The sequence below is a fragment of the Tiliqua scincoides genome, chromosome 8 (genome assembly GCF_035046505.1).
Source record: "Tiliqua scincoides isolate rTilSci1 chromosome 8, rTilSci1.hap2, whole genome shotgun sequence".
Lineage (NCBI taxonomy): Eukaryota > Metazoa > Chordata > Lepidosauria > Squamata > Scincidae > Tiliqua > Tiliqua scincoides.
The window spans coordinates 12,261,882-12,363,293 of NC_089828.1; the positions used below are offsets into that span (position 1 = coordinate 12,261,882).

General features: G+C 43.5%; 2 protein-coding genes across 3 annotated transcripts; one reads left to right on the plus strand and one right to left on the minus strand.

Annotated features, from left to right (window-relative positions):
* The first annotated feature begins 215 nt into the window (after window positions 1-215).
* Window positions 216-65,269, plus strand: LOC136658700 (NAD(P) transhydrogenase, mitochondrial-like). Its single transcript, XM_066635520.1, has 22 exons — window positions 216-323; window positions 2,687-2,880; window positions 12,497-12,726; window positions 13,963-14,180; window positions 18,046-18,133; window positions 20,084-20,172; window positions 21,745-21,932; window positions 23,595-23,728; window positions 29,122-29,313; window positions 32,926-33,079; window positions 35,544-35,705; window positions 38,241-38,351; window positions 38,789-38,934; window positions 44,516-44,711; window positions 49,609-49,842; window positions 51,907-52,067; window positions 54,141-54,320; window positions 55,221-55,380; window positions 56,110-56,191; window positions 57,875-57,993; window positions 63,059-63,174; window positions 64,747-65,269. Exons 2-22 carry the CDS (start codon window positions 2,742-2,744, stop codon window positions 64,897-64,899), a joined length of 3,252 nt encoding a protein of 1,083 aa, XP_066491617.1. The 5' UTR covers window positions 216-323; window positions 2,687-2,741; the 3' UTR covers window positions 64,900-65,269.
* A 4,172-nt stretch (window positions 65,270-69,441) lies between these two features.
* Window positions 69,442-80,353, minus strand: DTWD1 (DTW domain containing 1). 2 transcript variants are annotated; one of them, XM_066635521.1, is made up of 6 exons: window positions 80,216-80,353; window positions 77,041-77,272; window positions 75,127-75,422; window positions 73,934-74,077; window positions 72,271-72,547; window positions 69,442-71,073 (listed from the first exon to the last, which is right to left on the minus strand). In XM_066635521.1, the coding sequence occupies exons 2-6, from the start codon at window positions 77,159-77,161 to the stop codon at window positions 70,844-70,846; spliced, it is 1,068 nt and encodes a 355-aa protein (XP_066491618.1). In that variant the 5' UTR covers window positions 77,162-77,272; window positions 80,216-80,353; the 3' UTR covers window positions 69,442-70,843. The 2 variants fall into 2 exon arrangements, with proteins under 2 accessions (XP_066491618.1, XP_066491619.1); XM_066635522.1 differs by lacking the exon at window positions 77,041-77,272.
* Between the last annotated feature and the right edge of the window lie 21,059 nt (window positions 80,354-101,412).

Sequence of the window (101,412 nt, forward strand, 5' to 3'; positions counted from 1 at the left end):
TGCTGCCGTTTCTCTCGTGACCGGTCCCAGAGAGCCAGTCCTTCATGAAAAGTTACACTCCTCAGGCGTGAAGGAGACTCGGAAATGTGAGGCCTGTGGGCAGCCTTCCAGGCCCTGCTGTTGCTGCGAAGGTCTCCATGCCGTCAGTGCCAAATGGAATGTGCCTTTGGGATCACATGGAGCTTATTTATAGACCGCACAGCCACCCCCCTTTCCTTGCCAGCAAGCTGCTAATGTGAAGGTCACAAAAGAAGCAGTCCCCCTGGACTGCCCTTTTGTGTTTCATGGGGGACAAAGCAAGCTCCTAACGACACCAAGCTCAGGTTAGTCTTTCAGCTTTACTCTGTGTGTCATGCACTTTAGTTGTTATTCCTCTAATCCTGACATTCCTTCTCTTGCATGTGCTGAGAAAGCTGAAGCCCCTTTGGCTCATTTCCCTTCAGAGCCCCCTGGCCTTGGGTCCGGCAAGCAACCTTGGAAAGCAGAGCCAGGGCCAAAATATCCCATTCAAACTTTCCAAGCCCGCTGCGCAATGTCTCTCCTGCATTTGGGAGAAAAAGTGGATCCTGCTGTGAAAGCAAGTTTCCAAACAAGGAGAAGGAAATAGAGAGAGGTTCTCCCTATCTTTAAAGGAGACTTGCTAGGAGAGAGAGTAAGGCATTCTTTGAGTTGGGGCAAATGATTCTAGTGCCCGGGAAGAGCTAACCCCTGGGCTATATAATGTGGGGGTTTGCAGTGAGGTGTCCTTGTATAAAAGAACAGTTCCCTGAACGGAGAGCTGTGCTTGGTCTGTGATCAGTTCCCCAAAGCGTGACATTGGACATATACTTCACCATTTTGAGAATCTCAACCCACAAGTTTCTAGTTCTTATGGCAACAAAGATCCATTTGGAAGAATGCTTGCTGAAACCTCAAATGGGGTGGGGGGGGCACAGAATAGGATTTGCACTGGACAAAGAATGTATGCGTGAAGCTTCTGTTTTGTACGTAACTGTTTGTCCCCATGATTAGCAGGTACAAGCTGAGCGAGGCAACTCTTTTAGGGTCAGGTCACATGTTACCAGAAAAGCATAACATGGCCTGGTGGTTTTATTGATTTTTTTTTTAAATAGCAGAAACAGAGCCAAAAAGCAGTGGGGTGGGGTGGGGAGACCATAGGACATTGCTCCTACCTCGGTTTTTGATCCTGATCACATCCTAAACCTTGTGTACCATTTAAATGACCAAAATAATGCATTTCCAATAATGTGTGATTTGCTTAGGGCCTAATTCTGTGGGCTTCCTGGTCCACCACATCTTGCATGCTCCTGCTCCTGCTTTACGTGCAGGTCTCAGGTCCAACCCTGGCATCTCCAAGCAAGGCAAGGAAAAAACCCTTGCCTAAAGCCTTGGAGAAGACTCCACTACAGACAATTCGGAGCTAGATTGACCTCTGATTTGACTTGGCATAAGGTAGCTGCATCTGTTCACATGACAAGAGGAAGGGGGCGTCACATGGGACATTGCAACAATTTACTTCCATGTTAACCTGAAACAACAGTGAACTCCTTTCAGGTTTATGCAGGGTAACCTGGCATCAGTTTCTCAGATGTGGCTTTGTGCCCAGATTAACTGTTCTTCAGTGAAGTTCAATAACACCTACAAATCAGGCTTGTTCGTCATAACAGCACACGCCTGGCACTTGTCTTGCTTCTAGACAAATCTTAAATGAAGTGAAAAGCCTCCCCCCTCAAAAAAAAGTACAGCAACCACCTGAAAATGCCCTCCCCCCTTCAAATGTCAGTTTGTACAGAATGAATAAGTGCATACTTGCTCCTATGACATCAGGGCATCGCCCTTTGACCTAGCATTAGTTGTAAAACTGTGTTCTTGTGTTGCAAGCTATATTCAAGTTTCTATTAGGGATAATTTCACCCCATCTGCATTGTGGTTTTTTTTGTTTTTTTTAAAACCCATGTAACTACTTGAAAAATCAGACTTTTGTCCAAAGCAGGGAAAACAAAACAAAGCCACAATACTCTGTCTTTGGTATGAGAATGTCTTTGTTTTGCATACTAGGGTTTTCTGCCCTATGAATTTTCACTTTTTGATAGTTTGAAGAAAATTAAATGACAATGCTGACCTTTGGAGTTAAAAAAAACCATGACTGTTTAACTGCAAGCCATGTGCCCAATTTGTAACTTGGAATATGTCTCAAGTCAGGCTTGACGGCATCCTTGAAATGCACCAGTATTCAGTGCCACATTAAGCATCCTTTCAGATAAATTGCAAGTAGAAAAATCCTGGCTTATCTTTTCCAGCTAATTAGAAGAAAGGCCTGGGAGAGCCAGCAAAACCACAGAGATATTGGGGAAAAACTTTGTCACATATCAGGGCTTCTAGATCAGTGGTGTAGCTGGAGGGGGTGCAAAGCACTAAGTTTTGTAGGGAGCCTCACCGTAACATGCAAGCGGCCCCTCCCATCCCCCTTTGGAGCCATTCCAAGTGGGGGGGGAACAAAAAGGTTTTGCTCCCCCCACATGGAATGACTCCAAAGGGGAATGGGAGGGGCCGCTTGTATGTTACGGTGAGGCTCCCTGCAAAACTTAGTGCTTTACACCTCCTCCAGCAACACCACTGTCGTGGCATAACGTGAATTGCAGACATGGACCAGCTTGTTTCTAATAAAGGGTCTTTATATCTTCAGGGCAACTGGACCAACTTCAAGGGCAGAGAGAGAGAGTTTGTAGTCAACGGTGAAGATGGCAGGCTTGGTGCGATGTGCTGGCAAATGTACGTTGCCCTTCCTTCTCCCTACAAATGCTAGGACTTTGCAACCAGCAACCGGACAACAGTCTTTTAAAACCTTCCCTGCTTTATGGAGTGAACAGACTGCAAAAGGTACAGTATGTACTTTGACCTGAAAACACTTTTCTCATACAAGCAATAAACAAAACATGTAACTACATAGTTATGACCCCACAGGCATGCCCCATTAAGACGATAATAAGAATTAAAAAAAAATCACCTTTAAACATTTCTTTATCTGTGCATTTCTTATTACTGTTCTGTTCCAGAACCCCCTGCAGATATCAAAATCTGTGGATACTGGGGTCACCATTTTAATACCTTCAAAACACACAAAAAGCATGAAAATAGAATTTCTTACTGTCAAACTGTGCAGTTTCCAAGAGTCTCAAGGGCTAAAAATAGCACTAATGACCTACTTCTGGGTTGCGCCGATGTCCTTGGCTCCTCCCAGCAGTGCCCCAGAATGCATCTGTTTTGAAGGTATTTAAATGGTGATCCCGGTATCTGCTGGCATCTACAGTGAGTTAAATTTGCGGATGCCAGATCTATGGATACTGAGGTCACAGCTGTGTTTACTTTCTCCTGCTGCTTATTTTTGCTTTGAGAAATTTCATTTAAAGATCTTTAGCTCATTTCATCCTAAACGCTTAGCATAGACTGCAAGAGTTTTAAAAGAAATGTATAAAAAGGATTTCAGATACCTCTAATAAATATAAATTGTATATCACAGTGCTAACCTATTCGTCTTTACTCAGAAATAAGTCCCACTGTGTTCTATAGGACTTAACCCCAGGGATATTTGCATATGACTGTATCCTTAATGTAACATGAGCTACATACTATCTCTAAAGAAGTCTTTGGAAAGAGTGATGGACTAACATCCCATAGGCAAATATCTTAATTTGCTTCCTGCAGAGCCTGGTCCATTTGAAGAAAAATGTCATAGGTGCTCCTGCTGATGACATCATTGTTCCTGCTGTAGGAGATCTCCTGGAGCAGATACCATCTGCTCCTCACCATCTTTAAATGGCATCCTTTATGAACAATAAAGGATTCTGCAACCATACATAGAGAGACAGTATGGCCTTGTGGATAATGGAGGCATGAGCAAAACACCTACCCTAGTCTGTGTTATTTTTTTATGTCCCCAGGGAGGAATTTCTTGTGGAAAGGTTGGCGTGGACCTCTACCCAATCTGGTCTTGCTAAATGGCAAAGACTTAGAAAACATGAAAGGGGTCTCTCTCTCTCTCTCTCTCTCTCTCTCTCTCTCTCTCTCTCTCTCTCTCTCTCTCTCTCTCTCAGCTTTGTTCTTATCTCCCTTAGCGCACAAATTCTACCTTATGCTGGTACAGATCGGCTGAGTTGCCTGTGCTGTATCCAGTGCAAGGTAGGTGTGGGCTGGAGCACAACTCAGAATAAGCGGATTTTATTCCCCTTACCCCATGTCACATGCCAGCCAGCCCTACTTGGATCTGTGCCTGCAACTTCGTGGGTGCAAATCCAAGTGGCCCATGTAACGCTGGTTGGATCAGGGACAGGGGTTAGGATTTGGCTTGCACTGCTGCAGCCAATCCTATCTCCCCCCTCCAGGTTCAATCTGCCTTCTAGGCCAACCCCTGCCCCCAAATGCCCCCTTCTTGCCTCCATTCTGCCCTCCCGCCACCTTCTCCAGCCCCCTATGCCAGTCTAGCACAAACGTACCTTCTCCGGGTGCTGCTAGACCTTGCACTGGCTTAGCCTCAAGTAGCCACAAACATGCTTTATGGCATGTTCGCCACACTTGGAAGCCAGCACAAGGGACTTTCGCTGGCTCGGGGCAAGCTATGATTGCTGTGTTAAAGTTTTCTCACTCTGTTCAATTATTATCTGGGATAATGTACTATATTGCCATAGATACGCTTGTTTGTTTTAGACATGACGGTCTGCATGTTACAGCAAACTTTGGGGCTTTTACCAGCTAATGGTGTAAAAGCTTTTCAGTTTACAGTGATTCAGGACGCAGGGGGCAGCCTCTCTTTCCTTCCCCAGTTCATAGTTGAAAACTATCCCCAATCTAGAGAAGTCTTTTCGATGTGGTCCCCAAACTATATGCTCAAGGAGAACAGAAAATCACAGGTAAGATCAGAATAATTTCCATATTATATTTTTTTAGAAACCTAGATATTCTTATGAGATATGCAACCAAATTCTTCAAATACGTCAATATTATCCCTGATAATTCACTGGAAAGAGCCGGGGCAGAAAAAAATTAAATTCAAGGTATAACATAAATGTGGATGTCCAATATTATTATGCTGTTGCACAAATCGATGGTAAGGTCACATCTGGAGTATTGTATACAGTTCTAGTCTCCACATCTCAGAAAGGACAGTGGAACTGGAAAAGATGCATAAAAGAGTGACCAGAATGATTACTGGGCTGGGGCACCACTGTTATGAGGAAAGGCTATAGCATTTGGGGCTCCTCAGTCTAGAAAAAAGGATTGTGAGGGATGACATGATTGAGACATACAAAATTATGCAGGGAATGGATACAGTGGATAGAGGGATGTTCTTTTCCCTCTCACCCAACACCAGAACCAGGGGAAAGCCACTAAAATTGAGTTTTGGGAGAGTTAGGACTGACAAAAGAAAATATCTCTTTACCCAGCGTGTAATTAATTTGTGGAACTGCTTGCCGCAGGATGTGATGATGGCACCTGGTCTAAATGCATTGAAAAGGATATCGGACAGATTTCTGGAAGAGAAGTGCTTCATAGTTGCATGAGTACATGCAACTGCCTGGTTTTGGAAATAGGCTACCTTAGAATGCCAGATGCAAAGGAGTGGTAACAGGATGCAGGTCTCTTGAATTGAGTGTTTGGCGGGTTAGGACAGACAAAAGAAAATATTTCTTTACTCAGCGTGTGGTCGGTCTGTGGAACTCCTTGCCACAGGATGTGGTGCTGGCGTCTAGCCTAGACGCCTTTAAAAGGGGATTGGACAAGTTTCTGGAGGAAAAATCCATTATGGGATACAAGCCATGATGTGTATGCGCAACCTCCTGATTTTAGAAATGGGTTAAGTCAGAATGCCAGATGTAGGGGAGGGCACCAGGATGAAGTCTCTTGTTATCTGGTGTGCTCCCTGGGGCATTTGGTGGGCCGCTGTGAGATACAGGAAGCTGGACTAGATGGGCCTATGGCCTGATCCAGTGGGGCTGTTCTTATGTTCTTATGTTGTCTTGGGTGCTCTCTAAAGCACCTGGTGGGCCACTGTGAGATACAGGAAGCTGGACTATAAGGGCCTTTGGTCTGATCTAGTGGGGCTCTTCTTATGACTGTCTCTAGTTACTGGACTGAGAACAGCCCAGGTTCTTCAGAAGATAGCCCAGGTTCAAGCACTCATGCAGACTTTTGTAGCGCCCTTTTGTGCCACTGTATGCCAGCTGTAAGAAGATGATCAACTCAGCTCATTTAAAGCTGTATGCATGAATGTGGGCAAAAATGTGCATCTCAGTTATCTAGATTTCAGTAACACTCTCAGGTTAAATGAAAACAATGTTCATGCATGCATGAGATTTAACAGTTCTGTATAGACTTAGTGGGTGTTGTTGATTTGCCATGTAATAATCAGAATAATTTTTGAACTCCACGTTCTCCAAATAGGTTCCTGTTCTAAATTATTGGATGATGCTTCCTTGCTTGTAATTGATCAGCCATTGATCAAAAGCATTTACATGATATAGATAAGCTACAGAAGGGGCAAGGGCATATTCCTTTTGTTGTAAAACTGACCTGCTGGCAAGGAAGAAAGTGAGAAGATTGTGCCTCTGTCAACTGGCTCTGGACATTGCACAGTTTATCGGCCCTGAATTTCATTCAGATGGTATGGCGTGCAATGAAACGTATAGGAGAGACATTGCCAAAGTTGACATCAAAGGAAGAATTCATGAGGTTTATTGTGAAGCTGCATTCTGAGTGTTCTGCTGTCAGTTGAGACACTGACCTCATGCAAAGGGTGTTTTCTAACTTCTGCTTGTACAAAATGAAGAACCTTAGAAGCCCCTTGGAGATAACTGCTCAGCCTCAAGAGAGAGGCAGGGTGTAGAGACAGGATGATGCATTCTCAAGTTTGCAGAAACTGAGAACTTGCTATACCTTGGCCTGCCACCCAGAATAAGAACTGGTATGTTCAGCGTTGTTTTGGATCCTTACAATTTAAAATTTCCTCTGCTCTGCCCAACTCAGAAAACGTTTAAGAGAAGCACTACCTACCCACTAATTATTGGGAAGGCAAACCAGGGTGGGAGGGGGACCAGCAGAGCCCTGTTCTGCCAAATTCAGAGCCCTGCATCAGGCTTCCTGGCCTGACACAGGGCCTCTCAACTCTGCACCAACTAAATAGCTGGTGCAGTCTTGAGTAGCCCCATTGCAGGGCCTGCTCCCTTACGTGGATGTCCCCTTCCCCCAAGGAAAGTCCCCTTTTCCCAAGGAGCCACTGGCAGCTGCCCTCAGGATGCATCAGTCACCATTTTGATGCTGCTGCTCCTCTGTGTGTCAAGCAGCTCAGGATTGGGCTGTCCAGCAGCTCCTCTGTTGCACAGAGCTTATGCCAGGGCTAATGGCTCTTCTCCACCTAAAGCCTGCTATAGAGATTAATGCCTTTTTCCTAGTTCTCTGTTTCTCATCAACAACCAGTGTGCATATCTTGCACCAACTGCTGGAAGCCATTACCTTTCAAGGTCCAATCCTGGGGTGTGCCTGCACACACCCATTCTTCCACACTGTATTTGTGCTGCAAAAGAAAAGATTCTTCCACACTGTGCTGCAAAAGAAAAGATTCTTCCACACTGTATTTGTGCTGCAAAAGAAATCTGTTGACTTTTTAAAAAAAGCAAAATGAAATAATATGATTGATGTAGTGTTTTAGAGTTCCCTTTCTTCATTGTAGGAGGCTTCCAAGGCCCGGTTTAGGTCTACTTGTGCTCCAGAGAGTCGATTGTGTGTGGTCTGAGGGTTGAACGTCAATGAAGGAGGCCCAGTTCCAAAGTCCTGCTCAACTATGTTGAGTGATAGGACCTCTGTGAGAAATTTTATCAGAGGGTGGGTGGCTGGGTGGGTGCAAAGTTTCTTTAGAGCCCCTTTTGGCATACAAAGTTTCTTTTGGTCCCCTTCACTTCTCCCCTGGATCATAATTTCATACAACCATTGGATCACAATTCAATAAAAATTAAAAAATAATTCCTACAAATTATGATACATAGTATAAAACTATGTAGGGTTACACAAAATGTGAATACTAGTCTGCACAGAACATATGCAAACATTTTCTGAGATTCCAGCAAATTTCTGGCTCTACTTCTTTGGCTCCCAGGCCCCCTTTTTTGACCCCAATCACAGGTACAAAGTACCCCCTACACACCCTCTCTCTCATGGGCCCTGGTGAGATAGGAAAATGGAAGATCCCAGGAAATTTCTGTGCTCCTTCCTTCGGCTCCTGGGCCCCCTTTTTACCCTGGGCCCTGGTACCATGGGCCCTGATGAGCGAGGATACAATTAGGATCATGAACAGATTAAACAGCTCCCAATCTTTTTGCTTCCCATTATGGGGACTGCTTTCCATTTTGAAATAAAATGGTCAGGGAAAGGATCATATCACTTGAGCTGTGCATGTATTTGGAACCTTCTCTTTGGGTTTCAACTGCTTCCTTCTACCTCAGTGTAAGTGTTACAGTTGTGCAAGAATAACCATATGGGAATGATGACATATTAAATACTCTAAGTTTGCAAGTTTACGCTTACAAGAACAGTAGTTTGGATCTATTTTAGTGTGTTCCAAAAAAAACGATTGCCCAATGAGATAAAGTAAGCAAAGGAAAAGTCAAATTAAAACATTTAATGACTGAAAAGCAAAGTTTGGAAATATGCACGGGTGGATTTGTCGTTGAGAAATATTGGGCTAATCTACATATAAACTAACTGATTTCAGACATGCAGAAAAGATTACTGCAAATGTCACGGTGACATCCCAGTTATACAGAGAAAGGGAGAAACTATAACATGGAGCTTTCTCCAACATTTCGGAGCCCTGTTCACTGCTGAGGAATAACCATGTCTCAGAAAGGGCAACTGAAATGAAAAATGGGTTGGAGCAGCTTTTCAAAAAAGAAAGGTTTAAGATGCTGGGCTTTTTTTTTAATTTTAGAAAAAAGACCAACTAAGGACAATAGAGCTGAGACACACAACTCACGTGGAAGCCTGCTTTTATGTTTTACTGACATAGACTGCAATCCAATACACTCTTTCCTGGGAGTAAACCACATTGAACACAATACAACTCACTTCTGAATAAATTGTACTTCTGAGTAGACATGCAAAGGATTGCATTGTCACCTAGCTACCTTACAGCCCAATCCTGGGCTTCCTGGTGCCCGCTGGAGCAGTGGCATTAAAGCGGCTATCACTGTATCCAGCAGGCCTTGGGAAGCAGCCAGAGGTTCTCCTCAGGAGAAAGCCCCAAGCCCCACAATGGGGCTTCTCAAGTCTGCACTGGCTATTTTGTTGGTGCAGACTTGAGAGACTCTGTGTCAAGCCTTCTGGCCCGACATGGAATTCAAGATCCAGAGGAGCTCTGCAACTGTTCCAAGTGCCTATGAGGCATGCAGGAGAACGTACCTTGACATCCCTCAAGGAGTGTTACCCGGGGCCCTGTACACCCCAGGCCCCCTTAGCTACACTACTGCTCTGTACCAAACTCTGTCTGTACCTTACACATCCTTTGACACCCCATGTTTCACCTTCTTTTCTCTTTGCACCCCATGGCACTCTATCGTCTCTCTGCACTTTCACAAGTATCTCTGAACCTCTATCTTTAACTCTTCTTTTTTCTTCTCTTTTACTTCCCCTTTCTCTCTTTATTCTCTGTTATTGTTACCTCCCTCCCTCCCTTTCTCCTCCTCTGCAATTTCAGAGGCAACAGCACACAAGGCTTTCACATTTCTAGCAAGCGATGGAGTCTGGGCCTGGCCCAGAATGGTTCAAAGACTTCTTTCTGTTCTTCTTAGTTTTGTATCTTGAGGTCTTTGTACATGAGATTTAAATGAAGAGAACTTCAAGTGGGCTGCAGCCAGCCAGCCAGCCAGTCAATTTCATTCAAAAGCCTTCCCTTCTGCTGCCACTTATCTGAGTTCTTCTCACATACTTAACAGCTCTTTGTGAGGGCTGTCAGCACAGACTTCACCAAGAGAGCTCCTGCTGGGCAATCTTCACAATATGTTGCTTAGAGAAATGGCATTTTGAGAGAAAGCTTTTGATAGAGCAGCATATGCCCAAGCCAAGGTGACCAGATGCAACGGAGGACAGAGTGCCCCTATCCCTTTAACCAGTGCATAGAAGAGGGAATTTGGGCAGGTGCAGCTTTTTAAACCTTTCCATGTGGAGCTGCACCTGCCCAAATTCCCTCTTCTATGCACTGGTTAAAGGGAGAGGGGCTCTCTGTCCTCCATTGCATCTGGTCACCCTGTCCCAAGCTTCTCTGGTCCCTCAGGAAGAAAATCCAAATGGCAGTCCCTATCTAGTTAATTAACGGGGGGGGGGGGGCAATCATCTGGGAAGTTTTCTTGCACAAGCCATGCAGAGATGAATAGGAGTGCTGTCCTGTTCTCTTGCAAAGCATTAGTCTCTTCAGGACTCTTATTTCAAGAGGACCTGCTCTATTTTTTCCATTTATCACCACCTTTCTTCCACCAGGAAACTCAAGGTGGATTACATGGCAGTCATCCATCCAGGCCAGATGTAAACCTGCTTCATTTTAGTCAAGTGACTGTATCATGTGCCCTCAGGCCGTGCCCTGGGACTCAAAGAGTCCCTGGCTTTGAATATTTGATTGGAGAAGGTGGGCCTTTCCATATGTTATGTGGCTGTGAACCCAGGTTTGCAACCAAGAATCAGGCCTTAGTAACTGAAATGTGCAGGAAACAATCTTGGTTATTATTAGTGTACTGCATTGGGGGCTGCATTGGCTGTCCATTCGTTTCCGGGCCCAATTCAAGGTGCTGGTTTTGACCTTTAAAGCCCTATACTGCTCTGGGCCAGGATATCTCAGAGATCGCCTACTTCCATACAATCCGGCTCGTCCTCTTAGGTCATCAGAGAAGGCCTTTTTACAAGTGCCACCGCCTAAGGAGGTACGTGGGGCGGCAGCAAGAAATAGGGCCTTCTCAGTAGTGTCACCAACGTTATGGAACTCCCTTCCCCTTGATTTGAGAATGGCTCCCTCTCTTGAGACTTTTCGGCGAGGCCTGAAGACCTTTTTGTTTAAACAAGCCTTCTGAATTCATGGCCTTTTTAAACATCTTTTCTATATCTTTTAGTATTTTTACAGACCTGATTCCTCTATGATTTGCTGCGTTTTGCTCTTTTTATCTGACTTTTTATCTGACTACTGTTTTTATGGGTATCTGTTAATGTGTTTTAATATGTTTCTATTTGTGGTTAAATTATGTTTTTAATCTGTTTTTAATATGTTGTAAGCCGCCCTGGGTCCCTTCAGGGAGAAGGGCGGGATATAAATAAAGTTTATTGTTATTGTTATTGTTGTTATTGTTATTATTATTATTATTATTATTATTATTATTATTATTATTATTATTATTATTATTATTATTATTATTATTATTGTATGATCAAATTGCCTAAAGAACTACATGAAGGCAGTGATGTAGCTAAGCCGGGGCCATTGCCCGCTCTGCGGCAGAGTGGTGTTTTTCTGCCATTTCTGCTGAGAGGTGAGGCTCCTACCTCTTGCTGCATGAATTGCTGCTAAATGGGCCCTCCCACCCCCTCTAGCTCATGTACATCTCCAAATGGAGCCATTTCTGGGGCCAGGGCTGCGCATGCACGGTGGAAGGGGTGGCTGAACAAGCTTTGGGGTGATGTAATGATGCAGGGGGTGTCATCACATCACCCAGCCCTGGGTTCCTGCCCCTCCAGCAACATAACTACATGAAGGGACATCCATGTCTTTTGGTCTGTATCACAACTGCTTTCTCTTACAGCTAATTATTTGTAGTTAACTCAAGCCAAGGGACTTGACAGGAGAAACCTCTCCTTTAACACTGGTGTCTTATTTTGGGGTTTTCCACCTCAGGAGTTGAGGCTGTTATGCCTTTGCTTGTGGCCTGCCCCACACCTTTTTCAGAGTAAACAGCATGGAGATGTGTTGAAGTGTTATTCCAGCCAAGCCTTTTTATAAACCAAACTTTAATTTGTTATTCTTTTGGCATCTGCCAGTGTGTTCATGTGACTGTGTGGGTTGACTGTGGAAGTGAGTACTATAAAAAAGTTTGACGGCAGAATGTATCATCTTGGCAGTGCTTTGTGTCAGTTAACAAAAAATACACATGCCTTCCCACCTCTTGCATGACCGTGTGGAAGGCAGTCACTGGAATTGTTTTGTGTGTGTGTGTGTGTGTGTACATTAAAAATATGGGGGAACAACTACAGGAAGGAACTGATGGAGGCTTCTATTCAAGGGGTTTCTTAGGCCTTTAAGATTTGTTAACCCTTTTGTGAGTTTCAAACCACTGGCTGCTAAGCATTGCCTCAGAGCCTGGCTTTGGTGCCTCTCACAACACTGTCAGGTGCTTTGAATAGCTGAGATACGCTATATAAAATGCAAAGTGCAATTATTACTGTGACTTCTCTGTGTGTGTGTTTTATTCAGGAAGTCGTTACAAAGATCTAGTTGTTGGCGTTCCCAAGGAAATATACAAAAATGAGAAAAGAGTAGCCCTTTCCCCTGCTGGAGTCCAGGCTTTAGTGAAGCAAGGCTTTAATGTACAAGTGGAACATGGAGCTGGTGAAGAAGCAAAGTTCTCCGATGATCAGTACAAACAGGCTGGAGCAAAAATTGGGGACTTGAAGACTGTGTTTGGATCTGATGTTGTTTTAAAGGCAAGTTTGCAGTTTACAGCTTGAAAAGAGATTCATGTGGAAGTGCTGTGTAGTTGGTCTTAGTCCAACTAAAACTAAGCAAAATTTAGAGAGCAATCACATCTTTTCTGAAGATGCACCTTCATAGAACAGATTGCTTTCATATGCAGTGGGATGTGGATTTATTTGAGGAACTGGGCATTCCTGGTTCAAGCACAGGGTTGAACTAGATGGCCTTGAGAACACCTTCTCATGTATGATTCTAGGTAATAATTGGATGACCTTGGGTCAAACAGAGTTGGCTAGTATATAGAAAAATTGACAAGGCCTTCATATTTAACACTGGCTAAACAGTGTTTGGAATATGCTCTACATGGTTAATTGAACATGAACATGGTTAAGAGCCCAATTCTAAGCTCCATAGTGCTGGTAGTACGACAGTACCGCTGGCACTAGGTGTTACAAATATGTTGTAAAGCATATTTATTGCACCCGGAGAGAAAGGAGCATTGGTACTGGGCCAGTGGGAAGTGGCCGCAGGCAGTAAGTGACACCACCAGGTGACAGTGCAGCTTTTCGGGGTGAGGGGAGGGTGGAGGGAAGGTGGAGGGACAGCAAAACTGGGCAGGGGAGAGGAAGATTGGGGCCTCCTTGTTTCTGCACCCGCTCAAAAGTGGGTGCAGATCCGAGGAGACTCATTGGTGCCACAGCAGCATTACCTGGTATAAGGGAGCAGACACTCCCTTAATCTGAGGAGACTCCCAACATTAGGCCAGCACCCACTGGATACAGAGGTTGCCATTTTGGATTTAGAATTGGCCTGTCTGTGAAGTTCAGAAAAGATAGGGAAGGGATAAGCATTGTTTGGAACTATATATAGAATTGGAATGTATTGAGTTTTGCAGTACTTATTTTCAGCAAAATTTAGTAATAATGGATGACTTAGAAAGGGAAGAGCATCTGCTTTGCATTCAGAAAGTCCCAGTTTCAATCTTGAGGTAGGGCAGAGAAAAATTCCTTTTTGAAATTCTGGAGAGCCACTGCTAATTAATGCTGTCAGTACTGACATCAATGAACCAATGGGCTGACTCATTATAAGGCAGCTTCCTATGTTGTTGAAAATATAATGATTTTGATGTTAGCATAATTGCAAAAAAGTTAATTGTGATTATGCTATGAGGATGAATGGAATTTATCAAATGCAAATATTTTTACTAATAAATAAAGCAATAAAATGCAACATTTCTTTTCTCTAAGGTCAGAGCTCCAATCTTTAATGAAATATTGGGAGTGCACGAGACAGCTTTGCTCAAGGAGAAGGCAACATTGGTCAGTTTCATTTATCCAGCCCAGAATCCAGATCTCCTGGACAAGCTCGCTCAACGCAAAGCCACCGTCTTGGCAATGGACCAAGTCCCTCGCGTCACTATTGCACAGGGATATGATGCCTTAAGCTCAATGGCCAACATTGCAGGGTTAGAATTTACAGTATTATCACTATACTAATGCTTTATAGTTGTAGGACTGACAGTGCAATCCTATACATGTCTTCTCAGAACTAAGTCCCATTACTTTCAATGGGGCTTACTCCCAGAAAAGCGTGGATAAGATTGCAGCCTCAGTTTTCTGTATATTCTTGTTTTAATGTGCCATTTCTTACTATCTTGTGTGTTCAGTTTCTTCCCATTTTTCAACAGCGGAGAACTAAAGAGATTCCATTCTGGTTATTAGTTAAGTACAAGCCCCTCTTTTTTTTTTTTTTTAAAGCAATTCCTTGTACTTTAGAGGTGAAATGACTGATTTCTTAATCCTGAAGTATTTTAATGTGTGTGTATGTGTGTGAAATATGAGTTTGTTCATTCATGCTTTCTGCAAGATAAGATAGCTGGGGTGCCTAGGTGGGCAAAGATAACATTTACAAAACTGTTGTGCCATACTTGTGTCCTATAATGTCAAACTCAGTTCCACAGTTCATGTGGAATGCTTGAAGGGCTGTCATATGGAAGAAGGAACACATTTTTTCTCAACTGCCTCTGATAGTAGAACTAGTTCAATGGGTATAAACTGCAAGAGAAGAGATTCTGGCTGGATATCAGAAAGAAATTGTTGACAGTAAGGGTGGTTTGGCAGTTGAACAGGGGTTGGACTAGATGACCTGGTGGGATCCTTCCAACACATATAGAGGCGTAAAGATTGGCATGTTAAACTCGCACCTGAACTATAGACAGATAGAATCATGGGGTCTATAGTTCATGGGGTCTATAGTGTGAGTTTAACATGCCAGTTTTTATTATTTTTCCATGACGCTCTTTCATGCAGACAAAACTAAAATGCAAGTAAACAAAACTTTTTCAAAAATGATACATGAATTGATTCTGTGCAAGAATATCACTTACCCACTCTGTCTTTTGGAAGGTGTTATAGTCTTGGGACTGTCTAAGGGCACAATCCTAACCCCTTATGTCGGTGCTTTCCAGCACTGACATAAGGGCAATTCAGCTCTGAGGTAAGAGAACAAACATTCCCTTACTTTGAGGAGGCCTCCGTGCGTGACACCCAGTTGCAGGATGCAGCACATGTCCCATTGGCACTGCTATGCCAGTGCTGGAAAGCACTGACATAAAGGGTTAGGATTGCGCCCTAAGTCTCTCTTCATTGGACATGTATGTTGTGATCTCATCTGGGTGGATAATAAAAGTAAGATATCAGATGCCATTACTAAGGAAGCAAGTGAGTGTTTTGGAAAATGGACTTGTTTAATGAACTACTGAAACAAATTTGAAAAACAGTGTTGTCAGAGTTAAATCTCAGCTTGAGGGATGTGTAGCAACACTGCACCAGGAGAGATTTCACCTGATTTAACATTTCCCAGGCACACAACTCTCAAAAGATGCAACAGTATCCATTGAATCCAGAGTTGGCAAGCCCGGCTTGGTGTCTTGACCGAACTAATTCTGATTGAGATGAAGTGGTTTTAATTCAAAATCATTTCAAGATGCAGCCTGTGTACATAAGTGGTATAGTGTTTTAAAACCAGTTTGTTGGGTTTTTCAGGGGGGGAAAAATCACAACAACTTTGAAATCAGTTCCAAATGTGAATTGATTCAAAATGTGTTTACTCCTGAATGGCCAGGACTAGCCCCAAAGAGTTCGGCTCATGGAAGTCAGTCTTCTTCAAATCAATAGGATTTACTTCTGAGTAACCATGGTTAAGGATGAACCTGTAGTGAGTCAGAGATACCTTGGATGTGAGAAGAAGGATCTGATCTGGGGATTATTTAAATTTACAAGACTGTATGAGAATATATTGTTTGCGCATAGATTCTGGAGTACCACCTGCCACTAAAGAGATAGCAGTGGAACATGATTTTTTTTTTTGAAAGAAAGTCCACCCCTGCTCTTGCTAACTTACTATGCAGCTTACCAACTTACTTGCCAACTTACTATTACTATTGCCAATCAAATTCAGCTTTCCAGCACTGATGCAGCCATGCCAATGGGGCATACACTGCATCTTGCAGTGGTGGAAGCAGTCATGGAGGCTTTCTCAAGGTAAGGGAATGTTGTTCCTGTACCTTGGGGTTGTAGTGCTGCTTCATTGGTGCTGGAAAGTTGGATCAGATTGTGCCCAAAGTCCCTGAAATTTTGCCATCCCCTAATACTGATCCAATTTCTCCCCCAGAATTCATCCATCTGAACTTGTAGCTTCCTAACCACCCTCCCATGTTCTGTACTGATGCTGCTGTAGTGCAGCTGAGCTCAGACTTGTAGAGCCTGCTACATGCCACAGTGGTGCAAGATGCTCGGGCCCACTTTCTATTCAAGGAACTTTAGCAGCTCTCATTTTGGCTTGGTGGCACCACATATGACCATCTGGGAGCTGATATGCGCAGTGATTTTAACATGCTACCATATGCTGAGATGGTTGCCTATGGGCCCACCTTCAGCTGTGTCATCTTACAGGCAGAGGGAATGCAGACATGGATGTAATTATTCCTCATATTTACTACTGAGGGGGATCCCCTCGCTAATCAATGATCCTGTAAACCCTGCAAGAAGTGAAAAATAAGGCAAACATTGCACTGACCTTCAAAAGAACATTTATGTTAGGAACATTTGGTTGGGCAACATCCATGGATGTGGATTTCCATAATGTGCTTTCAAAATTCATCCTTTCCCACATGCTGCCAATGGTTGCTCGTTATTTTTATTTTGTAAAGAATGTAAACTTCTTGTTCTGTTTTTGAAGTACTGAAATGAGCCTGTTAAAACTTCAAATGTTTGGAAGCCATGCTGGGCCAATCAGTCTTAAATACTGGATATTCCTTTATTTCTCTCCTCTCCCCCGACTTCTTAAAAAAGACATTTTCACTGTTTCTCCTCTCCTCCTGTATAGTCACCTCAGTAAATGACCTTGAGCACCACTGAGGATAGGTGGGATACAAATCTCTTCAATACAGGTGTGCGTAACTTAACAACAGGGATATGTTTCCCAATCCCTGTTGTTATGCGATCAGGTTGTTAAGTGAACATCCAGCCCAATCTAGTGCCAGGCACTCGCTAGACACTGAGAGACACTTGCTGGCTGTGCAGTTTACTGAAGGCAAATTGCTTCTTCTTTACATTAAGAGCCTTTTTTGTGTGCAAACAGACGCCCTGCTGCAGGCTATAGGAGACCTGGCAGCCTCATTAAGAGCCCTTTTGGTGTGCTTTGAATGTCAAGTGATGCATATCTGCACATGCTTAGAGGAACACTGATAGAAAGCTGCCTCTACTGAGTCAGGTCATTGGTTCATCTGTCTCAGTATGGCTTATAGTGACTGTAAGCCTCATTGGGCGTTTGCTTCAGCATGGGAAAGGCAGGATCTAAATTTCTCCAATAAATAAAATAAATGAGTGCGAATAGAATATGACCAGCATTTATTGGTTTGAGCAGTGATGACCAGAACGACAGCATCAGGGTGCTGAGAGTCTGGAGGGCATGGAAGGCTTTCACCTTAAAATGACCCCCCTTCCCAGCCAAAGTAAAAAGGCCATTAATTTCATTCTCCACCTTCTGCCACACCCTTGGTATGCATGCTCCCCTTCCCCCCCATATTCTATTAGGCACTTGAAAGCATATTGCAAATACTGTTATAAATTGTTATGACAGCAAATGTATTTTTTCACTTAGACAATTTATTTGCTGGAGATGCTCTATAGCAGTTGTTTGTTTTCTTGGGTTGCCTATTAATTTTCCCTTTGATTACTTTTTTTTTTTTTTTTTACTGTTTAAGTTCGTTGCCATTTATTTGCAGTGCTTAATGATGAGCCAATATGTCCTTTTGGCATTTCCTCTAGATACAAGGCTGTTGTCCTGGCGGCCAATCATTTTGGAAGATTTTTTACTGGCCAAATAACTGCAGCTGGAAAGGTTCCTCCAGCAAAGGTATGTAACTCTCATAGCATGGCTTTCTCTATAGTCAAAAGTTTGTACTTTGGTTTTCTCTTTTTTATTAAAGTGAAGGCAAAACATAACATTTTCAAAATCTATGGTCAAGAAGAATGAAAGCGAGTACATGAAACAGTACAATATGAAACCCCTGTATCTATTTACATCTTTATTGTACTGAAGTTTCCAAAGATTACCAAACAGTAACCAGCATTTTTCTGAACTCATTTTCTTCTCCCTTCTTATAGTATATTTTTACAATTTCTCTTTGGTGTTTTGTTAATTTCCCGAGTCAGTTTGTTTCTACTGAATGTATAAGATTTGTTTCTACTAAATGTCATTTGGATGCAACTTTTTGGTGCTCTTAATAATTTCAGGATTAAGCGAGCAATCCAAATCACTCTTTCGGCCGGTGCAAGTCCCTTGTGCCTGCCGAAGAGTGTTGTGAAAGTGCTGTAAAGCTGGCACAGGGATTGGGGAAGTGTGGGGAGGGCAGGGAGGGGGAGGCATTTCAGGGTGGGGGAGGGTGGTGGTGGGCGTTGCCTGGGATGGGTGGGAAGTGGGAGGCAGGGATAGGATCCAGCACTTGTATCAGATCTTAACCCCATTCTTGGACAACCCAGGGCAGTCTCAGACTGCTTGGATTTGCACCACCAATATAAGTGACACATTGGGGCTGCTGTGGCTCTCCCTGGAGTGAAGGAAAAAGTTTCCCCTTGCCTTTGGCCAAACTGGGCAGGCCAATCTTGAGCTTCCAGGCGTGCAGGGCTGCCATGGTATCCAAAGTGCAACCAGGCAGCTGCTGGTGGCTCCTTGGGAGAAGGGGAATTTCATTCCCACTCCCGGGTAAAGGAAGCAGTTCCACAATGCGGCTACTTGATTCTACAGCAGCTCTGGAGCTGCCGTAGGATTGAAGACCGCATGGTCTGACACAGGGCTTAGGATCCAATGGAACCAAGCTCCACCAATCCCTCCCTCCTTCTGCCCTGCTCCTTCCTCCTGCCACGCCTCCTCCCTGCTCTCCACCTGCCTTGCCCCACCTCCTTCACCCTCCACCCAGCCTCCCCCCACATCCTCACTCACCCCTCTACTGTCAGGCGGTCTGGGCAACTGCCAGGTGGCAGAACTGCAGGCCCAGCACCAGAGCTGGCCCAGCGTGGGCTCGTGCTGGGCTAGCTCTGATGCTGGGCCTGCAGTAAGGGCTCGCAAACGTGCCTTACAGCGCGTTTGCAACAGTGCACACTGGCAGTGAGCTGGCACACACATGTCTGGATTGGGCCCTCAGACAGTCCAAAACCTGTGCTGGATAAGGTGCAGGCCCACTGGCCTGCCTGATCCAGTGCAAGTTAGATTTGGGCTGCCCAAAACTTGATGTTGCCTCATTTTCGGTATATTGCAGCAAAATATCTGTGAGGCATTGGAGATGCTCTGTCCCAGCAGGCCTCAAACCCCTGCCTGTGGGCTGGATCTGGTGCCTGCAGAAAACCTTCCCCATTGTGAACAGAGCTTACCATCCCATGCTGCCCCATCTTATCTTGCTTATCTTCTCACAAAGTTGCTTCAGGCAGCCGCTTCCTCTGCCTGTTGTCCCAGTGGGTTTTGTGCCTGGATTTCTGGTTGGAAGCAGCTGCCCAAAGCAACTCTGTGAGAAGATTGTCTGGCAGGATAAGACACGGTGGCATGGAACAGTAAGCTTCTTCATAGGGAAGGCCCTTTGTTTACACAGCAATCTATGGTTTGGAGACCGCTGTTCTAGCCCACCATTCTCCTCTTCTCCACACTTCCTTTTCCATTCTGTTCCTCTTTTCCAATCCATTGGGTGTAAGAGTGACAGAAGCAAGTGGACCAAGGCAGGCACTTGCCACCATTCTACCACCTGAGGCAACCATCTCAGTTGGCCTCATGAATGGCTGGTTCTGTATGAATTCTTCTTCTTCTTCTTTCTAGATGCTAATCATTGGTGGTGGTGTAGCTGGCTTGGCTGCAGCTGGAGCAGCTAAATCTATGGGTGCCATTGTCCGGGGATTTGATACCAGGTATAGTAACTCTGTTTGTGACTTAGACATAGCCCTTAACTGAAGCAGCTAACAGCATACTAGTGTACTACTTGGTCCTGAAACCTGTTTAAAGCTAAAGAGGTAACTGACTGTTCTTTGTTGACACGTTGCACTTGTTTCACTCCATAGAGTTCATTCATTTTCTCCACTAACCACCAGTACAAGTGCCAAAAATTGCACGGGGAGCAGGGGATTGTGGCTATGGCATAGGACAATGGTTCTCAAACTTTTTAGAGGCCCTAGAGGCTGCTGCCTGATTTATAAATGCCAAGAGGTGTAGCTATAATGGTGATTGGGCAGCAATGCTCCTCCCCCCCAAATAGTAGCTTGTTTAACCCTTGATGCACATAGCCTAATCTGCCCTGTCAGTTATGTGAACCACCAAAAACTAATGGACCCACTAGTGGGTGCCAGACCCACAGTTTGAGAATTGCTGGCATAGGGTAATAATTGTACTCATCCTTGTCTCTCTTGGGATGTCCTCTTCCCTAACATAGTAGATTAAAAGCAAAACCACATCAAAGCATGAGGCCCCTTTGCCATATTATCTGTCTTCACCTGCATTAACCAGGGGTTGTATATACCACTGGTGGTACCCATAACCATACCATACCCATACCATACCACTGATTGAGAAACACTATGCTAGGGTGTAGATGGCACAGTTATCCAGCAGTTCTTGATATTGTAACCAGGGACCAGAGTGACCTTCCCTTTGCTTCTGCCGCTGCAGGACAACTAACACTGGAAGCAGAGAATTCTTTCTCAAGCTCCTTGCAATTGCTTGTTTTTCAGTTGATAGCTGGTGTAAGGCTGGTCTTCTCCTTGCCATGATATTCCCCTTGGGAGGGCAGAAGTAGCTGCATCTTCCTAGCAGCCCTTGGGCCTATTTGGTGGTAGAGGCCAGAAGTGTCCTTCCCCCTTGCTTTCTCACTCAACATGTCTTATGCCCTGTTATGGCACTGCTTCTCTCATTTTGGAAGTGCTGTAAGTTGTGGTGACACATTAGCCAAAGAGGTTGCTTGCCTCTTATCTATACATCCGGGAACAGTATGGACTTCTGTGAAGCCATTTCAGAGTCCCATGGGGATTTGCTTCCTGGAAGCTGTTTTTTTTGTGAGCAGATGTTCTGAGTCTTTCTAAGCTGCATAACCGTCAGAAATTAATGCAGGTGACTTGCCTCCTTGCTGTATCCCTGAGTCTGGAAAAGCTTTACCTTTTGATTTCTGACTGTTTTACCATATGAGGCGCAGAGAAAGGTTTGCAATCTATGTTTCAGACATTGTTGCCATTTCATTATTGTCTTTTAATTGATTGTTGTTGGCCACCGGTCTCCACTTTGTGGAAAAGAGAGAATGCAGTACAGGTATTTTAATAGACAGGTAACAGCCCAATCCTATCCACACTTTCCTGGGAGTAAGCCCCATTGACTGCAGTGGAACTTACTTCTGAGTAGACATGCATAGGATTGGGCTGTAAATCAGTATCACCAGCATGACTATCTATTGCTCAGTAAAATGATACCTGCCATTCTGTCAATGTTGCTTTCAGGCCACCAGCTTTGGAGCAGTTTAAATCTCTTGGAGCAGAACCTCTGGAAATCAAGATTGCTGAATCAGGAGAAGGTGTCGGTGGTTATGCAAAAGAGATGTCCAAGGAGTTCCTTGATGCAGAAATGGAGCTATTTGCTAAACAGTGTAAAGAGGTGGATATTATTATTAGCACTGCCCTTATTCCAGGTACTGTACAACCTCGTAATGACTACTGCCATTATGTTCCTAGTCAGGGGCCCACAAATCTGGTTGCCAGGGTGCTCATGGTGCCTATCCCTGGCATGGATGCCCCACAGAAAGATCCCCTCCCTTCCTCTGACTTCTCCATGAACCGTAGGGAGCTTTGGGATGTATTTCACTGTGCTAGATAGGAGAAATGACTTCTTCTCTACCACAAATCATGCGTGAAGAATTGAGCAAATGAGAGATTTCATTTTCTCATTTTGCACTGAGCTTTGGAGAAGCAGAAACATCAAGAGGGACTTATACTGCCCTTACTTTTTTCCAAAGTCCAGCATGAAGCGAGACAAGATATGCTGTGTACTCCATAAAAATTATGCATAGTGATGAATTTCAACACGAGGCACAGACTAATATTCTTCCAGTGTGCTAGACTCAAGAACGGAACTTCATCATCAGAAATATCACATAGTACAGTTCTTTCTGGACAGTTTCAATTCAGACTACAAGCAAAAAGCACATGACTGAATGCTCTGTATCAAAAATTCTCTGACCTAGCAAGTCAGGGAGCTAGTTTCTGGTTTATGGAACCGTGGCTATTAAAGGTCCAGCAGGCAGTGGCGTAGCTAAGGGAGTGCAGGGGGTAGCAGTCACACCGGGCAACAAGCTTTAGTGGGGCAACAAGCTGAGCTTGACACTAGTGGCCAAAATTGTGAAAATTTTGGTACGTACGAATAATACCATCATGTTATATATCATTGGAAAGGTAATTTAATGCAGAATGCAATGAAACAAACCACATTAGAATATCTGTTTTCTGTCAAAAGTTATGGCCCGTTAACCAGAAAATGAAAACAACTGCCATAAGGAACAAAAAGTGGATTTCTTTAACTCAAAACTGACCTCTGAGGCTGATTGTTCTGAAAGCCAATGAGATGTTATTATGATACAGCATGGAACCAATAAGGTGTTAATATGAGTCAGTTCTCATTTCTGTGTATCATAATGCAGCTACTCCTGCTAACTTGTAAAGAGGCACTTTTTCAAGTGGTGCTCCTCTTATATTTAGCAGGGAGAGAATAACTGTCCTCCTTCACCCCAGCACAGTGTCTTGAACCAACCAGGGGCACAATTTTTATTTATTTACTTAATTAAATTTGATTTTGTCATGTTGGGGGGCTATAAAATCTTCTCTGATCCCAGGTAGCAGATAGATGCCTTAGCTATGCCGCTGGCTGGGGGGAGGTGGCAGATCAAGTGGGTGGCAAACTGGTGGTGGGAGGAGGCAGGTTTCCCCCCAATTTGCACTTTTTTAAAAGTTTGGGCGTGACGTCACTTCCGGTTGTGACATCACTTCTGGGGCATCATTTTGAGCTTCGTACCAGGCCACGCATTCATTAGCTACGCCACTGACAGCAGGTTCTCTGGGTTGTGCCCCAGCTCTATCTATAATTGAGCAAAGGTCTCCCTTGCACTGTTCTGGCTGCCTCTGGCCACTCCCAATCCTATGCAGAGATAGGCAGGAATTGTAGCAAATGAAGTCATCTACCACAAATGCAACCATGGAAATCTTATCGTTTTGCTGGCACCTACTTGGGTTTTTAAAAGTGACATGTATTGCATGAAACTGATGAGAATTCCAATATTTGGTTTTACAACTTGCAACAGGGAAAAAGGCCCCTGTCCTCATCACCAAGAATATGGTGGAATCCATGCATGACGGTTCAGTAATTGTTGACCTTGCTGCGGAGGCTGGTGGCAATGTGGAAACTACGCATCCTGGAGAGCTTCATGTTCACAAGGTTTGCTTAGAACTGGCTTTAAACATTTTGGTCCTCTGCTATAAATGTTTCTTTACATTTGTACCCTGCTTCTCTTCTATGATCTGCAGAGCATCAGAAAAGGGGTTCTAATGTAGTGTTCTATGGGCAGGCTTATATCAACTTATCCCATTTCTGCCCAACCCACAGGTGTACTCATTTGATCCAGGGACACACATTGGGTGGGGAGGCAGGTGAGGCAGAACCTCCCTGTTGGAGTCCTTCAAAAAAGTGCCACCACCATGGGAAGTATGCAAGTACTCACAACCCATGTGCTGTGTGTGTGGGTTGTGTGTGCTTGCACACCTCCCACAGTGGTGGTGCTTTTCAAAGGAGTCTGGCAGGGAGGCTCTACCTTGCCATCCACTGCACGTCCCTGATTTGATCCCTGTTGCATTGGGCAGAAATGGCTTAACCTCAGAAATGGAATTAGACAGCTTTTCTACTAATATAACTATATGATTTTTTGTGTATTACACAGTTTATAACCTGCCTTTCTCCTCATACATGGGGCACTCAAGGTGGCTTACAAAACAAACACATAAACTCACAAATGCAATCAACCAGTAGTCCCCAAATTTTTACAACTGGTGGCTCCCTTGACCTACTGGGCCATTGTCTGCAGCCCTCCATTAGGGCCACAATCCTATGCATTGTGTTGGGCGGCTGGTTTTTCATGAGGATTCCGCAGCTCCCCTGGCTGGTTTCCACGGCTCCTTGGAGAGCCACGGCTCACAGTCTGGGAATTCCTGCAACAAATAATATTGTATAAATATAGATAAATATCTTGTTGTCCTTGCAGTCTTTCAATCCTACCAGAATCTTATTTGTTGTGTTTACATCACTTGTGCTATCTTGCATGACTGCTCTTCTTTGTGTAAATATTTTGTGCAAAAAAACCTTCCTTAAATAAAAGCTTCCAGTGGAGTAGCCATGTTCCTTTGGGGCAGCAAAAACAACAGACTCTTATAACTCCTTTATTACTAACCAGTTTATTTCAAAAACAAGAAAAGAGTCCCATGGCACCTTAAAGATTTAACCCTTTTATTTCAGTATAAGCTTTCATGGTCAGAAGTCCACTTCATCAGATGCATTATCATGCATCTCTTCATCATACGTCTAGATGATGACTCACCACTTCTCTCTCTGTCTCCCAAAACTTTTCACATTTGTGTTCCAGTCTTGATTTTTATCTAGCTCAGGACTGTGGGCTTCCTCTTTTTCAGTACCATTGGGAGCCTTTGCTTTCTCTGTCCCTGGTGCCCTCTAGTATCAGGCCTTAATTCTTCCACTGTTTCTTGAGAAACAAAATCCAATGCACCATTCCACTGAGAATGACATGGTCCCTGTAGGTGCTGCTCTAGTAAGTGTCACCCCTTAAGAAAGTGCACTTTCTTATATATAGCCTTGAAGACAAAAATAGCTCATACTTAAAAAGGGGGCTGTAAGTACAGAGTTTTCAAACAAATTGCAACAGTGCTTGAATGAAATATATTAGTAATAAATGTAACCAGAACAGAGACCTATTGGCATTCCTTTGAAAACTGATCATGTCCGCCCATCAATGCTTACTGAAGTTTGGTAGCATAATAAAGCAGAACCTCTTTCTTCTTTCAAGTAATAGGTTCACAAAATGAAATATTATTCAGATGTATTCCCAATTTTTAAAGTTTTATGTTTCCTGGTTTTTATAAGTGAGGCAATACATTTCTTAAAATAAGTAGATCCATAACTGCCTTTAAATTAGCCTCCAGAGTTTTATTAACAAGACATTGGAACTATCCAAGGCCTGAGACAAGAAGGGAAATTGGCTTTGCAATTTATTTTATTTAGTTGCTCATAAAAAGCAATAATCTTTTGCAGCTTATTAAGTGATATGCATTTACCTAGAAAAGTGGAACTCTTTCCCAGGGCTGAATGCAAATGTGATTGGCAAAAGAAAATTCCATGTTTTAACAAACAAAGGTTTGCATTAATTGCTAAGTAAACCTGTTTACTAGGGGCTAATGAATATATTGCAGGAACCCTTGTTCAAAACATACTACTGGTCCTTTCTATAGCTCATCTGAGAGTACATAGTTATTTTCAGCTAATACTTGGCATTCCTGGAGCAGTTTCATGTGTTGAAAAAGTGTCAGATTTTTAAATCTTGTGGAATACCTTACAAAATGCCTGTAAAGTGGGTATTATTATTATGATTCCTTTAAGATGAATATTATGCAGCTGGGGGATTGACAGCCCAATCCTGAGCTGCCCGGCTTGTGGGACTCCTGCAGCGCCAAAATGGCTACTGCAGGATCCTGACTGCCTTGGGCAGCTGCCTGTGGCTTCTCAGGTGAAGAGGACTTTTGTCCCCTTCACCCGGGTAAAGGAAGTAGCCTGATAATGGGGCTACTTGGTTCTGCAGCAGCTCTTTAGCTGGCACATAATCAAGGAGACCTGTGTCAGGCTGCATGGCCCAACACAGGGCTCTGGATCTGGCAGAGCTGAGCTCTGCTGGTCCTGCCCCCTCCTGCCCCACTCCCTCCCCCTACCATGCCTTCCCTCGCCCTCTGTCCACCCCGGTTCACCTCTTCCCTGCCTCCCCCCACCCTATCTTACCTTTCTGCCACTCAGCACTTCACATGGAGCGCCTGGCGACGGACTGTGGGCCTCATGCTAGAGCTGGGCTAGCCCCAGCTCTGGGCCTGCTTGTAAGGCTTGCAAATGTGCCTTATGGCACATTTGTGACAGTGTGCGCTGGTGGTGAGCCAGTGCACTGAGTTCAGGATTGCGCCCTGAGTGGAATGAGGTGAAGTGCACTAGCTTTTGAAGCTTGTGTCATGCAGCACCTTAAAAACTAAACAATTTATCTTGGCATTTGCTTTCTTGGACTACAGTCCACTTTATCAGATTAAGCATCTGTGTTAGTAAAGCTGAACATAACTTGTCCTTTGAAAACATCTTAAAATGGACATGGATGCGTAGCTTATAGAATAGCTGCTGTAGTTTAGCAGTGTTGAGTATTGAGAGGACAAGAAGTGGGAAGGATATATATCAAGTGTGGCTTCAAATCATGATTTGTTAGCAAACCACTCTTAAACCACAGTTTCCTGAATTCAAATACATTGCAGAACTGTGTTTTATTTTAAAGCAAAAGCTTTTACTCTCCTTCTCTGGTGTGCAAAGGAGGAGGAGGAGGAGCCAGGAGGAGGATTGTATGAACCTGCAGCTCCCTTGGGCAGGGGCAGCCTCAAAGGTTGACTAGGTGAGCCACTGGCCAAAACACATAGTCAGTAGAGGGTCCATCCTACCAGGACAGTCCCTTAGTGGCAGTGCCCAATATACCATTGGGGACAGGTGATAGACATCATGGGGAGCGTGCAGGGCTTTGCCCAAAGACCACCAGCAAGCTGCCCCTTAGACTTGTTCCCAATCATCTATTCATCTAAACTCACCCATAGAATTTCCTAGAACTAGGGAAGCAATTTTGCTGAAAAGTTCACCATGACCTCACTGCCTCCTAGGCCAGTTAAAATTGTTCCAGTTTTTTCTTACTTCCCACTTCCCTGACTCCCCAAAGTTTAGCAATGCTACATGAGCCCCACTAGAGGTCAGTGTTACCTTGTGCTAGCGGAGGAACATGGAGTCCTTTGAAGGACCTAAAACTCATGGCATTTGCCAAGGTGAGACAAGAATTAGATGGCTGAAGTGCTAAGTTTACCAAGTGCTGTTCCTGCACTGTCCCCCTGGTGCAGATAGAATGCAGGGTTTGCTGGTTGACTTCCATTTGTTGCAACTGTGTTGGACAGCCAAAGAGTGTTCCCATTCCCGTTCTCCTGATGCCTCCATATTTGAATATGATTTTGTCTGCCTCATTTGTGATTTTCCTCATAAAAGATGAGATGGGAGAACTGGTGTTGGTGTTGGCAACCTTCAGTCTCGAAAGACTATGGTATCGCGCTCTGGATGGTGGTTCTGGAACAGCGTCTAGTGTGGCTGAAAAGGCCGATTCGGGAGTGAATCTAGGAGAGAACTAGAATCTGGGAGAACTAGACCGGTGCTTTGATGGTGCTGGCTGTATGCAATGAAGCTGTCTTAGACTGAATCAGATCCTGGTCTATCTAGTAGTGTACATGCTGATTGGTGGCATCTCTCTATTGTCCTTTCCGGGAATAGAATCTGGGACCTTCTACATATTGCAAAGTAAGTGCTCTACTACTGAGCTACAGCTCTGTCCCCTAAAATGGGATGTAATTTGGGGTATGTTTATTTTTTTGAAGTGGGGGCGGCAAACCTATCACATGCCCCAGGAGCATCTTTTTTCTTTCATTCTAGTGGTGTGCCTTCTGTGTACTGCCTTTTAAGTAAATAGCTGCTGTTCACTGCTAAAGGGAAAATGAAAGAGTTTATTTTTAAACTGGGGAAGCGGGTGCTCGACCCTATCCAACTTTCCAGCACTGATGCAGCCACAATGCAGCCTTGTATCCCTTCCCAAGATAAGGGAACAAACATTCCCTTATCTTGAGGAGGTCTCTGTGAGTGCCCCTCCATCTCAGAATGCAGTTCAAGCCCCATTGGCATTGCTACATCAGTGCTGGAATGTTGGGTAGAATTGGGCCCTGAATCATGCCCAGCATCCCTTACACTGGGTGCCTGGCCTTTGACAACAGGATCTTTATGAGGCTCTCCATATGCAGAGAGCACAATGCAACCCCAGGAGACCCCCAATATATGGAACTTCACTCCATATATGTACCCTGTGCATCATGCCAGGCATTTTGTTAGTGACATAACAAATGGAAATAAACCTACTAAGCATTGAAGGTGCTTTGTTCAAGGTAAAATACGCAATTCTTTTAAGAACTTTGTAGTGCGTTTTTACAGTTATTCCTTTTTGTGTGTCGAATTTCTTTCTTTGCAAAATATTGCAAGTAAGTCTATCTAAAATTGTGCCTTATTTTTCGGGGGGGGGGGGATTTAATTGGAGTGCAATTAACCTGAGAAGCACAGCATGAAACCATGATAGCATCAGATGAATGAGAGGTGTTTTCAAACTTTTAAAATGCATTTCGCTTTTCAACTCTCAAAATAAGTACCATATGACTGTGTAGCTAGTTTCCCGACTGGCCTCCCAGTTCGTTCAGTCATTGGCTCTCTGTCAAAAGCAAAGTCTCTCCCCCCCTTCCCCTCAGTACTGAGCACTGAAGCAAGCTGTTCATTTAAAAAGTAACCACTTGTAAAACAAAGCATTGGTAAGACAGGTCTGCAGTCATGGGCAGAAACTGATTTGCCATTGATGATAAAAGATGCACCAGGTCTATACAAAAATGTATGGAAAAGATTCCAAGCCAGTCCATGAAAGATGTCTGTTTGTTTCATTCCCCCATCCCCAGGGCGTGGTGCATATTGGTTACACGGATTTGCCAAGCCGAATGGCTACCCAGGCCAGTAGCCTTTATTCCAACAACATCTTGAAGTTGTTAAAAGCCATTTCTCCCGACAAGGAATACTTTTATTTCCAGCCAAAGGATGATTTTGATTATGGGACTATGGATCATGTCATTAGAGGGACTATGGTTATGAAGGTGAGCTTATTTTTTTTTTCTTAAATGTGTTAATGAACAGTTTAACAGAGGTGTCCCCCCCCCCAATAAAAGAGCAAAAGGAGAGTAAAATACAGAGTGAAGTGCAGTCACACCAGATTCCTCACTTAAGGTTTGAGCCTGGCTTTGCAATTTGCGTTACAGACGTACATCAAGTGGAACACTAAGCCAAACATCATTCTTGTCCTTAATTTGGTGTCCAGATCACCCACTGTTCTGAAAATATTGTGTCCGTCTTTACATACACACTTTATTCTCAGTCCTATACCATACATAGGGTATAACACACTCGTACTGTGGGATGTGAATTTTTGAATGTTGCAACCACTTAGAAAGAATCCAGACAAATGAGAACTTAAATACCTCAAGTCTCAAAACTGTCAAGACTAATTTGTGCATTGTATTAATTATTTGCAAGGAAGAATGGAAGACTAAACTCTGATTCATTTTCTATCCTTTGGAGAACCTGTGGGAGATTGGGTGGTCTATCTTCTAGTCACAGTATGTGCTGGAAAGGAGAGGGGATGTGGATAGCCAGGAAGTTAGAGGGGAGTGTGGACAAGCTTTGTAGAACTCTTGAAATAACTTTGGCTGATTGGAGGCTGGAGGATGTTTCTGTGATGGAATCAGGGCCAGCTTTAAGCCAATTGGACCAATTGCTCCTAATTCGGCCCCGTGCCCAAGGGCCCTGTACTCAAGAGTAATCTAGTCTTGTATGCAATTTTATATTAAATCTGCTTAGATCCATTTGGTCCATTAAATTGCACACACTTTTAAAGATTGCTTTGCATTCTACCATAGAGATATAAATATAATAAATTTTATTTATATCTCTAAGCTTTTACTGACCTTGGCTGTGAACCTGGGGCAGCACAAAAAAATGCTCCCAATTGGACCCCCGGCTCCTAAGGCCAGCCCTGGATGGGATCACAGAAGGCTGGGAAAAGCAAGGAAATTCTTATTTAATTTTATTTAATTTAATTTAGGATTTAATTTTGTGCGGTACGCAGGACCTGGTTAGAGATGTAAACGTTACTGAGCCATTGGGGAACAGTGATCATGCTGCGATCCGTTTTGACGTGCACGTTGGGGGAAGAATACCAGGCAAATCTCTAACAAAAACCCTTGACTTCCGACGGGCGGACTTCCCTCAAATGAGGAGGCTGGTTAGAAGGAGGTTGAAAGGGAGGGTAAAAAGAGTCCAGTCTCTCCAGAGTGCATGGAGGCTGCTTAAAACAAGAGTAATAGAGGCCCAGCAGAGGTGTATACCGCAAAGAAAGAAGGGTTCCACTAAATCCAGGAGAGTGCCCGCATGGCTAACCAGCCAAGTTAGAGAGGCTGTGAAGGGCAAGGAAGCTTCCTTCCGTAAATGGAAGTCTTGCCCTAATGAAGAGAATAAAAAGGAACATAAACTGTGGCAAAAGAAATGTAAGAAGGTGATAGGGGAGGCCAAGCGAGACTATGAGGAACGCATGGCCAGCAACATTAAGGGGAATAATAAAAGCTTCTTCAAATATGTTAGAAGCAGGAAACCCGCCAGAGAAGCGGTTGGCCCTCTGGATGGTGAGGGAGGGAAAGGGGAGATAAAAGGAGACTTAGAGATGGCAGAGAAATTAAATGAGTTCTTTGCATCTGTCTTCACGGCTGAAGACCTTGGGCAGATACCGCTGCCCGAACGGCCCCTCCTAACCAAGGAGTTAAGTCAGAAAGAGGTTAAAAGAGAAGATGTTTCAGACCTCATTGATAAATTAAAGATCAATAAGTCACCGGGCCCTGATGGCATACACCCAAGGGTTATTAAGGAATTGAAGAATGAAGTTGCAGATCTCTTGACTAAGGTATGCAACTTGTCCCTCAAAACGGCCACGGTACCAGAAGATTGGAGGATAGCAAATGTCACGCCTATTTTTAAAAAGGGAAAGAGGGGGGACCCGGGAAACTATAGGCCGGTCAGCCTAACATCCATACCGGGTAAGATGGTGGAATGCCTCATCAAAGATAGGATCTCAAAACACATAGACGAACAGGCCTTGCTGAGGGAGAGTCAGCATGGCTTCTGTAAGGGTAAGTCTTGCCTCACAAACCTTATAGAATTCTTTGAAAAGGTCAACAGGCTTGTGGATGCGGGAGAACCCGTGGACATTATATATCTGGACTTTCAGAAGGCGTTTGACACGGTCCCTCACCAAAGGCTACTGAAAAAACTCCACAGTCAGGGAATTAGAGGACAGGTCCTCTCGTGGATTGAGAACTGGTTGGAGGCCAGGAAGCAGAGAGTGGGTGTCAATGGGCAATTTTCACAATGGAGAGAGGTGAAAAGCGGTGTGCCCCAAGGATCTGTCCTGGGACCGGTGCTTTTCAACCTCTTCATAAATGACCTGGAGACAGGGTTGAGCAGTGAAGTGGCTAAGTTTGCAGACGACACCAAACTTTTCCGAGTAGTAAAGACCAGAAGTGATTGTGAGGAACTCCAGAAGGATCTCTCCAGACTGGCAGAATGGGCAGCAAAATGGCAGATGCGCTTCAATGTCAGTAAGTGTAAAGTCATGCACATTGGGGCAAAAAATCAAAACTTTAGATATAGGCTGATGGGTTCTGAGCTGTCTGTGACAGATCAGGAGAGAGATCTTGGGGTGGTCGATGAAGGTGTCGACCCAATGTGCGGCGGCAGTGAAGAAGGCCAATTCTATGCTTGGGATCATTAGGAAGGGTATTGAGAACAAAACGGTTAGTATTATAATGCCGTTGTACAAATCGATGGTAAGGCCACACCTGGAGTATTGTGTCCAGTTCTGGTCGCCGCATCTCAAAAAAGACATAGTGGAAATGGAAAAGGTGCAAAAGAGAGCGACTAAGATGATTACGGGGCTGGGGCACCTTCCTTATGAGGAAAGGCTACGGCGTTTGGGCCTCTTCAGCCTAGAAAAGAGACGCTTGAGGGGGGACATGATTGAGACATACAAAATTATGCAGGGGATGGACAGAGTGGATAGGGAGATGCTCTTTACACTCTCACATAATACCAGAACCAGGGGACATCCACTAAAATTGAGTGTTGGGCGGGTTAGGACAGACAAAAGAAAATATTTCTTTACTCAGCGCGTGGTCGGTCTGTGGAACTCCTTGCCACAGGATGTGGTGCTGGCGTCTAGCCTAGACGCCTTTAAAAGGGGATTGGACAAGTTTCTGGAGGAAAAATCCATTATGGGGTACAAGCCATGATGTGTATGCGCAACCTCCTGTTTTTAGGAATGGGTTAAGTCAGAATGCCAGATGTAGGGGAGAGCACCAGGATGAGGTCTCTTGTTATCTGGTGTGCTCCCTGGGGCATTTGGTGGGCCGCTGTGAGATACAGGAAGCTGGACTAGATGGGCCTATGGCCTGATCCAGTGGGGCTGTTCTTATGTTCTTATGTTCTTATGAAATGCCCCTGACTGACTAGTGGTCTTCTACTGATATTAGAAGTGATCAGTGGAGGAAATTGAATAAACAACAAATATGTACAGTTACCTCTGTCCACAATCATTTGTAATTTGTGAATACATTGTTCAAAACTTGAGAATCCATCCTAATGAGAGTCTTTCTCTGCAACAGGAAGGGAAGAATTTATTTCCTTCGCCTTTACCTAAAACTTTGCCACCCACTGCCCCAGCTAAACAAAAAACTGTCCAGGAACTAGAAGCTGAGAAATTGGCTTCCATTTCTCCATTCAGAAAGACGATGACTTCCGCTGGAGTTTATACATCAGGTATTTTACATTTGGCTTTATTTGCTTTACAGTTTATTAACCTCTTTCCAGAACTCAAAGTAGTGTGCATTTTAAAAAGATCAACAAAGCAAGAACAATAAGACACCGAGTACAATATTAAGACCATGGTTTAAGACCACTAGTAAATATCTCTCCCCTATTAGTACACCTGAAGCTGTATTCTGCATCAGTTGAAGCTTTCAAAGGGCTTTCAAGAATAGCTGAACATAAAGCACATTCCTACAATACAAATGAGAGCTGACTGACAGCACGAGCTCATGCATCCAGAAATAAGACCCATTGTGTTCAATGGGGCTTACTCCAAGGAAGGTATAGGATTGTAGTCTAAGGCATGGAATAACCAAAGCCATGTCTGTTTAAGTCTGCCTTTGAGATAAAAGTCATATAAAGCAGCAAACCGTTATAATGAAGTTGTCTTATACTGGAGTCAGACCTTCCAGTTTACAGTTGTCATCACAGAATAGTGGCGGCTCTTCAGAATTTCAGAAGGGATTTTCCCAAGGGAGTCTGGGATCTTCTGCATACAAAACATGTGCTCCACCATGGAACTATTGCCCCTCCCCAGTGTAATTGCATACTTGGATTGTTTTATAGCTTTTTTGACCTACTGCAGCATCTCAGTCATGCAGATTAATCAGATGACATTGATTCCATCTGAGAAGGACAAAACTTGTCAGCTAAGGATCCTGGGCTATTCAGGGTTGACATCAAGGCTCTGGGATACCACTGAAGTTCACACCTCCACAGAAGCACACACATACTGAGAGCTTCCCTTTCACTTGCCCAAACTTGTTCAGTGTCTTTCCCACCGATATACTGGTCCAGGCATGTGAGCATAGGTGAACGTTCCCATTGGCCAGAGGGGAGAAGGGTCAGAGTGAATTTCACATACACTTTCACCTTTTATTTTCTCCAATGGCCTGTGGGATGGGAAGATTTCTCTTAAGCAGCAGCAGGGCTGTGGTTAGGAGAAACATTCCCATCCCATTGGCTGGCAGGGAAGAGACAGATCATGGAATGATCTGCTTCTTCTTCCCCAGGATGACCAGATGCCATCTTTCCAGGACATGTCCTCTTTTTTAGCCTCATAACTTGGAAAGGAACATAAATTTCCTCCTTTTCCCTGTGAGCAGGCCTCTGCAGGCATCATATAGCCTTGTTGTAATTAATAAATTATATGTAATAAATTATATGTAATACAGTTTTAAATTTAATAATATGTACTATAGTATTTAAATTAACCACATGAAATCAATACATGAGTGTTTTTAGCTTTTATTTTGTCATATCCTATATTTTGGGGTGCCTTGTCCTCTATTGCAGTTATGACATCTGGTCACCCTGTTCTTCCCTATTGACCAATGGGAAGGAACCATCTAGCCTTCCCATCCATGCCCCAGTAGATCTACTCACTGGTGCAGGACCTGAGGCTATTCTGAAATAAATCTTTTCATAGATCTTAAGATAAGATCCTTCTACTCACACCAGCTTTTAGACTTCAAGAACAGGGACACCCTCCTCACCAACATCTCTCTCTAGGGATTAATTACATGACCGTTCTCTTCTACAGCGTGAACTAGCCCTTAGTAAACTGGTCCCTGACATGTAACAAGGCTAACCTGGCCTTGAAAATAGACAGCTGGTTGCAAGACTGGCCTAAAACTGCCTGGCACCTGAGGCAGTGTGTCAGATGCTGCCCCCTTACCTCGTGATGTGCCAGTCTCTGCTTCTCTGGCACTCTAGCCCACCACTCCTCTCCTCAACACTTCCACTTTGCCCCCCTCTTCCTTTTCCAATCCAAGGAGGGGGAAGAGCTGAATAAGTGGAGGTAAGAGTTTGAAAAGTTAGGGGCACCTCATCAGTTTGCTGCCTGTGGCATCTATTTCAGTTGCCCTCATGAATGGGCTAGCCTGGTTCGGTTGGGCAACCAAGTTAGACTCCCATTGTATTGAAGGATGTTATAGCACAGAGCAAAAAGAAGATCATCTTACTGCCTCTCATCTGCAATTGCTAGAAGTGTGTGTGGTCTGCCTATTTTAACAATATTCAGATGCTACAATGCAAACTTTTCATATGAAGCAAGGAAATAAGTTAATCGGGGATTAGTGCCATATTTTATTAGTTCTTCTTGATGCTCTTGTCTGTCCTTCCATGATTTGCTCAAAAGGAATATTCAGCATGTCAGTGATTTTATTTGTTGGCATTTCCACATCTGGATGCCAAAGTTTGCTGGAACAGACATCTCCATTTCTGGCAAGAGCAGGGAATGAAAGTTATGCCTATAAAATCCTATCTCAGAAGGCCGCTTCTGCTCCTGTTCTTATTGTTGTCAGGCTGCAAACGTCAATGGAAACAGGGATGGGTCATGGTGTCTGGGCCTGTTTTACGAGCAATAAAGGAAAATGCTTCTTTAATTCTCTTGAGGCTTTGTCTTTCTGTTTAGGCATAACAGCTGTTTTAGGGCTTGGCCTTGTTTCTCCTAATGCTGCTTTCACACAAATGGTGACCACCTTTGGTCTGGCGGGTATCGTTGGTTACCATACCGTGTGGGGAGTCACACCTGCTCTTCATTCCCCTTTGATGTCCGTAACAAATGCAATCTCAGGTAAGTCTTTTGGATAAGTCTTGAGCCATATACAGATGTATGTTCAGCAGCTGGCCCACTTCTGAAGCACGTTCGTCACAGTTGGGACCCTTGTGTTACCTTCTTCTTCCCAGTACCAGGGAACCTTTTAACATCCTGTTTGAGGAGGATTTACACATAACTGATTGACCAATCTTTGCATCTAATAAAGCAACTTCTCCCTCTCTCAGAGTAGAGTTATGTTCAGTGCTGATTGCTTGGCCATTGTGTCAGTCAGAATGCCACATGTCATTGCCCCGCCTTTCTAAATCAATTTCAAAGTAAGACGAAAGAGGGATGATACCTTTTTTCAAAAATTAAGTACTGTAGGTCCTCGGTAGCCATAGTGGATCTGTAGCAATGGTTAACCAACCTGGAATGCATGTACCCCCAGGAGTACTTTTAGGAGTACTTGGAAAAGAATGGAATGATGGTGAAAAATATCAGGTCTGTATTAGAATGACTTGCAGGACTGGCAAAGCAGGGGGGAAGTCAGTTAGCTGAGAAAGCCCCACTGAAACACCCCCCAACTGCTAGTTTATGGTAATCCATTTGTTTATTATCAGATATGGTAGCTGAAAACATAAATTTGAAATAACAGCAACTAAGGCTGCAATCCTAACCTCACTTTCCTGGGAGTAAGTCCCATTGAACACAATAGGACTTACTTCTGAGTAGACCTGGTTAGGGTTGTGCCCTAAATTAATTATGAACAAATTAATTTTACTAATATGAGGGGTACAATTTATGGAAATGGGCAGCCAAGGGGTATGCAAGTGAGAAAAGTTGGGAATCACTGTGTTACAGGACCCCCCACCAATACTAAATTCCGTGGATAATTAAATCTGTGGTTGGGACCTCAGAGGACCTCCAGCCATGAATTTGGTATCCATGGATACTGAAATCTGCAGGTGCTGAGCCTGTGATAAGCAGGTGATAAGGAGGACCTACTGTACCAGACGAATGTTTAATTGGATCATCATTCAAGCTGCTTACCGAAACCAAAACAACAACAATCTGTCTGAAATACAGGAGAGAAGAGCAATTAGCATTTGCGCCAGAGGCACTAAATTCTTTAGTGAATGAGATCTGTGGATACAGAGTTTGCCATGCAGTGTTTTTGTGTATTTCTATGCAGCTATATAGTTCTTTCTTAGTAGTTCATTTGAGTTCATCATCATGATGGTCCAGCTCACTTATTTGTCTGGAGAAATTTGAAGTGAACTCACACTTTCAGGTCAAATTCATTTCCAACTCATGAAAGGTGACAGCCAAGCCATGGTAGGTTTTTGTCTTCCATTCTTGAGAAATTGCCTGACATGATAGCAAAATTCCTCAAAGGCTGAGCTCATATCTCAGTTATGAGGTGCTACCATTATGTTAAGAACATAAAAACAGCCCCGCTGGATCAGACCAAAGGCCCATCTAGTCCAGCTTCCTGTATCTCACAGCGGCCCACCAAATGCCCCAGGGAGCACAACAGATAACAAGAAGACCTGCAAGGCATTCTGGGAATTGTAGTTAAGAACATAAGAACGGCCCCACTGGATCAGACCAAAGGCCCATCTAGTCCAGCTTCCTGTATCTCACAGCGGCCCACCAAATGCCCCAGGGAGCACAACAGATAACAAGAAGACCTGCAAGGCATTCTGGGAATTGTAGTTAAGAACATAAGAACAGCCCCACTGGATCAGACCAAAGGCCCATCTAGTCCAGCTTCCTGTATCTCACAGTGGCCCACCAAATGCCCCAGGGAGCACAACAGATAACAAGAGACCTGCATCCTGATGCCCTCCTTTGCATCTGACAACCATCTGACAAAATGTTAACCTTGATGTATGGAAGCAGCAGTCTCTGCAACACAGTAGCTTATCTGGGAGGGGGCATCAGCGGGGGCAAGTGACCCTGGGCGGCATGCCTACTGGGGGTGCCACTGCCACCTATTGTCCCCCCTCGTGGCCACTCAAAGCAGTTGTATGTTGCTTGGAACTGCCACCCACTTCTTTCAAAGAGAGAGAGAGAGAGAGAAAAGCAGGTAGCCACTCCGAGCAGTGTGCAGCTGCTCTGAGTGCCTGCAAGGGGGGCAGGAGTGCAACATGACCTTGAATTGGGTCCAGAAGCAAATGGGTAGCCACTGCAGGTGCTGTGTGACCTGCCCTGGATTTGTGAATCTGCTACCCAGTAGCACCACAACCTGGGAGATTCTGTTTCTTTGTAAAGGCCACATCTTCGGTGCAGTTTCTACTGATTATTAACAAAGAGGCAGTGTGCCTTTAGTATTTTTGTTGCTTGGCAGGCTCTGGCTTCTTTTTACTGTGAGTACACGCTTATATCCCTGAAGTACTTTTCCAGCCTACTTGCTCTCATCAGAAGATGAGCTGGGTGATGTTGACAATTTAAGTAATCATCTATTTTCAACCACAACAGGAAACATCTGCTGTAGTACAAAGATTTTGAGGCGGGATGGCTAATTACATATCCTTATGAAGTGTTATCCTCCCCCTCTTTCTCTTTTAGGTCTTACTGCTGTTGGTGGTTTGGTGCTGATGGGGGGATCTTACCTTCCTTCCAGCATACCTCAGACATTGGCATTACTGGCTGCATTTGTTTCATCTGTCAATATCGCAGGTACAAATTCCCTGATTCTCCTGTCTGCCAACAAACATGTTAGATAGTTGGAATCTAGATCTTTCTGCCTCTGGAGAGTTGCATTACTTGACACCAGTTCCAAACAGGTCTTCCAAGCTCACAGTTATTGCTGCCACTCATGTTTTCTTGCTTAATTTCTAGAGGAAAGGGGAGGGGGACATAAATCTGCTTGGAAATTCTTGATGTGCCAGGACTCTTTGTAGTTTCTCAATGACAGGGGAAATGTACTCTGCACCTTGAAGTATGGGAGCAGCATTCTCTACAGCACACTTGTGTAGATACACTTTATTCTTATTTTGTATGTCCTAGGTTTGAGCCTAGAAAACAGATGCTGGGGTTGAGCCGACTGCATGTGCCTTCTTCTATCTGCTTCTTCACTTTCATACTAACAGGTCATGCTTCTGTTTTTCCAACAGGTGGTTTCTTAATTACCCAGCGAATGCTGGATATGTTTAAGCGACCAACAGATCCACCTGAATATAATTATCTTTATCTCCTTCCTGGAACAGTATTTGTCGGAGGATATAGCGCATCTCTTGCCAGTGGATACAGCATTGAGCAGGTCAGGAATCAGGTTCAGTTTTTACTTTCCGTTAGTACAGCGTGAAAAGTCATCTAAGCAGAGATGAGTATACAGACTTAAAAACTATTAATGTGCCACCCATATCAGGCACAAAACATCACAGGATTCATTGGTGTGTTTAAACCAAATTGTTTAGAAGCTCACAACTGCTTGATCCGTATGCCATGTAAAGAAGCATTAATCAGGTGGTTCATAAAAAGCTATTGATGGTTAATTTTATTTTTTTCCCCCCAAGATATTTTGAGGACCGCTTTTCTATTTTAAAAATATGCCAAGCCATGTGCAATAAAAACAATGATTTAAAACATCACAAAAGACAAAATTAGGCTCAGAAGATTAAAAGAGCTCTAAAACGTGGTTAAAATAGCGCTAAAACAATTGCTTCCCATAAAGCTGAGAGAATAAAAAGCCCTTCACTGTTGTCTGGAGGACAATAGTGGCAGTACCACATAAACAAAATCAGGTCTGCCCAGAGACAACCTTTACTGATCTGGCAGTACTCTGCTTTTGTGACCTGCCCATCTCCCAAGCCCCTCAATAACAATCCCAACAGTGCTGGCCCATCCAAGAGACTGGGTGAGACAGTTGTCTCAGGTGACAGTTTGGTAGGGGGCTCTTGTCCCCACTGCTCTGTCTGTTCCTGCTTTGTTCTCTTGGATTCAACAAGAGGAGAATGAGGCAGAGGAGGAGAAGGCATGAGACTTCCATAAGTTATTTGCTATAAGCAAAACTTTTAGCTACCCCCAACTGCCTCGTTCTACAATGTTCTGTCCGTCCCCCCAATGCATAGCTGCCTTTCCTACAGGAGTGGTGAGGCATTTTCCTGGCAACAGTATTATTCTTCCCTCCCACCCAGCCACCTACACAGTAAGATTCTTCACTAGCTTCTCAATTACATTGGCAGTCAATCTTAAGCTTTCCTAGCACCCAGGACTCCAGTAGCACAGAAATGGCTACTGCTGACTCCAGTGGGTCCAGGAGAGCAGCTGCAGGCCTTTTGGGGGTAAGCCGTGTCAACCTATGGTGGCCCCAATGGGTCTACTCAGGTCTGTACCCACCTTTGAACAGGTGCAGAACTGAGGAGACCCGTGTTGGGTCTCCCAGCTTGGGAGGGATAGGATGCAGCAGTAGAGTCTGCTGCCATCTCCACCCCCCTTCATAGGCTTGATCCTCCCATCCCTCTGCCCTCTCCCCACCTTCTCCCAGCTCTCCCCCCTTCCTAGAAAACCAGTAGTGCCAGCTGACGGTGACAGTAACTGCTGCCCACGTCTCACCTTTGACTTCCTGGCACTGAGGCATAGCACCAGCTGGTGCTGCATCAGTGTGGGTGGCACACTGCACTTTTGCGATAACTGGAGCCAGTGGTAGCAGTGTACTGCTGGTACTGATACCAATAGGATTGGGCCTTTAAACACTTGTCACAGTTTTGCTGGAAGATCGGGGTTCGCATGAGGGGTAATGTGCCATTGCTTCTAAAAATGTCAGCCGTATGAAGCCGTATGAATCCTGGCATTCACCGATTCCCAGAGGAATGAAGAGGATAGCTAAACATGTATTTTTTTTACATATTTTTATGTACAGTAGAACCTCTTTAAGTTGACCACCCAAGGGACGGGAGGAAATTGGTCAACATAGGGAGGTGGTCAACATATGGGGAAAAAAGGCAATTAAATATTATCATGTTTAGCTCCCAGGACAACAAATGCAAGGCCACGTTATTATTTAGATTGCATTTTTAAAAAGTTTTATTGCAAATATCAATGAGAATTGATCCTCTTGTGATGCTTACTATTTATATCATCTATATCATCTATCATCTATATCATTATATTATCTATCATCTATCAAGAGACAGAGAATAAACAGCCCACAATCAGTGTTTAAAAAAAACCCTGAAAATTCATAAGCTTAAAAAAGATTTTCCAAGATGGGACAAACCAGACAAAACACAGGCCCACAGTATCGCGTTCAGTGGGCAACTTACGGAGGGTAAATTAATACTCTGTGCATTGGTCTGTGCAATGGTTGAAGTGGTCAAGATACAACTTACGGAAGTGGTCAATATAGAGAGGTTGGTCTCCCTTAGTGTATATGCAGTGTCTGTCCATACTGTGAAAATTAGGTCAACTTAAGGAGGTGGTCATTATAGAGGGGTGGTCAACTTTGGAGGTTCTACTGTATTTTAAGTGCATGGTTTTTAAGTGCTGTTAGCCGCTTTGGGTGCTCTTCGGGGAGAAAGGCGGATTACAAGCCCAATAAATAAATAAATAAATAAATAAATAAATAAATAAGGCCACAATCCTAACCAACTTTCTAGCACTGACATAAGAGCAATGCAACTCTGAGGTAAGGGTACAAACATTACCTTAACTTGACGAGGCCTCCATGACTGTCCCCCAACTGCAGGATACAGCACATGTCCCACTGGCATAGCTATACCAGTGCTGGAAAGTTGGTTAGGATTGCGCCCTGAGTTAGTTTTCAGCATGTCTTTTATAGTATCTTAAACAAAACCCATAGGAAATGGTGTGACGTATTTTATTGAACCGGCTAATATCTACAATGCCATGTGAGTACACAAACCCATCTCTGAAAGGAAATCTGACAAATACTCTGGAACTTAGATCATTCAGTGGTGAGTAGGTATAAAACTCTGGCTTATTTACCAAACAGCTGTTTAGGAGATAGACATTCCAATGAAAAACTTTCTTTGATATTATTAAAAAAAAAAAACCGGACTCACTTTGATACCTGATAGGTTACAGGGTTGGAGCCATGCACCTCTTTCTATCAAATGCTCTTCAATAAAAAATCTGCTCCTTTATGAAATACCCAGGTGATGTGCTAAACCAAAGCTGAATAGTAAACTAGAGCAGATGTCGACAAATTATTTTCAAAATACAGAACAGTAAGCTGGCAGCACATTTAATAGGTTTGAGTCTAAGACTTTTGTGAAAATGAGTGTTGGAGATGTGCAGTGTACTTGGAATGCAAAGGGGGGGTTAATAGATTAACTAATAGTATGTATGTAATTGCTTGTAATTGATTAAAAAGGTGCTACTGATTAATCAAGCTCTGTGTGTGTGTGTCTTGATGCCACATATACACATACACAAAGACGGACACCGGCATTCTTCAAAAGGGCACCACCTTGACTTGTGTTTAAATCAGAATTGAAGAAAGTGGAAGCCAAATATTCTGTTTTGTCAACTGCTGATTTGTATAGTATTATACAATATTATAGTAAGAGTTCTACTGTATGATTATTTCTTGATGGATCCAGACCCTACTTGCAAGCAACACCACTTTTGTTACTTTTTAAATTGAATTATGAGCACTATCTCATCTTATTATTGTGAAAGGAAAGAATGCCTCTTCTAAGATAATACCAGCAATGCCATAAGCATAATCTAAAATCTAGGAAATGTGCTTCTTGATTCACAATAATTATTCTTACCAGTAAGCAAATGTATGCCCATTTAATCTATTGCTTTCTCAATTGAAATATGTATGATTAATCAACTATATATTTTTTCCACTGCCTTTCCAGAAGGGAGGGCAAAACGCTAAGTTTTGCAGGCTCTGGAACGCTGGTGTAAAGTAGCCCCTCCCCCTTGAAGCAAACTCTCCTTGTTGCAACTGGCCTGAAGGCAAGGGGGAGGTGCTGCTTTACACCACTGTTTGGGAGCCTGCAGAATCTAGCATTTTGTACCCCTTCCAGGAACACCAATAATTTTTCTCAAGTTTATCTCACTCTTCCTCCAAGAAAGCTCAGGATAGCAATTGCAGCACCTTTAAAGAATTCAACATGTTAATTTCCATAAACAGCAACAACAACAAAATCCCACTTCTCAACTATTTATCTTTTCCTTTTAAGAAGCAGCCAGGCATATTAGGAATATACTATTTAGGAGGAAACTGTTTTTGAAAACATTTTTGCACACCTTGAATATTATTGCAGAATAAATTAGGCTGGGTTTAGTTAAATGAGAATGGGATGACTTCACTGGGAAAGATTATTTGAATTACGGTCTGCAGTTGGCTTACAATAACATCTTTTTTGGATTCATGCTTATCAACTGTTACAAATTTGGTAATATGATTTCTGTTTCCCCTCTCCGAGAGGTAACATTAAACATTTGTGATTAGGAATAAAATAGCAGATGCTTTTCAAACACAAGGGAGAGCACCACATGTTATACATAAATGCATTGTCATGCACAGATTTCAAAGCATCTTGGTGTATCAAAACACTGAAGAATCAAAGTAATAGAAAAATCTGACAGGATGATCTCACAAAGCTGGCATCTTTAAAATGTGTTTGAACTAGTGGTCTGAAAAAGAAACACAAAAACACGTAAAGATGACGGCTAAAACCTTTTAAATCATAGTCGGTGTAGAAGAGGGGAGAATAAATCCAGCATGGATGGTTCTACCAAGTAACTATATCAGCGTTTCTCAAACTGTGGGTCAGGACCCACCTAGTGGGTTGTGACCCAATTTCAGGTAGGGCCCGCAGAGCCTTCAATGAAAACATGGATGATGGAGGGATCAAGCCCTAAGGCTATTCAAAAATAATAACTGCTAACTGTCCTGTAATGAGCTGAGCTTCTGCTGAGCTTGTATTAAGAGCTGAAATGAGCAAGAGCTGAGCTTGGGTAAATATAGGGAGATAAATGTTTGAGCACCTTTTTTCTAGTGTGTTTTTTTCCAAGTCCATCAATGACAAGTAGTGGGGGCGGTTGAAGTCTGGGTCACATAACTAATGCCCTCAAGGCTATTCATTAGAGCTGCTTCATTATGAGAAATGGATTGAGGTTTCCCCCCCCCCAATAAATAAATAAGCAAACAAACAAACAAACGAATATATTATTTCTTTCTAGATAACTTTTTTAAAAGTCTTGTAAAGCTAGGTGGGTCCTGACAGAGTCATTTTAAAAAGTGGGCCCAAGTGCTATAAAGTATGTGGACCACTGAACTATGTACTTGAGCTAAATCAATTCTTTCTTTGTTACTCTCCTGGGGGGTAGGGGAAGGTAGAAGGAGCTAAGTCCTCCTCCCCTAATTTCTAGTTGCAGCCATCCACACATGGATCTCCAACATCTCATCTAGTTTGGCCCTCAGTGGATGGTGCCAACTTGCTCCCTAGGAGGGATGGGAAGCTGGAACGGAGTAAAAGAACCTAAAGCATGTTCTTTGAGAACTGAACAATGGTTGATTGTTACATCTGAATCCCCCCAGTATGACAAGGGAGACTCAAATCAAGATTTAAGGATGGTTATTGATTGCGGTGAGCACTTAGGGCCCAATCCTATCCAACTTTCCAGCACCAGTGCAGCCGCAGTGTAGCCCCAAAGTAAGGGAATGGAATCTCTGTGACTGCCTCCCCACCACAGGATGCAGCACACGCCCCGTTAGCAGCTTCACTGGCACTGGAAAATTAGATAGGATTGGGCCCTTAACCACTTGTTAGACTTCCGTTTGCTTGAATGTGCTATATGGGTTTCATGCACGTACATGCTTTACCCTTCATTTTTTTTTTTTTTTTTTTTTTTTACAGATGATGTATCTGGGATCAGGTCTTTGCTGTGTTGGTGCACTAGCAGGACTGTCTAGTCAGAGTACCTCTAGACTTGGCAATGCTCTAGGAATGATTGGGGTAGCCGGTGGCTTAGCAGCTACATTAGGTGCTCTGAAACCATCACCAGAACTACTGGCCCAAATGTCTACAGCCATGGCATTGGGTGGAACCATGGGTAAGTACAGTATGTTGCATCAAGGGGCAAAATCAACGCATATTATCATGGGGTAAATACATTTCATCATATTATCCCATTGATTTTTAGGCAGTAGGGAAATGTAGAATTCCTTTGAACCTTACTGAGGATATTCAATGAATAGATCAGTAAAGGTAGCCAGCTTTCCTACTGCCGCTGTTTTTCCGTAATAAGCAGGTATAGGGAAAGGTTAACTCTTTTTCTTCCTATCATCTCTTTCCTCCAATTTCATGAATGCACACATACACAAAGAGATTTTCAGATCTGTGTTTTCCCTTTTTCTGTTTTAAAATAGCTGTCAGGTTTGCATGTATTGTGTACATTGGGTCTGTGGTTTCTTTCCAGGCAGACATAACTTGACCAGGAAGGAGGGGGACATTCTTTGCAAAAGACACATGTCATTGCCCCTGCTCCACTGATCTCTTCCAGTGTTTCTGAAGCCACAGGGGTGTTGCTTCTCTCCCCATGTAGCAGCAGTGTATGACTTTGCCCCAGTTAACGAACAAATACGTATTTGTAACAACTGACTAATAAGAACTGAGAATATTTGTTACCAGTGGGGGAATCTATGAGTGTATTCTTGTCATTTGTTCATGGCACATCTTTCTGTTCCAGTCCCTGTACTGGAGGAGAATATCTTATGCTATCCATAACATCCACTGCTGGTGATGATCTCCCCACCCAAGCTGTGATCCACCTGGTGGTCTGCAGTTCCCATCATTGGGGACCTGGAATATTAGCATATTTAGCTCCAAAAGGTGGCACTCTTGACTAAGAGGAAAGCATGGAATGGTGAAGCAGATATGTATGTTTTAAAGATAGGACACAGGAAATGTTTTATCTGGTACTGTACTTGCCAGCTAAATAAGCAAGTAGTTTTCATGCTTCAGAACAATGTTCATTAACCTTTGTTATGTTCCCACAAAGTCACTTTTCCTCTTGGAACACCAACAATAACCCAAGCATATCTATATCCATACTGAAGTATCAATTTGCATTTTTTGCAAGATTTAAAAAAAAGTTGTGGAAATAATCTCTCAGCAAATATTCATGGAAGGGGACAAAATAATGAGAGCCTCCACTGTACCCACAAAAACCAACTCCCCTGCAAACCTACAAAACTTTCTGTGGCATTTTGTTTCTTTGTGTGCTTTGACCTTTTTGGTGCCAACATACAAAAAGCTGTCAACAAGGGGGAAAATCTATGGTTCAGCTATTTTCAAAAAGCAAATACTTCAGAAAACCAACTTCTTACACAATCAGAAAAATGGAGTCCCCAAAAATTATGAAAGCTCTTTGCTCCAGTCTGTTTTCTGTGGATACTTTGTGGGTTATATTCATGTGCAGTGGATTAATAATGCACTATCCCCTTCCTGACAACTCAGCCTCCCTGCTCCTTCTCTGACTGCCCAATCCTGAGCTTCCTGGGGCGCAGGGCTGCAAGAGCGTCAAAAATGGTTGCTGTCACATCCTGCATGCTCCGGGCAGCCACTGGTGGCTCCTCAGGAGGGGACTTTTGTCCCCTTACCCAGGGTAAAGAAAGTAGCCCTGCAATGGGGCTACTCAATTCACTGCCAACCAAAAAATCGGTGGAGAATCAAGAGCCTCCGTGTTGGGCAGTGAGTCCGACACGGAGGCTCTGGATCCGGTGGAGCAAAGCTCCACTGGTCGCGCCTCCCTTCCTCTCCACCCTCTGCCCACCTCCCCCCTCCCTGAAACACCTCCTCCCTGCCTTCCCCCATACCCCCACCTACCTCTCCACTGCTCAACAGTCCACATACCGCCGAGTGGTGGAGCTCCGGTTGCTGTCCGCTGGGCTAGCACTGGCACTTGCCTAACGCTAGGACCCGCAAATGTGCCTTACTGTTCAGGATTGGCAGTTACTTATTTAAGAGATCTAAGAGAAGTTCAACACCAGGTCTAGATAAGGAGGCTTGCTAGGGAACTGTAGGTACCTTTGTGAATGAATCCATTAGTTTACCAACGCCTGTGTGGTCAAGGTTCGACAGACCACATAAAACACAGGGAGCTCAATGCTCCTATTAATTTCAAGGGAAAGTGAAAGTGTGAATTACCTACTATGAAGAAATTGGTGCATTAGTTAAAGATTATTGCACAGTCCAGGTCGGTGAGGCTGGCTGGAACATGCAAGGAGCACCACAAGGCTTGGCCTGTGGGGATCTGTGCTGTCTGACTGTCTTGATTCTTCGGAGTTGGCAGTGATAAGCTAGCTTGGTCTATGTCTGGGAGCCACTTGGAGTCAAGATGTGATGCTCATTTTGACCTGGAGGAAGTAGATAACTACTGCTGTTTCCCCCAACTTAGTTGCCAGCATGCAGGTGGGAGGGGAGGGTTGGAATCAGGTTTCTTCCCTGCTGCATGAATTGATATACTGTATATTAACTTGACCCAACCCTCTGTGTTGCATGCTTTTTGGGAGGAGGGGGTGTTCATGTACTGAACACCACTAAATATTGAGGCAGTAAATACTGCAGACTGATAGGGGCCGAACAGCATGGGATTTCAACCCACAACCCCATGGTTGCTTTCTTTGGGAAAGAGCAACATCAAAAACCACCAAATCACACTTTCTAGGTGAGAGTCTTTTGAGCATTTGTGATAGTGGCAAAAATTGGACAGAATTCAGTAGCCAGCAGCAGAATACACACAGCTACCACCTTATCATGAATATATACTGTTGGAAGTTAGCATGGAGTGATTGAAACCTACAATTGTCCGGTAAACAGATTTGCTGTGCCAAAAGTTGCTTGAATGATTGTGCTTTACATCCTCCTTTCCCAGCTTGAGTTGGCATAGTACTGGTAAATCAAAAGGATCGAATTCAGCATTGTGGTGTTCTGCCTGCAGGGTATTAGGGAACCAGATCTTCAGTTTCATCCCAGCATTCCACAGTATATTTTTCAAATATCAAAGTGCCATGCCTGTTCCAAAATATGAATCACAGCTATGTAGGAACAGGGTTCTCATACCAGTGGAGAAGCAGGCTGGATTCTGGTGGAAGTGGTGCATGATTGCTTATGTCAGTGGTTGCCAAACTTTCTTCCACCAAACAGCACTTTCCACACAGGCTTGTCTGCTGAATAATCCCAGCATGTTGCAGAGGATTCTGGAGAGTGTTTTAGGGTAATAACTCTGTTCACCAGGCATGTCTGTTGGGCCTCACTATCACTATGCATGTGGTCTCAGAGCACAGGATACAATCACCTTGCTGAAATGATGCATAGGGGCATAGGAAGCTGCCTTCTGAGTCCAACCATTAGTTCATCTAGCTCAGGGGTTTCAAACATAAGGCCCGGGGGCTGGATGCAGTGCACGGAAGCTCTTTATTCAGCCCTCGGACTCTCCCAGCAGCATCATCAGCTGCTTTCAGCTGCTGACCTGTACTGTTGAGATGTCGCTGTGAAAGGGCAACCTGTGTGATTGTTGGGCTCTCCCATATCTTGAAAAATATGATCAATATGATCAAATATGATTTTCTCTTCTGTCATTTGCAGCTAAGGTGTCCCTAAGTGAGGAAAAAGTGCTTATTTCTGATCATCACCTGTTTAAAGATGTCACTTCCTGCTTAATGACATCACTTCTGGTCCTCAGCTGGCATAATGAATGCCATTGGCCTGCTGAATGAAATGAGTTTGACACCCCGATCTAGCTCAATACTGCCAATACTAACTGGTAGCAGCTCTCTATGCTTTCAGGCAGGATTTTTTTCTCAGCTTCCCTGGAGGTGGAACCTGTGACTTCCTGCATGCAAAGCAGATGCTCTTTCATCAAGTTACAACCCCTCTCTAGCTCTGGGTTTGGTCAATACCTGAATGGATGACCCCTTGGGAACTTTGCGTACTCTGCCTTGAATTCAAAGATGGAAGAAAGGTAGGATATAAAGTAGGATATAAGCAAAGCTGAGAATATAACTTGGGATACCCAAGACACATTCATGGCTGCAGATTGCAGGGGAATTCGAAGGTAAGTTTTCTTTCAGGAAAGCTGGTCTCCAAAAAATTGTCTGCACATTGATGAATCCCTGACAAGTTTCCCAGGGTTTCCCAGAATACAGTTTGCAAATCACTGGTTTAGGTTACAGCAGAGTTTCTCAAACTGTCGGTTGGGACCCACTATTTGGGTCGCAAGGTCATTTATGTTGGGTCCCCATTCATTTCAAGGTGTATTTAGTTTTTAAAATGTGGATAGGATTGCTGCTTTGGGGAGTTGGGGAATTTTTTTTTTAACAGATCAGCAACTGATTGAGAAGGTTAGATGGGTTCTTTATTTTAAATAAATTTTTAAACAGATAACTATTTACATGATTGTTTGATTTAATTTGGTCGTATGGGAGTGTTAAAAATTTTCTTGCTTGATGTTGCCACTTCTGGCCTTGACATCACTTCCAGGTTAATGACATCACTTCCAGTGGGTCACAACAGATTGTCATTCTAAAAAGTGGGTCCTGGTGCTAAAACATTTGACAACCACTGGGTTGCAGAATAACTATCCATCTGCTCTTCTAGTGACATCCTTCAAGTTTATATGATCCTCAAGCACAACTTAATCTGGGAAATGAGATTTCCTCAGCTACCAATTTCAAACGCGAGTCTCCCCAAAAGGTTGTGGCTTTGAAGAGTTTTTGCTCTTCTTTTGCTCATTGCCTTGAAAGGACCTTGTGAAATAACTTTTTGGAGGAGATTGAAAGTGAGGTTATAATTTCCTATTATGTGTCTTTGTTTTTGCACAAAAAAGGGAAAATAACTAAAGAAAGTAAACAGACCTTTGTTACTTAACGGGCTGTTTATACTTTTGAGAGGGTATGAAACACAATATAACATTTTTAATCTTGGATCTAAATCATTTCATTTTGCAGGTCTCACCATTGCGAAACGGATTGAAATCTCTGACCTTCCACAGCTTGTTGCTGCATTTCACAGTCTGGTTGGTTTGGCAGCAGTTCTGACATGTGTTGCTGAGTACATGATCGAATATCCACACCTTGATATTCACCCTTCTGCCAACGTTCTCAAGACCGTGGCCTACTTGGGCACCTACATTGGTGGTGTAACATTCAGTGGTTCTTTGGTAGCATATGGAAAATTGCAAGGTATGCTTCTCTGTTTGCTTTAGATGCACAAAGCGATAGTGTGCAAACTTCTGATAGTATTGCAAATGGCTTTTAAACAGTTAGGAACTCCTTTAACACCAAATTTCCATAAGGATTGGTGCCAGCCTTTAAAAAAAACTCTTTTGAAAACCTTATGGCTTGAACCCAGGATTTGTTGAACTAGGACACAGCAACATAAGTTCACTGTGGATATGACATCACAACATTATCTGGCTCACACAGGGATATGATCTAGTGTGATGTAGTGGATAGAGAGCTGGGAAGTTCTGGGTACTAATCACTCCTGCCATAAAACTAACTGGGCAGTAGCTGTCTCTCTCCCTAATTTAACTCACAGTTGATTAAATGAGAGAGGGGCCATGTGTGCTATCCTGAGCTCCTTGGAGAAAGGGCAAAATAGGAGATTATAGGATGTTCAGAATATTTAGTGTGAAAGTAAGAGGATTGCCAGATCAAGAGCTTGAGAAGTCTCCGGTACTTTTAAGGAATGTGTAAAGTTTTAAAACTGGTGTCAGCAACAAGGTGATCCATCAGAAATGGAAGTAATAAAGGTATAACTTCTTTCTTATACCTGTAAAAAGGTACAATGGCAAATATGGTGCCCTTTCCAGAAAGTGGTACAATGGCCAGAGAAGATTAGAGCTAAAGAGAAGGTTAGAGCTCCTTTGAATGCCTGTTAAAGAGAAAAAAGCGGGGTGTGTATAAACAAACAAACAAACAAACAAAGGACATGTTAGGGCAGTGTTTCTTGGACTGTGGGTCAGGACCTACTAGGTGGGTTGTGAGTCAATTTCAGGTGGGTCCCCGTGTATTTTATTTTTTATATATTAGACTTGATCCTGCCATAGCTTATGACTGCATTTGGGGAAATGTTACAGATCTGTACTTTTAACGGCTAGTATGTATGTGCTTTTAACAGCAATAATAAATGGGGCGTACTCCCAGGTAAGTGTTGATAGGATTTCAGACTTTGGGATGTTTGGGGAACTTTTTAAAAACAGATCAGCAACTGCTTGGGAGAGTTATTCTTTATTTTAAGTGCATTTTTAAATGGGTACTTATTGAAAGGTTGCCAATACAATACTTATTGAAAACTTTTAATTTACTTACTTAATTTGATTTGATTTTGTTGTATGGGGGTGTTAACAATTTTCCTACTTGACAATGTCACTTCTGGCCATGACATCACTTCTGGTGGGTCCTGGTGCTAAAAAAACTTGAGAACCAGTGGGCTACAGAGCTCCAGGACCCCTCTGTAGATTGCAGGAAAACAATGAAAAGTAGCTGAATTGGGGAGATTGCTACAGTAAGATGCGAAATGGTTCAGTAGCTGCGCACGGAACTGTTGGTGGAGTACTAAGGACACAGGGGGATGTAATATAACTGTGAAAAACCGGTGCACATGTGGAAAACAGCTGCTCTTGTATAAATCAAATATGATAAGGTAACAGGCCTACAATGGGAATTATGGTGCTGAATTGAGAAAGCCATAATATATTGAGAAAACTGAAGCAGGCCATAAATAGATGAGTTCAGCAACTACAGGTCGGTAGTACAGATGATACTGAAACCTGTTTTGTCACATTCATTTCAGAAGGATGGACTTGGTTTAGATTCAAGTCATCCGGCTTAACCGATTTTATAGGAAGGACTTCTCAATGTTGATTCTGGGCCTCAGAGTCAAACTAGGCATGGCACTGAACAGATCTGTGCCATTCCTTTTTTATTTTTGAGTTCCATCTGAGGACATCCCATCCCGTTGGGGCTGTGGTATGGGGGGGTGGGTGTTTCCTCACCAGAAATTGATCCCCTAAATCTTCTTGCCCTGGGGTGGGAGTGGCTATTTGCACTCATAGTAGATTCCCTCTGAGGGCAAAAACCAGCTTTGGGCAGAGCAGTTTCTGCTGAGATCATGGCATGTCTAGTTTGCAACTAGTTAGCACCCCAACAACTTTTGCTATTTTGGACACCGTGACCTTTTTCTCTGTTTTCATATATTGAAGGAGCAAACATATGCAGCCTCTATTTTTTTTTTTGTTCTAGGTCTACTCAACTCTGCTCCACTCCTTCTGCCTGGTCGCCATTATTTGAATGGTGGGTTGTTGGCCGCCTCGGCCGGTGGCATGGTTCTCTTTATGCTAGATCCCAGCTATACAACGGGCATGGCTTGTCTTCTTGGCGTTTCAGGACTGTCTTCAGTCATGGTATGAACAGGTTGGGCGAGTTGGGGTTTAAAAAGTAATTGCACTCCCACGGGGTGGCGGTGTTGGTCAGGAACTAGTGGGGAGGACACACAAGGACAGGGTTAAATCTAAGAGGGTCTGGAACACAAGCAGGCAGAGAATGTTGGGCCATGGAAAGAGACTGGTGGACACTGCAACTGATGGTGATGGTGATGATGAATTAGTATATCATTTCATAACCAAAAAGTTTACAAAGCAACTCATGTAGGAGTTGAGAGGATGGTTCTCTGTCTGAAAGGAGGTAACAATCTTAAAAAAAAAATTTGCTCCAGACCCTGCATCAGTCACTGACCTCATGAACTCTGACTTAGGGAACACATCCAGGTTCGGAACTGGGTGCAGCTGCCCACAAGCTTGTCCACTTGGCTGGTGGGGCCAGAGAGTGGGGTCAGTATCACGACAGCTCAGAGAAAGAATGTTTTTTTTCCAGTCCTCTCAGTACTGGTTAACTTGACAGAAGGGAAGACTGTTCTGGTGGGAGGAGTGCAACAATGGAACCTTGGCAGTCCTGGGTATGAAGAACTACCTTGTGGGTCTGCCAAACCAAGAGGCCGGGTATAAATTTAGTAAATAAATAAATAGCAACAACACAGTCCGTGCTGTTGAGCACAAACAACTTAATTTGGGGTGGGTAATTGTTGCCATCTTGGTCCCTGACCCTGGAAAGAAAAAGACATCTTTTTTGCTGGCAGTTCCAATAAAACATATTGTTTTACCCATTGTGCACAAGAATTAGAAAATAACTATGACCACCTCTTTTATTGGGCCAGCAATAAAAAACCGTGTTACTTATTTTGAATTTCAAATAAGGTAGCACAAACTGCTCCCATGACTGTCCAGCATCTGCTGAACAACAGCAAGATGCAGCTGTAGGGGGGAAAATTGGCACTGTTCAGAGGACTCCGCAAAGCTCTCTTCAAAATATTTGTGCAGCTCTATAGAAATTCCATAACAAATCCAGCAGAACCCCCGCAGGATCCCACAAACCACATGTGCAAGGTTCCAAAACGATTTTGCTGTGGGCAGCATAGTAAAATAAGCCATTGGTTAGTCAGTCAAATGTCCTTGTAATTCTAGACTTTAAATGAGAAAGAGAGAGAGAGAGAGAGAGAGAGCTATGAGATGGTGTGGGGAAGATCTGGTGTGGGGCCCACTCCTCAAAGATGCAAAGTTCTTTGGGGTCCTGTTGACGTCAGGAAAACCTATGGGTGCTCAGAAACATTGGGAAATCATGGCTACATCTTTTGGACCATGATTTTTACTTTAAGAAAAGCTATCTAGCAGCATATTGTGAAGGTACATTATAGAGAAAATAGCAGTGACACTGTATGAGCATACAAAGCAGTTCAAAGGTCTTGTGGGACTTGTTGTCTAAGAGGGACAAATCATACATGAAGTAGGAGTAGATGTGTATCGTTCGACTGAGAGCCTGACTGCGTGCCTTCATAAGGCATACAAATGCATTATACAGCTATCCTATGCTTGCTGAAGAGGAATGTGGGATAATGTGTGTTTGTGTGTACATGTCCATGCTTGCATCCATAGGCTTCAAATGTGCATATAGCTTGCACAAATTTCTTTTAAGACAGCCTTGGTGGACATGCGTCAAGCCGGAGTGTAAAGTACGTGTGCATGTGCTATTTTTCTACCCCCAAAAACCTGCACATAGATTAGCATTCAAAGCAGTCTGTGACTCCAACGTTCCAGGTTCAGTCTTCACCTGAAAAGGATCTCAGATGAATGAGGCTGGAAAAGCCTCTGCCTGAGGTCCTTGTGGCTACTTGTACCACTGATGGAAAAACACTGCTTAGAAATTCAGAGATAGAGCAAGCAAGTCCATCAATATTTGCCCAGTGAAATGCCTGTGGTCTGAAAGTTCATGGTGTTTGAGACTCAGGTTTTTTGTTCCATCTCTGTGTTTCATGCATATTGATGTCTGCAGCAGTTTTTTTTTTTTTCTCCTTTTCCTTGCAATGTTAATCTCATCTACCCTTTTGCTACCTCTTTCCTCCTGTGGGGCATACAAAATGGAAGGGAGTCACTCTCACTGCAGCAATTGGTGGAGCAGATATGCCTGTGGTGATCACTGTGCTTAACAGCTACTCTGGATGGGCTCTGTGTGCAGAAGGGTTTCTTCTGAATAACAACCTGATGACGATTGTCGGAGCCTTGATTGGCTCTTCCGGAGCAATCCTGTCTTACATCATGTGTGTGGTAAGCTGTGAACATGCCCACTGTGGTGAACATTGTCATTTTGTTTGTTAAACAAGGGTGTAGCTTTTTTTAGGGGCTATCTTTCATGGCTATCCCATTTTATTGATTGGCTAGAAGGTTTTGATGGGGCAGCTGCTAGGAAGTCAATTTCATTGTGAGAGAGATCTAGAGATTTATGGTGTTTTGCTTTTTTGCAACATCTGTTTATTTACAAATATGGGAGCTGAGTAGGGAGAGCAGGCGGCATCCAGATGGACAGTGCTAAATTTTTTAAAGCATACTTTTTCTCTCAAAGCAAACAACATACCTTTAGAGCCCCGTCTTAGCCAGCTGCAAAATCTCAGGTGTATGTCTCTTTTGTTATACTTAAAAATGTCAAACATTCTCTCTCTCTCTCTCTCTCTTTCTACACACACACACACACACACAGAGAGAGAGAGAGAGAGAGAGAGAGAGAGAGCAGCTGTCTCCATCTCCACCCTGGCTGGTAGTTATGTTTTGCCTTCCTACCTTTAAACATCAATTAACCACTAGGGCGCAATAAAGGAACATCTTTAGCTATACAGACCTTGTCATGACTAAGGGTGCAATCCTAACCCACTTTCCAGCACTGACATAAGGGCAATGCAACTCTGAGGTAAGGGAACAAGCATTCCATGAGTGCCACCCAACTGCACAGTGCAGCACACGTCCCATTGACACCACTATGCCAGTGCTGGAAAGTTGGTTAGGATTTGGGCCTCATTTTTCTATAGATAATTTTATGGCTCAAAACTGAGGAGTGGGGGCGGGGCGGTGAGGCACTCTGAAATGCTACCTGTTTCACATAGCCTGCAACATTTTTCCCAGTGGATGGTAGCTGCCGACATTTTTAACCAGAAATCTTTCATGGTTGCTTAGGCCATGAACCGATCTTTGCCAAATGTCATTTTGGGTGGATATGGTACAACTTCTACAGCTGGAGGAAAGCCCATGGAAATTGTTGGAACACACACCGAAACTGGCATTGATCAAACCATTGAAATGATAAAAGAAGCTAGCTCAATCATCATTACCCCTGGTAAGAGTTCAGTGATGTTTCATGAAACAGGTCATTGACCAAGCATATATAGACTAAGGACGCAATCCTAACCCACTTTCCAGCACCAACATAAGAGCAATGTAGCTCTAAGGTAAGGGAACAAACATCCCCTTACCTTGAGGAGGCCTCCGTATCTGCCACCCAACTGCAGGATGCAGCACATGTCCCATTGGCTTTTTTTTTCAGTTGATACTGTTTTTTGTTATTTTGTTATTAGTATTTGAGTGTCCATTGGGAGAGAAAAGGGCCTCTAAAATATCAAATCAACTCAGCCTTGACTATTACCTCATTCAGGCTCCACTAACAAGTTATGAGCAGGGTCTGTACAGCATCCCAGCAGGGCTCTGAGCACAGGCCTGCAGCATGGTTTTCTCCTAAGGGGGGAAAAAAGGAAATGTAGAATCTGTGTATTCTGTGTGAGGTGACAGTATGCAGTTAATTTTAATTCTCTCTACCTGAATACAAAACACTCTGCACAACTTGAAGTCAGTTCACACCTGCTCTACTGGGCAATATGAGTGAAAAAGACAGTTCCCTATACCTGGATCTTTAAATTTGATAGTGGGAAAAGATGATAGATGAGAAAGAAGGCCAGGAGAAATTGGAATTTAAATGAATGAATGTCAACAAAGGCAGTGCCATGTTGACCTGGCAAGTAAAGCAGCAAGGACTTGATCACTGACAGTATCTTTTTTTGCACTGTTACAGGTTGGGGCCTTTGTGCAGCAAAGGCTCAGTACCCCATTGCCGATATGGTGAAAATGCTTAATGAACAAGGGAAGAAAGTCAGGCAAGTGTGCTCAAAATGCTGCTGTAAACGGATTATATCAGCATTACCAAACTTCCTGGGATCACAGCACCCCAGCCTCTTCTTCCCAGCTGTCCTGGATGCTGCCATCTTTGACCATGTGAGATCTTGTGCAATCTAGTTGGTGGTGCCTGGGACAACAGGAAGAATAGGCCACCGGGGATATACCACAGAGCCGCTATGAATTTGCTATGGTGCCTACTTTGGGAACCACTGGATTGAATTAATTAATAATAAGGGAATTGACCATAAGAGGGCACTTAAGGTTCCATTCCTTTGTGGCTGGCCCATCAGTGAAGGGATGGGTGCAACTCACATTGAGTGGTTGGGAATGGCAATGTGGGGAATGGCAAATGGACAGGGTGCTTTTCACCTGCCACACCTCCCTCAAGCCTGCCACAGTCAGAGCTGCTCCAATCTGCTTCCTGCTCGCTTTTCAGCAGAGAAAGCAGCAATGCAGGTAAGGCACTCTTACTTTGCTCCTTCCTTGCTTGGTCCTTTTAAAGAAGCCAGGAAGGACAAACTACTGGGAGCACGGCCAGCATGTTTCATATTGTGCTGTGGCTCCGAACTGGATTGAGCCTTTGTGTAGCTGCCATTTTAATTTTAGAACCAAATCCAAACTAGACAGTGATGTATTTAACATCACTGTCTAGATTGGCTATCAGTGGGCTCTCAGTCCTCTCCTGCCCATCCCATTCTGTTCTGCCACTAGAATCCGCCTCACCACACCCAGTATATGTGTTCCTTCTGCCAGCAATATGAAGAAATAATCTCTCTCAGCCTACCGTACCCCACAATGTTCTAGTTACCACATCTCAAAAAGGATGTAGTGGAACTGAAAAAGGTACAAAAGAGAGTGACCAAAACAATTACTGGGCTGGGGTACCTCTCTTATGAGGAAAGGCTACAGCATTTGGGCATTTTTTCAGTCTAGAAAAAAGGTACCTGAGGGGGGACATGACTGAGACATACAAAATGATGCATGGCATAGATAGAGTGGGTAGAGGGATATTCTTTTCCCTGTCTCACAGATTTATGGGGCATCCACTAAAACTGAGTGCTGGGAGAGTTAGAACAGACAAAAGAAAATACTTCTTTACCCAGTGTGTTATTAATCTGTGGGACTTCTTGCCTCGGGATGTGGTGATGGCATCTGGTCTAGATGCCTTTAAAAGAGGATTGGAGAGAGTTATGGAGGAAAAGTCCATCACCGATTACATGTCATGATGGGTATATGCGACTTCCTGGTTTTAGAAGTCAGCTACCTCAAAATGCCAGGTGCAAGGGAGTGGCAACAGGATGCAGGTCTCTTGTTCTTGGGTGCTCCCTGAGGCATCTGGTGTGCCACTGTGAGATACAGGAAGCTGGACTAGATGGGCCTTTGGTCTGATCCAGCAGGGCTCTTCTTATGATAAATAAATAACTCCCTCTATGTGCTGCAAGGTGAGGGTGGTGCTCCCCTATTAAACTGCCCTCCATGAACGCTGGCTGCCCCTGCAACACGCACTCTGTTATTGCAAACTGCTTCAGTCGGGAGGTAGATGAGTGTTAAAACTGGCTTGTTTCCTCCTGTGTAGCATTGCCAACATTTATCAGTTCCTTTTTATTAGTTCAGCATGTTTTGGATTCAAAATGGCCATTTTTTCCTCTCTCGGTTTCCAGGTTTGGTATCCATCCGGTTGCAGGACGCATGCCAGGGCAGCTGAACGTTCTGTTGGCAGAAGCCGGTGTGCCTTACGATGTGGTGCTGGAAATGGACGAGATAAACGAAGACTTCCCAGGTAAAGAATGAGGGCGGGGGGGGGGGAGAACATAATAAAGGTTTATCTTCTGTTGAAACCATCCTGAGAATTTTCATTTTATTGTCTACCCTTCTAGTTAGGCCAAGGAATAATCATTCTGCCTCAAGTGGTATTTTGGTAGATAATGGGGCTTACAGTAATACTCCTTAAAGTTCTCAGAATTAAGTCTAGATAAGACTGAAGCTTTGTGTGGCTCACAGAAAAGCCAGGTTTTTTGGGTTTTTTTTTTTGTATCTGGAATTAAATTAATAGACAACAACCAAGGATTAACTCTAGAATAAATAAAAGCAGATGAATCCCACTCCACCATCAAACGTATGTCTGTATTCTATCAGCAATATAAATATTTGGAGAAATAGGCACTTGATATTGTGAATATTAGGTTTGATTCATACATTAGCATTATGGTGTGGGAGCCCCTCCCAAATGGTCTGGTCCTGTGCCACACGAACAGGAACAGTGTTGTAAGAACATAAGAAAAGCCCTGCTGGGTCAGACCAAGGACTCATCTAGTTCAGCATTATGTTTCCAGCTAGGTGCATCTGTAACGCTCACTACCGCCCTCCATTGTCATTTTTTGTACAGGTTGTGCCTTGTTATCCACTGATTTGGGATCCACTTATTTGACTCAGCACTGATACCAGGGTCCATCTTTAAATGCCTTGTAACAAGGGGAAAAAAGGACCAAAATCCCATTTCCTACCTTCGTGCTGTTAAACCCCACTGGTTGCAAGTTTCTTGGGGTGAAAGATAGCTTTAAAGGCCCACTTCTGGGTTTCTTGCTCCTCCATTGTTGCCTCAGAATGCATAGACGCTATACCACATTCAGCCATAATTTCATTCCGTTAGATTCCATTATTCACCTCATCTAGTGGCTGAATGCAATATAGCGTCTATACCAATGCATTCTGGGGCAATAATGGAGGAGTAAGAAACCTGGAAGTGGGCCTTTAAAACCATTTTTCCACTGATTTGGTATCCACTGATTTTTTTTTATACACTGAGGGTTCCAGAATGGATCCCCAGTGGATAATGAGACACAACCTGTATAAGCAGAAACCACATGGGATGGTTACTTCCTTTCCAGGCCAGCATTTCCCTTCCAGACAGGTCAAATAAATCCACATGCATCCATTTCTCACCCTCTACTCTTCCTTTGAATTTCTTCTGTTGAAAAAATTGCTGCTTTCTGAGTGTCCTGGAAAATGAAATGAAAATGTTCTCCCACTGGTTTGAGTATTGTTCTTTCTAATGTCAGATTCATGTCGATTTGGTGTTGGGTTTGACTCTTCTTTGTCCTGTGTAGACAGAAGGGCGTCATTGGTAGATGTTAATATAGATCATCCTTTTGAAGGATGAGCAAGTGAATGAGTAGCAAGTGAATGTAGCTGATATTATTGGATCCTCCAATTGTAGCAGTTGAGTGGGTGTTGGCATTGGGGTCTGTAGCAGGGCCTGGTCCCTGTGTTTGTATCTCTGTTAGATAGTTTGTTGCTGGTGAGCACCTTTTAACCTTAAGAGTTGTCTGTAAATGTTTTTAATTTAGCGTTGTTGGTGAATGGTGTCCTTAGAATTGTGTTCTCAGCCCAGCCCAAACTGTACCTGTACCCAAATTTTCCATCCTTCCTTCTTTTTCAAGCACACACTGCATGTTGGCATGAGTGTGCTCCAGACCCTCTCTCACCACCACTGCCTCTTTTCCTGGTGCTTCTTCAAAACAGGCTGACCAGAAGGACGATCCTGGTCTATTCAATTTCTTGGGTAGCAGGCAGCCCTCTACCTCCACCCCTACTATTCTGCGATTGCTCCCTGGCAGCCATGGCAGTGGCTGAGGAGGTGGGTCACAGTTCAACCGATCCTCTTCTTGTTCATTCTCCTTTCTTTGCGGGAAGAACTAAGAGATAAAGAGGTTCAGGCAAGCAGCAGGCTGGTGGAGGTGATGGACAGGTGCAGGTTTCAGGCTGCCCCTGTTAGTTTGCTGCCTCCCCCATCATATCACTCATAGGGACCAATTCACTCAGCCTCAAGGATTGACCAGCCCAAGGTGTTCTGTCCTTTTCTGCTCAGAATCAATCTCATAATCACTTATTCCTCTGAAGCCATTCATTCGATGCAGTGGGCTCTACTCCACCAAAGCTTTATGGCAGTGGTTCCCAAACATTTTAGCACCAGGACTCACTTTTTATAATGACACTCTATCAGGACCCACCTAGGTATACAAGACTTTAAAAAAGGAGATCTAGTAAGAAATAATTTTATTTACTTATTAGTAATAATAACCTGAAAAAGACCCTCAAACATTTATCAAGTTTACACATCAGAAGGCCAGATGCAAGGGAGGGCACCAGGATGAGATCTCTTGTTATCTGGTGTGCTCCCTGGGGCATTTGGTGGGCCGCTGTGAGATACAGGAAGCTGGACTAGATGGGCCTATGGCCTGATCCAGTGGGGCTGTTCTTATTTTCTTATGTTCACATGCTTGCAAACTACAGGAGCTGAACTCTTTGCAGGGTAATTAGCAGCTACAGTGTCTGATTTTCTAATAACCCCAGATTTTGAGCAAATTAGTTATTTGATTTTCCCATCACCCTTTGGTGACCCATCAGAAATGAGATCGGGACCCAAGAGTAGGTCCCAACCCAAGTTTCGGAACCACCGATTTATGGTACTTTTAAGTCTGTAAAGTTCCACAAGACACTTGGGGCGCAATCCTAAAGTTGACTAAAAGTTGTGACCCAGGAAGGTCGCACACGTGCCATAAAGCACAATTGCGCCTCCGTGGGAGGAAGCCGCATCAGCGCATCTAGATGCGCCGACTCACAGAGTCTGACATAAGCCTCCACTGCGGCTTCCCTGCAGCCACTTGTGTCGGCACGCCTGCACTGATACAAGCGGCAAAGGTAGGCATGGGGCAGTGGGGAGGAGGAGGGAAGGAGGTGTTTCTGGGCGGGGGAGGGCAGGTGATGGGTGGCCCCGGGGGTGCGTGCATGGGCAGGGAGCCAGAGGCGGGGCTGGGACCTGGCAGTTATGCCAGATCCCAACCCCCATCCCCGTGGAGAACAGAGCGGCTTCAAGCCGCTCCGCTCTCCTCAGACTTGCGCTACCTCTGGAGGTGGCACAGGTCCAAGGAGACCCATTGGGGCCAGCAGCCCTTACCCAGGGATAAGGGGAAGAGTTTCCCCTTGCCTCTGGCTGAGCCTCTGCTGCCAATGAACCTGTGTTGGATGCAGAGCAAGCCTCCTGGCTTGCCTGCTCCAGCGCAGGTTTGGATTGCGCCCTTGGTGGTTTTTGCTGCAACAGACTAGCATGGCTACCCTTCTGGTAATGAGCTCCCAATAAATACTTTTTATATTTGGATGGGCACTTTCAGTCATCTTTAACAAACATATTGCCTTTAGGGGCCCAGTTGAGCAAAGTTCCATCTGGCTTGTGTGTAGCATAAGGCTCCAAAACCTCTTGTCGCAGAAGCCAGATGGATTATTGTTTCTCTGAATCAAAACCTAAGTAAATAACATGAGTGTTTTTGTTTGGTTTTTTTCTTTTTTGGCCAAGTTGAGCAAAAGATAAAAATGAGAAATGACCCCCCCCCCCCCCCCAACATCAACGCAGTGACATTTGCCTATGTATCAGACTGGCCTTATTATAAAACCTTTGAAAGCATGTCTAGCCAATTCCCAAAGTTCAGGCTGGGTGAATGCTCTAAGGCTAAAATCCTATAACACTCTCCTGGGAGTAAGCCTCACTGAGCACAATAGGACTTCTGATTAGACTTGCATAAGTTTGTACCCTAAGCTAGTGTTCTTCAACCATGGCTCCATGGAACTCCAACTTTATGAGCATCCCCCCAGGGGTTCTACAAAATGTTACAACCTCCCACCTCAGCGCACCGCTTTCCTCTCTTGCTCTGACCAGTTCCTAGCATACCCATTTATATTAACTAAATGTTTACTTTTGAATTATGTAATTTAAAACCATCTCGAGAGCTCCTTTTGGAACTGGGAAAGGCAGGATATAAATGTCCAAATAAATAAACAAATAAGTAAATAATCTGATGCTTTTCCATTGCCAGGCAAAGTTCTTTTTATTTGTTCAGGTCTTTCCAGCACATCATCTGAACTGCTTCTTCTTTTTATTGAATGATTTCTTTGCTAGTTTTAAATCTGGGTTTGTTTCATTGCTGTTCTTAATGTCATATTGTTTGTAGTTTGTTAATTATGACTTGAGATTTTTAATAGTATTGTATGATGTTGTTTGTTAATGATATACAAGCCATGCTGGAAATATATGGGCAGCCCAATCCTAAGCTTCCGAAATGGTCAGCGCTGTATGCTGCATGACCAAGGAAGCCACCGGAGGTCTCCTTGAGGGGACATTTGTCCCCTTACCCCAAGTAAGGCCCCAGTTCCTGCCATGAGGCTACTCGAGTCTGTGCCTGCTAAATTGCTGGCGCAGATTTGAGAAGCCCCGTGCTGGTCTTCTGAGCCTGACAGAGCATAAGATCTGGAGGAGGAGGTCTCTGCTGGTCCTACCCCCCTTCCCAGTCTGGTCCCTCCTCTGTTCTATCCTTCCCCCCACCCAGAAATGCCTCCCACCACCCTCCCCACACCCCTGTGTCACTACGTACCTTTGCTGCACCAGCTCCAGAGCCTCCTTCACAGCACTAATGGGATAGGCAGGCCTCCGCACTGGCGCCACTTACTCAAAGGGTGCCACACAAGTGTGGCATAAAAATAAATTTTAAAAATACATTTATAAACCCTATTTGCTGAAGAATGGCACTCTAAAGGACATACGAAAGCAATTCTTAAAATGCCAAATATAAGCTGCCATGCTAAAAGAACTTTCTCCATCCTCTCCCTCCCCCTCCTGTACAACCCAGGAAACAGTTTATTGATTTATCCATTGGGGCTCCTTATGTGCCCCATCCCAAGGGAACTGAGAAATCTCCTATCCTTAGTCTGAAAGCCCTGACAAAAGACAGCCTGATGCCTTCATTTCAAGCTCTGATGCCTTCATTTTGCGATGACTTTTCTTTCTCTTTCAGACACAGACCTGGTTTTGGTAATTGGCGCCAATGACACTGTAAACTCTGCAGCCCAGGAAGATCCCAATTCAATTATAGCTGGTATGCCTGTATTGGAAGTCTGGAAAGCTAAGCAAGTAAGTAATAGCAGAGACTGATGGCATCGCACCCAGTCTGTGGACTGGAATGCTCTCTCCATCAGGACAAATAGCGGCTAGGATAGAATGCAAATAGGCCGGAAGGCTTCCTTCTCCACCCTATTAAACGTGTGAGACTAATTGCAGAGAGGGCAATTCCTGTAAAAATGTGTTGCCTCAGCACTTTTGTGATGCCAGCTGAGGTCAGCCAAACCCCTTGGTCCAACCAATAAATGTGCAAGACGGGGTGCAACAATTGTTGTGCCAGAGTATCATTAAGAGTCATGGTATTGCTTTGGCATACCAATTATTATTTTGTTAAACTTCCATTTTTAATTGGTTTGGCATGTGCACCATTACAGCAAACATGAGTGTGTGTCTACCTGAGACTTTGATTCCATCTCATAAGAACATAAGAAGAGCCTCACTGGATCAGGCCAAAAACCCACATAGTCCAGCTTCCTGTATCTCACAGTGGCCCGAAAAATGCTTCAGGGAGCACACAAGACAACAAGGCACAACCTGTTGTCCTAGTGTTCTCCCCTGCATCTGGCAATTTGAGGTAGCCTGTCTATAAAACTAGGAGCTTGAACATACCTACCATGACTTGTAACCTGTGATGAACTGTTCCTCCAGAAATTTGTCCAACCACCTCTTAAAGGCATCTAGGCAAGATGCCATCACTGCTTCCTGTGGCAAGGAGTTCCACAGATTAATTACACACTGGGCAAAGAAATATTTTCTTTTGTCTGTCCTAACTCTCCCAGCACTCAATTTTAATGGATGTTCCTTGGTTCTGCTGTTATGTGAGAGGGAAAAGAGCATTTGTCTATCCACTCTATCCATCCCCTGCATAATTTTATATGTTTCAGTCCTGTCCCCCTCAGGTGCCTCTTTTCTAGACTGAAGAGCCCCAAATGCTGTAGCCTTTCCTCATAAGGGAGGTGCCTCAGCCCAGTAATTTCAGAAGCTGTCCTTTGAGTCCCCTCCCCCAGCCTCAGAAATGTGACAGGTGGGTCCTTCTGGGGGAGACGTCTTTGGCTATGGCACCCAGGATCTGGAATTTGTAGGCCTGAACTTGCCGCTTGCTTTTAATCAAGGAGAGAAAACTGTTTTATTCAGGCAGATCTTCACACAATGTTGATTTTTTTTTTTAATCCTGACTTACTGCTTCTGTCAAGTTTTGCTGTGCCTTCATTGTGATTTTATTGCTAGTATTTTCTGTGTTAATGGTATTCTGCAACTGTTGTTATGACTTACAAATGCTGTGAGTCAACTTATTTACCTCTGGTAAAAGGGGGGAGGGATGAAAAAGAAATCATATCTTGAAACAAATACATAACAACCATCATATATTTGAGAAAGAGGAAAGTATAGGCAGACAAATAAGTAAGGATGGATCCTGAAAGGGTTTGAGTAATTTTAAGCTTCCCAGCACTGCAGGCTACAATGGTGCTGAAATGACCACTGCTGTATCCTGCAGGGCCATGGAAGCTACCAAAGGTCTACTTGGAGGGGAGGGAACATGCAATGGGGAGTGAGGTCTTTCATGTTGCCATTTTGTTCCTCAAGGTCATTGTCATGAAGCGAACACTGGGAGTTGGATATGCTGCAGTCGACAACCCCATTTTTTACAAGCCCAATACCTCAATGTTGCTTGGAGATGCCAAGAAAACTTGTGATGCTTTACAAGCCAAGATTAGAGATGCTTATTATACCCATTAGCCTTTCCAATCAGATTGTATAACACTCAGGGCACAACGAGCCCAGTGTAAAACACTATTTACAATGCAAGCTTGTATACATTTCATCAGAAGTCAACTGTGGTGCTTGCTCCCAGGAAAGTGTGTATAGCGTTACAGCTCTAGTCCCATTTACTGTGGGAAGCTGAGCAAATTGAAATCAATGAGACCTAAAGTGCATATATGTCAATTGAACTGTGCTCGGAATGTGTATTCTTCAGGAACGTTTTGGGGGTGGATGCACTTCCTTATTTATACACAGCTGTGTAGGATAACTTAAAATATTTTATCATGTGAGAAATGTATGACTTCATTGGTAAAAATATAAATCTTTGTATTTATTAAAAACAAAATTTATCCTACATCATTATTTCTCTACCGTAGCCACTGCATTTACACCATTTTAAAAATTAAGAACATAAGAACAGCCCCACTGGATCAGGCCATAGGCCCATCTAGTCCAGCTTCCTGTATCTCACAGCGGCCCACCAAATGCCCCAGGGAGCACACCAGATAACAAGAGACCTGCATCCTGGTGCCTCCCCTGCATCTGACATAGCCCATTTCTAAAATCAGGAGGTTGCATATACACATCATGGCTTGTAACCCGTAATGGATTTTTCCTCCAGAAACTTGTCCAATCTCCTTTTCAAGGCAGCCAGGCCAGATACCGTCACCACATACTGTGGCAAGGGGTTCCACAGACTGACCACACGCTGAGTAAAGAAATATTTTCTTTTGTCTGTCCTAACCCTCTCAACACTCAATTTTAGTGGATGTCCCCTGGTTCTGGTGTTATGTGAGAGTGTAAAGAGCATCTCTCTATCTACTTTATCCTTCCCATGCATAATTTTGTATGCCTCAATCATGTCCGCCCTCAGGCGTCTCTTCTCTAGGCTTTGGGAAGAGACCCAAACGCCATAGCCTTTCCTCATAAGGAAGGTGCCCCAGCCCCGTAATCATCTTAGTCACTCTTTTGCACCTTTTCCATTTCCACTATGTCTTTTTTGAGATGCGGCGACCAGAACTGGACACAATACTCCAGGTGTGGCCTTACCATAGATTTGTACAAATGCATTATAATATTAGCCGTTTTGTTCTCAACACCTAATGATCCCCAGCATAGAATTGGCCTTCTTTACTGCTGCCGCACATTGGGTCGACACTTTCATCGACCTGTCCACCACCACCCCAAGATCTCTCTCCTGATCTGTCACAGACAGCTCAGAACCCATTAGCCTGTATGTGAAGTTTTGATTTTTTTTGCCCCGATGTGCATGACTTTGCACTTACTTACATCTGCCATTTTGCTGCCCATCCTCCCAGTTTGGAGAGATCCTTCTGGAGCTTCTCACAATCACTTCTGGTCTTCACCACTCTGAAAAGTTTGGTGTCGTCCGCAAACTTAGCCACCTCACTGCTCAACCCTGTCTCCAGGTCATTTATGAAGAGGTTGAAAAGCACCAGTCCCAGGACAGATCCTTGGGGGCACACTGCTTTTCACCTCTCTCCATTGTGAAAATTCCCAGGGAGGTGGTACTTGCCTACTCAGTATTAATACATGGTTGCCTCTAGACCAAATCTGGCAGCCCCAAAGAGTACCATCTGATCACCTGCCCCCCTCCCACAGTCGCCAACCCAGAAACAAGACAGATGTATGGAGGGAGCAGCAGTTATGGAAGTTACCAGCAGTCTAGTCTATTAGAAATCTACCACTTTAGGTAGTAATACTAACAAGCTGCTCCATTCCCCATCCTCTTCTCAGAGTGGCCTTCTCAATAAAGACTAGTTGCTGGCTGGGTCAGTGTATATGATATAAGAGCAATCCAAAAAGTCACTGGAGTCTATTATGCTTCTTTTGTCTACTACAGGCTCCTCCAAACCCCAGCCTGGGACAGGATCCAGGATTTGGGGAATGCCTTCTGCTCTGTGAGCGGAACTTACCGTTCTGGCCCCACGCAGCTAATCATCCAAGTAGATCTGGGCCCTGGGCTGCTCTGGGCAGTCGTGTCTGCCCAGACATCCTTCTGGGACGCTGGACAACAGACATGACTGCCCAGAGTGTCCCGGGGCCCAGATCTACTCAGATGACGAGCCACGCAGGGCCAAAATGGCAAGCTGTGGTCTGAACATGGACCACATTTTCAGAGCGCAGTGGTCATGAGTTTGGTCTACAATCTCTGATCCCCTCAAAGTGTATACAGCTAGGCCACAAATGGCAATGAAGCTGGGTATAGTGTACCAGGCATCATATAGGTAACTTGCTCCTAGATTCATTGCCAAGCCTTCTCTGCCCCCAGTGCCTTCCCTTGTTCTTTATCTTTTCATCAGCAGCCTCAACTTTCAAAAAGTTTTCAAGGAGAAATTTGTTAGAGGCTTGCCAGTGAACTAGTCTGCAAAGATGTTTGCTACTGCCTTGGAAAACAAAAAGTATTTGAAAAGTGTTAGGAAGATCAATTATAAAGATATAGCAGAGATACCTCCACCACTGCAGTTCTTTTCAGTGTTGTGTTCTGGAGTGCAGCTGCCTGGATCCCCCTTTTTTTTCATTGCTGCAGCTGGAAGAGAAGGTTGGTAAAACCTCTATGTCCATGCATGGAAACACTGGCTCTTTGGATCTTATTCCCATTGTATTTAAGGAAAAAAATATTAAATTAACATTTCTAAAAGCAACCAACACCAGTTTATAAAAGCTTTTATCCAATCCTACTTTTACATTTTTTAAAAACCCATGTTTTTAAAGGCATAAGATTTGCAAGAAAAGAAACACATTTTTCTTCTTCTGTTTGACTATTGAAATACATTAGGTCAGAGGGTTGCTTTTGTGTGCGCTTCCAGTGGGTGGAAGCTTTCCCTTCTCAATTATAGTCCACTGATCTTTCAAAAAAAAGTTTTAGACTTTCCTCAGAAAAGTTCAAAGAAGTCTTTGTATTCAAACACACACACAGAAATGAAAATGTCAGAAAGGCGATCAAAATCCATACACAGGAAATAGTATTAAATCATTGCGCAAAGCCTGATGCCCTTTTCCTGACAGCAATTTAAAAACACAGATGGTGAAGGCATCCAAAATCCAATGGAACTTAAAAAGGTACTTCAATATGTGCTGGATTACAGCCATGGTTTGCATGCTGAACTGGGGATTATTCTGTCCTGAGTAACTCTGTCAATCAATTTTTTGTGCCAAAAGAGCCCAAAGGCCCCCTTTTACCTACATTGGGTTACATATTCCAAATGATCCATAAGCCATTTCAACCTGTTTCTTCTTACTCTCTTGTACTGTTCAGACTCAGGATCACCCAATGAAACTGATTAGCAGGAGGCAGGTCAGGCAAAACTATTTTTCCAAACCACAAACAATTCTTATGGAATTCACTGGCACAAGATACGGCGATTAGGGGCACTAACCTATAAGAAAGGATTATATAAATTGAGGAAGGATGGTCTCTCAACTACTATTAGGAAATGATTGCTGAATGGAACATCCATATACAGCGCACCTTCGAGTACCAGCTCCTGATGGCAAACAAACCAAGGTTGTTACTTGTTAGCTTCCCAGAAGCAATTTTATTTCCCTGATGGAAATAATAAATACTGGGAGTAGACCAGTTCAAGCCAAAAGCGGGGCTAGTTCACCAACACAACTGCAATGGAACCCTCCATTAATTCAACAGTGATTGTAGGAACAATACAGCATCTGTACATCTGTTCACAGCAGTCACTGGGACCAGAATCTTAAGTAATTCAACATATGTACTCAAATGTATAATATATGCCTGCAGTATACCAAATTATGAAAGAGAAATTAAATGCATAAAATGAGGGATTTTCCCTGATGCAGACAACTCCAAAAGGTGACTGTTTCAAGATTTATTTTTCTTCAGCTTTTTAAAAGCTGAATCAAAGCTGTTGTACACCATGAATTTAGAAATAAGATCTTGTGTCATTCCCAGCTACCTTCTCTGCAGACTATGGTTTCCATGTCTTACTGAAAACTTTCAGAAAAAGAGTCAATAGGCTGGAATAAAATAGTTTAAGCAACATCACAAAAATAAATATATTCGTTTAGAGATCAATACTCTCATTTAGCATCTCCCACAGGTGGGAAAACACAGATATGATTGCTTCTAGAATCATTTTTTGTTCTTAGAGGGAGAAAAGAGGCACGCCACTGTGGGCCCAATCCAATCCTATCCAACTTTCCAGCGCTGATGCAGCCATGCCAACAGGATGTACGCTGCATTCTGTGGTGGAGGGATAGTCATGGAGGCCTCCTCAAGATAAAGGAACGTTTGTTCCCTTACCTTGGGGCTCCATTGTGGCTGCACCAGCGCTGGAAAGTTGAATAGGATTTGGGCCCTCTAGCATTTAAATTAGTCTGTTCAATACTAACAGAGAAGAGCTTCATAACTAGCTGTCTCCAGGATCAGGGCTTGTGTGCCTTTCCTTACAAGCGTGGCATGAACTGACATTAACGGGTTCTTCTGAAAAGGAAACACACACACACACACACACACACACACACACACACACACAACTACTGCTGGCATGGTGAATTTGGCATCTCTTCTTCTAAGAGATGCTCATTATTGGATTGACAAGAGTAATAATATTCTCTATATCAGTGGTTCTCAAACTTTTAGCAACTGGACCCACTTTTTAGAATGACAATCTGTCAGGACCCACCAGAAGTGACAACAGCATGCAGGAAAATTTTTAACAATCCTAGGCTGCAATCCTACTCACACTTACCTAGAAGTAAGTCCCATTGATGATCACTGTTAAAAGCCTGCACTACTAAAAGTACAGATCTATAACATTTCCCCAAATGCAGTCACATACCACGGGAGCATCAAGTCTAATAAAAATAAAATATTGACATGAATGGGGACCCACCTGAAATTGGCTCATGACCTGCGTATTGGGTCCTGACTCACAGTTTGAGGAACACTGCTCTACAAAATCTACAAAAATCTCTTAATACATAAGGGAGTTCAGAAAGAAAGAAGAAAAATAGTAATAACAGGCATTTCTGTTTTAGTGCATTGTGGGAAAAACCACAGTAGAAGCTGAAGTACATATCTTTCTCCTTATCTACCAGTCAACCGCTTACTCAGTGTGGGCTCTACAGCTGATGCACATTTTGACACTCCTCCCTGTTTGGAATTCAGGGGTACAAGTCTCAGATGGAATCAGCAGGCCGACAATCCACATACCTCTGAACCCTTTCCAATCCACTGGAACAGAACTTACACACACACCCTCTCTCTGCAATTGTACATTTTTCTTGGACAAGCAATGCCATTCTCTAGAATTTAGCAGGAAATCTTCACTGGACAGCACCAGAGTTTGTCATTCTGGAAATGGCATACAGGCAGTCGTTACAGTAACACCGCTGTTCTAATAATATGGAGCAATGTTGCAGCTTGATTTAGACCCAAAACATGTTTACCGTATTCTAGGGAATACGTTGGTTGGCTATTTCTGAGTGTCTACTGAAATATTGTTCGAATCATTTTTAGTAAGCATGACATCACCAAGATGAAGTCATCCTTGATGGTCAAGAGCACATTCCTTTTCAGTGAAACAGCCAAACTAAATTTCACTATGTTTAAGAAAAGAGACTGTATGTTGGCCTTTGCTGCTCATTACAATCCCAAAACATTTCTATTTACAGTCAAAAAAAAACAGGCTCAGCTCTGCCACAGGGGAACACTTCCATAGTAGTCCACTGGAGACCTGCCTGACATTATTATTGGCGTGGGTTTAGGATGAGATTCAAACAACAGAAGATTCTATCAGTCTGAACAGTATTCCAGCCAAATGTACAGCACAATTTTGGTAATGTGTACTTTACTAATAATTGAATGAACAAGTGCAGTGGATAACAATGAATATTGGGGGATTTTGTTACTTATACACAGGCCTTATTCTTTTTCTGTGGAACACTTGGCATTCCTTATCAGTTTATACATAAATGAGAAGAAGAAAAGCAGATTGTCATACTGCCCTTCGTACTTCTCTTCTATGACATCCTTGTGATACTCTACTAAAAAATAATAAATTGCTTCAATGGTAGACAGGTATGTGTCTGGCTTTCCTTTCTGATGACGCCAAAAGCAAGTTTTCCTTGATTTCAGTTCAATTTGTAGCAATCCTGCAGGGGGAAGAAGCGGGAGGAGAAAACAAAACCGAACATTAACCACACAGATGGTGCAGCATGAACTACTGATAACAAGTCAATAATAGGTTCCTTCCAACCTGCTCGAACAGAGCATCAAAGTGGGAAATGTGTCCACTGAAGACTTGTGTGTGTTTACAAATGCAAGTCATTTCTACCCATCTCACACTCAAAAGTGCTATTCCTATTGGTTCTGGAAAACATTTACTTTTGCAAAACATAAGAACATAAGAACAGCCCCACTGGATCAGGCCATAGGCCCATCTAGTCCAGCTTCCTGTATCTCACAGCGGCCCACCAAATGCCCCAGGGAGCACACCAGATAACAAGAGACCTAATCCTGGTGCCCTCCCCTTTCACGCAACAGCATGAAAGATTGTTGCCTTTCTGTGTATGTCTATATGAAAATGTACTACACAGTACACTCCTGCATCAGAAATGATGTTTAGGAAAAAATCCCATAAGGTGGTTATAATTAAACAACAGGGTTGTTGCTGTGCTTGGATCTTTTGGTATTGTGAACAGAACTGTGTAAAGCTGCCTCTTTACTAAAGAGGAAGATGTTAGATGCTTTGTAAATGGCACCATTTGTTTTTCATTAAAGTATCGTAGATACTTGCCTATAAGGTGAGAAATTTTTACCAAAAAATCAGCATAGATCCTCTCATACTATTTGCGGATCAAAACTCCTCGTACTAGTTGCCCTGAGGGTCAGGGCAGTTCAGGGATGTTTCAGCAGCCAGGAGAAGCCCAGAGAAGTGGCAGGCACGAGCTCACCCTGTGCAATTTCATGCTCCAGTAGGCCATGCTTTACCTCTCCCAATTGCTCCTTCCTGAAGGGAGATGCCTTGCAACTAGCCAGCATGTGACTCGGCAGGCAGGCTGCAGCTGGGTCTTAAAGCCTGCCAGTTACAAGCACAGTACAACTACAGGTCGGAAAAAAAACTCCCCTCGCTTCCTCTTTCCTTCCCTCCCCCTGGATGCCAGCAAACCCTGCACAATTTCATGCTCTGGCTGGCTATGCTTTCCTCTTCGCCTCTCCCAACAGCTCCCTCCTGCAAGGAGACACTTTGCCCCATCCACATGCTTTGTTCATGAGTAGCTGCATCCAGCAATGATGGTTCACATAGCATTGGCAAGTGCTGGTGTGTTATATCCTTATTATGAACATACCTTGGAGTCGTTCATCTGTGATTATTTTGTTGGTTTGATTCCAGGTGCTGTCAATAAATACAATTTTCTTCAGCACAGCATTTTTGCTCCCGTTGTGCAACTCGTGTTCACCTGAGCAGCTGTCATTGCCAGGTTCAAGTTTTGCACACTTGAGGACAGGTTCTGTTGATGAGTTATTGTCCTTGTTGCCACAGACATTATTCTTAGATTCGTTTTGCAGACAAAGGGGAATGTCTTTTACTGAAACTGAATTAGGCCCAGGAAAGATAAGTGCAATCTAAAAGAGAAAGGCAGACACACACATCTGTGAACCTCGCTACAATTTTTCTTAAGCACTGCTACATTGGACAGGTCTTAGCATAGTGGTTACAAACATCAGCTTTGAGGCAGAGGTCCAAAGTTCAAATCCTACCCAGACCAGAACTCAGAGGGTGCTTTGAGGTAAGCCACAGTCTTCCTACTTACTATCTCTGCATACTGAGAATTCTAATAATGCTATGCTCCCTTACACAGCTGTTGTAAAGATTACTGAGATAATGCATGTGCTGCATAAATGACAAAGATTATTTATTGTTGTCTTTTTGCTCCTCACAAAGTAAAAATACAAAAGAATAAACTAAATATAGTGCAAAACACACACTACACTATACGGCACAATTCACTGAAAGTACATTCTAAAAACGGGAACATTCATGAAGTTTGTTAATGCATTTTAGGGCCCAATCCTATCCAACTTTCCAGTGCCAGTGCAGCTGTGACAGAACCGTAAGGTAAGGTAACAAATCTTGAGGAGGCCTCTGTGACTGCCCTTCCCACCAAATGAAGCAGTGCACACCCCATTGGCACAGCTGCATCAGAGCTGTAAAGTTGGATAGGACTGGACCCTAAGACAGCTGTACAGAGCACATATTAACAGGCCCAGGTCCCTGGAAGGGTGTAAGTTGGGTAGAGACCATACCAAGTTATTTACATTAGGATTTTATGCCATTTTTTCCACTTGGCTTCTAATATCCTTGCCTTTAGCCTCCCTCCCTCTCTCCCTTTACATGCAGTGGGGTCACTAGAGGGTGCGGGAGGTGGGTGACGTAAACAGGGAAGATGACACCTCTACTGGCCAAAATGTTTAAAATCTTGATATTTCCAAATAATACCATCAGGTTATATCTCAATCAATGCGTAATTTCATGCAGAATGCAATGAAACAAACCATGCTGAAATATCTTTATTCTATCAAAAGTAATGGCCAAAAAGCCAGTGGAGCGGGACAATGGTACACCAGGACATTGCCCTGCCCACTGCATGGGAGGAGGTTCATCATAGGGGTGATGTGCTGGCTCCTACAGTGAGGGCGCAATCCTAACCCCTTATGTCAGTACTTTCCAGCACTGGCATAGCGGTGCCAACGGGACGGGTGCTGCATCCTGCAGTTGGGTGTCACTCACGGAGGCCTCCTCAAAGTAAGGGAATGTTTGTTCCCTTACCTCAGAGCTGCATTGCCCTTATGTCACTGCTAGAAAGCACTGACATAAGGGGTTAGGATTGCGCCCTGAGTGACACAAATCCTAGTGACCCCACTGTTTACATATCATCCTTAAGTGGCAAAGTGGAGTGAAAAAAGGAGGATAAGTATCTCCCACCACACGACTTCTACATGATCTCTTACTTTGTGTCTAATTTCTTCATAGTCTGGAATACAAGGATAGGTATAAATGGTGACATCATCAGGCGCCAGGAGCTTAGCATGGACAGCTGTGCTTTTGCCATCAGTTTCATTGGGATGCTTAATGATGTCAATCTTCAAGGGAAGCTACAATCAAAAATACAGCACACACATAGTGAAACACACTTCTCAGTCCACACATAAGACAAAAGAAGCAACTTGTTCAGTGTTTTGCATGGGGATATAGATGGCAGACTACAAAATATGAGTACAATTCTGCATGTTTTCCTGACTTTGCTCTCAGTAAAACTTTTGAGAAGTTCATTTATTTATTCGATTTGTATTCTGCCTTTCTCCCCAAAGGGCACCCAAGGGCATCATTTTTTCATCTGCTTAAAACAATGGAACAATGCAGCACATTGATAGAATCCCATTCATTGTTTGCTGCTAGCAGAATACTAGCCACTGTGATTCACAGGGACAGCTAGAGGGACTAGACACCCACGTATTGTACAGACCAGAGATGGGCACGATGACACCATGGGCTCAGCTCAGAGTGCATCATCCCCCCAAGCCCAAACAGGATACCTGCAAGTGGGGGCTATCATTCCTATTGTCAGGGCAGGCCTTCTTTATAAAACCCAGTGCCTTATTTCTGCCCCCCCCCCCCGAAATGAATGGCAGCCATTTTGTATTCAAATTTAACTTCTGTTCTGAAACATGTTGTTCAGAGGCTTCTGGGACAAAATGATAAAAAAGCCAACATACACAATGACTGAGTGAAATATTAACATTGCCTTACACTCCATTCATTAATTTATCTATCCTGACTGGCAGGACTAGTTCAAAGTTTCGGAGTACAGTGACGAGTGTGTGTGTGTGTGACATATTGAACTGAGGCTGTTCTACAGGCAAGGAATGTGATCTGCCACTGAGCTACAGCTCCTCCACTTCTATCATCAGTAAGGACTGAGGAAAACATAGCAAGTTTTTAATAAATAAATAAAATTGCAAGCATGTTGTAAGACTCTGGGGTAAGGACCTGCCCTCTCATACTTCATCAAGTACCATGCATACTCATATAGATAGCATTACCGGTATATCAATTCTTATTATTAGATGTTTCTCCCCAGTTCATACACCAGATTTCCTGTGGACAAAAGCTGATATGACAAACAAAAGTGAGTCTCACTAACCTTCACAACAGGAATTTCTCTGGTAGGGACTGTCTCGACTGGAACGTAGCATGTGTAACAGTAGAACATCCTTGAACTGTTACACTTGGGGCACTTTGATCTCCCTTGCTTCTGGGCTTGTTCAAGAACTGCCTGAGATGCCAGGTGCAAATCTTCAAGTGGGGTCTCCTGCAGCTTGGGTGTAACCTGTGAATCTGGACTTTTCAGGCATTCAAAATTTTGTTTTATTCCCTGGTGACTTCCTTGGTCTCCTTTTACACTCACAGATGAATTTAACGACATCTTAAGTTCAAGCCCTGTTAAGAGAAATGTCACACCACTTTCAACAACAACAAAATTTTGTTGATCACAGCAGACATTTAAATTGACAGCTGGTTGGAATTCTTTTTAACATCAATGCCTATTTTTTAAGGATCTCAATAGTGAAACAATATATTTTTCCAAGCACAGACAGTGATACTTGAAACCTGTGGAATGTCCTCATGACCACCTCAGACAGCAGTTACCTACCCTGTGCTATGGGGCGTGCCAAAGAGCATGCCAAAGAGCCATATTTGGGTGTTTGGCATTTATACTTGCTTATTTTAGCTAGTGCCAGAAACCTAATTCAGTGCATGACTGTGGCTTCTCATCACTGCCTGACCATGACTTAACGCAATGGTAAATTAGCACAGACTGGCTTTTTCCTTGCACCTTAGTGCTAAGATGATTAGCACTAAGATGCCCCTATTAAAAGTTATGCGTACGAGCGTGATATGTTAAAGAGCTTGATATGTTTAGCCTGGAAAAGAGAGGACCAAATGGAATGAAGGAGGTAAGATAGCCATCCTCAGGTATCTGAAGGGCTCTCACACAGAAGAAGGGAAGGACAAACTCATTTTGGCTCCTGTGGGCAGGACTAAAACTAAAACTACAGGAAAGTAGATTTAACTAGACATAGGGAAGAATTTGCTTAGCTATAAGAGATGTCTGAGACTGGAACAGTCTAACTTGTGCAAGAGTAGGCTCTCCCTCACTGGAGGTTTGCAAACAGAGGCTGGAGGCCCATCTGTCAGGGATGCTGTAGCAGTTGCCTATACTGAACAGTGGGTTGTACTAGATGGCCTCCAAGGCTCCCTCTAACACAAACATTCTATCACCTCTAATATCATTTGGCTCCTTAAACTAATGAAGCATTTTGTTTGGGTACCTTGCAGGGTTTTTCAAGGCAGCAACTGTGCACAGCTGTGGATGGCTTGCCCCACAGGTGTCCCTGCAGCCAGGGAGTGGCTTTTTCCATTGCTTCTGGGTTCTGCTCTCCATCTCCAAACAGAAGGTCAAGGCAGCAGCACAGCCACCAATTGCTCACTGGTGCACTATTGCACCAGGCATCTCCACTTCTAGTGGGGCTGGGCCTGCACCAAGTGGTTACTATTGCAGTGGGGCCAAGCAGCACCTACCATACTGTTAAGTACCACTGGTTGGAAAGCACTAGGAGTTTGTCACTGTCAGATCTTGCAAGCCCCCTCAGGGCCTTAAGAGGCCAAGGAGTCTCAAAGAAATTTTAACAATAACCTTGCAAATGTTGTTGTTGGCAACCTTCAGTCTCGAAAGACTATGGTATCACGCTCTGAATGGTGGTTCTGGAACAGCGTCTAGTGTGGCTGAAAAGGCCGATTGGGGAGTGACAATCCCTTCCACAACGGGAGCAAGTGCAGTCTGTCCCTGGTCTGTCTCCCTGGCTATGGGCCTTCCTTCTTTGCCTCTTTGCCTCAGACTGTTGGCCAAGTGTCTCTTCAAACTGGGAAAGGCCATGCTGCACAGCCTGCCTCCAAGCGGGCCGCTCAGAAGCCAGGGTTTCCCACTTGTTGAGGTCCACTCCTAAGGCCTTCAGATCCCTCTTGCAGATGTCCTTGTATCGCAGCTGTGGTCTACCTGTAGGGCGTTTTCCTTGCACGAGTGCTCCATAGAGGAGATCCTTTGGGATCCGGCCATCATCCATTCTCAGGACATGACCGAGCCAACGCAGGCGTCTCTGTTTCAGCAGTGCATACATGCTAGGGATTCCAGCACATTCCAGGACTATGTTGTTTGGAACTTTGTCCTGCCAGGTGATGCTGAGAATGAGTCGGAGGCAGCGCACGTGGAAAGCGTTCAGTTTCCTCTCCTGTTGTGAGCAAAGAGTCCATGACTCACTGCAGTACAGAAGTGTACTCAAGACGCAAGCTCTGTAGACCTGGATCTTGGTATGTTCCGTCAGCTTCTTGTTGCAAATGAGTACTTACTTATTTAGCTCATATACATGTTAAGTCATAAAACGTGGCAGAGACAAATTTATAGATAAGAACAAGCCATTCGGTGGCCAAAGGCCTTTGGAAATTGCAAGCAGCACAGCAAATGCAAAGTGAAATACAAGGCTTCTGAATACAGTTTCTGCTGCAAACCTTGCCCTTGGAATGCGTTCTAATTTACTTACTCACTTTACTAACCTCCTATGGCTAACCTTAGTAATGTCATCTGATGCATCGATACTTGTTAAAGTTAAGAAAGTAATTTTTTAAAAAACTGAGCTTCAAAAAAGCTTAAACAGTCACTTCCACTCAACTGAGGAATGCAGCACCATCACAAAATCTATCTTTGTTGTTTTCAACAACAGACTACAATTCCAGCTTGCAACATTAGATTCCCACCCCCCGCCACCACAAATGTCTCAGACATTTCCCAGTTTACTCTGGAGAGCTTGGGAGGTGGGCAAAGAAACGCTGTCAGGTTTAGACTAACCCTTCCAAAAATCGCAGATTCCTCAGCAAGAAAGAAAGAGCAGGAAGTGACTGGATTTGTTATGCATTCCCAGCTTAGAAACCAATTCACTTTACTACAGCGCCTCACGTCCAACGCAATGTTCAGCTATGAAGCTTTCATTGCCAAGAGCTTTCATTACTGACACACTGAGAGGAGATATGCTGCTGAGAAAGAGTGGAGATAACTGAGTGGTCAATATCTGCAAACAAAGCTCGTGAAGCAAGAAGCATGCATTTTGCAAGGATGTGATGTGCCTTTGCACAATGGAGAGCTTTATGCCAACTGCCAGTCACTGCCCCACTACAAACCATTGCTTTAGCCACTTCACAGCCCAATCCTATCCAACTTTCCAGTGCCGATGCAGCAGCAATGCAACCCTGAGGTAAGGGAACAAATGGTCCCTTACCTTGAGGAGGCCTCTGTGGCTGCCCCCACTCCCGCAAGATGCAGCACACACCGCTTTGGCGCAACTGCATCATTGCTGGAAAGTTGGATCGAATTGGGTCCTAAGACAACTGTACAGAGCACATACTAACAAGCCCAGCTCCCTTGAAAGTGTAAAACAGTGCTTCTCAAGGTTTGTCCTTCACTGTACCACTTCACATGGTCCACCTATTTGAAATACCACCAGAAGTAACTGGTAATGACATCCTTGCCAGTTACTTCTGGGTTGGGAGGCCAGATGTGACACAACAAATACCAGTAGGAGGCTCAGGGTGGACAGGAGGGCTTTTTTGAGCATGGAAAAGCATGCTTCGGAGCTCTGCTCACCAAGTCAAGCCTCCTATTGCTGTCTGATGCATCACATTCCTGATCCTGCTGCTGGACAGCAGGTGTCCAAGGGTCCTGCGAGTGCCTCCAGACACCACCTCACGTATCACTAGTGAAACCCATACCACTGATCGAGAAACACTGGTGTGAAGTTGGGTAGAGATTACACTAAGGTTTAATCAGGGTATACATCAGGGTTTTTGTGTTGTTTTCCACTTGGCTTTTAATATCCTTGCCAACTTCTCCCTCCCTCCCTCCCTCCAAATGTCATCTGAAAGGAGCAAAGCAGAGTGAAAAAAGGAGGATAAATATCTCCCACCACACCACTTCTACACCATCTCCTGCTTTGTGTCTAATTGCTTCATAGCCTGGAATACAAGGATAGATAGAAAAGGTCTCATCATCAGGTGCCAGGAGCTTAGCATGGTCAGCTGTGTCTGTAATACTGCAGCTCTAACCATGCTTTCCGGTAAACAAGAGCCCAATCCACGCATGTCTACTCAGAAGCAAGTCCCATTATAGTCAATGGGGCTTACTCCCAGGAAAGTGTGGCTACGATTGCAGCCTATGACTACTTAGAAGTGAGCTCCAAGAGTCTTTAATTCTAGGGTATAGGAGGGCAGGCTTAAGACTGCAACACTCTTCCTGGGAGTAAGCCCCTTCCAATACAGTGAGGCTTACTTCTGAGCAGTCACAGCTAGATCTGTGCTGTTAAAGCCCAATCCTATGCATGTCTGCTCAGAAGTCAGTCCCGTTATAGTCAATGGGGCTTACTCCCAGGAAAGTGAGGATAGGATTGTAGCCTCAGGGTCCAGTCCTAGGCATGTCTACTCAGATGTCAGTCCTGTTATAGTCAATGGGGCTTACTCCCAGGAAAGTGGGCATAGGATTGTAACCTAAGAGCCCAATCCTAGCTGTGCCTACTCAGAAGTCAGTCCCACTATAGTCAATAGGGTTTGCTCCAAGGAAAGTCTGGGTTAAGACTACAGCCTGAGAGCAGATCCTCGGCATGTCTACTCAGAAGTAAGTCCCATTATAGGCAGTGGGGCTTACTCCCAGGAAAATGTGGGATAGGATTGCAGCCTCAGAGCCCAATCCTAGGCACACCTACTCAGAAGCAAGTCCCACTGCAGTCAATGGGGAAAGTGTGGGACAAATGGGTTATGTCAGAATGCCAATGCAAGGGAGGGCACCAGGATGCAGGTCTCTTGTTATCTGGTGTGCTCCCTGGGGCATTTGGTGGGCCGCTGTGAGATACAGGAAGCTGGACTAGATGGGCCCATGGCCTGATGCAGTGGGGCTGTTCTTATGTTCTTAACATTGTAGCCTTATTTCCTAGCAGGCAGGGCTAGGTTTGCTCTGGAAAGGCTGCAATGCTGTACATGCTTACCTGGGAGCAAGTCCCACTGAGCTCAGGGGGGCTTACTTCCGAGTAGCAGGCATGCACAGGGTTGCACCGCAAGGCTGCAATGCAATCTTATGAGCACTTCCCTAGAGAGAGAGAGAGAGAGAGAGAGAGAGAGAGAAGGCAACATACGTTTCGCAGGGTAAAGGCTCAAAGCTTGGGGGCTCCTCCCTCCGCTCCTGGGAGCCTGGGGTCGATCACAGAGGCTGCCCTTGACTAGCACACCGCCCGATGCACCTTCAGCCCCAAAGGAAGCATGCGCATATTTTTCTGCCTAGACCTTTTTTCCATGTGCGAAGGCGGAACTAAAGTGCTGCGGCTGATGGGGCGGCCCGGATGACACAGACGGTCGGACCAGGCACCGCAGGGGAGCGGTTGCTAAGGGGGCCTTAGCGGTTGCTAAGGGACCTTAGCAACAGAGGCCTAGAGAGGGGCAGCAGGTGATGCTGCTGATCCTCTTAGAGCCTGGAGAAGCGACTAGCAGTCAGGGCTTTAGGGGAGTGGGAAGAGGAGGTGGCGGCGGCTGGGAAAGGGCAAGCAGAGAAGTCCACATGACTACCATAAAGAGTGAACCACAGTCCAAGGTCTGGGGTTTGATAGAAGCTGTCTTTGAATTCAGGTTGCTGACTGCTCAGGGTGAGCAGATGCAATGGAGGACACAGTGCCTCTACCTTTAGCCTGGTATAGAAGGGGGAATGTGGCAGGTGCAGCTCAACCTGGAAGGGTTGAAAGAGCTGCACCTGCCCAGATGCCCTCTTCTGTTTCATGGCTGAAGGGAGAGGCATTCTGACCCCTCTGGATCTGGTCATCCTGTTCCTGAGTCATAAACACACCTATAACTAGTAAAACGTATCTAGGGTGACCAGATCCAAAGGCTGCCTCTACCTTTAGCCAGTGAATAGAAGAGGGAACTTACAGCCCAATCATGTCTACTCAGAAGTAAGTTCCATTAGATTCAATTGGGCTTACTCCCAGGAAAGTGTGGATATGATTGGGTTGTTAGGCACCAAAGCCTTTTAAACCCTTCCATGGTGAGCTGCACCTGCCCAGATTCCCCATTCTGTACAATGGTTAAAGGCAGCCATTTTCATTACTGCTGCAGCCCTGTGCAGCTTAGGATTCAGGAACCGTTGTGGTAGAGAGTGCAACTCACCAGTTTATTAAATAAATAGTGAACAGTTTTGCACCCTTATCACATTTGCAAGATGTGTTTAGGTGCATGTTCCTGATCTTCCAGCAGATGTGTAATAAGCTCACAGCCAATCTTCTAATCTTTCTCTAAAATTTCTTTGCTGATCTACAATATCTTTTCTCTTGTTTGTTAATTTTAGATATATGCCCATTCTTAACAAGGCCACCTTTATGTATTAATTAGCAAGATCCAACTGTACAGATTACAAGCTTATTAAATGTAATAAGCAGACCAAATAATAAATGTTTTGATATATTTACAATTTTCATTTTTTTCTTAGACAAATGTGACTTTCTGTGTTTATAGGTGGTGCTACCTCCTGCTCGTACATTTGAGGAATTTTTAGTTTCTCAAAACGTGGTATGTACATTTTTAAAATGCCCATTTTTCATACTATTTTACATTGCAACCAGGAAGAGAATGTATCACAGTGCATTCTGGGGCAACATTAAGTGAAACAAGGAGCCTAGGAGCAACCAGGAAGAAGCTGCGGGCAGCTCAAAAGGCCGCCTGCAAACCTGAAAACACAGTGATTTCGTTGGACTAAGTGAAACAAAGTTATTTTTAGCATTCTCTTTTACTTTCACTATCTTTTTAAAGGTTGTCCCTGGTATCCCGGAACTGTGGTTAACTGAAACTGGACTCCAAATTCTGGATTCACCTGTGCTCTAAAAATGGATTGATACAATTCAGTGATTAAGATCAACTGGATGTACAAATGCTGAACTTTGTATGGATTGTTCCTAGATTTTTTTAAAAAAATTATCTGTTAAATATATGTATTCATTTAAATGATTGAGGGCCCCATCCTATCCAACGTTCCAGCACTAGTGCAACCCGAGGCAAGGGAACAGATGTTCCCTTACCTTGTGGAGGCCTCCATAACTAATCTCTCACCACAGGATGCAGCACACACCCCATTGGCGAGGCTACAACAGGGCTGGAAAGTTGGATAGGTTTGAGCCCTGAAATATTTATATCTTGCCTATCCCTTTTGGGAGGTGCCCAGGGTGACTGATGCTGCAATCTTATAACATTTCCCGGGAAGTAAGCCTCACTGAACACAATGGGACTTACTTCTCAGTAAATATGCATTGAATTGAACAGTCACTGTATTTTTTATGCATATGCATAAAATAAAAAAGTAAGGGTGGGTAATGTGCCTTTCTGTCTCCTCCTCCTCCTTGTCACAGGACACTTGGTGTTTATCTATGAGGGTGCTACAAGCATAATTCTGCTACTATTTATGACAATTTATCAATTTCTGTACCTGTTATTATTGCAGGATGACTGGCCAAGATTTCCCTACATGCCAGATGTGGATGTTCGTCCTTTGGTTACAAAGTTAAAAAATGACTATGCCTTAAACATTATTACTCAAAATCTTTATGATAATGCTCCTCTGCCCACTGAAGTTATTTCCAATTTGGGGGAGAGAATGGAAGAATGCAGAATGAAAGTCCATGGACATGCTAAAGATGTATTGTCTTTGGAAGAAAGCAGTAAAGAAGAAATAGATGACCAACAGATAGTTGTCCCAGAGCAAGGTAAAGAATTGCCCTTTGAGTTATTAGTAATAGGATAAATTGCTGGAAAATCAATGGATTCAATTGTTCACTTTGAAATGTATTATTATTTTTAAATGGTCACTTTCTGGAACTAGAAGTAACAATCTGCACCATATATAAATATTATAATATATAATATAATATTTATTTTTACATGTTTACTCCACCTTTCATTCAGAATTATTCTTAAAGAGGCTTGCAATAACAATACAAAAGCAACCCAAGAGCCCATGGCAGCCCAATCCTAAAGGTACCATCGGGTGCAGTGGCACCAAAGCAGCTACCACTTCATTTTGCGGCACTGTGGCAGCTGCCAGAAGTCTCCTTGGGGAAGGGGACTTTCATCCCCTTCCCTCGGGGAAAGCCCCAAGTCCTGCAGTGGGGCTTCTCAAGTCTGTGCTGGCTATTTTGCTGGTGCAGACTTGAGAGATTCTCTGTTGGGCCTTACGTTCAGGATCCGGTGGAGCAGAGCTCTGCTGTCCCACCCCCCTCCCGCCTCGAGTGTGCCTTATGACACGTTTGCAATGCCTGGCACTGGAGGTCAGCACCAGCACTGGCTCAGCTCAGGATTGCGTCCTTAGTTCTCTGGCTGATGACAGAGTCCGGAGTATACTTGCATTTACTTCTCCACTTAATTATATATCTAGCATTCTCTGAATCTTAATACGCAATCCTGTGCCAGCCTTCACTGGCAGGATGGACACATGCACTGTTGCAAACATGCTGTAAGGCACGTTGTTGCAGTCTGGAAGCACCTGGCACGACTTCAAAGGCCTATGCCAGCCTGCCGGCATCAGTCAAAGACCTGCACTTGATGGAGAAGGTAAGATCTTTGCGCAGCAACAGAAGGGCAAGGCAGGGGGGAATGGGGAGGAGTGTGTGGGGAGGAGTGTATTAAACATCCAGGAGGGAGTGGGAATGGCGGCAGAGGCCTCCGCTGTATCCTATCCCCCTTCCCAGGCCTGATTTCCTGCCACGGGGCTGCTCATACCTACACCAGTTGTCTTGCTGGTGGAAGTCCAAATAGCCTCATTGTTGGTTTTGAGGTTTGCCGGGACATTGGTAAACAATGAGTGTTCCCTTAGCCGAGGTGCCCAACAGACATTTGATGCAGTGGAGGTCATTTTGGCACTGCTGCATCCCTCTGCGGGGCAAAGGATAGGACTGGTCTGCCCATTGTCTAATGGCACAATCGCATGTTTACCTAGATGTAACTTTTATTTTGTTCAATGGCACTTACTCCCTAGTAAGTCTGTTTAGGATTGCAGTCAAAACAGTTGATTATCTAAATTCTCTCTCTACTTCTTACATGTACATATGCCACTAAAGTTGCAATCCTATACACACTTTCCTTTTCTCCCATTGAACTTAGTGGGGCTTACTTCGAATTGACATACATAGGACTGTACTGTAAATAATGCTACTATTTAGCTTCTGATTTTTCATCCATGGAGTATCATCTATGGAGTGTATTGAAAAAGATTACTTTTGTATCCATCCATTAATCAAAGCTGATGATAGTATGGACAGTAGAAAATTAATGTCACCATGTTAATATAGTAAGATTTGAAACACAGCGGTACAACCTCCATTGTTTCTGGGATATATTTAGCCAAAATTTACTTTGTAGGTGGTAATTCGTTAAGCACAGCAACCTGGCATCCAGTTAGCCACACTGAGGTTTCTAAGCAAAAGTCTCCTCCATTTCCCTGTTTGGAGGCCAGGGGATATTTGGCACTTACATAGAAACAAACCAGATGTCTCCTATTTGATGGAGTCAATGGTGATCAGAAAATTAGATTCAAAAACTTTGGTCTGGCTCAGACTGGCAGGGAAATATTATCCTTAATGGCCAAAGTAAAGTTAAAAAGCTCAACTAAAGATAAATCTCAGCTAAAGATAATACTCATGGCAAAACACTTATCTAACTGTAATATTGTGCAGGGGTATTTTACTAATTGACTTCGTGAGAGGTGTTTCACTTCATTAATTAACAGCACATTCTGTAGTGCCTCAGTTTGCTTCAGAAGTATTTATGGAAAATTTAATCTTGAGATTGGTTGCTGTGGTAAATCATTAACACAAATTACATAATTAGTATCTTCTGTGGTCCAGATTGTAAACCTTAATTAAATTAAGTTGAGGGAAAGTGCTTCACATTAGTCTAGCATCTAGCCACTTACCATCCAACTACCTCAGTGGTCTAGGGGCCCAGTCCTATCCAACTTTCCAGCACTGGTGCAGCTGCAATGCAGCCTTGAGGTAAGGGAACAAATGTTCCCATACTTTGAGGCAGTCTCTGTGACTGCTTTTCCACAACAGAATGCAGTGCATGCCCCATTGGCACAGCTGCACTGGCACTGGAAAATTGGATAGCCTTTGGCCCTAAGATTCCCACAGTAGACTGGAAAATGAAAGTAGATATTTGCAGGCGAAAACAGTATCCCCCCCCCCCCCCCGAAATAAGTGAGTGGTACATTTTAAAGTCTGAACATCTTTTACTCTTCCTTTTTCAAGCTATTGATGTCTCAACTCCTGATTCAAAGGAGATGCAGAAGAAGCAACAATTAAAGGTAGTTTATTTTATTTATTTCAAAAATTTACATCATTCTTTAACCATGCCAGAGCAAATTCTGAAAGTGGCTCACAAAATTCCACAATAAAAACTTACAATGTATAAAAAATAATAAGAGTGATAAAACGGGGGGGGGGGGTGAGGACATGTTGGACCACAAAGAAGCAGCAGAACAAAAACACTATTACAGAGGCACAGAGGGCCAACATCAACCCTTCATCCAAATGCCAGACAAAACAAACGTTTTGAGTTCTTGACGAAAAGCCATGAGGAAGGGAATAATTCTTAATTCCCCTGACAGGGATTTCCATAACTGTAGCATCACTGCAGAGAAGGCTTACCTTCACGCCACCATCCCTCTAATGAGATAAAGGCAGCATTTGTAGGAGAGCCCCCTCAGATGACCTAAGAGGGTGGGCATGAATGTATGGGAGAAAGCAGTCTCTCAGATAACCTCAACCCAAACCATGATATTTTGAACTTGAATTTGTAAAGTTTATTGATTAATACACTCCTTGCTTACCTATACACACCCCGTTTTGTACATTCATGGTCTCATTTGTTACACTGGCAAGACTGAGTTTACCTTCCTTTATAGGAGCAGACAACCATGTTTCACATAATACAAGGGCACTCATATGTTACTGACAGAAATGAGAAGGTCAACTGCTGAAGGTGCCACAGAAGGTCTTGCTGTGCACTGTCCTAGAGACTCAGGAGCACAATGTGCCGCTTTTCTGACATGAATGGACTGCCTCACTGGTTTCCCTGAAAAGCAGCAGCAGCACTAGATGGTTTATTTTCTCTCATTTGCTGTAGTTAGGATGGTTCTTTAGCTGCAGCGATGCAGCCCAGTGTTTGTTCTGAGCAAAAGCAGGTATACAGTTACTGGGGAAAAAAGACATTCAAACTCAAATAATTTATAACTTACAGATATACACTGGTTAGCTGTTTACTCTCCTCAGGGAACTTTGGGAACTGCAGCTCCGTCATGAAGGCAGTTAAGATTTCTAACAGAGAATTCTCAACACACCAAATGGTAGTTTCAAATTACTGGTAAATTTTTACTTTGCTAGTAAAAAAGAAAAAGAAAAAGAAAACCAGTGCATCACATTTTAGATGAAACTCCATTTACAAGAAATAGTGACAGGTTCCAGATAGATTTACAGGTTACTTTACATTCAAATACTGAATCCAAATATTGTTTTGCATTGCCTCAGACAGAAGTAGGGAAATTTGTCAGTGCTCAGAATTATGTGATTTTAACATAACACTGTCTTTCTCCCAGATGTTTTCAGTGCAGACAGTCAGCAGATCCTTGTTTTGTGTACTTTTGAACATCATTGAGGCTTCAGTCCTATACTTCTTATCAGTATGCCTTCTTATCAGTATGCCCATTGAATACAATGAGTCTTACTCCTGAATAAATATGTACTGTATAGGATTAGTAAAAGAAAACCTTGGGGCATAAGGAGACTTACATATTATGAAGATTGCGTATGTCTGACATTTTCTCCCCAAATAGTGGAGGGGATCCATGCAAAATGGCCCCAAACCATGATGAGGGGTAGGGAAGCTTTAATAGCCCCCCCCCCAAGGTTCCTGTCCTACTCGCACACCACTCACCACATGATTTTTACATGACTGAGAACTTTGGTTGAAAAGATCAGATACTTTATCTATGGCACTCAGTAGATTTTGCATTGATGTTCAGTTCTTTTGTTTAAAATATATTTCAGATTGCTGTAGGTGCCACACAAGACACAAGCTGTAAAAAAGTTGAGGTAAATTGTTTTCAAATATGTTGTAGAAATCAATGTTATAAGATAAAAAGACATCTATGTGCTGGGAGAGGAAAAGGGATAGTAGAAATGGTAATGGAAATGGTGCAGAAGAGAGCGACCAAAATGATTCCTGAGCTGGGGCACCTCCCTTATGAGGAAAGGCTGCAGCATTTGCAGCTCTTCAGTGTAGAACAAAGGCACCTGAGGGGGGACATGATTGAGACATAGAAAATTATGCAGGGGATGATAGAGTGGATAGAGGGATGCTCTTTTCCCTCTCACATAACTATAGAACCAATGAACATCTACTAAAGTTGAGTGTTGGGAGAGCTTGGACAGAAAAGAAAATATTTTTTTACCCAGTATGTAATTAGCCTATGGAACTCCTTGCCACAGGATGTGGTGATGGCATCTGGTCTAGATTCTTTTAAAAGGGGATTGGACAAATTTCTGGAGGAAAAGTCCATCACAGGTTACAAGCCATGATGGGTACGTGCATGCGTAGGATTGGGCTGTGAAGTACATAAAATCTTACCTTTATTTGTTTAATTAAGTAATTGGACTATTCTGGAATACATTGTTGGTTGATCACAGCCTTTGTTTGGGCAATCAGTTCAAATCATATGCACATCATAGTCTTTGCAGGATAATTCTTAAGTCTCAATTCATAGACAATCATGTGATATCCAGTTCTTGTGAACTTCCCATTAGCAGGAAAAGCTAATAATCTAAAAGTGTCAAAGAAAATCCAACAGCAACAAAATAACTGCAGAAACCAAAATGAAAGCAGTATCCTAAAAAACTTAAAATACATACAATATTGTTATCCTCTTATCTAGTGTTCCTAAGTAACTGTCACAGCTCAGCCATATTTAGCATTGATGCAGCAGAGCTACATGGCCCATGCCATACCCAGCTCTGAAACTGGGCAGGCTAGAGGTCTCATCAAGTCAAGCTCCAGTCTTCCCAGTGGAGCTATTTTTAACTGCATCAGCGAAATTGCTGGTGCAAGTCCAAGAAGCCCCGTGTAGAACTTTCAGACCTGGGGCAGGGGTTAGGATACAGTGGAGGTATATTCCAATGACCCCATCCCCTCACAGGCCTGAACTGCCCCCTCCTCACCCCCTAGCCCAAAACGTTCTCCACTTCTGCCCTCCCCCAGCCAGCCTTCCTGCTGGTTCTGCCTACTCGCAAGTAGTTGCAAATGTGCTGTAAAGTACATTGGTGACAGCTAGCACTGGTGCAGCATGGCAATAGGATAGGGTCATTACTCTCCCTACAGGTAGTCACTTTCAGAATGATATCTCTCTAAAACAAGCAATGAGTATGTTGGCAACCTTCAGTCTTGGAAGACTATGGTATCACGCTCTGTATGGTGGTTCTGGCACAGTGTCTAGTGTGGCTGAAAAGGCCAATTCGGGAGTGACAATCCCTTCCACACTGGGAGCAAGTGTAGTGTGATCCTGGTCTGTCTCCCTGGCTATGGGCCTTCCTTCTTTGCCTCTTTGCCCCAGACTGTTGGCTAAGTGTCTCTTCAAACCATGCTGCACAGCCTGCCTCCAAGCGGACCGCTCAGAGGCCAGGGTTTCCCACCTGTTGTGGTCCACTCCTAAGGCCTTCAGATCCCTCTTGCAGATGTGCTTCTAGATCTGCAAGCAATGAGTAATGTAGTATTAAATTCATTTACTTTTCATTTTAGAATTACAAGTTCCCTGGTTTCAAGACACGGAAGCTTACAAAATTGCCGAACTACCTAGAACCGGCTCAGCTTTGGGATGCAGTTCTAAAGGTCCAAACATTCAAGGTATATACTTTATATTCAAATTTGCATAGCAAAAATGGGTATGAAATATTGCAACAATCCTCTTGGAAGAGCAATTTGGTATGTATATATGTATGTGTTGTTATCACCATCATCATCATTAATTATTATATAATAATTATAAATATTATATTAATAATGCTGATGACAATGTACTGCTTTTCAACAATGTTTTCAATGTTTGAAGCAAAAATGAATTTTATCTGTTCTTTTGTTCTACGCATTTTGTATTTTCCTAATGTTCTCCAAAGATATTAGACCAGAGTTTCCCAAAGTGTGAGTCAGGACTCACTCACTCATGGTGGGTCAGGAGTTCATGCTACATGGGTCATGACCTGGGCCTTCCCAACTACCCTCACCTCCGTTTGGCTCCAAATTACAGCCATTCCAGAGGTGTGGGGCAGTCCCAGACCTGTGGGTTATGCTGGGCCAGAGACCCACTCTACAGCCCTCAGCAGGCTTAAGAATGGCCTGCAGAAGCCTCCAAAAGCTATTTCTGGTTTTCAGAAGGCAACTTCCGGTTAGGTTAGGATTGGGCTGTAAGAGGATTGTAGTACTATAGTACTGTTGTACTTTCAACTTCTGTATTTTCAAAAAGAGAACAGCCATTGCTTCTTTGGCATAGGAAGACCTTGGGGCCACCAGAAACTGTTCTGTAACCAGCATGAATAAGTCTGCTTAACATTTTTTGCATCCTTCTTCAGGACTGCTACAAATCACAGGCGTTGGGATTTCTCCATGATGGCCACCTCTTTCTCCTCCACCCTATTTTCTTTTTGTGCTTAGTATTCAGTCAGAAGACGTTTAGGGATCTTGAAAGGTGCAGGTTGCTCTCTACTTTGTGACATTTTAGTTGGTATTTCTTGACTGTTACATTTGGGTTAGTACTTCCAATATGTTCCTAAATTATTTTGGCCTGTACAACTGTTCTTTAAGTTCTTGCCCATTCCTTCTTTGTTCAGTTATATTCCTCCATGAATATTTGTTAAGCAGTGGTTTAATGTTAGTCTGAGGTCATAACTGCATGTTTGTAAGCATTATGTCATTTTATAGACACAATTTTTTTTTCTGGAATTCACACGTTTTGACGAAGTGTCAGGTTTATTTATTGTGGTAATTATTAATTTCCTGTCATTTGCTCAAGGCCAAGTAGTGTCAACAATGACAAGAACCAGATTTTTTTTTTTTCAGATTGGTTGGTTTAAAGCCATCACATTTGTGCTGTGTTAGGTCCTTTTTTTGTCTAAATAATAGACCTTCTTGCATAAATTCTGTGCCAGATTTATACTTGCATCAATTCTATAGAAGCCAAAAATTACTTAGGATTTAAACATCCTCCTTCAAGGCTGGTAATGTAATATTAACAATCTAAAGTACATTTTAACCGATTAAAATAAGTGCTGCAATGGCAGAACTTAAAATGATTGCCTGCTGTTGAGAAAATGTGTATTGACCCGAGCAATTATTTGGGGTCAGTTTTTAAAGGGTTATATGAGGTTGCAGCTGTGAGCAACAATTATTCTTGTAGAGCCACAGTAAAAGACTTAATGAAGTACAATTTGTCTTTTAAGTTCAACTTTTGGTTTCATGGCTATAAAAATAATTTTCCAAGCATGAGTTGAGTTTAAATGATGCAATGAGATTTTCTCCAGCCTGTCAATTGTTTTATTTAATGGATCAAGGATGTGATTTTACTTTTTCATCACAGTCCACCAAGCTTTTTTTTCTTTTTTCTTTTTTTCCCCGAAAGGCACACTTTCTTGTTTTTACATAGTAGAAGCTGAGCCACAACACTTCAGCCTCCATTTCCACCAGGCAGCTTGGAAGGCATTGTGGTGGAGGGGCAGCCCAAAGCAGGGTGAAATTATTCACAAGGGCCTTCAATCAGAGTTCATCTTTATAATGTGCATCATTTCAGATTCCACCAAAGCAGCCAAGAACGACAGCACAGTTCAACAGTGCACATTGGGATCTGTTCAGGATTAAACTGCAAAAAAAGCAATACATTTAGAGAGCATTTATCATGGTTAGTTTTATACATCATAACAGTGATAGCAATTTTATCAATGCAAGTCAAATATCAACTTTTTTTAAAGCAAATTTAGTGTGTTTGGTATGCCTATTGAGAACATAAGCCCATCATTGTCTGTAACAATGGTAGTCACGTGGACAAACTATATGTTGCATGTGAAAGCGTGAAATGAATCACAGAATGTTTTAAAAATGAAAAAGCAGCTTCAGGAAGCTGCAATTTGGAACACAGGAGGAGGTGCTTAACCATTTCTTTGTCAGTTGTTTTTCCCATTCAAAATCACCCCCAGCTGCTCTTCCCCCCCACAGGGTTCCAGATGCAAGTTTACTAAAAACAGCTGTTTGGAAGGGAGTATCTCTGAATGACTGGCTGGGAAAAGGCTAACACAGTCCCTCCTGAGGCTGAAGCTGCAACTTCATTACTCAAAGTTGTATGTAATGTGTAGTTCTCCCCACAGTGTGCAGAATCAGGAAGCTTGCCAGAGATATAGGTGCCCCAAGGAAGAATCACATGTGGTCTGAAAAATGAGAGGATGGCTGACTGCTCCCTTTGGTCCTTTTTCAAGACAGCAGGGCTGCACACAAGCTGTTCATCTAACTAGCAACCAGCACAGGTAGAAGGCATTTAAATCTATGGAGCAGAGGAACTGCTTGTGGTGCAGCCCAATCAGGCTGCAGTTCTGGAATAACAATAAAAAGCATTGCTGCTGACGCATATCTCAGGCACAAGTATGGGACTGGGCCAAGGTCAGCCTCTGTACAACTCTAATTCTAAACTGACAGCCTGCATCACTTTGGGATATAAAGTGAAAATGCAAATTAAGAACATAACATAAGAACAGCCCCACTGGATCAGGCCATAGGCCCATCTAGTCCAGCTTCCTGTATCTCACAGCGGCCCACCAAATGCCCCAGGGAGCACACCAGATAACAAGAGACCTCATCCTGGTGCCCTCCCTTGCATCTGGCATTCTGACATAACCCATTTCTAAAATCAGGAGGTTGCGCATACACATCATGGCTTGTACCCCGTAATGGATTTTTCCTCCAGAAACTTGTCCAATCCCTTTTTAAAGGCATCTAGGCTAGACGCCATCACCACATCCTGTGGCAAGGAGTTCCACAGACCGACCACACGCTGAGTAAAGAAATATTTTCTTTTGTCTGTCCTAACCCGCCCAACACTCAATTTTAGTGGATGTCCTCGGGTTCTGGTATTATGTGAGAGTGTAAAGAGCACCTCCCTATCCACTCTGTCCATCTCCTGCACAATTCTGTATGTCTCAATCATGTCCCCCCTCAGGCGTCTCTTTTCTAGGCTGAAGAGGCCCAAACACCGTAGCCTTTCCTCATAAGGAAGGTGCCCCAGCCCCGTAATCATCTTAGTCGCTCTCTTTTGCACCTTTTCCATTTCCACTATGTCTTTTTTGAGATGCGGTGACCAGAACTGGACACAATACTCCAGGTGTGGCCTTACCATCGATTTGTACAACAGCATTATAATATTAGCCGTTTTGTTCTCAATACCCTTCCTAATGATCCCAAGCATAGAATTGGCCTTCTTCACTGCCGCCGCACATTGGGTCGACACTTTCATCGACCTGTCCACCACCACCCCAAGATCTCTCTCCTGATCTGTCCGGTATGGATGTTAGGCTGACCGGCCTATAGTTTCCCATGTCCCCCCCTCTTTCCCTTTTTAAAGATAGAATATGGAATATGAAATTCCATATCCTCCTCTCTGGGCTGCAGTTTGCATAGTGCACCAAAGTAGGTTGCCAGTTCCCCAGTATTTATTCATTCATTCATTCCTTTTTATCCTGCCTTTCACTGTAAGTTCCCAAGGTGACTAAAAGTAAAAACAAATTAATAAACCTACTCAGAGGCAGCAAAATGGTCAAAAACTTCAGCTGTGCATACAACTCACTCAAAGGCCAACTTTGCTCCCCAATGCTTGATTAAACAAATGTGTTTAAAGTAACATTTTAAAAATTAAGAGAAAGGGGCATCATGAACCCCTCACACACGCGCGCACTCACACACAGTTACAATATAAATAAATTCATGTGGTTCAGAAACCACAAGGCTTTCTAAAGGTTGATCCTGACCATGTTTAGTCTGTTAAAAGTGATGGCTGTGATACTGAATATACTGAACATAGTACTGTATACACGTTCTAACTATGATTATATGTTGCCCTGAAATCAGTGGGTCTAATTTCGAGGTGTCTGGACAAAAAGTTTCTCACTTTGTTCTGGTTACACTTTCTTTTGTTGTTTGTTTTGACAGGGAGTAAATATAAAAGTTTTGAAGAAATTGTTTCTCTCCGAAGCATCTCTTGCAATTTTACAGGATTGCTTTTGGTGGCTGTTTCTTCAGAAGTTTAAGGTAGGGGAAAAAAATCAGTTTTTTACATTACTCTCACAATTATCTCCCCCAGACATCATTTGAATATATGAAACAGGAGTGAATATGTTTTCATTTGGGTGGACTTCAGTGATAAAATACTAAAGGAAAGCAAGCAGATTTGATTGTGTGTTGAACAGAGTGGTTAAAATGTGTTTATGGAGTAACTAACTTGCTTGCTTTCCCTTAGGGCAGGGTTGTGAAACTCCTTTAATACACCAGGCCATATAGCATTCATGATGCTTACTGAGGGCCAGAAGTGATGTCATTAGGCAGAAGTGATGTCGTTAAACAGATCATAATCAGAATTAAGAACTTTTCTCACTTAGGAACTCATCAGCTGCAAATGACAGAAGAGAAAAAACACAAATCTGGATCATATTTCAAGATATGGGAGAGCCCAATTATCGTGTGGGGAACCCTTTCAGAAATGACACCTCAGCTCAGCAGCTCAGAGCCCGAGGGCCAGATAAAAAGCTTCTGTGGGCCACATTCGGCCCCCTGGGCCTTATGTTTGACACCCCTGCCTTAGGGAGTTTCAATGTGACACTTAAAGTACCTGGAGGGCTCTTGAGTTCTATCTGGGCAACTCTTCCTTGTTATAGCCAACTTTGTAACATGAATGAAAAACTTACATTGACCAGAATATGGATTCATATTACAAATGCTTCTCCTGTGCTTTTTCTGCCCCATTAAGTATGATCAAATATTGACAAAAACAGCACAAAAGAGGCTAGCAGACACTTATGGTCATCAGCTGCTTGGAGAAACACCTACTTCACTGTAGCCATTTCAGTTTCACTTCCTGAAGCTCTCCTATGTGCCTGATAACATCCCTCACACCCAAAAGCACATATATACAGTTGGCCCTCCTTATCCACGGGCCCAGCATCATTGGATTTGAATATCCGCAGAAGCTGAGCCTGCAGCTGGAGGGCCTCAGAGGACCTCCCAGAAGCAACTGGAAGTGACTTCTGGTTGTGTCTAGGAGGTGCTCTGAGGCGGTCTGGAGGCCAAGCACAACCTCTAGAAGGCTGGGCATAGCCTCCAGGTAAGTAATTGTGGCATTGCGTTATCGTCCCATCCCCCCCCCCTGCAAACTTCTTTATCCGCAGAATTCGGTATCTATAGGGTGTCCCAGAATGGATCCCCTGCAGGTACCAAGGGCCCAATGTAATTACTGAATATTAAAACTCACTTTGGTTTAAATTTTATTTATTATGCCTGCTAGCTGCTGCTCTTATGCTTATACTGAGTGTCAAGTAGGGCTATGAAATATGAATGCTAATAACTTTTCTTGATTATTTCCAGCCTGATAAAAAAGTACAGGACCACTTTTTTGACAGGATATCAGATAGCTTTGTTGCGCTTCTTTTGAGTACTCCCAATTACATAAAAGATCCTTTTTTCCAGGTAATGGCACCTGCTTATAATTTTGTGTTTTGTTCCTGTCCTATTGTTCCTTGTCCTGTTCTCAGTAATTGAGCAAAAGGATTGTCTCTTTGGCATCCTTTTACTTATCCATACACTGTCCTGTCCCTTTTAATCTGTTTTCTCTGAACATACCCAGAATCTTCAGCATTTCCTCCTTTGTTTTACCTTCAAATCTTTTATGCAATGATTTGTGCAATGATTTGGTTCTTGGTCACATGGGTGTTTCCAGCCTGCATCTTTCTGATAACATGTAGCTGAAACAAGCATGATACCATCATGTTTGTGTGTTTAATTTCCACCTGTTCTGATTCATTGGCTTCTGCTTCTGGCAGAAAAATGGCAACGCATTTCTCTTATGTCACATTGTACTTCTATATATTCTTGGAGAGATGCAGGGCCATTGGCCACCATACTTCTTCCTATATGTTGTATTTTGGGCCTGAGGTAACTTATGCTGATCAGATGCTCACCTGGTTGTACTAGCTGTTCCATGATTCATATTAATGGAGAACATATTTGTGAAAGATACAATGAGACCAACTACATATTACATGTATTACATAATTGGCCCTGAAGTGTTTGTTTTTGGTTTGGCAAATATGAACTGGAGTGTGAGGGGGAGTGATCTGGATAAGGATCCTTGTGTTGAATTGTTAATTGTTAAATTGTTAAATTTCCCCACTCTCCATGCCACAGTCCTTATCCTGACTTCTACCAAACACAAACTGAGCACATTATATGCAATCCATGCCACATGAAGTCTGGCCCATGATCTCCATGTTTACTAACTTGTCTAACAAGTTCAGATATGTACATCAGTGGTTCTCAAATTGATTAGCACCAGGACCCACTTTTTAGAATAACAATCTATCTGTCCAGGACCCACTGCAAGTGATGTCATTAACCTGGAAGTGATGTCATGGCTGGAAGTGCCATCATCAAGCAGGAAATGCAGTCATTGTGATACCAGAGCCTGCTACTTTCCTGACAATGCAGCTAGAAGTTGGGTTATTTCTCAGCCATTTTTCATTAGCAAAGTGAATCAGAAAGAATAAAAAAGCCTATTTATAACCTTGATGCAAACAAAATAGCCACATAGCCACATAGCCATAGAAATAGCTTTCTAGCATCCCATCTTCCCATATTTTCAAGGGTGGCTGAACTAGGTACTATGCAACCCACTTGAAATTGGCTCGCGACCCACCTGGTGGGTGCCGACCCACAGTTTGAGAAAAGCTGATGTACATCACTTCACAAAGTGTTAAGCTGCTATGCTTGCTTACACCACATTTTGACAAAGCTGGCACTTCTTACCGCACATGCAGCTGTGTTTAAATGTCTAAACCTGTATTTAGCTTTCTGTACTTGTTTTTAATATGTAGCTTCTCCAACTTTTTAAAAGTTCAGTTTAATTCATATTTTGGCAGACGTATCCTGACTGTTTGTCACAAACCATCTATGTTACTTTTTGTGAAGCTTTCCCTGACTCCTGGAGTCACTTTGAAGACGAGTTTAAAGATGAATTAATGGATTTAATTTTTCAGTGGATAAGAGGTACTCAAAATATTATTTTTCTTTGAAATCCATAGTATTAGGACATTTCAGAAAGATAACATATATATGAAACTGTATTGGTCCACCTAGCTCACTGTTGTCTGCATTGACTAGCTATGGCTCTCTGTGGTTTCAGATGGGCAGCTTTTCCAGCCCTACCTGGAGATGCCAGGTAGGGTGCTGAACTTAGAACCTTCTATGCGCGAAGCAGATGTTCACCATTACAGCAACAGCAACAATAGTATTTGCAGCATAAAATAAAACCCTACAAATTATGAGTACCAAAATTGGTTTTATAGCTGTGGTTTAGAAAATTAGTCATAAGTCAGGCAGAAGTAAATAATTCTAAGCCCCACTGATTTACCATGTGCTTTAATTCTGCTTCCTGAATGCAGTGGAAGATGAAATGTGGAGGACTGGAGAGTGGTGGACTACAGCATCTTCAGGACTCCATCCTGCTGCTCTCCCCTCTACACTTTCTTTTCCTTTCTGAATCCAGAGAAAAGGACGAAGGGAAGCAATGGAGGTGGCAGCTGTTGCATCACGGGCTAAGGGTGCTATGCTTAGCCCACAACCTCTGGCACCAAGAAGTCATAAGACAGCACTGCCTGGGATGTTTTCCTAAGGGGAGAGGCTATTTAAAGGGGGATACTTCAAACATTTTGAGTGTGCATGTACTAGCACCCAAACAAGGAAGTTGCCAGTTTTTCTGCTTAACAGCCAAAGTGAATTAATGACATCCTTAATTGATCATAACTCTTGCAAGAGATCCTCTCCATTTCAAACCTTGAACACAAAAAAATATACCACTAAAGATAATTCATGGCATATCTGAATAACTCAATTTATAAAATTTGAATGCCCTAAAAAAACCAAATAAAATAAATAAAATCCATCAAAATGTCAATGGTCTTCCAAAAAGACAATGGCAAATATTAGGAGGGCAGTGACTTTAAAATAATTCTGAATTGCTGACAAATCAGCATTCTGTTGACTGTGCATTTTGGGAGATGAACATATAGGCTTTTTTCATAACAAAATAGTTGTTTGAAAGAAGTTGTTTCAAATTATGCTTTGTAGGGTTCAAGCCACAAAAACATGCTTGGAAGAAATGGAATTTATGGTGGTTGGAAAGGCCTACAAAAGGCAGCATAATGCAAGAGTCTTTACAAAGGGTGCACCTTACAAAACCCCAACGCATGTGGTCTGACGTAATGTCAAAAGTAAAGACTTGTAAGTACTAGGCAAATGGTCATAATAGTTGTGTTAATGCAGTGTATAATTGTTATGTTGGCCACAATAATAGTAATTACAGTATTTTGAAATAGCTTACTATAGATCAGGGGTGCTCAATAGGTGGATCGCGATCTACCGGTAGATCGCGAGGCAAAATGAGTAGATCACGGAGCCCTGTCTCTCCAAACTGTTAATATGTCAGTTTCGTCTAGTGACTAGACGAAACTGACATATTTAGCTGACACTAAACTGACACTGAAACTGACACTTTAGCTGCTCTTCAGGCATGCAGCAACAAAACTGACGAAACTGACTAGATTCCAGCAGGGGCTCCATACATTAAAGGGGGTGTCTGTCAGACGCTTCCTTCCCCCCTGGTAGATCTCCGGGCCTTGCTGGGTTTCAAAGTAGCTCTCGAGCCAAAAAGGTGTGAGCACCCCTGCTATAGATCAATAAGATAAAGCTTTGGTATATATAGTGTGTACTGTATGAGACTGGTAATTTTACTGATATTTGATGTCTTAAGAATCTGTATGAGGGTGACTATGAATACCAAATACTTTAACTTCCCATTCATGGTGTCTCAGAGCAACACCAGCAAAGAATGGCCCTAAAGCATGAAGCTTTTCATATCATAGTAGTGCTATTTTAATAGTAGTGCTATTTTAAATAGAAGAAAAGCTTCTTTAAAATTTTGAGCAATGTTTTGTGTAATTGATTGACAGCAAGGAGTTAATGTTTACCTTCCAGATGGAATTGGAGAGAATTTTTCTTTTTAGGACTGGAATGTAAGTGGTTATAGCACTTGGAATGCCTTATGATTTAAGAGCTATCCTTAACAAGTGAATTATTGTTATTTATAAGACTGAGGGCTTTGATGCTTGGTTTTCTTTGTGTACTTCAAATAGGCAGTTCTTGTTACAACAAGTTACGATTTAATGCATATTTGGAAACTGTATAGCAATCTCAGTTGTATGCATCTCACTATCATGAACGTGTGTTGGGCAGCCTAATCCTAAAGGCGGCAATACCACCAGGTGCAGCAGCTCCAAAGCGACTACAGCTGCATCCTGCGTCACTGTGGCAGCTGCCAGAGGTCTCCTCGGGGGAAGGGAACTTTTGTCCCCTTATCCTAGGGAAATCCCCAAGCCCCACAATGGGGCTTCTGTGCTGGCTATTTTGCTGGTCCAGAGTTGGGAGACTCTGTGTCAGGCAAGAAGGCCTGACATGGAGTTTAGGATCAGGTGAAATAGAGCTAAACTGCCCTCTGAACCACCCTCCAGCCACCCTCTTCCAACCCCATGTAACCCAGTGCACATTTACCTATACAAGCTGGTGCAGGGTCAGGATCCAGCCTGGCCGAGCTGGCAAGGACCTCAGCACCAGCCCAGCTGGCTCCCAAGTAAGCTCAAACTTGCCTTATGGCAGTTTGCCACACTTGGAGTCAGTGCAGGGGGGTTTGGATTGGGCTGTTTGAAATACAGGAAGACAGTTCATCCAGTAGAATGCTTCACAAGATGTGAAAATATCCAATGTATTTGTTACTAGAGTGTTCCATTTAGGTTGCAATCCATGCCGGCTGTGCCAAACTGTGCCCTCTGCCCAAGTCCCTTGGGCCAGCTAGGAGGGTCGCAAATGTGCAGTAAAGCACATTTGCAGCTCCTCAGGGGGAAGCCGGGCCAGCGCTCCAAGAAGCGCTGGCCTGCAGAGTCTGACATAAGCCTCCGTGCCGGCTTCCCCTCAGCCACTTGTGTTGGCCTGCCTGCGCTGACACAAGCAGAAAATGTAGGCGTGGGGGGTATGGGCAGGAGGAGAGAGGAAGGCGTTCCTGGGCAGGGGAAGGGTGGGTGATGGGTGGCCCTGGAGGCAGGTGGGCAGGCGGGCGGGGAGCAGGAGGTGGGGCTGAGATCCAGCAGTTATGCCGGATCCCAACCCCCGTTCCCGGGGAGAACGGAGCGGCTTTAAGCCGCTCTGCTCTCCTTGGATTTGTGCCACCTCCAGAGGTGGCGCAAGTCTGAGGAGATGCATTGTGGCCAGCACCCCTTATGCAGGGGTAAGGGGAAAAATTTCCCCTTACCTCTGACTGAGCTGCTTCTGGCCACAATCCTGCACTGGATACAGTGCAAGCCTCCTGGCTTGCCTGTTCCAGTGCAGGTTAGGATTGCGCCCTTAGTTATGTGAATGGAGCTTCAAGCCAGAAGTTATCTGCACTAGTAGGTCTAAACTAAGCATGATAGCTGCAAACCCATGTTCTAGAACATGTGGCATCATATGGCATCTTAAAAATACAAAGAAGGATGAGGAAGTAATTTCATGCAGGGAAAGTGGAAGCGGTGCTGAACACTTCCTCACTCATGCTTCCTTCTCTTCCCTACAACCTGCTTTTCTCCTGACTGGGTTTTCAGGTCTGAGGTAAACTTAATCTGGAGAAAAGCCATTAGAGGGAGGTGGTTTCAGGGAAAGGACAGCATCACCTTGGAGGAAAACTCCAGTCGCAGCCAGAGGGTGCAGGTCAGTCTGACACAGCAGGTTCAGAATCCGCAGATAGTCAAATCTACGGATAATGTATCTGCGAATAAAGAGAACCAGCCTGTACTTAATTCCTGCTGATTTCAGTGGAACGGTAGTGTTCTTAACTTTCTCTAATTCAATTCCTTGTCTTATTATAAAGCCTCTGTTACAAAGGCGCCACTTACTGAATCTCAAAAACTTAACCTCTGAATCTAGCAATCCTGGATGCATCCCTTAACTCTTGTGGTTGGCTTCTTCCCCCTCCAAATTTGAACTGACATCCAGTTTTAACTTGCAACTGTGAATGCAGACAAGCTCTTTTTTCCTTTGATTTTCTACTGAAGACAGTACGTGGTATCAAGCTTCCTGAATCAAAGGCAGAGGAAATATAAACAAATACAAATAGCTCATTTATCAGTGAGGTTTAAGAACTCTTGGATTGTATCTCTCTAATTAAATTACTTAATCAGAAGATCTTTTTTTAAAAGCCAATTCTGCTTCTGGATTTAATTTTTTCAGGCATATGATTATGTCCGAAGTCCAGCTTCAGTTGATCAACTAACAAAACCTGTTGTGGTTAAATATCTTATGTTGGCTACTTAGATATTTGTTAAGTGCATTCTCAGGGCAGTGTGTGTTTATAAAGAAAATATATATTGATTCTGAAGGGTTTTTTCATGAATTGTATGGACTCGAGTAACGCATATCAACAATTTAGGCACTGGCTTAGAACTTGGGGGTTGTACCCTAAAAATGAAAAGAATACTTGAGTCAATGCTTGCTTTTGTGTGTGCTTTCGACCCTGTTCTGTGTGTGTGTTTGCTTTTTTTTTTTTTTTTTTGCTGCTTTTGCAACTTGTCTCGCTTTTTGAAGGCTTGGACTCAAGTCAAAATGACCTGAAAAACAGCTCTGGACGAGTTTTGACAGCTACCATTATGACTTGAGTTAAAGGGGATGGAGACTTGGGACTTGACTTGAGAGTTGGTGCTATGGCCCTGGTGCACACATTCGGCACACACATCCAAATAAGAAATCGCATAACTGTAATAGAATAGTTTAACTCTAGGTTAGTTGTGCTTTAATGAGCTTTTCAGTGACATGATTTGGCCCTTTCTGTATTTCCTGAAGGGAGTATGTCCAAGCAAAAGATATTTTTAAAAATGCAAACTTTTACTGCAACAAAAAACTGCAACTTCTATGGTTGTATCCCTTTGTG

What these genes read in the sequence shown, in the direction of transcription:
- DTWD1 (XM_066635521.1), bottom strand. Translation starts at nt 77,161, where the DNA reads ATGTATGCACTGCTGAAACAGAGACGCCTGCGTTGGCTCGGTCATGTC. An exon ending in GCAAGGAAAACGCCCTACAG is followed by an intron (nt 75,423 to 77,040) that starts GTAGACCACAGC and finishes TTCTCTTAACAG; the next exon opens with GGCTTGAACTTAAGATGTCG. An exon ending in CACAGATGAACGACTCCAAG is followed by an intron (nt 71,074 to 72,270) that starts GTATGTTCATAA and finishes TTCCCCCTGCAG; the next exon opens with GATTGCTACAAATTGAACTG.
- LOC136658700 (XM_066635520.1), top strand. Translation starts at nt 2,742, where the DNA reads ATGGCAGGCTTGGTGCGATGTGCTGGCAAATGTACGTTGCCCTTCCTT. An exon ending in GAGGGACTATGGTTATGAAG is followed by an intron (nt 29,314 to 32,925) that starts GTGAGCTTATTT and finishes TCTCTGCAACAG; the next exon opens with GAAGGGAAGAATTTATTTCC. An exon ending in TGTCTTACATCATGTGTGTG is followed by an intron (nt 54,321 to 55,220) that starts GTAAGCTGTGAA and finishes ATGGTTGCTTAG; the next exon opens with GCCATGAACCGATCTTTGCC.